We start from the raw sequence: 114513 nt of genomic DNA, 5'->3' as shown, positions 1-114513 counted from the left end.
CCTGTCAACTTCACTTTTAATATAAAGCGGGATTCCCTTTAACAATTTTGATTGTGTGAACAAGAACTACTAACAGAAGTGTAGAACTTGCTGAAAAGAAGTGTTCCGATGGTACACTCACATGTATGAGGTTCTTGGACTACAATGATTTGATTTTTTCTTTTAATGTTTGAATTTGTATCTTAGATATTCATGTATTGGGATGATTTGCATAAAAACTTCATACAATATGCAAACATGGTAAAAATATATAAGTTTATGTGATAAGAGAAAGGTAATGTATACAATACAGCATTTAATGTATTTACACTCAGTAATGTTTTACCAGGATATATTTTTTGAATTGTAGAACTGTATTGTGCATGGTTGAGATGTATGATCAAGAACATAATTAAATATTACAATACAGTACAAAATGTACAAATAATGTTTGAAAGCTTTATCTCTGTGGGAATGAATATGTTTATATTTCAGTATCACAGAGAATATTTTGAATAAAAATTTGATTGAAATTGAGGCACTATCCTAAACTTTGTGTTTACTTGAAGGTGATTGGACCATTTGAATTTTAGAGACTTATTTAAGACATCATTACAGTTTGTACCATCTAAGTAAACACTGGAACAAATACTGTCACAATCATGTTACAATGATGAGGTTAATGTGTTGCACCACATATTTCTTTCACACGAAAAAAACTTCCAAATACATATAGGATTTTGAATTATCATTAATGTACATTCTGCCATTTGTAAAGAGTGATGAATATGATGTCCGAGTCTGGCATATTACACACTAGCTTCAAAAGGAAAAAAAATAATCATGATGACAACTGCAATGATGATGATACATGTACTGATGTACTGTTAAAAAATATACCGTGCATATCCAAAAAAAAAAAAAAAAAAAAAGTAATCCAGCTTTGGAGTGCTACCATTTCATGATTGTCACCTTTGGAGAGTGCAATGTTGGTTGTGAAGACAGGGGAACTCTTCCTCTTTCCATTTGTACCCGATTATGTTGTCAAATGTTATGCATTACTGAGCACACAAACTTTAAAGACAACAACAACAGATTGCATTTTTTCTAAGTTTGGGTGTTATTGAACAACAAATGTCTCACTGAATGGATGAGATCTGTCAATGAAAGTGGTCAAATTAACATGCTAGCCTGCATGACTGTAGGTTTGTGTTTAGGGTTTTTGCTAGCCTCTTAGTCAATGACCCCCAACATGGCCACGTTGTTGATAACTTGGTCACTCCCACAAAGGCTAACCCATTATCTATTTTTCTCTCTTCATATTCGAGACATGATTTGTAGCTGCAAGCCGTGTGTTGAATATGAACAGAGAAAATGGACTTTGTGGGTTGGCCTCTGTGGGAGTGACCAAAATATCGGACATGTGGCCATGTTAAAAGTTAAGGACCATAAAATGTTAGAAGTTCAACTCTAACACAAACCCTAACCACAAACCTGCATTTGTAATTTGTACAGACTGGCCTATTTATTTGGCCACTTTCATTGACAGATCTCAACCTTTCAGTGACACATTCATTATTCATTCATGTGACGCTCAAACTTGGAAAAAGTGCAATTTGTCATTGTTGCCTTTAAAGCTCATGTGCTCAGTCATGCATGACATTTGTCAACATAATTAGGTACTAGTAGTAATAAAAAGAGGAAGAGTCCTTCTTTCCTCACAAACAACATTGTGCTCTCCATATCTGACAATTATGAAATAATAGCCCTTCAAAGTTGGATTACCTTTTCTTTTCTTTTTTTGATATGCACTGTATTTCAACCAAGTTTGTAGAACTTTGCATTATGTGAATGCTGCTGTAGTCATGTTTATGATTACATTGTATTAGTTCCAGTCTTACATGTTGACCAATGATACACAAAACCTAAGACTGCATAGGATCTTTAAATTGATGTTATTGTATCTTTGTAGTACACTGTATACATTTTTGTAGTTAGAATATGTCCTTTGCTTACAAGTGATTCCAGAGACTGCAAAATTTGACTAGAGGAACCCTGATAATCGAGCATAATATCATACCAGAGCATTCCTTAAGCAAGTTTAAAATTAAAACTGATTGGTGTATTACATTTTACATACACATGCACTTCTTCAATCCTCTCTCAACCAATGCTAATTTGAGAATCAATCTGCAGCAGTGACCAAAGTCTAAAAGCTCTGTGATAGCTGGCACTCACAGTTCATGCCGATAGCCTGCTCATACTTAATTCTGTTTTCCAGTTATTTCCATCTCCAAAACTTCTGACTTTGCTGTAAGTTTGACCTTGCAAAGTCTTACAGACTATTCCAAATTATTTCCAGTGTCATAATACATACAGCTGTACATGTAATATATTTTTGAAAAGAATTACACTAAAAGTATTTTGGTTACTGGAGTCATGGCATTATGTGGGATGATTGTGTGGAAAGATGTGTGGTAAATTCAATACCTTTGACCTCCTTTGGACAGAGATAAAAAGCCAGAGTCATTGTTGATGGTGAATCTCTCCATCTGGGCCCTGTTTTATGAAGAGTTATAATTGATTATAGTTGATTTCTATGGTAAGTCTATGGCAGCCTACAAATGTGGTAATGTAATTTATAATCAATTATATCTTTCGATAAAACGGGGCCCTGATCTACCAATCCATAAGTTGACATGAGAATTGATGTGAGGTACAAGTACAATGTAGAGGTACACTATTGTAATGTACTCGCGTAAAAGGAAAGGACCAGGAATTATGAATAATCAGATTTTAGGCAACACTATAGAGGCCACTTTACTCCAGACTATATAAACGTATGAGAGCATTTGCCTCAACAATAACAATAGAGCCAATATATTCACTCCATAAATGAACTCTTTATGCACACACATTGACTTTCAAATTTTGTTGCCATTTTATTGCATAAGTTTTTAGTACAGTGTATCATTTTTTTCTCCTTTAAACATACACCATGAAGTGATTTGATAGAAGAATCAATACAATCAAGTTCCATCAACACCACACTAAATATAAAGAGAGAGAAACCATATCCTGATGGCAATGAATATCTTGTCTTTTTACAATGCCAAATAAACTTATCTGCTTGGCAATGAATATCTTGTCTTTTTACAATGCCAAATAAACTTATCTGCTTGGCAATCTGTCTTAAAGAGGCATGATGAATACAAGTATATTCAGCCATATATATTCTTTGGCTTGTGGCAGGAGTTTCTTTCCATCAAGACAGAAATCGATGCCACTGATATCACAAAGTTCACAATCTTGTAAGAAACTACAAAGTGCTCAATTGTAATAAAAGCAGTTTGAAAAGCTAAGCAGAGAAGGCAAGTACCCTGGTCAATGTAACAACCTACAGTCCACATACTAAACCAAATTATTCATCTACTATGTGTACTGTGAAAGTGGAAATTTTCGCACATTTTTTTGGTGACATATAACCCATAAAACTAGTGCAAAAAAAAAACATGTTTTGTTCTGCTGTATAAAAAACATGCCTTTTTTTTCCTGGTCGAGTGCAAAATTTTTTCACTTTTACAGTATTATGAAGACACCAATATGTCAGTAATGCTGATATTTTTTCTTTGGAGTACAGCTTATCTGGTGGAAACTTTCCACCAGATAAACTGTAATCCACAGATATGTGCAGGGAGACTCTATTTCAAATGTATAAAGCTTGAGGAAAACTGGATTTGAGACGTGAGAATGCTGATGAAACTGATTATCATCCATGAAGCACATGTATAGCAAAATGAGTCATGCAAATTTCAAATACAGCCACCACCATTCGATGGGGATAACTGGGGAGTAAAATTTTTGTCCTAATTAAGCAACAGACCTGATTAAAACATGTAATGAGCCATGTAATGTCTGCCAATGAATCCAGAGGTAATAGATATGCCTTCATTTGTGTAGTTTCAGTAACTTGTTAAAGTAAGATATAATGTCATACATGGCTTCTATTTTTTGTGAATATGTGATGAAATAACAGACAGCGTCCCTTTGAGTGGGTGCCATGACAATAATATCCTAATGAAATTACAGTGACTGTACATACCCCCACAGGAATAATGAAAATGGGTTTGGGATAATATGTAGACTATAGGTGTCGTCAAGGCACATTCAAGTTTGAAATTACATCTAGAGCTTTCCCACTGGATGACTGGAAAGAACATGATGTAAAATTCAGTGTTAATTGTGGGTGCAGAAGGTTTCATGCCAAAATATGTCTTCATTCTGTTCTTCAATATTGCCTCCATACACTTTGTGTATCCACTAGAATCAATGTTATGGGTAACGGCAAAGTGTATGTAATGTACATGTAACACCACTTCAAAAATCCTGTGAATTATTATGAAATATTCTTCATACTCCATGGTGAGATCATGCCCTATCACCAAACCAAACAATTCGAAGACACTACAGCTCGGTGAGCGAGCAGTGTTTCACATTAGTGCTTATTAAGAAGGAACCCACTACAAGAACTTCGGCTCCTTCACAATGATTGAAGAGACAATGACACAGTGTACTTGTGGCAACAATAAGACTTCACAAGCTCTGAACAGCACTATAAGAACACTATATTTAAGTTGATTCTGATTTTTGATATTGTTAATATTTTCCTCCTGTATGTCGATAAATGACATTCCAGCTAAAGGAAATGTATATTTTAAAAAAAAAATGATTTTCAACTATTCTATGCATCAAAGAAATTTGACTTTGTCAAAACTCTGATTTCACATAATGCTTTTTAGCAGAAAAGAGGAATGCACTTAATTTCGCACTCAACACAATCATTACAATTGCTATAACAGCAAATATGTTTGATACAATTCACACCTGCTATTGGATTTTCATGGCATTTTCAACAAATACTTGATATATGCTGACATAATATTTCCTTTACAATTACACAAAGAGCACAGTGACATACACAGTAATGCTGGGTTATTTACAAAAATATACAGATAATAGCTAAATCAATACTTTGGCATATGAAATTTACAGATAGTGCACATACAAGGTTGTTTGTGAGCACAAAAAAAGCGAGAATTGAATAAAAAAAAGAACAATCATTGTTTAAGTGAATACAAATATCAAACATTCATCACAATTTGATGGATGTTTACTCTCCAAGCCTCGCCAACTCAACCCCTCCCCCCCCCCCCCCCCCAAAAAAAAAGGGTAATTAAAAATATATATGTAATTCAGTTCACTCTTGGAAAATTCCACAGTCCAGTTCTTTCCTGATTTACATGATGTGAGTCATTGTGATGCCATGTAATGGAGCTGGTCAATTGTTAATGCACAAGTTCAATGTACATACTAGTATTTAAACCTTGATAAAGTTCAATAAACAACACATGTCAAAGATCCTGTCAAGAACTTGCCCTGAAAGAATGGTTTTGAAGTGACTACGTATAAATACCTAAAAACCTGTTTGATTGATTTGAATGTCTTGCAATCTAGGGCCACAATCACTAATGAATGCTTTGAGAAAAAATAAATATGACAGTAGAGCTTCTTACTCTTCACCAATTTATTATGTTGTTTTTTTAAATATATATATATATAAATGCTAACATTAGTCTTGATTTCATTCTTGCATGTAATAATGGTTTCTTGCAGATGACTGCAAAATGAAATAGGGTTGACATATTATCAGGTGAATACCTGTACCCATGAAAAGGCAATAGCACATACACAAAGGCTTAGTTACACAATCTCTGAAGTAAATCAACTGACACTTGCTTTGTCTGCCTATGAGGGTACAGCTCAAAGAGTAAAGCAACAGTGATACATAGGTACTGGAATGCAGGCAACAATTGGTTAATAAACTACAAAAGATACTTCCAAAGATTTTTAGAAAATAACACATTCACATTGCATATGACAGAGTGGAAACCATGCCCAAACTGACAAATATTCACAACCAAGTTCTTTTAAAGTTTGAAATGTTTACATGGTTTTCTAGTATTTGCAACGTACAGAGACAGTACAGACCATCGGTGGTACAAAATATATAGGATAAATAATGGCTTACTTCATTTTCCCGCAAACACAAGCAAACAGGAATTTCTGAAATACAAATGTGGAAAAATATGTACAGCCTCAGAATAAAAACAGCAATACACTGGTTTCTACAGGCACACAGACATTTGTCAAATCATGCTTTCATGGTATTTTTACCAATGCTGTATGTTAACATCTCAATGCATCAAAGTGCACTGTAACTCAACAATGATCACTTCTTTCTTTCCTTACTGGAAACACTCTCAGGGTCTTTTGATATAAACCACACACATTAACTATATTTCTTACCCTGGAAAGTACATGTATATATCGGGCAAAAAAAAATGTTATGACTTTTAGCATGTAATTGGTACAGTTCAGAAAAATCCAGTTTAGTCAGAATATCATTGAAATGATATCCTCCAGGTGTGAAAAGCACAGAATTAAGCAATGCTTTTGTTGGTTGGAATTGGAGTTTAGGTTTGGGTTGTTTCATGAGTTGGATTTGTAAGATGCATTCTTCTTGAGAAAGTACAAAAAAAAAACAACAACAACATCATACATATCTGCTGATGACAGAAAATACAGTCATTGCTAGCAGACACGGAGAGAACAGCCGTAAGATCAACACACTATCACTGGAATAGACCTGTACACAAAACTTGAAAAATTACAGCACAGCTAGTACAGCAAACATTGTAAATGTACTGGAATAAGCTCAGAATGAGTTCCCCAAAATCTCAATCCCTCTGAGCAGTCTGAAAAAAAAAAATCCTTGATCTTGAGCAAGTGTAACTCAAAAGGTGAAAAGCAGACATATGGTGTGATGTGAAAATACTTGCAGGGTATGTATTTCAAGTTTATCTGATTTGTAGTCACTGTTGGCATTGAAGGTAAAAGAGCAGCGAGTGAGGTATATTGATAATCAGTTTATGATGATTTCCAGAGTGATTGAGAACAGAAATTGATAACCTTATCTCATTTTGGTACTGTAAAAGTGGAAATTTTCGTGTTGTTGAAATTTTCGCGCTTTTCGCGCAACCACAAACAAGCGCGAAAATAAAAGCACGCGAATATTTTTGCTTGCCATATTTTCCAGTAGTTTATATCTTGATTCCGCGGAATTAAAGATATGCAAAACTCTTCTTACTCGGCCGAGCGTGAAAAATTAGTCACGCGAAAATATCCACTTTTACAGTATATTAGCAGGTCACTGCTCATCTATTGAACCATTTGGCTAAATGCAAGAAGTAAGGATGATCACGGCCATGTGTGAGCACTCACAAGCAAACTGAACCAAACCAAACCAAACCATATGGTACTGTACCATACCAGAGCAGATTGGGAGTGTTCGAGCACTCTGTGGAGATAGCGTAACTCATGAGCTATTTTTGGACTCGAGTCAGAGGGATCAACACATGTTTTGTAGCAACCAATACATTCATCTAACGCATCTATGCTCTATACAGGTGTCACTACCAAAGAGAATCAACTTTGTATTATGACACAGTGGATGTTACACACGTTTTCACATCACGAGCTGTTTTGGACAATTTTGTGTTTAAGCACTCTCTGGCATGGCATGGTACAGTATGCTTTTGGAGGACATTGGGAAGTGGTCCACCTTTGGCTCGATATGGTACGGTACATCTTGGAGCATTTGATCACTCCTCTGGTGCAGATATTGTACAGTGAGTACAGTACGTTGTAGGAGAGCACTCAAGATATCAAAGACTCCAAAGCACTATCCCAACAAAGCCTCTTAAAGATGGTGATTCACATCAACCTTTACTTTCATCAACATTTTCGATCAATGGAGCTTGCATATACATGTAAATGCACATATGCGTCTGACACATGATTACTCTATGTAGTAATTACTGATTAATTATGGAGAACACATAATGTTAATACTGGTTCAGAGTAACCACATTCTACCTCATGAGATTACTTTCACTCAGCTCCACTAAAGAAGACTTATCATACGTGGAGCTATGCGCTTATTGGTGCATCAGCAAAGTCATTATTTCACATGTAATATGGCAAATCATGTTCTTTGCTAATTAACCTTTGGTACAACTGTATGCACTTCAAAGATGCGGACGAGTTGTAAATGCTGACCTGAAATATTAGCTAGCACCACATTCATTAGATGGTGTGATGAATGGTGTAGGATTGCAAATAGAGTTTACTTAAAGAGATTAAACAACCAACACTTGGACTACGATGGATGGATGATCAGAAATTCCTCACAAAGTCATAAATGGACAAGGCGTGGCATGTGCCTACAGCGTGACAGGGGGCTCGTAGCCAATGTTTCTTGCTTGTAGGAAAGTGTGGAGGAACTCAAATGTGGGTCGCTGAAGGGGGTCACGTCGCCAACATCTCTTCATGAGGTCATGGATGTCCTTTGGACAGTGGGGCGGCTTGGCCAGCAGAATGGGTGTGCCACTCTTCTCAAAGAAGTGACCAGTGTTCTCTATGACCTGCTCATCGGTCAGCTGTGAATATGGCTGCTCACGGCACAGCATCATGACCTCCCAAAGTGTCACACCAAAGGCCCACACATCAGTTTTGGATGTGAACTTGCCCTATACAAAGGAGGCAAGGAAAAAAGACAAGTCAGGAATTGTAAATTGTTTTCAAGAGTGATGAATGTTTGCAGTAGATTTAATTACTTGCTTCACATATACAGCACAACATTTATTGAATTCAGCAATATTTGAAGAGTGTCAATTTTCTCTATTACATTTTTGACAATTTGTGTTGTTCTGCAGTCTTAACAGAATTCAAATCTTGAAACATAAACATGTGAGTGAAAGTTTTGTGAAACCATCAAATCATAGGTCAAGGCTTTACCTGTACATCTGAAAGCATTGTTAAAGACTGGTATGTCTGCAAGGACATTTATAATGCGAGGTCACTTCAATATCGTAATATCAAAAAAATGAGCTGGTATGAAGCATACCTATACATGATCTGGCACCATGTACCATGATCATCGCTAGATGGCTTTTATATATGGGTCTCTACCAGGTTTTGACTTTTGTTTAAAGTATACTGAGAAATACAAAGTCAAACATTCAATTCAGGCATAAAATTTTTTTTGAATACAGTTACGTTTTGAATGCATACCTGTTTGTTTGTTTTTTTGTTTAGTATATTAACCAATGCTACAACTGTATATCGACTCTCACTATACCTCATACTCAACACTGAAATCCTTAGCATGCTTTTGAGTGCCAATTGGCACAGAAACCCAACAGCGTTGTACACACCTGTCAAAAGTCTCTGGCACACAAAGGGTTAAGCTCTTTGTAGTAGTTATTAGCCAGCTTACCATCAAGCCTACTCACCATGAGAATACTCTCCCATGCCATCCATCTGATAGGAAGCACTGCCCGACCCTCTATCCGGTAATAGTTGGACGAGTAGAGATTCCGACTCATACCAAAGTCAGCAATTCGTATTGTATATGCCCTCCCTACGAGGCAATTTCTTGTGGCAAGATCCCGATGGACAAAGTTCATACCAGAGAGGTACTTCATGCCGGACACTATCTGAGTTGCCATGTAAACCAGCGCCCCCACACTGAGTATGGAAAAAACAATATGTAGAATTTAGGTGAATCACAACACATTTTCCTGTAACAGTTCTGTAATCTCATCAGTTTAAAGACAGTGATGGTGATGTAGAATGATATAAATTATGTATCATCACAAATGTCATTCAACTATTAATACTGGGAGATTTTTGCAAGATTATATAACAATATATATTCGACATAATGTGCAAATATCATGTTTTCATAACTGCCCCCCCCCCCCACTTTTAAAAGTGCAGTGCAGGCCCTGTTCATAATTTCATTTATTTTTCTCTTGCAAATTACAGTAATATTGAGCTATAAATGTAATGTGCGTATGAAAGAGTACATTGGCATTATTACGCCGCAGTATTCATTTCCTGTGTACTTGAATGGCTGTGCTGTGAAGTTCTAAATATCCTGCAAGTTTTTTTAACTCTTTCACAATGGAAGCAGCAAGCACAGCATTCTACACAACATCCCTGCAATCTCTCCAAAAGCTTTCGGTGGAGAAAGGCTGTGTCATGACAAGTTAAGATAAGTAGAAAAGCTAATTGTGCTGATGTCATCACAAAGCCATGTGACCCTCCCCCCGAGTACCTGTGTAAGAGGCTGAGAGGTGATGGTGGCAGTGAGTGTAACCATTCAGGGATGATGGTGCAGTAGCACATAGCACACTTCATGTCTTTTAAAATAAATCACAGGTATTTGGTTACAGTTCTCATCTTATCCTCAATCCAGTTCATCCTGCTTCAAAATGTTACCTCCGTAGGGGTACTACTTAAGCCCAGCGCACACTATACGATAAGACCGGCCATACAACTTTAAGACCCGAAGTGTGACATCACCAACCTTGCCAGTTTCCAGTCATGTGACTGGGTCTTAGTGCCAGTTGTAGAGAATTGACACGTCAAATTTTCACGACAGGTCGGTTTCAGCAAATCACAATACAGTATAATGCAAGTGCATGCAGTGCGCACTGCATGTGCTTCTATACTTTTCGGTATGTCGTTCTACTGAAGCCAGAACGGTCATACTCCTAGCTGTGTAGTCGGGTTGCGTAGTGTGCGTTGCAAGGTCGCCTGACCTGGTCTCATGGTTTAGAAGGTGGTATAGTGTGCAGCGGGCTTTAGAAGCACCTGCAACCTGCTCTAAATCATGACTACTTAGAACTTTTAGAAGCACCTATAATCTTGTCTACATTATATAAATTACATTTCATCCCAATTGAAATAAACAACAGATGAAATATTAGTGAAAATTAGTTTAACACTGCTGAAGTATTGTGTGTGCTAGAACAAAAAAAGTAAATAAATAAAAAATGAGCGCCACCTTGGAAGGTTTTGACATCAAGTAAAAAACAAACAAACAAACAATCCACATTACTACTGGTATACTTGTAATTTCATGTAGCCTTCATAAGAGAGAAAAAGTAGAAGTAAATCTTACCTAACAGTTCTTCTATTTGGCGCTGTAGAGCCAAAATTTGCATTGCAGTTGTTTGTGGTGACTTCACAGAGGTCACTCTCGTAGAGAAACTGATTCAGATCACCATTCTCCATATATTCCACAATCATGCAGTATGGCTCATCCTCTGTGCAGGCTGCTAGAAGGCGGACAATGTTTGGGTCTCGCAGCTGGGACATGATCTTCATCTCTTTCATGAAGTCAGCTCTGGGGACATCAAAAGGATAGTAATTTGCCACTTCTGATAACAATAATTGCAAAATGCCTAAAAAGGAATAATAATGCATTGAATTGGCTACATCTGTTTTAATTCCATTTGATCCAAACTGTTTCAAAGAACTTATTCAGACTATCCTTTCCTATATGCGGAATTTTTTGCCTGAACACATTTTGGGCCTGTCAACTAGGAACACATTCCATATTTGACCTTGATTGTTCCCACCACTTGCCTTGGTGAAATCTTTTCCAAATAATCATTCATTTATTATGCACATCAATTGCAGGTTACATGTTCTAGTCACTACTGAGTCATCAAATCTAGTGACTACACAATAATTTTCACTCTGCACTTGCACACCATATCCTACAGAACATCGGAGAGAAATTGTTACCCAAATATTAAAATGCATTTCAATTCAAGTTGCACCAGGATTCCACTGCGTACTCATAATCAACAAGATAATTATTTCCATGGCAGCATCAAGAAATTCAGACAGCTGATTGCCATAGTAACTGACATGCAGCAACTGTTAGTACACAGGTCTGTATCATTTCAAAGACTAGGAAATATTACTAAATTTGCTTTCAGTTTATGAGCACATATCAAATAATTTCTCCTACATAAATTGACTTTTGTTTCTGTTTGAGATGAAGACTTCTACATGTTATTTTAAACATGAATGCAATTTAAAAGCTCCCCATGACAACTTTTATAATTTTCAATGCCTTTATAGACATCAAGATGTACTCTAGTAAATAAGAATAGAGTTATCTAAATATGAAGACTCCATGCATGCACATGTTTCATTTGACAGCACTTCAATGTTTGTAAGTTTACCACCATTTTTTTTTTTTCGGGACAGAGATTGGAATTAACTAAATATATATCAATACTGTATGTGATTGTGGGATATGTATGTGAAGTCACAGGTCTTGTGTAAGATAGAGGGCATAGTCACTTTCTCCACAAGTAAATGTAAAGAGTACTTAAAAAGATGTGCAGTTCTACGAACATGCACTATCATCACCCTAGTAATTTCATCTCCTATCTTACTCTGCCTGTTAAATGACACATCATGTCACCTTCAAGAATAAAAAGAAGAAATCACAGATGTCATTGTGGAATGCTCGTGAACACACATTCCTTTCAAATTTGGGAGGCACAAAGTATCTCTTGTGCCTTCATGACTTTGGGAGAACACGCGTACAGCTCTGAGCGAGTTTCCACCCTTCCCAAGCGACTGCAACAAGGCGTGGAAAAGTCATCAAGTCACAATTCAGCCAGTGTTTCTGGGCTTGTTTGCCTTGCACCCAGTATCTAGCTGCCTGTAGATGTGATTAGGACTGTCTCTTACAATTTTGTTGTTGTTGTCGTTCCCCAGGCAGACAAATTACCCCTAGTGACCTTTGACTGACTATTGCAGAGTAGTTGTGTCTGTCATGCACTCTAACTACTGATAACAAGCCAAATGAGAGGAAAAGTAACATACCTTGTGAATGGTAGTTAAGGCTGTTCACAGCAGTAATAACTGCCATGTGAATGGGAATCCAGAGGGTAGCAAATAATTTAATAACAACCAGCAAGTGCTGTAATTACATGACAGGGGCGGCACAGCATTTTGGTTTGTACATGTAACTCACCTCGCATTTTTGGATGCATCTTTTCTCAGCATTTTCACCGCCACCAATGTCTTTTCTCCCTTGTTTTTATTTTCAAATGGAAAGCCATTTCCGATGTAATCTTGAATGTCCTCAGCCTCACATAAATGAACCTGCAAACAGTGATTTTAAGATGTTTACACATACATTTTGCTCCATACATACTAAAAATTCTCCCACATATTTTCACAATAAGACTTTTCTCATGCATCACTGCAATCATTTGTTATTTAAGTTCTCCTCACAATTTATTGTCACTTACATATACATTTCACACTTTCACTCAAATATATCAATGCAAAACACATTGTACAAGCAACACAACATCTCCTTAACCCGTTGAGGACAGGGCAGGTGTCTATGGGATATGCTTGTTGTAGCAAAATCAGTCCGTCCTCAGCGGGTTACATTTCAAAGTGACAAACAACATGATCACACTGTCAATACATTACTGTATAAGAACTAGTATTCTTTTGATAACTGGAAATCAATGGAGAACTGAACAAATGAAGCCAACTGGTCTCCAACTGTGAGAAAGATTTCCCTGCTTACAGACCATGTCTAGAGACTCTCAAATACCAATCACTGCAACAGAAGAATTATGAGCCTAACTCCGTGTGACATTGAGAAACTTTGATTATTATGATCACAGATAATGGTGTGTTATCAATCAATCACATGTATGAATATGAAGCTCATGAAGCTCATTCCCCCCACCCCCAGAATCTACTTCTCTCTGATTGATCAGATAAATACCTCTCCAAACATTCCTTCACCAAGTAATTCCAGGAAGTTGAGCTGATGTCTTGGGTACTCCGGGCAAGGCACTCTGCTGTTGTTGAGCTTCTCTATGCATTGTGAAGGAACACCATATATTGTGTTTCCTGACACACCCTGTAGTCAAAAGAGTGTTTGAGAGAGGATTCATATTGAAAACTGACTGTGACAAACATTCTAACTTGGAATCAACAATCTTCAGTCAATGTAGGGCAATTTGTCAATCAGTTGCAATAAAAACAACTGGACGGAAGAGTTTCATCAATTTGAAAAATCTTCACTGGAACATGTTCCCACGCATCAATAAGTGCACAGCATGTATTGACCTTGACACCCTGTAATAAAACTGCATACAACTTTGTAGTGAATTGATGCAACCCTGTACATATTAGTGATATTCACACCACTTCCCTGCTTCTAATTCCTAAATGCATCTTACTGTATACAGTGCACGCTATTCCCCTGACCTTGTAAGAGTCTGCTCCATGTGAAGGCTATGACTTTCATAAACTAACTAAAATCACGCAGAATGACAAGTTTCATTAAAACTGAACACAACATAAGAAAGCAATGGGATTTTAATGGCTTGAAGTGTTTTATTATCACCTATGGAAATCAACTGAGGTGATAATGTTGATGCCTCACAAATTTCCAATTGGATTTTACATAAAACATGTCATGAAAATCATGTGCTTGCTCAATAATTAACATCCACACACCCTCCCCTCATATATTATGCATCATAGCAACCCTAATTCTCAAGTGGGTTTATGTGGAGAATATCATTTTATTTTCTTGTTTTTTGTTCATTTCCATATATACACTATCTCTAGAATGAATATGTTTCTTGTTAAATACTCACAAACAGTATCAAATAATACCTTCAGCCCCCTTTGTGGTAGTGTACAAAAAAAAATAAAATGCTTGCACGCGTCATGTACAGTGTATGAGACAGTATCATTAAAGATAATAAAAAGTTTTGGTACCTCAAAAGTTTCCCTGAATTTCCTTTTCTTGGTTTGTGTTTCACGTTAAAGTACGTTGTCTGTGAGAATTACTCGCCCCAAAGTGCTCTCATGTCTTAGTAATCATGCAATAATGATTTCGTACCAGAGCCGTCGCCGCACAGCGTCGATAAATATTGTACGAAACCACTGACTGCGACCAGCAGCGTGCAGCCCATTGTACGCATAGCTAACTGTGACTAGCAGCCCCATACGAATAGCGTAATGGGGCTTCGCATTGTAGCATTCAGGATCATGACAGAATTAGTATCGCGGGTAAATGTCAACTTAAAATCCAAAAATTTCTTCGATTTGAAGACTTACCAATTAAGTTTAAGTATTGAAAACAGGCTTCAAACAACGTTTGGTTCTGCCAATAGTCCCTTTCTTTTCGAATTGATGACTGAATGTGACTTGGTCGAGAGGACCTTGGGAGAGCTACATACACTGACTATTACGGCCAGCGCATGCGCACACAAACATCTTATCCGTTGATGGATTTGAAATTTGTGCGCATGTGATGTGTTCGCATGCACTGGCTGCAGTATTCAGTGTATGTAGCTCTCCCAAGGTCCTCTCGGCCGAGTCACATTCAGTCATCAATTCGAACAGAAAGGGACTATAGGCAGAACCAAACGTTGCCCGAAGCCTGTTTTCAATACTTCACCTTAATTGGTAAGTCTTCAAATTGAAGAATTTTTGGGATTTTAAGTTGACATTTATCCTGCGATACTAAATCTGTCATGATCCTGAATGCCACAATGCGAAGCCCGATTACGCTATGCGTATGGGGCTGCTGGTCGCAATTAATTGCATGATTACTAAGACATGAGAGCACTTTGGGGCGAGTAAGTCTCACAGTGTTAGTTATATGAAAGGTACTTTAACCTGAAACACAAACTAAGACAAGGAAATTCAAGGAAACTTTTGAGGAACCAAAACTTTTTATTATCTTTAAACAGTAAAACACTGTCATGCTAAAATCAAAGTTTACAGACATTGGAGTGTTTGATGTAAATGCTTGCCTCTAAAGTATAAAGCGACACTGTTGTGAAAATCTATGGTTATTTTGAGTGTGTGGAAGGCACAAACAGATAGGACATACGTTCGAATGTTTGTCCTCATTGATTTCTCACCTGAATGTTGATGAGGTCTGTCTCGGCATAGTGCTGCAGCATGTGTTTGTCCCTATATGTGCAGGTTGGGTTCTCTGGCTCTGCATATATTCTGGATGAGTCTGAGCCTGTGTGGAGGGCATCATGAAGTACAACCAACAGAAAGGTAATACTGGCATATCCTCTTCTCTGCCACAAAGCCAAATTATATCATCATATACCATTCTTCCTTCATTTGCATGGCAAACCACTTCACCCTCATGGGATGAATACTGAAGACCTGAACATGTTGACTTATCTTTTGTTACAAACTTTATGTATTTCTCTCCTAATTTTGATATGATGTAAACTCAGTTTTACTACCTTTCAATTTATGACTAACAAAACAACAACAACAACAACAACAACAACAACAACAACAACAACAACAACAACAACAACAACAACAACAACAACAGCAGCAACAACAAAGATATGTGCAATATTTGTACAAGTTGATTAAGTCTTTCTGGCTGTGAAAAAAAAACCATGATGAATGCTTCAGTAGATTATGGCTATGTAGCAGCTACATTTGTATGCCAGACCAGAGAGAGGAGAGTCAAACTCACAAGCATCCAAGTCGTCATCACTCTCAACCATCATGTTGTCGATGACGTGGTATTGGGGCTCATCGTCGGGGTGTGAGATCTGGTAGGTGGGATTAGAGCGTCGGCTTGGCACTGTGGTGATGCCCATGGCTATGGTGTTGCTATTGCAGTTGTTGATGGTGCCACCACCCCCATTGCAGTTGGCTTCAAAGGCCATTGTTGGTAGGCGGTGCTTGAGCTTGATGTACTTGCGGCGGTAGAGGAAGAGGAGGAGAGCAAAGACCAGCACAAGGAGGAGTAAAATGGTTACCACAACTCCGATCACTGTGGCAGTGGGTGAACCAGTCTTGGGGATGATATCAACTCCTAGCAGAAAATAAAAGTGATAAAGAGAGAATCATCATCAGCAAGTGACAATCTTGTGTTGACATCAATGTTCAGTTTCAGAGGGATTTAAAACTCATAAGAATTAAGCAATTCATATTTATAAACATGAACTCACAGAGTAGCCACAGTAATCAGTCAAATCTTGACATCATGACAAATGTTTTATATTACAATTGTAACACAAAATCATTTCACATAAACTGACATCAATGTTCAGTTTCAGAGGGATTTAAAACTCATGAGTACTAAGCAATTCATTGATATAAACATGAACTCACAGAGTAGCCACAGTAATCAGTCAAATCTTGACATCATGACAAATGTTTTATATTACAATTGTAACACAAAATCATTTCACATAAACTGACATCAATGTTCAGTTTCAGAGGGATTTAAAACTCATAAGAACTAAGCAATTCATAGATATAAACATGAACTCACAGAGTAGAAAGCCACAGTAATCAGTCAAAACTTGACATCATAACAAATGTTTTATATTACAATTGTAACACAAAATCATAAAGGATCTATAGAGCATCCCATTGACTGCGTGAATTGAGACGTTATGATATCGTGCAAAAAGGGGAAAGGGTGTTGTATTACATCTTCCCTTGGAAACTCTGTAAAGTGGAAATGTTATTCAATTTGGTTGGCTGAGTTTACAACTTTGATGAGTTAAAGGAAAACATTGATACCTCTTTGGGGATGTCACTGTCACGACGACAACCTAAGGGTCCTCATCACAAGATACAGTGAATTCCTCTAATACGATACAGTGTAATTGTTCATTTTTAGGTTTTGTACATTCTGCAAAAGTATATCGACTCGACAATCATACAAGATCAAGAGGATTCATGCTTACTGCAGCTTAATTATGTATCATTCTAGCATTCAATTATATGCAAACATTTACAAGGAAAAACATATAATAATGAATAAGACTTTTTGATTCGGAGCAAAGTAAAATGGAAGAAACCTTATTAGGGAAAGTCTTACCAGTTCCTTTTTTGGTGGAGCTAATGAGGTTAGGCTTCTGTGTCCCATTGCCCGTCTTTGGCACATACCGATCAGCATCTGTGGTGGACACAGTTGTGCGATCTGCAGGACCTACCAATAGTAGAACATAGGTTCTGGTGGTTACTTGTGGAGAAAGGAGTACACATATTAGTGAAAGGCCGTACATTACACCATTGCCCACAAAAGTACATTCATACTTTTTTTGTAACCACCTGTACATCTTACCAAACATCTGCAAATCCCTGTTAAGGGCTATGCAAGAGATGACCAAACTCTTTCAATTACCACTGGGCGGCTGAATGCATTTTAGTCATTATTCTTTTTCTACTTACCACATGAATAAGGGAAAGAAAGTTTCATTAAGGACAGAAACTGCAACAAGATAAATTGTTAAGTCAACAAATGTATACAAGTGGTAATACCAGATGTAGCGGAAACATGAAATACACTCACAAATGATGATAGGGGGAGAAGCAAAAAAGGTTAAAATTTGCTGATGAACACAATACACAACATGTTACAACATGACAACCATCATAAACTTGCACTTGCATTTTAGCAATGGAAGATTGATAAAAAGTCTATGAGGTGATTTCATAATGTTCTTTCATGTTCTACACAAAAATAACATTTGAAGACGTTCTTTCATGTCCTATTTTCTTTTTTTTTCTTTTTTTCTTTTTTTTTTTTTTTGGGGGGGGGGGGTTGTCTATTTTACTGATATTGGTTTCTGTTTCATTATACCAAGATAAGAAAAAGGATTGAGTGTAACAACGCATATTGGGCAATAATATGAATTTGAGCAAAGTGAGCTTTGCCTAAGCAGTGCATAAATCAGTGAGAGAAAAAAAAATGCACACTATATCATATTTCAAAATTGATTTGATATTTCTTAATCTCTGAAACTTCAAAAAAAAAAAAAAAAATCAAACATCTGGCCACTACAGCAAGGGTCTTTCAAGGGTCTTCTCTTTAGCTTTACACAAATTGAGCTAACTAAATAATTCTGTGGGTGGTGGGAAGGGAGACAACATACAAAAATGCTCTCTCTTTAACACTGATTCCAACTGAATCTCTCTGTAGAATGCTGTTAGTGCACCTTGGTCCCTGAATAATATATGTAAAAATGATTGTCATTAAATCACTATGCACTATATATACAGAGTACCCCACCATGCTTATAACAATCAGAAAATTATCCATGACAACAATAGCATCTGTTTAGTTTAGCTCAATAGGTGTGGGAACTTGTAAGCATATCATTAGTAAATATGTTTTGATGAGCAAGAAGCCTAGTTATGTTTAAATCTGTATGTTCTTTTGTGCATTTTCTAAAATATGACAATCATACCTGTCATTTCTTTATAATGTTTTTGAACACCGAACAGTTACTATATGTTGACCAAAACAAACCTGAAGATCGTACAGGAGTTTCATGCCCAGCTGTACTACTGTCAAAGTTGTCGGGGATGGTTTCTGCCAGTGAGTCAAGTATAAGCGATGGCAAACACATAACATGGGATGACGATCATCATTTCTCACACACACACATGAAGAGAGTAAACTACAATGGCATGTACATCTTTGTAGGAATATAGGAAATTATGGGGACAGGTTGACAAATGACTGGATAAAACTAACAAAACAGACAGGAAAAAGGTGTGGACTTTGGTGCAATTGGTTACAACAGTTAAAGGACAAGTTCACCTTCATTAACATAAGGATTGAGAGAATGTAGCAATATTAGTAGAACACATCATTGAAAGTTTGACGAAAATCGGACAATCCGTTCAAAAGTTATGAATTTTTGAAGTTTTTGTGCAGTAACCGCTGGATGAGAAGACTACTGCAGTGTGTGAATAACTTAGATGTCACATGCGTACAACAATGTAAGGAAAATATAAAGAGAATTTCACAAAATTTCATCTTTTGAAAAAAGTACACATTCCCCTGACTCGTTACCGACAAATGTTTTGGGTAATATTATTCCCCCTGCCTTTAGAAAGAGGCAAGTCAAGTGCTCTTTTATTATGCGAAAAAAGTGAAAATATGTTGAATTTTCTTTACATTTTCTTTATACTGTTGTATGCATATGACTCACAAGCTGTAGTAGTCTCCTCATCCAGCGGTTCCAACACAAAAATTTTAAAAATTCATAACTTTTGCATCGATTATCCAATTTTCCTCAAACTTTCACTGATGTGTTCTACTAATATTGCTGCATTCTCTCAATCCTTATGTTTATGAAGGTGAACTTGTCCTTTAATAGGAGACATAAATACCATGTATGGACTACCAAATGACAATTCAGTTGGGAGGATTTTGTGGGAAAGACATAAATGGATAACAAACAAAATTATAACAGAACACAAGATGCAAAACATGCCAGCAAATCATGGAGATGATAGAATGCACTAGCATGCATTGTGGGATGCACATTCAGTAAAAGATCTTCGCATAAACAAATTTTTATCACTTTATAGATGGTATATAATCACAGATGGTAGACCCCGATATCATATTTTACCACTTTTGATATCTTTTAAGGAAGAATAACAAAAGGTAGACTTATCCTTGGCAAGACAGATTATGTCACTATCAAAGCAAGTCAAGCTTGTCATGTTTCATATCAATGCTTCATCACAACCCTGGCAAGCAAATCCTAATTCATTTAACAGACAGCCCATATTCCATTTTAACTTATTACCACATTCAACTAAATTTCATTGAATTACCCTTGAATTGATTAATAGTCATGTATAATCTCAGAAAATATTGATAATAATTAAACCTCAACATGTGATATTGAGATGTGATATTAGGCAAAATCATTCATTCATAGACTGTCAAAATAAATGATTGAATCAGATCTAATGAAATTACTTAATGAATTTCTTCATTCTTTGCAAGCTAAGAAATGTTTGAATGATTTGACAATTGGCCTCTACCAGACCTATTATTGCATCAGGTAAATTATCAATGTATTACAACCTTCAACAAAGCAAGGTTCAGTTTCTTTAAATACTTCTCAAATCCTCAAATTTTAGATTTTGAGCTTGCTCCTTTACTTCCAAACTGAAATCATGATCTGTAAATTTAATTTTTCATCCTTAAATATTCGTGCTTAAAATTAGAAATACTAAATTTCATTCAGATATGTACATGACAACCACCTTTAAAACTAACATGGTCCAGGAAATCACCATTTATGAGCATGGAGAAAAGGATAGTCAAAAAATTTCTTGCCATTGCATGTGACTTTGTACAGAATACCTACAATTCCACAAACACAAACCAATCCTGTTAAAATACAAAATGTTAGGAACAAAAGAATAACTACCATTGAATAAATGAACAAACTGAAGGGTGCTACTTCATCTCATTCTATTTCCCACATATGAAGGAGGACAAGTCATGTTGTGTGCATTAACAAAGTTATCATTCTGATGATGTCTAATTTTTGGACATAAAGTAGCCAGAAAGGAGAATCTCTCCCTACATATCATGTTAGATGTATTTTGAGAATTAAAAAAAAAAATGTTTCCACTGTGTGATAACACTTTGGTGACACTTCTGCAAGATGCCTGCATGATGTGTGACAGTGCTCAGCAAACTACAGACACATCATGGGGATCTTGACCTGAACACACTGATGATGTAGCACCCCAAATTGTCTAGAGAAGCAGTTATTGTAGGTAGGCACAAACCTGAGGATGGCGGTTCTACTACAGGAGTGTCATACCCAGCTGTACTAGTGTCAAAGTTGTCAGGGATGTCTTCTGTCAGTGAGTCAATTATAAGTGGTGGCAAACACGTTACAAGGAACATGTATCAACATTCTCTTTGAGTGGCACACAAAATCAGACACAAATTAAAATTCTGTCCTAACCCATTATACCTGATGAATGCATAAACTTGCTTTTAGCACTCAAAGGTAATTTCTCTTTGCAGATGCCTTTGATACTGTACATTAGATTTTTTTTTAAATGTCTGAATGCTATAGTTCATACAAGTTTAAAATTACACTCTTGAAAAAAAAATCTTTGGTGAAAAACAAAATGAAAAACTATAAAAAAGCTTGATGCTGTTGATGAATTCCTGTATTAAGAGAGATGTTTTTCATGAGAAATCAACTTTGTCGGCACTCTTCTCTCATATATGTGACCCTGCACCTCAAAACAAACAAAAAGCCGCCAGACATGAATTTCTAGTGAAGACCATATTCTGAAAGAGCAGACTTTAAGCTTGAAAATGATGTATAACTCAAATCAAATGGACTCTCCTAACCTATCTAAATATTAAAAAGAAAGCACAAACTGAGGAAAAGTGTGAACTGAGAAAAGAGGCTCTGAAGTACAGTGTCTATTCAAGCGCTTAATCTTTACCAAACCGTGCTGGCTGTGCGATGAATGGGACAAAAAACAGGAAGTAAACCACCAGAGTAACAACAATGAAAGCATTATCAGATCAAACTGAAATTAGAGATGCCTCATTAACACATTCTGTCCATAATTAATGCCAACTTTCAAAGCAGTAGCACTATCCTTTCAAAAGTTATTAGAGTTGAAAGGGAAGAGTGTCAGCAAGCTTTTTCAGAAATGAAAAAGGGATTCTAAAGACACACCTAATCACACTATTCTACCAAAAATGTTCGAGATAAACTGCTAAAAAAACACACTTTCCTGCCTGTTTTATGATACCAAATTTTAGCATAATGTAAAAGAAGACCCGCTCTTTCAGAAAATATGAAAAAGTCAAGTTAGGCTAGGTTGACCCATTTCACTTATTTTCAGTCCTCACGCAAAATCAGTGTGTGCGACTTTATGTTCGTTTTGAGGTGCACGGTCACATATGTGCCTTCAGAAAGGCCTGTCTGACAACTTTTTAAAATTCTTATCATTATCACACACGTGTATGCTGTAAAACAGCTCGTCGCAACTATCGTTGCTGAAACCCTTATTGTACAAATGCCAGCATACATTGTAGGTATAGATTGAGGTTCATTCATCAATGGCAACTATGAATTCACCAAGCATTATAAACTACATTTATATATCATGAAATGCAAAAGCACTGAATTGATTATGGGGAGAGAAAACAAAATAATAAGTGTAAGCATCAATGCAAGCATATCGTAAAATATGTTAAATATGTCTACTGATGAAATATATTGTAACAAAGAAAAACGTGCAAATGTGAACAGAACAAGCAGTGGGTCAGAATCAAGAGTTATCCACAGCATACAAAGTATGTGAAGTAATGTAAAACAAACATCCTTATGCAGTCTAAAGTGATAACCAGGCAACTGCACATGTGCAAGCTTCTACCTGTGACTAAATGCAAGCTCCAATCATATTATAATGCCTCCAGACAAAGGCTCAATTAAAACAATTTTATAAATAAAAAACCTACCACTTTGAAACAATCCCACAAAGTCACCATTTTAATTAGAGTTTGAACAGTACTTCTAGTTATGACTCTAGTATCCTTTACTTTTGATTTTTCCATTTTAAAAGAATAGTTTCCATGTATTTCACGAAACGGAAAATACGCAAGACTAGGGAAGCCAAAGATCAAGAACACATAATGTACTCAATGCTACCTGACAGTGTATTAAAGTCAGCTAAAACAGATAATGTAAACACACCGAGGGCAGACAGGGAGTATTGATTTTCTGCCCTCTCTCTCAAGACCTGCTCACAGGCATACCGATACAACCCTGGTCTATTATCGTCTGTCATGCTCTGCAATTGATACTGTTTATGTTTCATACTCATACCGTACTGCATGAATTGAATCAGCACCATATTAGATTACCAGGTGTGCATACATCTGGTTTATATGCAGTATACACTGATGTGGTTGTTAGACTGACATTTGCCAAGATATTGATGTTATAAGAAGCAAAAGTAAGACAAGCCCATACAGTGTATAGTTTATCATGACTACAGCATACAACAATTACATTAACAAGCTTCAATTTTCTTCTATTTTAATGACACAAAATGTTCCTTTTAACACACTTGATTATCATTATAATATTATGTAATATTTCACAGCAAGTAGTTGAGAGTCAAGAACTCTATCTGAATTCTGGCTTCAATTTTTGCATTTCATATATCACTATGGGTATATTTTAATTGAAACTTGTAAAACAATTTCACAAGTGATTGAATTTGCAATCTAGGACCATATTGATGGAATAGGAAGGAAGCGCCATTACTTTTCAAGAGAGAAAATTAGCGACATTCCATCTTAGATATGATATAAACTGTATTTGTGTTACAAGAAGCAATATTTTTGTGAGTTGTTAACTCTGCAAATACCAGTTGACCTGCAAAATTCACAAAAATAGAACACCATAAACTATATCCTCTACTTGGTGAACAGTACTGAATTTTGTAAAGCAATTCTACAAAATAATCACACCACAATTTCTGAAGGTTTACCACATAGTATATTGTTAACACTACATAGCTTCATTGTAATCTAGAGTTATGCTTCCACTGTGAATACAAAATAGGGAACTTTCACCTACAAAGGTTTGATAGACAGTCAATACTTGGACCCCATGATTGATATCATTGAAATCCTGCTACATATCTTATTGAATGAAATAGTTTGAAGCTCTAGACTGCTCAGTGCAGTCTAGAGCTTTGGACCATACACTGTCTGGAATAATTCTAAAAAAAAAAAGTTTAAGGCAAATGATGAAGAAACATGAGTTTATTTCCCCATAATACTGTATGTTCCCTGTGTAACTTTCAAACCACAGTGATAGACTGTTAGTGCATGAAGTGCTAGATTTCAATAATATAGGGAAATATGGATGGTTTTAAATGTGCAATGAACATGGCAAGAGCATAATTCACTGATGAAATAATGCAGGGCAATCTTGGCTGCCCATATCCCTTTTAACAGCAGTAGTAATCACCTTGCATGTGTCCTTGACCTGAATACACTTTTTTGTTGTATTGAGAAAGTCACAAAGAAAGTAAATAGATATTGAATACTGTAGTAGCACTGCTTGAATCATGATCATGGAGGTACTATCCTCAAGGTTAACAGAAAATACCATATGTCAATCATTACATCACTTGGGAGTCACATGGTACTGGGTACGTATTTGTCAATTCATAGGTTCCGTTGACAGCAACATCAATTTAATTCTTTTCCTGGAACTGGATAAATTACTGGATACATTCAACCCCCTTTTAAAGTGGTTGCACTTTCTTGGGTGGTTTTGTTTTTTGTTTTTTGTTTTGCTATCATATACAACTATATATATGTATATATATTCTTCTTTTTTTTTTTTTTTTGGTACATTTTGTACATAACTGAACTTGCATGAAATTAACATATTTCAGGGAGACATTTAAATGTGTATAGAAATACATACAAAATTTACATATTGTAGACCAGTGGTATTTAGTGACCTAGGGTGAGATGTTAATTGCATGAAAATGTCCATCACCACAGTAATCTTGGATTTTACTGATAACTTGATGATTTGTGACATTTATTGCAGACATTAATTCTGCATTTACAGAAAGACAAAATTGTGAAGTCATTTTCTCATGACTGATATCTGAAAACAAGATGAAGACCATCAAATACTACTCAAATTTGGCACTGTCACAGCCTGACTACAAGTGCAAAACAGAGTACTATGGTCATAGCATCTTTCAGCCTACTGCACTGAGTGAAAAACTAGCTTAATGTACATCTAAACAAAGTACAAAAATGTTTTTGGGTCTTTTTTTTTTTTTTTGGGGGGGGGGGGGGGAGGGGCATGACACCAGTATACCCTGAATACTGTGGTGCTGTGATGGCTTCAAGAAAACAGGAAATAAGTAAATAAACAAAACAAAGTACAGGTAATATGAATGACTGAATGTTTAAGGAATACAAACAGCAGTAAGCTAGGTGACAAAAACTGCACATACCTGATTCAAAGGAGACCTCACTGATGAGAATCCATCGGCCACGGTGGTAGAGTTTGACCTTCAGCCACTGAGCCACACGGTTGGCCAGGTGAATCGTGATCCATCGCGCATCCTGATGGTCTCTGTCCTGTCTAATGGTCTTGTAGACAGAACGTGGTGAGTACTGGTCACGGAAGATACCAAAGTAGACCTCAACTCCCTGGAAGATTTCTACGTTGTTGGAAAAGTAGTTGTTGACGTAGAATCCAAGGCTGGTGAAGTTGCGCAGGGAGTCAAACTCAAAGACGATTTCTGGGTTACTATGGGTTGCGTTGCGCCATCCTATCCATTCATACCTGTTGAGGATAATCAAACAGATAAAACAACACTGATGAGTATAAGGATGATCATACAAATCCTGTGTTTATATAGGAGATTCACACAGACTCAGTCCCACTCTCTATGGTATAGGTTTATCAAGAGGGCAATATGGCTGTTTTCAGTGTGAGACATGATGCTTTAATTGTTCATACAATATCCTACGTCTGTATTAGGCAATCTTTTTACACTTTTCTTGTGCATCATCAACACTCTTAAACAGACCATGGAATTATGATAGATAACAAGCTTGTGAATTGGTGCTCATTACACGCATTCATCTTGAAGTGGATGTTTAAATCTAGCCAAACAAACATCAGCTGATCTTATTTCTGTACTGAATATAGCTTTTCAAACACAATATACAGATTCAACATTACTATTATTCAACAGCAAGTGATGCTGAAGTTGATACTGTAACATCATTTTCAGACTGACACTTGTTAAAGTTAGATACTGGATAGGATACGTTTGAACATCAAGACCCTGTAAATCACTTTGTTGGTGAATATTTCAACTTGACATAATACTCATTTTGCGCACAAAATACATTTCCTTTATCCCGCACACAGTCACTTGAATCACTGCCCTGGTGATAAAGTAATGAAAAGTCTGTTAGAATGAATGAAGCCTTACCCCTGGGGGACATTAAGGGGGCTGAGCCTGTAGTTGCTGTGACCAAACATGCCATCAGTCAGCTGACCAAGCCCATTCATCATCTTCCCTTCATACGTATAGCCATCATATGAGTGGTCCTCAAACACATATTCTCCTCGTGTGTCCCCAACAGGCATGGAGTATGACTTCAAATGGTCTGTGGAGAAATTAAAGTACAAATCCTCACAGTGACACACAAGAAGCAAGACTGGACTACCCATAAAACAAGTTAAAAACATTTCACATTATGAATAGGGTTCTGGTCACACTCAATTGAATAAACAAAACCATTTGTCTGTATACGCTCTTAACTGCCTTTGGTAAGATCATTATGAGCAAGCTTTTAAGAATGAAGTGAAATGAAATTGCCGGGTATCTTTCATTTTGGATTTAAAACCATTCTTTGCTGGATTAAACATGATTCAAAATCAAATCATCCATCATAAGTATAGGCCGTAAAAACGTGGCAGGAGAGATATATAGTGAGGGAGAGGAAAATCTTCACACATTATCTCTCTCCCTCTCTACATACACACACATATACAATTTTAGACATAGACATAGAACTCTTTATTTATAATCAAGAAATGCATTAGCCAAATTTTTGCATCTATTCTTATCAATATGTGGAACACTTGCTGATTACATCTTGTATGTCAACACTTGTATGTCAACACTTGTATGTCAACACCCCATCATAAAGGATCTGACTTTACAGAGTAGGCATATGACATAAATGGTGAGAGAATGGTTAAGGTGGAAAGGAAGGGGAAATATATCTGTACCATACTGGAATGAAAACATTGAGATGGTGATATAGGCCCTACATTGTACATGTAGCATAACTTGAGTGATGGACACAGAGAAGGCCCAACTCTGCAGGCTTGGACAGTGGAGAAGGATTATCTAGCTGGAGCCAGATACCATCATGTAGAGAAGCATGGATTATTCATGACAAGGTCTGTCAACTGGCTTGAGATGGAACAATTCAAATACTAATGGCACATTTAGCCCTTGTCTATAAATAATTGCTACCCCCAAAACAGCCCCAGGCTGATTACACTCCAGAATAGGGGCTGCTTAATGAAGAAGAGAGAGAGAAAGAGAGAGAGAGAAAAAAAAAAAGGAGAGAAGGGAGAAGAGGGAGAGTTCTTTTTACATTTGTTTAGTATACAAATTGATCCATTCATCACATATACACTGTACATTGTAGAGAGGGGGAGAGAGAGAAAGGCAAGGTGAGCATAAGAGTCTAAATCAGATCAAGTCAAGATGGCTTCTTAAGAGAGACATGGAAGCAAGAAAAAGAAAGAAATTTAGCCACTTCTGCCTTTACTACATTGTATGTGCCCACATTCCAAACATGCCTATTCCCTGCACAACAAAGGGAAAAAAAAAATCCAACTTTGCTGGAGGTCAGGAAAGGTCAGTTCAATTTCAGTCTCCAAGGAGATGAAATCTGATCCCATATCATCCAGAGACATAACAATTTTTTCTCACTCTTGCACTTTTTTGTTATTGTCGGGTAATGCTTCAAGCTGTACAAACACAGTCACTGGTATTCTGCACTGCTGTGAGAAATTCTCGACCCATTTCCCACCATTTCTTGCTCTGTCTCATGAACTGTATCAATACCAACTGATATAATTAAACTCTTGCCAGTGTTATTTTCTTGCTACTATAACTTCAGTGACTGCCATGAAGTTTACACCATCACTCCAGTTAAGAAAAATGACAACCCAGTTTGTTTTGAGTTCATTATCTCTTTACGGACAAATTTTGTCAGCCTCTCTTTAAGTAGTTAATGTTACAGTGAAGGAAAATCAGAATTGTGGCAGTGTTGGTCAGAAAGTATGCTCAAACACAAAGATCAGGATTTTAAGCACAAGCAAATTTTTAGGCAAGGCAAATAATTTTCAAACAGAAGCCCACATCATCTCTCCTCATTCATGCTGATTTGGCATCTATTGTTGTTGGTTTTTTTTTCAACCCCACTTAAAAGTTGATCATTATTTGATAAATGGTAGTTTCCAACAATGAGCTTCTTTTTCTCTAAGGATATTTGCCCCATTAACCTGGTGAATGCACAGAAGGGCTTTCTGCTACAGCTTTCAAAAAGATCAAATTCCCTTCTCAGCTTTTCAAAGTCTATTTTCCTCCTTTCTCACAGCATCATGTCCCCCCCCCCTTTTTTTTTCTTTGCCTCCTCCTCGACAATGACACTCTCTCACACACACTCATGTACATCTACATCCTTATCTGTTCTTCTCTTCACCTGAAATTTTCCAATTTCCAGTTCTGTTGACAAAGCCCTAACACATTCGCAAAGTCACTCTTATTTCTTCATGCTCTCAGCAAGGTTCCCACAAGGGAACTCTAGCTAATCAGTCTCTGGGTGGGGAAAATAAAGAGGTCTGTTGCACTGAGAGTACAACTGTTGCACACTGGGCACATTGCCAAAGCAATGAGCTGCTGTGTATCTAGAACCTTGCCATCCTTCAGTAGCCCTTCTCATGTGTGACGGTGAGACCTACCATAAAAGGGGCAATTGATTAATTCTAGCCATTTCAGAGAGGCAGTGAAGGGACCTATCTAACCAACTGCTATACAGACAACATAAGTTGAAGGTTCAATGTTTACCTAAAATATGAAACATACAAACAGAGCTTCTCAAGATGACTCTCAGATTTAATTTGACCTTAAAATAAATGAGCCACATCTAGCTCAGAGGCCTATTTCAAGGGCACTACATAAAGTCTCTAACTCTGCCCATAGGCAGCTTTCATCCTTTCTGGCACATGAGTAGAAATACCAGAAGCAGACTGGCATTGCATTGGTTGCTAGGCAACAAAGACAGGTGAAGTCAGTGGAGTCAATCATCCCTCTGTAATGGAAGGCCACAATGAGTTTCTTATTTGTTTTATATACAGAACTATGAGAGAAGACATGAAGACACACACAGTCCTAGCTTGAATGTGTATCACGAGACCAACACCTTTGCAATGTGAAAAACAGTACGCTTTGCATTTGGGTTTTCATGTTTTTGTTGTTTTTTGTTGTTTTGTTTTCCGTTGACAGCATCTGTGACATTCATTTTCCTTTGGTGTATTCACTCAGGTGGACTGGAGACCTTTCCCAGTCTGATTCAATAAAGTTAATGAGAAATGCTACTTTGGAAATGTAATCCCCAATGGAAAAGGTGTTACACTACTATTACATCTATAGGGGTCCTATTACTAGACTGAGCTGACTTGAATCCAGTGAGATGAAAGCAGGATACGTATGTGTTGGAGTGTCGCTACTTAAAAAAAAGGGGAATGTGTATTTACATATATGGCAGACTGACTATCAAGACAATGTGTTTACTATGCAAAGAATTGAACGCTTGCAATACTTACCCAGCCACTTGCAACCATAGAGTTCTATCCTCATACAGACGGAGCTTGTTACCCTGACAACAGGTACAATCCTGAGCACCTGTGCAATGATTAGGGGGCTGATGTGTCGGGTCATCGCTGTATTGGTGTCCCGGTTCCCTTGGATCTCCTAGTATTGGCAAACAAGAGACATGTTGGTGTGAATGTACATCTTTTCTGCCTTGATTACAAATACTCCCTTTGATAATGATCAACCCATGATGATAGCAACAAGCAAGGTATTCCTAAATTAACAAATTTTTCCTAAAACTACAGATTGATATTAATACCAGTTTTATGATTTACACGTGTAGGAGGGTACCATCCCTTGTTTTGATTTCATTGATGAGATGTTAAGAATTTTGCTAATTTAAACAAGTCATAAACAAGTAAAAGGTACAACTTCTGAGGGGAAAAAAAAAGAGTTTTAGTTTTTCCCTGCAATCCTAAGGGGGAAAAAAATATGGTGCTTTAAAATCCTCTAATGGGGCTACATATCATCTGATTGCATGTGTGTGTATGTTTTTATAAGCAGTGATTACAAGACACTGAATGTTTCATTATCAAAATGCTGTTCTTATAAACAATTGGTTACATCAAGGAAAACCTTGGAGTCTTGGCATGAAATGGACTGCATTACATCGCATGTTCTAACTCTTCATGAAGGTTAGAGCTCACCTCCTCTCCATTCCTCTGCACGTAGCGGCGCCACGAGCGGCCGCCATCCCGCGAAAGCTCGATGCGGAAGAACTGGGTATACTCCATGCCATAGTCTGTGTCCCATCGGCCCTGGATGGAAATGGCCGACACAACAGTGAGATTGAGCAAGTCTACCTGGAGATATTCATAGGGGCCAGCGGCTTCTGGCTTGGCACTGACTGGACACCATGCACCAGCTCCTTCATTTAAGTGAAGTCTGAAAGGATGAAAAGAAACAAACAAAACAAAACAAAATATAAATATGAGTCATATTTGATCCAATAGTGCATCCATCAATACTTACAGCCAGTTTTGTGTAGAATCATGCACCCTGTAAAAGTTCCATTTTAAATTAATAGTTATTAAGTGTACATAATAGTAATTACAAGAGAAAATGCTCATGACAAATTTTTGTTTTACTCTCTAACAAGAAAAACTGGCCTTCCCAAATAACATTACCAAATATGCCTCTATGTATCATACTTTATCTATCGATACAGGTTTAGACATATACACATCACACATTTGCCAAAATCATTTAAATGTCATGATGCATTCTACCTGTGTATCAAACTTGACTGAATCTTATCAAACCGAGACACATGGAGAATGATACACAGACAGATCTGATGCCTTCTCTGCACAGTGTCCCATATCTTTGCAGTTAACTGTAATAATCATATCAATATGCCCTCACAAAGACATGTCTTAAAAACATAAACAAATCTGTCCAATACTAGTACATCTAGTACATGATACATTTTTTTTTTAAAGGCTTTGGAGGGGATTGACACTGGCATTTTAGTTTGACAAAAAATTTATACTAATTATACAATAACCCCCTTTTTATTCTCATTTTCATTTATGGGATAAAATTTATCCAAATGTCGATTACATTTATCTTGCTCTAGGAAGGGAAATCATGAAATATTTAAAAAATCGGGTAGAAAAAGCGAAAATGCCAGGTGGCCCACCATCAAATCCAACAAATGCACATTGATCCCACCGAATGTATAACTTGACCAAACTGTAAAAAGCAAAGGCACATCAAGAACTAAGTGAACACAATCAATCAATCTAAATCAAGCTGCTTGAAATATAAGTTCAGCTTACCAATTCACATGAATGCATGCCTAAACATAGCGTAAATGCCTACATTCTCTTAACAAACACACTTGACTCATGGATCACGAATGAAAAAATAAATAGGTCTTCTTTTACAGCATGCCCATATTTTGAGAGTCATCTCACATCCTTCCTTGGCATTAACTAGCATTATCAAAGTATCAAAGATCAGGACAAATTAAAAACTTTCACTTTGTTTTCCTTCTTTGCTGTTAAAAATACATTTTGGAACTAGCTGCGACATAGGTACTAGACAGTAGAAGAAAAGGCAACACATCCATGAGGAAATCCTCTCCTTATGTGAAATAGACTCTTGTTACATCAATATGAATAGCCAGTGGTGCTGTTCACACCAGCATGATTTCATTCTCTGATCTATCATTGAACAGGGACATTTCTGGCAATGATGATGCTTCAGGAAATGGTGAACATGGTTCCATGGATTTTATTGTTTCATTTGACTTCCTCTCTTAACGTCCTATCTGGATTTTATGAAGGGGCAAGAATTCTCTTAAACCATTACAAAATGTAACATGTTGTGACTATAATTAGGCTCACTTTAGTCATCATGCATCACTATTGCATATAATTATTACCCCAGTTTCCATGAGTGGAGGAAAGTGTTGTACTCACAGCTGTCGCCTGTATGCTGGCTGTTGCTTTGACAGTTGTTATAAGTCCTTGTCTTAAGGGTGTCTTGATCCTTGCATACATCTAGTATATTAAACTTCTTCCTTTTTTCCCCCTTGCTTTCAATTCATAAAATATTAGGGTTCATGACTCAGAAAAGGTACACTTGTACTTACAGTGAGGCATAGTGTATATGCTGATCTATGTGGCAGAAATTTTGAAGATTTAGCGGTTACCTTTTTCTATCAATTCTACACTAAAGGGACTGTATCATGAGGAAACTATGAATTGCCTAGGTTGGCCTGACTAAGAATAATTATTGAGGAATTCCTGTAACACTTCAGAATAAGTGTACACTACAGGTTCTTGCAAGCAGCCCAATCTAGAGAAAAATATGGTATCCAGTGGGTACAGACTTTGATCCACGAGTGTCCTAGTCTATGAATAGGATTTGTACTGTAATGCATGATGGGGCACATATTATTTTGCTGTTGGACAATTCTATACTTGCAAGCCTGCACTAGTCATGGTTTTTAAAAGTATCTTGATGGGCAGTGGATAAAAGATTGATTCAACCAAAGAACCATAATATCTGCCTATCTGTTCCCTGTAAGTTCAGTACCTCACACCTGTTACAAGAGATGTGTTGATGCAGGGAGGTGCACCTCCCTGGCTGATGTCATCTACAATACAGCTTTCTACATGGAGACTTGTGACGACACAAGAAAAACTAGAAATCCTCCGCCATAATGCATGATTCTCCCAATACTAGCAATAGGCGTATAGTACAATGTCTTCACAATGTGTGATCCATGACAATTTCACATAACTGGCAAAATATTGAAATGGCAGGTTTGTCAGAAATGTCTTGAACTGGGTTTGCTATGATTTTCTAAGAGTGTAGGTACACATATTTGGGAATTGAGAATTTTTACTTGAATTCCGACGGACCTTTTTATAAGTTTATGCATTGAGTAATTTCCAAGGTATGAAGAAAGAGTGTAATGATGGTACAAAATAGATGTTTTTTTTTTTTTTTTTTTTTTTTTTTTTTGGGGGGGGGGGCATTGAAACCTGGCCTTTGACCCTTAACCTTTGACCTTTGACCTTCTGGCTGGAAATTTCCCAGAGAATCTCCATTAGGTAATGCATGTATTAAGTTTTGAAACTAATAATGCAAACATTGCATATGTATATGAGGGAAATTGTATAGTAAAATTTTGAGGAGTTGACCTTGACCTTTGACCCCTGACTATTGACCCATGACCCCTAAACTCCCTAGATAATCCCAGCCCATCAGTACATGCGTATGTACCAAGTTCATAGAAGATACATTGAACCATTTGCGAGAAAAGTGATATTGCAACATTTTCACCTAACCTATGACCTTTTGACCTTTGACCTTGTGACATGAAACTCTCTCTGGAGAATCTTTACGCAGTAGTACATGTCCACACCAAGTTTCAAGAAAATACCTTTGGGCATTGCAAAGATATGGGGGAAATTGCAACATTTGTAGCATTTGACCTTGACCTTTTGACCTTTGACCTCTTGCCAATGTCACTAAAATCTACTCAACTAATTGTCCCATCATACATCATCCTTGGACCAAGTTTGGTGAAAGCTGTTTCATCCAGTTTTGAGTTATCCGTAAACAGATAAATTTTAGGATTTGACCTTGATCTTTGACCTTTGACCTCTGTCCGATTTCACTGAAAAAGTAATCAAGTAATTGTCCCATCATACACCATCCTCCAACAAAGTTTGGTGAAATTTGCTCCATCCAGTCTTGAGTTATCGCGTAAACGGATACAATTTCATGATTTGACCTTGACCTTTGACCTTTGGCCGATTTCACCCAAAATCTCATCAAATAATTGCCCCATCATACTTCATACTTGGACCAAGTTTGGTAAAATTCCAGTAAATATTACTCAAGTTATCGCGTAAACGAAAGCGGACGGACGGACGGACAACCCGAAAACATAATGCCTCCGGCACTTCGTGGTGGAGGCATAAAAATCAAGTGTGAACAAATTCTTCCCAGTGTGAATGCAATGGCTCCCTCCATGGGATTAGCTTTCATGGGAAATGTCAGACTTCCCAATGATTCTACATCATTCTGCTAGAAGAAGTCCTTACTCAATCAGCACCACCCCTTTACTCAGCTTACATGGAGTATGGATTTCATTTTCCCAATACTTTTGGCAATGTGGGTTATCAGGTCAATGTGGAAGAACTTTGTGGGCTTTTTTGTTCTTTTTTTCAAAGGGGTGTCATCAGTTGTGTGGAAGGGGGTTTTATGTCAACATGCTATTAACCTGATTTGTTCAATCCTCTTTCAATATTTTGAACAAATATGACAAGAAATATAAATTAAACACACTCACACAAATGTATGTATTTATATGAAATATGGCTAGAATGTTTCGAGAAGATAATGTACCACCTAATGCTTTCCTTCTGAGGATATGTCACCATTCTTCAGTCATCCCCTCCTGTCAGTCTCAAACCCAGACTCATCAAAATGTCCAGGTCGCTGTGAAATGGTATACATGAATCTGATGGTACTTAAAAAAGCAATAATTCATCAGACATCTGCCTGGACTATGATTGTTTTTCCAGCTGTCAATCCTGCCGCTGGGCAGACACAACAGTGCGTGCTCTACATGCCCTCCACACTGTAGTCTTGTCACCGTTTCCCACCAACGAATTACCACATCAATTTGCGGGGTTTCCTCACTTCTAAGTGGTAAATCAGCACCAGCTAGATTAGGTAAGAAATTATTGATTCAATCAGAGCATTGGCGTGACTGAGCAGCTACCTATGACATCGTCTCATTTCCCTACTGTGGAGAAAAAATGAACTAATGGAATATGACAGACACACACTGACTCACTGTAAATGACATTGATGATTAAGAAGTGACTTGTGGCTTTATACACACCAAGCACAGACATGGGAGGTTCCAGTGGGTGGTTTGGTGAGGGAAAAGTTATTGATTTCATTGATGGTCTTGTTAACGTTAAACAGATGTTGAGTGAATGGAATATTATGACTAATTACACCTTAGCAATGAAAAGGGGTCATCAGGTTCAAACTAAAAGGAGTGTAATCAGAGCGCTGTCCAGTTTTTGAACATGTTGGAGGTGGGTACCTATTGTACTAAGGCTGATATGGTGCCACAGAAAACCAGCATATCATTTTTGCTATTTTCCTGTCATTTTATGATGATAATAAGGATGATTATGATTATCATATTAATCTTCATCATCATTATCATTACCATAATTGTGATACTTATCAATACTGCTACCATGACTATTATTTTCACACTATCATAATTACTGTCATCATAACTACCAATATCAGAACCACCACAACTAGACAATAAGAAATTACCTCTTGACCACCACTAGTCAAACATTATTTGCGAGATTACATGATGTGATTCACATTCGCTTTAATGTGAAGAAAAAAATACTAGAGTAGCATGAGACATGTTTCTAAACACAGTTTCTTTAATGTGTGAAAGTCTTGTCAGTCTGATCAAGATATAATGGGCTCTTTTCTGTTTGTAATGCAGACTTGGGAAACATAAATTCTGAGATTCTAGACCATCTTTTCTCAGCTGTCTGTGACAGCTATTAGGAGTGGGCTAACCCAGGCCATCAGCCGCAGTGATAAACATGGTGGAAAGATGCAGGTACAGTGAATGCATGTTACAATGGCAGTTGAAATTACAAGTGCACTTATGCTTTGATAGAAGTGGTTAAAAGAGACCCTCACATTAATGACAGTGGTCCGGAAATTATAGGGGGCCTACTAGAAAGAATCACATAACGCATTGTGCAAATGTGGTTATTCATTCTCCCTTGATCAGGAAACAAATTATTCATCTGAACTTTGGTGTCACATGATTACATATTTTGGATGATTTTTGTCCTTATATGGATGGAAGCTTGACCATAATCTTCGAGCCACTAATTGTGAAAAAAAAAAAAAGAAGAGAAAAAAATACCAAACTTTCGTGCCACTATCATGAAATATATCAATATTATATTCTCCTTCCCCTACATATCACTGAACTAAATTACTGACTAAACTCTTTTCTTTTATAGGCAAAAATGACTACCTATTCTAGAGTTCTATGTCCCTTTAAATCAAAACACTGTATTTGTTCTAAGCACGATCAGCCATTTTCACAAAGTTGCTGCAAAACGATACATAGACTACTTGGAACAAACCTGAAGAGTCACATTGTTCCTTACCAAACCTACAATACACCAAGGCTTTGCAACAGTGTTATCACAATATTTGTACAATAAACATAGCATGCTGAAATTTCTGTAAAGAGCTTCCTTATAATAAAGCATAAATGTGTATCACATGAGAAAAGTTATAGGAGAACCTCTGCCAACTTTTACTGACCTTGCATTCTGGGGTCCAAAAGAGAGAGTGTTATTCATGTACACAGAGCTTGCAGATAGCTGTTCATCCTTGATGGTTTTATCATTCATGCCTAGTGGATACAGGCATGTATCTGAAAAGAGATAAGAGAAAGACATCAAAACACAGTTAAGTAATGACTCGACTGCTTCACTGTAACAACTCTATTGGTCACATATTCCTTTAAATTTTTTTAATACCTGCCTATGTCTCTTTATTTCATCAAAACTGGAATTCGGTTGTCATATTTCAATTCAGACTGAGCAATATATCATTCCTATCATTACCATGCTTTTTCTGTAACATAAAATTGCACATGAATGTGGTCAATGTTTACCTCGTGGTAAAACATGATGTTCACCTCGTGGTAAAACATGATATTAAAAGGAAGCCACTGCAATGTACTGATAACATGGCTGAGGCTTGTCACACAACATTATTGTATGAGTCATTTGATGGTATATTGTCAACACAGCTAGAACAAGTTCAACAAAACAGCTCCTATGTTCATTTATATTTCAAGCAGTAGCCAACAAATTAGGCCATCATACCTTGTGATTACTTATGGATCAGAGCAGAGAAAGACGAACAAAAAAGTGTGAGATGGCTACCAGGTCTGGGAAGACAGTGGTCATAGCAACAGACACAGATGGAGTGTGTGGAGGGAAAGCTCAGGAGAGCTCCCGCCACATTGGATGCGCATAATTTCCTGTGTGATGAGGCGAGCCACGCTGGGCCACCACAGCCTGCATAAAGATGCAAGCATGTCACGGCTCGAGTGTGGTATGTCGTTTTTCCTCAAATAATCCTTCTTAATGCCCATCAGGGCCCCATGTGATGTCATTTCATCCTCATGACAAATAACAATGAAGTTAATGGAGATATATTCCACTTATTTTCCACTGACCTAATGCATAATGAAATCTCACACAAAATGCCATTTAGCTCCTGAGCAAGATTAGATCACTTCCTCATGACAACCAATATTCAGTGTGAAGGGTAGTAGCAGTAATTTAATTTCATCACTGCATCACTGCCCTTATGTTCAATGACTACACTATACTGTGGCCCCTTGGAAACTTCAAATTCAATGCACACATATCTTGCAAAAGTTACGAATGATGCTATTCCAAATGAAGTGATAGTGATAAGTTGAGAATCGATATTTGTTTAACTAATTAAGTATCTGATCTTTCAACGTTATGTTTACAGTATCAAATAAAGGCTCTGTGAGTGCAAAAGGAAACGTCACTAAAAAAAAAAAACTTTCAATATTGGTATAACGAGCAATAAATAATTTTAAGCCATATACAAATTTCCTGAGCAACTTATAAACCAATAGACTTCAAAGCATATTCACAATTCTATAATGTATGTTGATGGATGAAATATACTGCATGGCAGTACTATCAATATTACTAAATTATATTATTATCACTATTATCATTATTATTATTTTTATTAATATTATTATTATTATTATTATCATCAATATTATTATTATTATTATTATTTGTTTTTATCATTATTGTTATTATCATTATTATTGTTATCATTATTATTATTATTCATTCGAATAAGTAAACACAAGATACATATCATCAGCATAAACAGTAGAAAGCTTTATCATATTACACTTTGCTATTGAGTTCTTTTCTCTTCATCAATATATCAGAAATGAAAATATCAACCACTTTAAACTACTGAATTTGGTCCTTCATTCTTTGAAAGATAAAATCTTTTCTCCCTCCCTGCGGAATTGCTCTCTTCTTAATACTGATATGTATTGCTATATGACATACATGTATTGTACTTCTATAAGATTTGAAAATAAGCCTTTATCAAAAGATTTGACTGGTTTGCCATAGAGTAAGATGAGGACAAAGGAAGAAGCCTGCCTCAATATTGTCCAACTGTACTGACTCCTGACTGCCCAGGGGTTTTTATCTTGTCAGTTAGCAGCGCAATGGAAGGGAATGATGGTAGCGTGCATCCTTGAGTAAGTCTGACTGATGTTGCAACATCTCTTTATTGATCCCAGTTCAATAAATCACAAGGGTATCTCATTGTCTATCAACCCGCGACGTGGTGTGTTTGCGAAATGACTCACAGTTTGTACTGTCAGCAATAGCTAGTGTGAGCTGGAAAACGGGGAACAGGGTATACCTACCGTCCGGACTCTGTATCCTATATTAAAAAGATAAGATTTGATTCAAGAGGGGCGTTTTTTTTTTTTCTGAAATGATAAATTCATCTATTGTACGAGTTTATGACTAAGTCATTAGCTGCCACTCCATGGTAATGGAAGTGCACAACAATAGGGGCTGGAGCTGCATACGGACAAAGAAGATGACATTTCTTTCGTATCTCATGATAATACCATATCAAACAGGAAAATAGCCTGAGGCAAATGTCAAACAGGAAAATAGCCTGAGGCAAATGTAATTAGAAGAGAGAGGCATATTCTTGATGAATCCAAACTCTCTCATTGTGATCCTTACAATATGATATACATGTACAATAGTGTAAACACATCGGTACAAAGGGGAATGAAAATGCATGGCAGCCTTCGTTCTCACATATCTAAAGCCTGAAAAATATAAAGCACACCAGTCACTCATCAGAGGAAACAAATTGGAATTCATCTCTCTGTACAATGTAGTTTAGTGAATGCATACATTTGTGTGGTTTTTGTGATTTATTTTACAGCCTGATCATGGTGTTTGATGAAAGTTACACAAAACTGTCTTCATTAGTATCAGAACTAAGAGTTGCAGGTGCTGAGTGAAGAAAACACACAACACCCAGCTGCTTCAAGAAGCAGAAAGACCATAAAAATTGTGCATCTTAATTTTGTGAATTTGGCTTCTTGCAAAATTTGCGAAAATAACAATATAATAATAATAATTTTAGTTGAACAGTATGGCATTACTCTCTCACACAAACTAAATATACAATTAATAGGACTGAATGAAGCTGCACATGTTAGCATTCTATACACCAGAAGAAAAACTCTTTTCTATGCTGCAAGGTACTTTCAATATCAAAAGATGAAATCACTTTCCTAGATTCCTGTTTTGAATGATAATAGCACATAACAGCAGTATAGTAGTACAAATCTAGGAGGATGGAAAAAGAAAGAAAAAAAGATGACGTAATTGCTTGATCATACAAATGTATGACAATGATGGTTCATTGGTATTGATCATTCATTTCTTTTTCTTCATTTTATTCTGATCAAGGAGTGTGGTACCTCCTTGGTCTGAATTCCATCATATTTAACATATGGTTTGTTTTATTTCTCTTTCTCTCTTCCTTTCAACTATCTTTCTCTTTGAAGTATATTCTTGATTATACGCCATACATTATACTATATACAAGTTCACATCCTGAAGTAAAAATTCTTGCCAACCCAAACTATTACTGTCCAGCCACCAGACAACATTCAATCTGAGCAGATATACCGGTACACAATCCACTCCCAACACTAATGACACACAGTTTTGCAATGGAGAAATGAAGAGTCTTGGCCTCCCATCCGCACAATGCACACACACACACACACATGCATGCAGGCATGCCTATTATACGAGCAATCTTATGTTCCCCTAGTTTGAGACTGTCACTTCGGAGCATCAGCAGCATTTACTATGCATTACTACACCATGCTGCTGGAAGATGCTTAAAATGGGTAGCATCTGCAGGCTGCAGCAGCCTATTAAAGCTCCAGATCAATTCTGGTGATACAAAATCTTCCATGTAAGGACTGTGCTACATTTTTGCTTCACTTTGTTTCTCATGTAATGCTACGTACCTTAACAGTATGTAATGAGAAAACTTTAGGAATAGAGAAAAGGAAAATGTCTTGATAATATGGACCAAGTTCAAACATAGACAGGGTTATAAATGAGTAATCTCCCATTCTCCCTTCAGAAATAATTTAAAATGTCAGCATTACTTGCATAAATACATAATGTTGCCTTCTAAAAGCACATGATGGTGACAAGTGTTATCATTTTTGCTTGCTTCACACTACTCTACTGGGAATTCATAGATATGTACAGGTAGCCACTGACTTAACTGTTGCTTTGCTATTTCCCAACCACACTTCCCCTAAAGACAGCATGCAGTGTCATAAAACAAGCACTTAGTCAGCAAAAACAGATCAATAAATAAATGAAATGAAAATAAATTGTAATAATTTACTTGACCTGCTAAACACTTTATTTTTCGCTGCTCTAAACATTCCATCTAAATTAGTTATGACTGCAGAGAAGTTGAGTCAGAGATTTCACTGTACTCATGGGAGAGCAAGTCATCTGTAAAAACTTCTCAGAATTTTGTTTTGTTGAACCATAGTTGCTACCATTCGTTTGTAGCTCCATGATTGAACCTTCAAGTCAACATATCCAAGCTGTTGATATTATCATTGCCTACCATTCAAGTTCAAGGTGGAGCTTTCATGAACCCAAATCACTAGTGCAATAAATAACCCTGTTAGATTAGTGTTTCATATGTGACCGTGCATTACAAAAACAACAATAAGTCGCACCCCTTGATTTTACATGAGGACTCAAAAAAGGTGAAATAGGTCAACCAAGTCAATCTTGGGTTTTTCATATTTTCTGAAAGAGCTAATCTTTTTCTACATTATACCTGAGTTTGGGATCATAAAATGGATGGGAAAGTGTGTTTTCAGCAGTTTTTCTACAACGCTTTTTTTTTTTTGGTCAGCTTGTTTGTACACAGTAGAGTGGTGAGATCAGGTATGTCTTAGAGGCCCCTTTTCATTTCTTGAAAATTCTTTGCACACCCTTTACTTTAAACTCTAATAACTTTTGGGGGGATAATGCTAACTGCCTTGAAAGTTAACATTAATAATGAACAGAATGTGCTTTACAGAGCATGGTCAATTCCAGCTTAATCTGATAATCCTTTCATTGTTGTTGCTACAGTGGTTTACATCCTGTTTTTGTCCCATTCATCACACTGCTACAGTGTAGCATGGTTTGGTAAAAATTAAAGCGCTTGAATAGATCAGACCCTATACTTCAGAGCCCCTTTTCTTAGATCACACTTTCCACAGTGTGTGCTTTCTTTCCAATATTCCCATAGGTTAGGAGAGTCTATTTGATTTGAGTTAAACATTATTTTAAAGCTTTGAGTCTGCTCTTTCAGAATTTGCCCATTATTGAAAATCCATGTGTGGCAACTTTCTGCTAGTTTTGTGATGCAGGGTCACGTATGAACACTGCCCGTATTTTGAAACATGCACAAAATTATGCAAACAAACAGTATGTGCAATAAGCATGAGTACTAAGATATATGAACACAATGACGGACACTAAGTACTTTAATATTCTTTAAGCAATGCAGTTATGACTGGAGCAATAAGGGCTCTGTTATCATGCTGGAACACTGCTGATATACTCTGATCATTTGCTGGTTGAGCTACAGTTATACATATAGGCCCTAGATACCTAAAGAACAACCACCAAAATTTTTGAAAAGGAAAATTTCTTTATCAGAATTGTCATCAGCATCAGAATAAAGAAGCACCAACCAGTTACAGCTATATCACTCTGAAGTGTGTGTATCAACTTTACTTTTCATGTGCTATCTTCCACCCCCCCCCCCCTTAAAGGTAGGGGATACCTTTTACAGACCTCCCAAAATGCAGCAAAACATTAAATATGAACCTCAGGGGGCTTGTTTAGGCCACTGCTGAGAAATTTGGAAGTCAACAGTTATCTACAATTTGAATAATGCACAAAACTCAACTACTCAGTAGTTCTTTGTGTCAGCCACACTTCAGCCTTTTTGTTGCAGTCTTCTGTATGTTTTTATCTATAAACACGAATCTAAAAGTATAAGAGCTGATGTAATAACATATAGAGTGTGTGGCAAGAATGTATATAGAAATTTTTGTAAGTTTTGATGAACTTTCTTCGCAAAATATACATGATGGACACACATGCAGTGCATGGGTCTGCAAAGGTAGCCTAGTAATGTACTGGAATTTACGGTGAGCCCCGAAAAAAATTCAATTCAAAATCTAACGGTCAATAAAAGTGTACTAAATGTTACCCTCCACTTTCAATACTTTATGGGAGTTTCTAAAATGATACTCTCTTCAACATACCATTGTATTTGTACAACTCTTCATTTAAGGCATGCAAATGGGATTCCCTACCTTTAAACTATCATAGATCTATAGGTATACAACTAAAAGAAGATGATCATAATTTTCCTCTCTCAATCACAAGTGAGTCTCATTGGTAACATTATCACTACCATGCAGCTACACTGTACATTTAGAGATTCATCCAGAACATATTGTCAGCTCCAATTGCATCCCTTTAAAGGGCAAGTTCACCTTCATAGACATGTGGATTGAGTAAATGCAACAATATTAGTAGAACACATCAGTGAAAGTTTGAGGAAAATCAGATGATCCGTTCAAAAGTTACGAATTTTTAAAGTGTCTGCGCAGTCACTCCTGGATTAGAAGACTACTACAGTGTGTGATGTCACATGCATAGAATGATATCAGGGTTCGAAATTGGCGATGGTCCGCTGGCCATTGGCCACCCAAAATCATGTCGGACTAGCTAAAAATCATAAAATTCTGAAGTAACTAGTCCGTCTGGCTAGCCAAAATATTGCTTCAGTGTCAAAATTGATTCTAAGTAGTCCGCCTGGCTAGTTAAAGAAAAAGTTAAGTGCGACCCCTGGATATAAAGAAAATATAAAGAAAATTCAACATATTTTCACTTTTCCCACATAATAAAGAAACACCTGACTTGCCTCTTTCAGAAGGCAGGGGGAATGATATTATCCTTAACTTACGACAGAGACAAGTCGAGGGAATGTGCACTTTTTTCAAAAAATCAAACTTTGTAAAATTCTCTGTTTACATTGTATTTTCCTTATATTCTTCTATGCATGTGACATCACACACTGTGATAATCTTCTATTCCAGGAGTGACGTGCAGATACTTTAAAAATTCACAACTTTTGAATGGATAGTTGTATTTTCCCCCAAACTTTCACCGATGTGTTTTACTAATATTGCTGCATTCACTCAATCCACATGTATAGAAGGTGGACTTGTCCTTTCCTTTAAAGGACAAGTTCACCTTCATAAACATAAGGATGGAGAGAATGTTGCAATATTAGTAGATCACATCATTGAAAGTTTGAGGAAAATCGGACGATCCGTTCAAAAGTTATGAATTTTTGAAGTTTTTGTGCAGTAACCCCTGGATGAGAAGACTACTGCAGTGTGTGAATAACTTAGATGTCACATGCGTACAACAATACAAGGAAAATATAAAGAGAATTTCACAAAATGTCATCTTTTGAAAAAAGTACACATTCCCCCGACTCGTTACCGACAAATGTTATGGGTAATATTAGTCCCCCTGCCTTTAGAAAGAGGCAAGTCAAGTGCTCTATCATTATGTGAAAAAAGTGAAAATATGTTGAATTTTCTTTACATTTTCTTTATACTGTTGTACGCATATGACTCACAAGCTGTAGTAGTCTCCTCATCCAGCGGTTCCAACACAAAAATTTTAAAAATTCATAACTTTTGCATCGATTGTCCAATTTTCCTCAAACTTTCACTGATGTGTTCTACTAATATTGTTGCATTCTCTCAATCCTTATGTTTATGAAGGTGAACTTGTCCTTTAATATTGTTTTCCCTTTGGCTTTCATCTTGTCCTCTAGAGTGGCTGTACTTTCAAAGAGCAATGGCCCAGAGCTTCCTGTGTACCTAATCGCTTTGTTGACACTCGTTTGGACCTTGCTCCCTGTTCATAACCCACATGAATCACATCAAACAAGGAGACAGATGATTTTGATTGCTGCTGTAACAAGAACCAGCTTCCTGTTTCTATTGGCATCAATCATCACCTGCTCAAATGCTCCTTAATTTGTAATCCTTATCTAAAATTTCAAGCACACCATGTATACTTCAGACACATTTACTTCACCATCAAAACATCAGACAAAACATTCAACGTGGTCTACATCAACCCATGACCGAAAGTATCGTTACTTCCAAATTTGAACAACTGTAACACCATAAACATTTAATACTTTTAAATGGGAAATTCTAAGCACAAGATAGTTAAGTTTTCATCTTAACTGTAGCTATACCTTGATATAAGTTTTCAACATATAATTCCTGTAAATATTAGTTCCTCAATAGCATTGATCTACAATAACATGTACTACATGTGTATATGTCTGATAATTTTTTTAAAATCATTTTTATCAAGGATGTGGTAGAGTTGGTTCTCTGAGATGATATGGCTGACCTTGGCCAAGTCATTCTGTGAACAATGAGAACTGGTTGACTAAAGACTGCCACCGTCACACACTGCCTGAACCCAGACAAGGTGTGTAGGCTCTGACCTCTTTCTAAACAATGCTTTGTGGTTTATAAGACCTGTATTTTATCTATGCACAGCAAGTGAAACATGTCATGTTAAAATCATCACAGCATGAGGTTTGATCTTGATTCAGAGAACATTTCAAATAACAGGAAATACATTACAGAAATTTACATCAATTGGATTTCTCATAAAGTCTATAAACAGCATTAAGGTCCACTCAAACTTCAATTAAAGATATATCTATTTTAAGCAGTAAAATTGGATGATTTTAGGAGTTACAGAATTATGTGTGACAGGTAGTCAAATGTAGTATGAGATCTATTGCTGAATAACATATCATATAGGCCTAGTCCATTGGCACACAAAGCCCTGCCTAAAACTTTGATGACATATCCTATTACTTACATTAGTGCAGATCAATCCCTGGTACAAGTTTATCAAACAAACCTTGCTATCAACATTAATTCAAAATCTTGTCTTTAATGAATGCAGACAGATAGGTACATATGCACCCTTTTAGCTTGTTGCAAGCCACAGTACACTGTAAAGGCCAATGTGATGAAGCTAAGCAGTTTTACAAGCGTTGCAGGAAAAATAATGCCTCCCGCACCCTTGGGCAGAAGCATATCAATGACATAAGAAAATAAAACTCTACATTGAAAAGATACAAATGTTTCATGCTCCTGTCAGGATTCAGAAAATAAGACTGCAGAATAACATGTCAGAAGTAGTCTATTATTATTTGGTCTTCCAACATCTCTCTGATCTATCTCTCTGCTATAAAACAAAATATGAAGCTATCTTGCTATTAGCGGAGTGAAATATATCCACATGGTCCGCATGTCTAGAACAGCGAGACTACTTCTCATGCAAATAATTATTCCCACTCTCTCTCCCTCCCTACCCCCTCCTCTTCTCCCTCCCCCTCTGTCATCCTTACACTCTAACCCCCCACAGATCTCAACCTAATTACCTCAACGCTAGGCTGCTTTCTCTCACTGTGCCTCCTCTACTTTCAGCATCTTCCCTATCAAATTTCAGCTGACACAATCCCAGTAATCCATCCACAAGTCAGTTTTGATTTTTAATAGCATATTGCCAATCCCACTGTCGACATCTCAATTCACAGTGTCTGAGCAGTCAAATAAATGAGCCAATACATCTCACGAGGGATCATAAAACAATGGACACACTCCATTCATGTCACATGCCTCACTGAAAATCATTTTACAAGAAGAGAACAAATATTTTTTTCCTGATATATAATGAAAAGCATACTAAGAAAAAAAAGAAGAAAAAAAAAAGAAGAATGCCCTAACACAGAATAGATGATTCCCAAGCATGAATTATTTCCAAAGATCATTTGTGGGGCAAAGTTTGAGCAATAAAATTCAATATTGTGAATTCCAAGACTGAATTAGTCCGTATGTCATTAAGTTTCTTTGCCCTTACAAATGGCCTCATGGCTACCAGACTTACCAGGCTATAATTAGGAGGTGAACAAGTGAGGGACGAGTCAAAGAAAGGGCACAGACTTTGTGTAGTTTGGGGTTCAATCAATGTCTTCTACACATATCTTAATTGCTTTTGTAACATATGCTCATTATGCATTTGTTCATGCTTGCCTCCTGGTATATATATTTGAAACATCTTATTTATTGATCAGAATAAAGAGATTCATGACAAAGAGAAAGTAACTTTCAATGAAGATTATGAAATGATATTTATGGGATGAGCTCTACAATGGATGAAATTCTGCAGTGCAAGAACTACACAGGTAGGCTACAATTGTACATGTAAGTTCTTACCATAAGTTCGGCATCTAAAGTAGATAACTACCGACCAGAAATTTTTGCCAATTTTGTGCACCATGATTTGTGATATTGAAATGCAAACAGCAGTTGATATATTCGTGTAGACAAGAAATTGAATGGCAGTGGTAATTCGCAGAAATTTCATGCCGCGAAAAAGGCCGTCAACTACAATTCGTAAAAATTTAAGCGCCAAATATTTCTGTTTTTTTACAGTATGCACTGCAGAATAGCCTCTCTGGTTAAACTATTATGTTTCTTTGCAACTGAAAAACACTAATTCCAAATCTAACATACAACATAAAAGCTGCAAATATGACAACAAATATGTGCACAAAATATGACCAATTTCACAGTAATACTCCTGGAACCATTTTATTGCTCGGGTAGTGGTATGGCAACATTGAGACATTCAGGAAAAGAAGGAGGTAAGGTTAGAAATAATGATGGTGGGAAGCAAAGAGAGGGAAGAGCCAGCCTGCTTATGCATGCTGAATTCCCTGTGTACTGTGATGTATTATGCTGACAGATGTCTACACTCTCAGCTACATGGAATATTTGCACACTCCATCATCCACACTTCACCTGCAGGGGGCTCTCCAGTGGTGAAATGAAAGGTAACTGTGTAACTCAGCTGGATACATGGTATGCAATCTACATTCTCACCAGGATTACGATATGAAGGGGCTAAAACAATGTAACAGAAAAAAAAAAAACAAACATTACCATCAGCTATAATGCATGATGCACTATATGGACATTTACAAAAATATATATATCGATATATATTTGTCCCATTAATTTTTAATGCGAATGCACAAGAGAGAAAATGGCAGTATACCAAGGAGGAAAGAAGATTGTAAACATGAACAAAACCCTGCTAAGCACTCACATCAATATAATAACTGCTGCCTCCTCTTTAAACACTGAAAAGAAAAAACCTACGTGGTCATGAATAATTTTTTAGACAAATATTTTGCACATAATATTCATCCCTGATATCAAACAACAAATGACGTTGTGTGATAAGTCAGCCTGTTGTTTTGCAGTCAGACTTCTCTATAATTTCTCAGACTCTGTTCATGAACTTTGCAGGACATATTCATACAAACAATTGTAAAAATCACAAATTGCACATAAAATATGTCCACACCTGGCACACAAAATATACCTAATGCTTTCAATTCTCTTGACTGTCGAAACATTAAAAAGAGGTAATGACAAAGCAAAGAATATGCAGTCATTACATGTACATGAAATTAACCCCACAGATATCTCAACATGGAAAAGAAAAGCTTTCCATCATGGTTCAATAGCAGATCTTGTATGTTGTGATAGCAAGATCTCACATTGTGATATCTAATCAGGAGTCATCAGATTAGATATCGACAGAGAACAGAGAGAAATAGACAATAAAAGAGAAGTGGTACTGAGACAAGGTGAGGGAGAAAGAGAAAGAAAGAGTAAAAGAGAGTGGGTGCCGAATATATACACTGTTCAGACAAACAATAAAAACAGTACCTGAATCATGTGATTCCACATGATACAGGCAGCTAATCTATTACAGTCCATACCCTGCTCTCACATTGATGTCAGCTATAGCCATGCACGGAAATGAAAACTGACACAAGTAACACGAAAAGTTCAAACAATGTATTAACTACTGGTATACAGTTTGTATACTTAAAGCTTCAGTGAAGGTTTGGTGTAAAAAACAAAATACAAACAAACAACAAAAACATAGGCCTACATATAAGAAAGGACAGCTAAATAGAATTATAATGATTCATTACAATGTATGTTACCATTCAACTGCAAAGAAGGCTATAGGCCTTCATAACCTGAGTAGTTTGAAGTTAAAACATGAGAAATATTTTAAGCGCAATTGTTCAGTAATTGTTAGTGATACGAATGAAATGAATTTACAAGTCCTTCTCACACAATGTCTTGTGAATAAAATTCTGCATATAAAGTCTGCTCATACTTCATTTTTACACTCATCAAACAGATTTTTGTATATTTCTCTTGAAATATCTAGTTACCAAAACTAAACATGGACTTTAAGTAACCTTGCCTTGCAACACGCAAGTACATTCTGTTAGAAAGTGCTGGTACATGATCAGTTTACAAAGCAATCAAGGACGGCTGCTAAAAGTCATGCTCACTTTGTATGACCTGATTCTACTTTGTAATCATATACTTTTTTCCTGCAATACTGCAGCATGGGTAATGACAATATTCACCTGAGCATAGATAGTAAAGTAGCTGGTAATTTCATGAGGATGACAGTTTTGGAAAGGCAAATTTTGCTGCAGTCCACATAATGAAAAATGATGCAAACTTTATTGATAGGATTACTTAGATTCAATAACTATTTCTGGCAAATACAACACTAAGAACAAGACATTAGTAATCACACCACAAAACTATACCTGGGCTCTGATATCTTCCCATGTAACACCTTTAATGACCTCAAATGATTTCCCCTTTTCTCAGGAAGACCTAAACTGTACATTGTAACTTGATTGAATATAACATCATAAAACTATTCTCTAAATACAGTGTGAATGTCTGCCATAGAATAATCAATATTCATGTACACTGATGCACGTCCCCTGCAAGGCAGCAGAGCATCCATGTGTGTCAGATGAAATCCTGTTCCATAACATCAGCATTAATTTTAGTCCATGTGACCTACATGTTTCACATGCCAGTTGAGGCACAGCTCCTGTGACTGACAGTTGTAAGTTGAGGAGAGAAAACTATTATCAAGACAACATCCCTTGAAATTGTGTCTCCAGCTACCACTAACAGATAGCTCTTATGCTCATTGCTACCCTGGTGACAACAGAATCAATACTGGTCCTTCATATGACTTATCACTAAAAACAGACAAATAAGAATGAAAAATACCAACATCTGTGGCAAGTGATTGCCAAATTTCCCTACATGAACTACATCAACGTAAATAGGCCCTGAATTAATCAGTGGTTTAGTAGAAGTTGTGATTAAAAAAAAAATAAAAATAAAAATCATGGGCAACAAACTCAGGCTGAATTCAAACCAATGACCCTCTGATCACGGGACAGGCGTCTTATCCACTAGACCACTGAACTTCCGCCCAACAGCAAATGCTGGTTCTACTAATAAGAATTAAATAGCATGTGGCAAGTACTGCTAGTGTATTAATCTCAGTTACACTTACATGTAGGGAGGAATGTGTATACATATATTTATAAAATTTCTGTTATTTGCAAGCTGTGGTGATAAATAAAAGCTTCAGATTTTGTCCTCATTTGTACATTAGCCATGAAACTGCCATTACCTCTAAATGTTACAATTTGAGTGAATCAAGTTAGTATCAATCGTCATGTGCAATATCCATATAGTCATATTACTGTAACATCAGTTTGAGACGATGTAAAATTGCCCTTTCATTTTTCATTCACATGGAAGAGCTTTGAAAATCCCTTACCCTCCAGTTTCCCCGGACATGAACTAGTTGATAGCAATATAAACTTTTCTGATACACCCACTGTAAATGTCACATTTGGGCAAGTGATGAAATGATACATCAAACACCCGATTAACAATACTTCTCAAGGTATTCAAGTACACATCTTTTCACGCTCTCTCTCGCTCGCTCTCTCTCTCTCTCTCTCTCTGTCTCTCTCTTTGCACATAGGACACAAGTAATGCTGACTTTTTAATGAAATACTTGTATGATCGAAATGAAGTAATTTCACTGATTTATACAGACATAAAGGAAACCTGAAAGATTCTAAACACTTCCATTTTTGTTGCAATGCATACTTGATACTTCTCTTAAGCTCTGATATAAAAATTCTTGCCTAAATGAACAGAATGTCACCGAACACTACAGGGATACTTCTATATTGGCTACACTGAAAACTTCACGAGAAATTACTCAGGCTATGTACAGTATGTCATTCATTTTGACAGAAAACTGCAATATGGTAACATCCCTTAGATAAATGATCTACATGTTCATGTCTGTGGAATGATGAATTCAACGGAACTTGGCAAATGCAGTTGTGTAATGCCAAGTGGAGTTAAACTTCACTAAAACCATTAAACGATTAAAAAAAAAAGCTGAATGAAATAATTCGGGACAAATTAGAGAAACTGACTACTGGTACAATACTTTTAGAATTGGATCACATTGTTACTATGTTTATCAGCCCTTGTGGGTAAAGTCCCCAGCTTGGGACGATGTCTGTGTTATAAGGGAAAAAAGAAGAAAAAAAGTCCTGCCTTTCTGACCAGCTGGTCATTGAACCATGCCTTGCATTCTATGAATGCTGAAAAGGTATTAAATTCCAAGAAAAATCCTCCTTTGTCTGCATAGAATTCTCAATGGAGAGTATTTTGTTTCAACTGAGTAACTTACTACTTTTCCCAGCTTGTATAATGCACAGTAAGCTGACATCACAAGTGTGTCTCTGGAATAATATTATGTACATCTTGGCAGTATGGAACACTGCCACTTGGGTTCCCCTAGGTTACAGCATTAGCAAAATGATGCAGTTAGGTAATGTCACACTCAATTTTTGAGCAATGAAAGACAGTAGTTCTGTGATGACTTGACCCTTTATGTGCCCAGTCACTGAGCATAATATGCCAGCTTTTTTATCTGCATTTGGTAATCCATCCAAACTATACCTCTTTGTAGATCAACAAGCCCACTCAGGTGAAGCAATGTACCACAGTCTAACAAGGAAGGTCACTGTGACACCAAAGGGATTAGGAGGATTAGCCTAGGGAATCTCAATTCCTTTGACAATTAATGGTTTCCAGACATCTGCACCAATTAGCAAAGAAAGCACGCCAGCCTGTGTACCAATCCATGAACAAAAAGCTTGACACTAACTTTCCTCTCTGGTGGTTTGTTTGGGCCACCAAAATCTTTAAATTGGAAATTTTGGTTTAAAGAAAAAAAAAAGAGATAAGAGTATTTAAGAAATATAGGAATTCATTCTGAACAATGTTTCCCCATCAAGATGCCAAAAGACACCTTTTTTAGACATTCCGTGGTCAAACAAAAATATTCAGTGCCCCTGGGACATACTGCCACTGCTAATGTTGAGCCTTGAATAAAGTGTCAAATTTTGAGGAATGTACAAGCTTGTATGACAGAGCTTGCTAAATATTGATTTGACATTTGATCAAAAGGTATCCTTCACAAAATACACATCTATACAATCTAGATTGTTTGCTTTTGACAGGCTGAACCAAACTTGGATGCAAAGAATGCTTTCAAAAAGCTCCATAAGGAAGCATCTCAATAGCAATTGGCACACTTACAATTGAAGAATTTTAGAAGAGATTGACGATCATGTCTATTGTGCTGGCAAAGCACATATCTGTATTTATTTTTTTTTTTCCGGAAAAGTGCTTGTACACATGCTTTCTGCGAATGAAAATAGAAATCTGACCCATTACTCAAATTTCCAGAAATTGCTTGTTTGTTTGTTGTTGTTTTTAGCAGAGACCAAAGTTCCTGTAGGCAATTTGTAAAGATGATATTTCAAGTGGCATAATTCTGAATATATGATTGCATTCCCAGACAAATGTGTCAGAATTTGAAAAATGCCCCTAAAGCTTGCGAGGTCTATCTCTATGTAATATCTGTTAATCTTGACATTCAATATTGTGTCTCTTGTTACTGCTCCCTGAAAATAGGCACTGTCTCCATCAGAAAGCAAATCAAGATTTAATGCAGCATGCCTGCAGGATATTCCTTCTGATCTTCTGCCAAATCTAGCTAAATCAAGCAATCTCATATCTCTGGTCAACTTTATTCCCTGGTAGCTACAATTCCAGACAGCTTTGGCATATTCTGTCTGCGATATAGTTTTCATTTCCTTTTCCAAATAGTCAACCATGGAAAACAAAATCTAGATTACAAAATTATAGTTCTTTTCTCTTGGCAAGAACTAATCTGGGATAGATCTGGAACATGGATTTCCTTTGTTGGACTACAGCCTGTGGTAGATACAAAAGCTTGCAATTGTACGTCATATATCAATGTTGTTTCATGTAGGATGCTGTATACCAGAATGTGATTCTGCTCTAGGTTATGCCATATTTTGCCCCATTTCCTGTGTAAGTGCAGTCAATTTTTCTTCTTATTTTATCAATTTGCACAGATAAGTCTTCATTGATCTCTGTTATGACCAGTCTATCACTGTCTCTCTAACAATGAAAAATAATGTTATAAAGTGGATATTTGATTACAATCTAAATCAATACATTACATTTTGACATAACATAAGGAAAGAGTGGATGTGGGTTCCTCTGGATTGAAAAGGGAAATTGCAAGGCACACTCTACATTTTTATTTAACCTAATTCACTTGAAACAAGAGCCTTTGGACTCTGACTTTACACATACGAGCATTCTAGTCTCTCTTCACTTATGAGCTACTTGTCTTATTGCATTTGTTTTTGTCAGTGCCTTTAAATAGTTGCACATAGTGGTGCTATGGGAAATTCTGTATTCATGTCTGTCTATCTCTGTATGTTCTCTGTCTTTCACACTAGGTGGATAAAAAATTTTCTCATCACGTAAATAACATGAGAACCACTTGAGGGTACACGATAAACTTTTGTACAAACAAATTTACAGCAACAACAAATTATGAGTGAGTTCTTCGAGGCATGGTTTAGGCTATTGTTAATTACATATAGTAAGTTACAGATTAAAGGTCAAAGTCAACTTAGGCAAACACTCCATATATAACTTTATACTTTTATACTTATAGTTTTATTCTATTATTCCCTTATCAATGCTTACAATTTCAAGGAAACTTGGTGAAGTAATAATAGTATTGGTATGTTTGGTATGTTTGCCTGACAAGATACAGCCTTTAGTAGTATTTTCATTCTCTCTGGTGTTTCACTCCTGTGCTTCATTTACTCCACAGATTCAATATTTTCATCTTAGGTCATATTAGGTAAATACTAACATGCAGCCACATATAGTTTATTCAAATGACAAAGGTATAGTAGATATTCATACTCACTTATATCAATGGAAGATTCAGCTCCCTGCAGGAGTACTGCTGTGATGACACCAATGAGTACTGACATGTAGAGTGTAGTCTCCATGACAACTGGTCTTTTCCCCAAGAAGCAGGAATCACAAAAAGCAATTAGGTATCTTGCATAGAACTGCAAAAATTCAAGCTTTGTAAGGTCTGGTAACTCAACTAGACCTAAGCGAAAGCAATGTGACTAAGTGTAGTCATGTTCCATTCGTGCATCAAGTCGTCACTGTAGTTACACAGGGTAACAGCGTCCATTTCAATATGGCAAGTACATTTCCCTCGTAAAAACAATGCATCTATGTGATGTTACTTCATCCATAAGTCACCTAAATCACAAGATGTGCATCAGGAAGAAATCATTTTGTTTGGCATAAAAAGGCATAAAACTCACAGCAGTTGTATTTAAAAGAGCAAAAATCAACTATGGATATATTTCACTCTGTATATCCATCCACACATCAGGGAATTTGTCATCAATAAGCCATCCAAATGCTATCTCCAAATTGTGATACAGATCCACACTAAAAAGCACAGAATGGCTTCATACAGCTCTCTACTAAAAGCCAGGCGTCTGTTTTTCCACTTCGGTCATGCATACTCCAAAACACAACTTGTAGAGCAGATTGCTGCAAAAACATGCTAGTGTCATCCAGCAGTGTGCCTACATTCCCAGCGCATAATCCACAGCGCAGAGAACAGGGGCACGGTGGGCAGAGGAGCCTTGCCAGCGTTTGGTGGGCAAGTTGTCTGCTACTTACAAATGCAGATGGCAGTAGCTCAATGCCTATCCACACACACAAACTCCATCTGGCGATGTGTAGCCGCAATCCTCGCTCCGTCACTGTGTGAGTCCCACTGTCATGTCGTTTGGCAGACAGCTATTTTGTGCGACCTGCACCCTTCCACGGTTACACACTGGTCTGCTAACAGCTACTTGACTGCCGAGTGGTGATCCTTTCTCAGGTACTTTCAGGGGCCAAAGGGGTTACAACAATGAGAATCCAAACTAATGGTAGTTGTTTAGCACCAGTCAGGCAGAGCTGACAGGAGGTTAACCTGAGTGGGATGAGGTGTTTTTATTGTTGTAGATGGTGTCTGCAGACAGCTCATTGCGGGTTGGTGGATTTTACGCTTTCAGGCTTCAGTGACCTTTGTCTGAGGGCATCAGCAGAACAAAGCTCCTGTAAAGAATGAAAGGGAAGAAAAAAGGTGTGCATGAATGACGATGCCATAAATCACAGAAAACTAAATTAAAAAGGTAAATGACTGTACAGAGCCTATGCATGATACTTAATAGAATCAGCATGGGAAAGGATACAAAATTTATACAAAATGTGTCTAACTAATCTATTTTAAAAGAACTGAATACTGACTAAAGGCAAAATTGGAACATGGATCTTAGATGTCATTCATCATGATAATATAACTTTGTCATAGTTTTACAACAACACCTTTCATTTTCTTTACTGCTCATTTCATTACATGTTTTAGAAAAAGAAAATGAAACATACATAATTTTATTCTTACAGCATCCAAGTAATGACATCAGTAACTTTGCTAGTACGACAGGACTGCACTTTCTGCTCATAGCAAGACCTTTCATTTTCTTTGGACAAGGGCCCTCTTCTCTGATGTAAGATTTATATAGATGGATATAAAACATAACGCTTGCAGGGAGTCATTCTTGTATCAATAACCATATACTTTGTGATCCTCAATGACATCATGTAATGAAAACACAGACCATAATATCTTGTCACTGCACAATAAGTATATTAAAGAGGGTCTATATATTCAATGACAAAGTGATTAAAGATTTTATTCTGTCTACATTTAAATAAGAGGTTGCTCAATGCACATGGGAACGTGTTTGCTTCATGATCACTGCTCTCAAGAGGCAATTATCAGAGTTTCACATGAAATGTATGGTAAAAAAAGTAAAATCACATTAATTATGCAGTTTCCCAGACTCATCAAAGCTCAGAAAGAAAGAATTGCCATAAAAAAAAGCTCATAATGTGTCAGTTTGCAAAAGAAACCTATTGAGTTTCCATCCACCTTGATCCTATCGTCTTAAAGGTCATGATTCATTAGGATTCTCAGGAGTCATTCAATGTCAGCATGACAGAGCTCTGACATGTTCTAGCTAGCACATAGCTGATTTCACAGACAGTACTGAAAGAAAATTATCTAAAAGAAAATCAAGCAAGTCTCAATTTGCCTGTCATCTATACACTTCATCTCACACTAATGTAAAGTTTCCAAAAACTATGGGCTATTTAAAGATAAGTTTTAAAGAACTATGGGCTATTTCAGGATAACATTCTTTCAATGATATCAACATTAACATTTGTCTCACATTATATCACACATTGTAGCATCTGAGAAGTGCATGTACTGTACTCTCACACTTGGCATTTATAATTCAAACAAGGCTTGCTATTTTTCACACTACCAGTATCTTTTTCCCCTTCTCACGTTTGGGTAACATTTTCTGTAGAAATACCTCAATTTGTTTGTACTTTTCCTGTTTTTGGTTTTTGTTTTCAGCAGTACCACATATCGACCTCCCTTTCGACAGCAAACATGATTGATTGTAGTATACTGAATTTTACAAGGAAAATGTGGAATACTGAGGGAATGCACAATAGCAAGCATGATCTATTGTAAGACAATTATAGTTATGTTCACATGCAGTTGCCAAACTTGAAGTTTAGGTTGAAAACTTAACTGTTGATGATTAGCTCCACTCATGAAGTCACGATGGGGGTTCACACGCGCACCTAAACTTTAAGTTACAACTTACGAGCGAGCCACAGTCGATGATCTAATTATAATGGAAGTAAAGAGTCTTTGCTAAATGACCTTATGCCCATACAAAATAGCGCAGCGAACAAGATGCGAGGTTCACACTAACTCATAAGCTTGTTGATTATTGTGTCCAGACAGAGCGAAACTACGTGTGGGGACTCCTCGTGGCTCATGGAGAGAGCGTAAACCCTAAGATGTCTCATGGTTCTAATCATTGACTAAACTTTAAGATTGCTAACTTTCGAGTGCGTCCACTCAGTGCTAAACTACGAGCTAATCATCTTTGTTTAGTTTGCGACATAAACTTTAGGAACAGCGTGTGAACTTAACTATTGACAACATGAACATGATAAAGTAAACTGAATCAATTCCCAGGCTTCACATTCTGGGAATTTCTCATGCATGGCAGGAACACTCCTGTTTCTTTTATCTGCCTGTAAACGACCAATGGCCTTGGTGTTGAGGATATTGGAGTAGGTGTTCCGGCAATTACAAACTTCCCAGTGACAGGGCAAGTCCAGAACGCCTTCCTCCTCTCCCTTCTGTCCAGTCCATTTCCCCACATGTTTTCTGATTCTTCAAATACACGGATCTACCATTGATCAGTCACATTATGTAGATGCACTCTTGCTTGGTTCTGATGACAGTAAATGGTACATTTGGCCACCTGGAACTCCTATTTTAACTACAGCGTACCTCTTTCACAGGTTCACACTTGAGTATGGATTTGAAGACACATAAAAACCATGGATGCAATGTCTGTATACCTTAGAATTGTAGCGAAATTTGCAGTTCACAAGCACAAGAGAAACCTTTTTGCAATGTTTTGAGCAAAGTGTCTAAGGCATGATATAGCCATGTCACCTAATATTTTTGTCTATTAGAGAAAATATGAGTATCACTAACAATTGTGCACGACGGCAAAGTTCATTGTGGAATGAGTTAATTGTAAAGATTTTATTTGATCCAGCAAGAAACAAGCGCTTCTTCTAAGATACAGATATTGCCATTAACTTTACTCCGGCAAATCTTCCTCCTGACTTTACCGAATAGGTGAATGCCTAGCCTTTTTAAAAGACACCCATCCTGTTGAATAGAACTGGTGGTCTTGGGTGAGGAGCTGGAGACCTAAAAAAAGCTGAGAATGTTAGCGTTTGGCACATGTTAGCGGTTTGCTCTACCACCCTCTGGTTGTTCCTCTTGTAGTCACTACAGCAGGAGGCCTTTGATAAGGTTTATAGTGACTGCCCTACATTTAACTTCCTTAGCTACCCCCCCCCCCCAACACACACACACGCACTCATACACCCACACATATGGTTTTCTTTGTCATTTCTATCAACCACTTTCCAAACACACTATGTGGGTCAAAGCTATAATGTATTAGGATACACAGAAATCTTTCCAGTCATAATGAATAAATATTTCTCAGTTTCCTTGTGCATATCAGTTGTATGCAAAAAAAAAAAAAAAAAATGTAAATGTAATCTCTATGTAACTTTAAAAATGTATGTCCACAATAAAAATTCAACAGAGTAATTGATTAAAACCAACTTTTTCATGTTGAATATTTGAATGATTAACACTAAATCTTATGTAAATCGTCAACAGCACCTGCAATTCGAAGGCTAAATATCTTGTGTTTGAGGTTGGGAAAAGTCATTCTCACCCTCTACTTCCAATGCCCATCTATTCACCACTGCATTATCTTTAATAAAGCTACCTCTATATGTATGTCTATCTAACAACTAGGCTCCAAGGTACATACATGTAACTACACCTCTAACAGAAATCTCAGATCCTAACTCAGCAGCCTAATAACCTGATAAAACCTTTATAATTTCTGTATCAAAGCTGTTTAAAAAGAAAAAGAAAAAGCTCAGCTCTGAAAACTTGCATTTCATGTCTAAAATGTACTCTCTAGCACTGTACAAGTATTGTTTTTTTCCCCTTCATTAAAGGCATACAATCGTGGCGAGTGGTTTGTGCGGCACGGAGACGAACGCAACACGCTGCCTCCCCCATTCTGTATCAAATGTAGTGACCCCGAATGAGTATAGCGCTGGCTCAATGGGTCACAGCGAACAACACTCTAGACTACAAGAGTTCTGTGCTACAAATCTCTTGACCCAAAATGGCTGTCCGAGCGAGCCACGAGAGCTTCCGAATGGACGCACACTCTCAGTGCGTATGCGCATGAAGAGAGGCCAAAAGAGCAACGCGTCTTCTGGCCTCTCTCCTCCAATCACCGCAGCTCGCGGTCACAATGTTTGTGTATGATGCGTACACACACACACGCACACACACACACACATGTCTCAGTGGCAGCATTGTCCCACACGTTTATGGATATAGCTCCGAGTCTGGCATTGCGCAATTGCATGCACAAACTTCCGTCGTTCGGAGTTTACATACCATTAGGGATGACGATCGTCCGACTTTAACCGACTGTGTTAATGTCTTCATGGTAGATTGCAGCTTGCTCAAAATTGATTTTCTGTAATTTTGTAGTTTTTCGTCTGAGCTCTGATAATACATAACGTCGTGTTGTAACGATCTATGATCAAAGATAGCCATGTAACTGCAATACAGAATATGTGCAGAAAATCAAACAAATCACCTTATCATTTCTAGTGAAAATCAATTTAGACTTTGTGAGAATTAATATACACTAGATTTAAGCAACTTTTTTTGGTCTTTCCTTGCTTAATAATAGTTTAGTAGATGCAGGTCATTATCACAATTTCCTTTTTAAAGAAGAGGCTGCATTTGATTAATCTATCTTCACCAAGTTTGTTGTCCCTAGATGAGACCACTTGTAAAGCCAACCTGGGCACTTCATTCAAACATCTTCATCTGATTCTTCTAGCGCAGTGTGTAATAGGCTTAGGAGATCTTTTTATCCTCCGTTGATTCTTCAGTGTCTGAACTCCAGATGCACCTTGCTTATGAGACACAACATATAATGTAACTGGTCCACTGGGTAGAAGAAACTAGTGACACCCTCTCCCTCTTCAATGCTACACTATGGGGAGTTCCGCTCCGTCTACAAGGAGCGTGCCTTGGCATTATGTGATAATTGCCACAAATTTCATCCATTCCAGAAATGCATTTGCCTTCAATCGCAGAGCTGGCTTGGCAGGCATGACCTACCTCTCTAGTACTGGTTATCAGGGTTTTTATCATATTAGGGCTGACATCTTCTGGCACAAGAATTGTGCATCTATATCTGCTCTGGCATCAAGAAAATTTCATTCATGTAATATCTTCTCACTTCTAAGTAGCCATGATGTTATTGTACATCCCAATTAAAATTAAAAACAGTGTTGATTTGAATCTAATTTTAAACCATCTGGCTCTCCAAAACAATCCTGAAATGCATAATAATAACAATGATGATTTAAAACCACTGTTATCATTATTACAATTAGTATTCTATTTTTTTACTATTACATCACTGTTAATTTTCATCACAAATGAAGTACTTCTACATCATCTTCTAAACATACACTACTATCAAACAGAAGCCCTGTAAAGATCTCGAACACTTCAATTTCCCTCTCACTGCCTCCCCCTTCTCTTCTTTTTTTCCTCTCTCTCTCTTTGTCTCTAATCAGAATCTGAATTGCGAACTGGCCTTGGGTTCTGATGAGAAATAGAAAAGTTCCCAACTGAGCCACCAATTACATTTAATTGCTTATATAGATGACTCACTCCCAAAAGCTTCATTTAGAAAACCCTCCTATGGACTTCATGAATTATCTATTAGTACTGATGCTTGATGTGAAGGCACAGAGACCTTAGGGATACTACACACACTACACACAAACACGTTTTATAAACGGCATCAATATAACCAGTGCGAACAGCATGTCCATATCATATGTTCAGCCGATACCCAAATAGGGAAATATGAATTAGGTTTAGTGGCACTTCATTCAATATGTGATGCTTCTAATGGGGAAAAAATCATAGATTTAAAAAGAAATCCTCATTAGACATGATGGATAAAATGTTTGAACTAAAGACAATAAAAACTTCAAAGGGGAATTAGCTATTCTTCACTTTTCATTTGTTTCAGTGTGTCTTATTAAAGGATAAAATTGGAAGAAAGTATGCCTACTGTAAAAGCTGTTATTTTCATGTGGGTTCAATTTTCAAGAATTTTGTGAATTCTTGTTGGGCCACTAATTTAACATGCGAAAATGTCGGCACCTGATCTTTTGATCACATTAAATTTGCGGAGTGAATGGACTGGCACGAGTGCACTAATGATAGCTTCAGTGTAAATCATGAAAACAACATCTAGTGGAATTGTGTGTGACCTCCTCCTTTGCCAAAATGTTTGTACGCAGAAATAAGAGCTTTTACAGTACGTAAAAGAACTGTGAGTTCAAGAGCCACATAAAAACTTTAAATTCTCAAGGAAAATTTCTCCACTACACTTTCTATGTACTGTAGGTATCGTGTAATGAGATTTGAAGATATGGATGTGTAAAGAATAATAATACATGTAAAAATAAAAGCTGGTGTTCAATGGATAAACATTCAGGGAAGCAGAGACAAGGACGAAGGCTTACATGACTACATAAGGCTCTTAATTCTCATTGGAAAATATCACATTAAAATGTTGGTGACTGAGCTTTCCATTCACACTGAAAAAGAAACGGCAAGTTATGGCGACCAAAAATATTGCAGACACAATTGGCAAAACAGTCTGCTGCATGCAACTGTGGTTATGATGTAACGTAATAGCAAAGAGGTGACTGGCTGCAGGGTTCGACATTAGCAGTTGTCCGGGCCCGCTGGAAATTGATGTCCGGTCACCAAATTTCTAAAAAGATTATATTCTGGTGGCCCGATCAGGCAGCTAAAATTCAACAGGGAATTCATATCTCCTTTTAATTTCTGGCCACTACTTTTCTTTTTCTGATTTTGCTACAACATACATTTCCCATAGACAACTGCCCGAGTATACTTGGGACTCGTCCTCAACATGTTTTAAGAGGGGTAAAAAAAGAAGGAGGAGAAAACTCTACACAGGTCTGGTATAACTAGCAGACATGGCATCACACTTTTAAATGCCACATTTAGCTTGAATTGTGTTGCAGAGAGGGTCTTCTATGATACATTGTTGACACTTATCAAATGATTACATATAATTAGGGGCCTATTTATTTTTCTGTAGCGGATGCCCAATGGTAACACACTGAGGGTATAAATCAAACCAGCATTTTCATTGCCTCTCACTCACACCATGTTGCTAAAACAAGTAAGGCCTACAATGTAAGAAAATGAGGTGATACCACACAACACCGTAATCCGGGTATGAGGGCATGACAGGTTATACTTATAGCATGCTGCATCATATGCTGGTCAAAACAGCGTTTCATACAATTAGTATGACATATACACATTAAACCCTTCTGTTTCTCCATCCCAGTGTCTTGTCTAACAGTTCCCTGTAGTGAGATGACTGCTGCAACCACACTCTACACAGTCCTAAGCTCTGAGTAATGAGTAAAATATGACTTGAACTGGTTGAAATAGGCCTTCTGGGAAGTTTCAAAATTAAAATACCGGGTAGTTGGACTGAACAGAGGCTAAGGGATTTCAACACGTCTTAATGAGCCTAAATCTTTTGTTTACCCAAAAGACTATACACTGAAACAGTTATTTAGATGTTAGCCCAGTGGATTAGCATCTGTTGCACTTATATTGCACAGAACACCTTGAAAATACATGTACTCATATTCAGTCAGAGCTTGAGAACACAAGATAAAAAATTTAACTTTGAACATCCTGTGTCGTTTTAAAGCTTGGCGTATTTTACATTACTTCCACAAGACAGAATACCCCACAAAGATCTGTATTCAGTGTAGGTGCAGTTAAGCACATTACTGTAAAAGTGGATATTTTCGCACGACAAATTTTTCCCACTCGGCCGGGCAAGAAGAGTTTTGCATGTTTTTCATTCCGCAGAATCAAGACATCAGCTACTAGAACATACGACAAGCAAAAATATTCATGTGTTTTTATTTTCACGCTGGTTTCTGGTTGCGCGAAATGCGCAAAAGTTTTAACATCGCGAAAATTTCCTCTTTTACAGTAACAGATGAGTTAAAACATGACATTTTGATGTGACTTACACACCAGCAAAACAACAGTCTAATCCAAGATGAAGACCATAGTAAAACAGAAGGGGAAACCTACTCCATAACACATCTTTGAGCACACACGTACAGTTTATCTAAGCTCCTTTGCTTGATAAAACTTACCACATTTTCATCACCATGACTCCTGAGAATATTCCAGTAAATATGTTCACTCGGAATCCTATTCTTCCTAGCATCAACTGTGTTCAATCTTTAGTTGAAGAAAGGGCCTATTTGAGAATAGGTGTATTCCAGTAAATATCTTCACACAGAATCCTATTCCTCCTTGCATGACCAGTGATTTTGTATGAGAATAGACCTGACTCAGCTGGCTGGATGAATGAGCGGTGGATGCGACACAAAACCCATTGATCGCTACGGCTTTTGTGTCATTTAGCGATCCAAATGCACACAATCTGCCTTGGAAGCCATGGGGAGCCACCTCATTTGCATAACCACACACTGACTTCAAAGGTAATTGGTAGGTCTTTGTTGGGAATGAAATGGGTTGAATACAAACAATGCTGGCAGTGTTGACACATTCCAAAGTTTTCAAAAACAAAGGTGTATTTGGCACTGGAACATTGTCTTTGAATTTCAGATCTAAATATTTCAAGAACACACTCCTCTTTATATCTTTGTCACAGCAATGAAGAACTCAAAATGAAAATTCAGGAACAGAAATCACTACACTAAAAGAAATTGTAACATGAACTGATGTTTGCTTTGAGGTGCAGTGTGATTTCAGACACACACCTCAGCCTCATTTTCTCTCTCACTTCGTACATTAAAAGGGATCGTATAGTTTTGGTTGAGAACTAATTTCAGGTTGCTAACATTTTTTTTTTTGTGAGATAATGAGAAACCTCCTATGAAATATGAAAGAGCATGTAATTCTATGAGGAATTCAATGTTATTTGATGAAAATTGATTTTGAAATGGCAAAGATATCCAAAAAAGAGCGATTCTAATAAAGTGTGGGACCCACACCTTATCACAATCGCTATATTTTACTTTGTTTTGGATGTTTCAGTCATTCAAAACCTGATTTTCATCAAATAAACATTGAAATTCTCTTTAAAATGGTATGCTCTGTACTACATCATAAGTGTTTTCTTGGTACAGTTATCTCACAAAAAATTAAAAGCCCAATTCTCATCTCCACCAATACTGTACCATCCCTTTAAAAGAAGCATCAGATGAACATTTCTACAAAATTGTACATTCAGTGACTTGATCGCACAGTATTCCACATCTGGTTTGGATTACCAGTCAAGTGTAAAACACTTCAAGACTTCACTGTGAGTACACCATTAGGTTTGTCTAAAAAGACTGTTTGTCATTCCTTTCATCCCCTTCACCACCAGATGTTATAGCATTTTGAAGAAGCTGTCATGATGGATCATCATGAAGTAATGATATTACATTTTCATTTCTTTCATGAAATTCAGTGATTGATTGTATTGGTTCGTTGAAGAATGGCTTAAAAACATTCTTTACTTCAATATAATTCAGTGTCAATTCATAACCATTTCACTGAAACTATTTATCCTCATAAGGACATGGCAGGGATTCATCATTTACCTTAATTAAAGAAGAAAAAATGTAACAACATATAAACAACTGTAAACATTGCTTTTTTCTGAATAGTCATGATTATTTGCGGCATGAAGAGTACATGAACACTGTGTGAAATCATGCCAGTTTTTTACGCATACCGGTACTGGTATCAATGCATAATGAATGGTGCATGGAAATTTGAGTTGCGAATTTTCTTTGTGAATCGGTGCGAATCGAGTCACAATTTTTCTTTGTGAACTGGTGTGATTTCCACCTCCCTGATTTAGGTCACCATTTTTTTTTTTGTCTGTGTGTGTGTGTGAATCAGAGTGTAAGAAAGCACAATTTGAATCATGAGTAGACTCCCACTTTCTTGACGTGTGTAAATGAGCCTTATGTTACATTCTCCTGTTCGTGTCACATATAAAATGTATTGAACCTTGCAGTCTACTAAGATACAAACTGCACGGTTCTACTGATAATCCACTTTAAAAGAAAGTACACTTTTTCCATTTCAATGTACATTGTAAATCACCCATAACAGTGTTGTTTCTATGAGCATCTAAAAATAACTACCACAGTAATGTGAGTGTTTAGGGTATCTTAAATTTTGCATGTAATACACTGTCAGATTCACACTTTGCCTATAAAAAAAAAAACCAATTATGACTGGAGTGGTGATACTGGCTTTTGCTTAAATTATTCATACTGGACATGGCATTTTGAAAGATACTTAAAAGACTGGGGTTCAATGACTACATTTGCAGCAAAGGATACACGCTTGTTTTTGTGCACATTCAGCAAATGAGTAAAATTCATTAACATTGTAAAAGTCACAAGACCAAATATATGTCAAGGTCGTCACTGTACACAATGTCAGATAAATTACTACTCTCTAAATCATTGCAAATGTGTTACTACTAGTTCAAGTTTGCTTGCATTTTCAGCTTTCTAGTGCTGCATGTAGTGATGGTGCTCTATCTGTAAACAGGCGGACAAGTCTTCTATCTGGGCAGCCAAATAGCCTGGAAGGGCCTCAATAGCCTGCTGGGAGTCCTGGAACAAATGCACTGAGTGACGCAGGCAAGCATCCCACATCCCTGGGAGGCCATGTATGGCTCCGCGCTGAAAATACTAGGCACACCTAAATCAAACTTTTGTCTTCCAGCCAAACTTTTGTAATTCCTTTCAATGGGGTTGCATGGGGGATCAAAATTATTCCCAATAACATATTTGTAGCTAGATTACAAGATTGGATGAAGTTAGTTTCAAAAAACTTTTCTTACAGCAGGTGACATTACAGACACTACACTCATACATCCATACTTGGTGTCTGAGTGAGAGATCAAGCAGACAAAATATGAAAAACACAATATTAGTTATTTATCTTTAATATGTATCTGTTTGTCTATACAAACCTATGGGACTCTGGATCATTTCCATAAACTGACATGTTCCGAATGATTCTAAGTTCACTCACAAATAAACAGCTAAAATTGTATCTGCATATCACAATGGCTTTTATGGTAATATCCTATGCTACATTCTATTTTAGTCTCATCGTTTGTTTTGACAGTACAATATGTGTGTCTAATAACCAATATCAGTCCGCAATTCAGAATAAGTATGATTATGACATTGAAAAGATTTCTGCAGACCACTATGAATATTCAAGTACGGCCTAAATATTGAAGCATGCACATATCAAGAAGGGTAGTTGAACCTCTATTCTGTGATACAAGAAGCTAAAAGTCAAAGTGTTGGCATACAAGAGGCAAGGCTGATGCTGACAACCCACTGATCCTACATGAAAAGTCCCCTGCTGTTCTGCCAAATGAAATTTTTGCTAGCCTACTGACTGTGGATGTCATTTGATATGAACCAGCCTCCAGTCAAATTCAACTCTACCTTACCAGCATCTCAGATGGCTGAAAAACATTTGACCTTTATTCTCATTTTCTGTTCATAAAAAATGGATTTAAAGTCCATCACTCTACAATTGTTCAAATCCGACAGAATTCCATGTTGGATCCTGGATAGAAGCATTATATTGCATACGTTTCATCATGTATAACAAGATGCACTATAGATGCATTTGTATGTCTCTATATAAAAACAAGCCCGTATTGTGCATCACAGCAGGGTGTTTCCATCCAATGATGCCGCATGACTGTTACCAATTTTGATCAGATGCACTCTCCTACCTGGAGCTTGATAACTTATATTTGCAGGTCATGTGACTGCAACTGAAGGATTGCAGGTGGATACAGAGGGGGCGGGGTCTAGAGGTACACAGCTTTCACTTTCAGGAGTAGGCCGATCTGATACACTTTCTAAAGCAACTTGTATGTCCTCTGCAACACATCTTTGGGGAATGAAATGGAGTAGTGAAGTTTCAAAGTTTTATAAAACAGTGATGTCGGTCAAAGGAAAATCAATTAAAGGTATTATATACATAGGAACACAGTATCTACATCTGTACTTTACCCTCACATTCATTATTGTTTAGCAGTAAACAGGAAACTATTAAGATGATGTGGAGCTGACATTCCTCACGATTTAGGTAAGAGTATGAGAGTCCAGAATAGGCATTGATGCTCCAAGCTAAAATGTCCTATAAAAAAATACCATGACAGGATCAACAACAAAGTATTTTGAAGTCAAATTTCATGGAAGCAAGGGGAGCTCATATTGAGACTTGCAGACAGATAGACCTATTGATTGACAATACTTTTTGTAGGAGTGAATGAAAAGTCCATTTTCTGATCTCACAGTAGATATAAACTTTGAAGTAAAGGCCCATACACTATGACATTTTGATAGGGTAGAGTTAAACTAGGTAAATGCCATTAATTCTAAAATGTTATTTAGCCTAGTACACAATTGTGAAAATGGTTTCAGTGTCAATCAGTCATATTTGCATATATTGCTGATATTAAAATTCAGGACTGTAAACCTTTCATGAGGAATATCAACTTTACTTAATTACAGAATTCAAGGGAAAGTTTCGGGAAAAAATGAATTTGCAAGTGTGCTGTCGATGCAACTTGAACAGTGGCTATATGTATAACTAGTATGTTACAGAGTCTCATTCATCTTCATAATCTGAGTAAGTGGAGCTGAGGGGAGGCTTCAAAGCCAACTTTACTGGTAAGCAGATCCTTCTGTGTGGCAGCTCATCTATCAAGCAAGCCATCCCGTATTATCGGAGCTCATTCAAAATGCAGAATACAACTTGTCAGACATCTTTAGTGAGTCAGAGTGACAAACCATCTCCCTTGGGACTGGGATAAAGTCAAGGTAGCATCAGGTCATGGGGGATTTGGATTCTACAAGAAAATAAAATTCTGCCACTGTTAAGTCCAACATTGAAGATCATTTCTGTGGCTTGCTCATCATAAGTTAACCTTTGACCCTGCAGGTACCCACAAATTCCCTCTTGCCATACAATGATGGATGATCACTCTCAAATTCCTCGTTAGAGGTTGGGGGAACAAAAATGCCTCAAGTTAGTGTAAAATATTCTTGTGCAGCTTACTGAAACCATAAAGTCTCAATAGAATTTCAGTATATAAACATACATGTATGTCAAATTGAACTTACAAAGTGCACAAATATTTAGAATGAAAGATTTTTCACTCAAACAAGAAAATTTTCATGAGCTGGTTTCTATTACAGGGATGCAGCAAATAACCACTGCATTGAGCTTTCAATCATTACTTACAAACAGTGCATACACCTAGTTGCAGCTGACGTTTTCAAAACATGAAAATGTTTAGCGATGTGCTCAATCTTATGTTTGGTGTCTTGGATTCTTGAGCCCTTTTTACACTTGTGTTTCTTAACCCCGGACTTTCTCTGACCCAGAACTATCGTTAGTCCCGGACCAATTTTTTTCAGCTTTTTACACTCGCCAATTAGTCCCGTACTATCTCTTGTCCGGGGCTAAGGAGAAAACTGACCTTTTTACTCTCGTATTTCTTAGCCCCGGACTTTCCAAACCACATGAATATTCATGATTACGCTGTGTACTGTACACGTACATGCACGCACCGGCAGCACTTGATTACCTCGTTTCTGATTGGTAAGTGAGGGTCGGAATTCGTCTCCGTCGCTTAGCCCAGGATTATTTTTTTGTTCTGTTTACACTCACTTGCTTGGCACCGTAATTGCGGTGCTAACCCTGCTATTTTGCAGGGCCAGATAGTACCGGACTATCGGTGGGGCTAGCCCACTTTGGCAAAAACGAGTGTAAACAGAAAGTGGGCTATTATAAAGGATAGTCCCGTACCAACGGTGGGGCTAAGGCCCCCCCCCCCCCCCCCCCCCCCCCAGCCCCACCGTTGGTACGGGACTAAGCAAAAATTTACAAGTGTAAAAAGCCCTTATGACTATACTAAACATGCATTCTTTTGACATAAAATTTTGGCTGCAGTCCTTTGAACACAAAATGAGTGCAGACTTCATATGAAATATTCTTGAGCTGGAGTAAACCACAAATGTACCACAAACCCCTAGATATCAACAAACACTGGAATGTGGATTCCAGAGAAAAGGGTGGTCAGTCACAACTATGGTATGTCCTCTTGCAACAAAGTTCGTCAAAACAAAAACAGAATTGACAACTTCTATGCTGGTTTCTTCCACCCAAATCTGAGGGCAAGCAAATCTGTCATTACCAAAGTAACTGCTATACTCCATTCTCTCTACAGCCATGGACAAAGGGGCAACTCCTACTTTAGTTTCACTAAAGGATTGTTTTTTCTACCTAATTGTTTGCATAGTTTGTAAGTGAGTTCACAGTGGTGGGCTAGCTCTTAGAGGGTACGCTGAATGTATGTACAGGAATTTCATATATAGGATGGATTTAGTCTTATCACATCTTGAAACACGACCTGATTATTCCAGTGTTAAAATTTAGAAGGTTCTTTTACGCTTTATATCATCTTTATCTATTCATGAAATGATTTTACACACATTCTGTTGTCTGCAATTCTTTGTATCCATATTGATGTGATGTGATGTGATAACTAAGAGATAATTTATGGTGTGAAAACTGTGAATATACCAAAGAATATATACCATTAAACACTTTTATTCAAACACATAAATCAAAAAGGTGATTGTAATAAAACACTAACATCCACCTTTAAAGCATCACAATGCATGGATGCTGAAACATTATTCCCATTTCAACAATTCCTCCATATCTCTGCCAAAATCTAAGACCAATGGCGCCAAGCAGAAGTGATAGTCATAAAACCCAGAGTACAAAAATTAAGTATCTTTCATCAAGGTATACGCTCCTACTTCCGAAAGGATATTAAATGTCTGTAATTGAGAAGACTTATGTACCTCCTAATGTATGTTTGCCTGAGGAACTGATCACAATGGGAAGTCACAGCAGACAAGAAAAAGTATAAAATCAATATGATAGGGGACATATCATCTATCCTAGCTCACACAAACATATCCCTTAAAGTGCCATCTCATATTTAGAGTTTGACAACAAAAAATGCAGGATATGAACACACACACTCAAGGTGTTTTAATGACACTGAATAAACTCAATAGCCTTTGATGCAACCATGGCAAATACCCCACGGAGAAACCCAAAGAGGAACTACGATGGAAAGTGAAATACAATACCAGCAATAAGTCACCTTAGCTAGACACAGCGCTGACATATGAGAAATAAATATAATATGCCCTCATTTTTCTTTTTTTTTTCCATCAAGCATTCTTTAAACTCTTATGTTTTTATTAGAGGCAGATGAAATATTATGGGGTCTATTTTGCATAACAGCCCACAACTTCCGTTGAGGTCTTCTGACATTCAAACTGAATATTGCAGCAAGATTATATGAGCACTTGGCAACCAAACATTGCATCGTGTATGTTACCTCAATAGAAAATTCAAACTGGTAATCCGTTGTTTATATTTTCTTCTTCTTTGTCTTCTGTGATATTTGTCTTTCATACAGACTTTCTTGTAGGGACAGAAGGCTTTGTTTCACTTATATATAAGATGTCAATTTATTCCACATAAAACAGAACTGGGAAAAGTGTCGCATTATTATCAATAAATTTGACATTGACATGAACTTCAGCAGTCAATGAGAATGAGTAGTAGCACACAAGTACAATAGCCACACTGGCCTCAACTACAGTCAACCTCGCGTAAGTCGACATAATTGGGACTGAGAAAAACACATCAACTTACGCGAAAGTCGACTTACGCGTAAGTCGACATTTTGTCGACTTATAAATGAAAACTAAGTTCCCCTATACAGAGTAAGATAACGATGCGGATCGCTACCCAAATCTTACTCCTTTTGCCGCCAAAACATACCTACTGACATTAGCAACAATTATGTTTAAGTTCATGCATAAATCTCACGCAGATTAGTAACGACAACACATAATTCCCAAATCTCTCGAGAGATTGTGAGAGAGCGGGATCAGAAATCTGGGCCCGTTTCTAGACACTGTACGTTTTAAATTTGATTTGAAATATCAAAGGCATATTCCCCAAATTGCATGCAACTTTGCGATTTAAATTCAAGTGCGTTGCTGCGAAGATATGCGTGTGAATTCGTATGATTCTGTCGAGATAAGTTTTCAGTGCCGACCGAGTTGAAATAGGATGTGAGATTTTTCTTCCCTAAGTCGCCATATTTGTTTTGCTTAAATTTCTATTGCCATACTCTGAAAATGAATAGATCTCGCGCTCCGATTCGGCAACGATACCACCGCTCTGTACGGCACAGGCCAGTCTGAAATAAAAAGAAGAAGAAAAGTTTGTCAATCCGAAAACGACATCTTTCGAATAACTAAGCTTCGTAAAAACAAATCTCTTTTCATCGTCGGGCTAATTCAACTTTGGACTGAGATTTAAACCTTCGGCATAGCGAACTGTAACAATAATTTGCTACCATTTTTTCATTGACATTTCGTGAAGCAGCATGCGTTTCGGTAGTTTGAAACGTGTAAATGTTGCGATGTCTTTCCTCTGCTAGTACAGACTAAGTTCGGTAATGGCGAAAGTTCCGTTACGAAATAAAATATAATGCAAGTCTTTTCAACAATAACACACCTCCGTATAGATTTTTATGCGTTTAAACGCAGTTTCTAGTTCCGTACAAAAACCGCAAGTCTTTTCTGCAACACTCTCACGTTTTAAATACAGAGTTGCTTGTGACTTGATGGACTTGCATTTGATTTTTAGAATTGCATTTAAACGCGATTGAATTTAAGTTTTTTACAGTTTTCTAGTTTCGGATGATTATCAAACGCAAGTCTTTTCAGTATTCCGTGTGATTTGATGGACTTGCATTTGATTTTCGGGGTTGCGTTTAATTTCTAATTTTGCGTACGAAATAAAAAATAACGCAAGTCTTTTCAATAACAACGCACTTCCGTAGATGTTTAGAGATGCTTTTAAACGCAGTTTCTAGTTTCTTACAAAACAGCAAGCCTTCTCTGCAACGCTCTTGCGTTTGAATACAGCGTTGCGCGTTATTTGATGGACTTCATTTGATTTTTAGAGTTACGTTTAAACGCAATTGAGTTTTAAATGAAAAAAATTCCCAACAATTTTCCAGTTTCGTATGGTTATCAAACGCAAGTCTTTTTTAAATAGCGTTCCGTGTGATATTATAGACTTGCAATTGCATTTGATTTTCAGAGTTGCGTTCAATTTTGAATTATCCGTACGGAATAAAAAATAATGCAAGACTTTTCAACAGTAACGCACCTCCATAGATGTTAAGAGATGCTTTTAAACACAGTTTCTAGTTTCTTACGAAAATCGCAAGTCTTCTCGTCTGCAACGCTCTTGCGTTTGAATACAGCGTTGCGCATGATTTGATGGATTTCATTTGATTTGTAGAGTTGCGTTTAAACGCAATTGAGTTTCAGGTTCGTACAACTCTTTTCTAGTTTCACATGATTATCAAACGCAAACCTTTTCAGCAACACACTTATGTGCAAAGTTACTCATGATTTGATACACCTGCATTTGATTTTTAGTTGCATTTAATTACATGTCGTTGCATTTTAATCAATTTTCTAAAAACGGGCCAAGGCTTCTAATACCGCTTCGGAATAATTAACGTTAGAATATTCGGATAAACGGAAACACCTATTTCATGTTCTGATAATGATTCTCTACTAGGACCTATAGGTGTACAAAATTTATGCGTTTTGAGAATAACAACAAGGAGAAAAGGGGGAAAGTGAACGGCTTTGGGTAAGATACATGTAATTCTCCAATGTAAATGAGTGTATGCCCTTTCTATTCCGGCATACATAACAATGGACGGATGGCGCGAACGCTACCGCGCCGTACACTAGCGAATTACCGACTAGAAATGCTGCGAAACGGAGCGGGAAAACAATTCTTTTTCAGAGAATGGCGATAAGATTTGAGCGAAAAAAATTATGTTGACTTATAAGAGGGAATTAACACGTATTTCAGCTCAGTTGGCACTCAAAAATCAGGTCGACCTACGCGAGTGGTTAAGGTCGACCTACGCGAGTGGTTGACTTATAAATGTCGATTAAAACGAAGAAATTTTCAAGGAATAACAAAGGCAAAAATCGGGACTTTTTCATTGTGTCGACTTAAGCGAGTTGTCGACTTATGCGATGTTGACTTAAGCGAGGTTTACTGTAGTTCACATGAAGGAGGTCCAATAAAAGACCTGTCAAGGGAAGATATCATGTTATTTCATCCTTGACATGCACCACACCAATAATAAAGACACTACTGTAAAAGTGGAAATTTTTGCGTTGTTGAAATTTTCACGCATTTTGCGCAACCAGAAACTAGCGCAAAAATAAAAGCACGCGAATATTTTTGCCTGCCATATGTTCCAGTAGTTGAGGTCTTGATTCTGCGGAATTGAAACCATGTGAAACTCTTCTTACCCTGCTGAGCATGAAAAATTAGTCGTGCGAAAATATCCACTTTTACAGTATTATCTTGTTTTGCTTTTTTAAAGTTGGCAACATCTGTCCATTGACCTCAACAAAGCTGTGTATCCCCTCTGATGCGAGACGCATTCACAGTTGGAGCCATCTCATACCCGCTCAGCAGTACAGCTTCCTTGGCAGGGGGATTAGTTTTAGACAGTACGTTGATGCGGGGACACACCCACATCGCCTTTACACTGAGATGAGATGCTAGTGTTCACATTGTCAGTCATCTAGTAGTACAAGTCACAGACAAGTTCCATATCAGCTTTATGGAGTTTGAGGCGACGAGTAGCCAAAGTGACTTCAATACAAGTTGGGACTGAAGGCCCTGACATCACTTTAACCTCGCAAACTAGCCTGACAGGGTGTTCAGACGCAAAAAACTTATTAGAACGGTATAGCTATACCAAAATGGTAAAGCTATACGATGAATTCATATGTCTGAATGCTGGCTAACGAAACAATGTATAGTGAAACGACGTATAGCGAAATGACGGTCAGAGCATCGTTTCAAACTAGAACTCGATAACGAATCAGCATTCCATTGTGTCCATTGTGCGTCTGAAAGTATGGCGACCACAGAACGGTAGAACAGGGCGGGGCTCAATGGGAGCGAGCATGAAAGGTGACCTTGTACCTGTAACTCATGACAACAACAACATGCGCAGTGAGAAACTGCACATCTATACGACGTTTTTCCGGAATGGTCAAAATTAGCGTCTGAACGGTCTGTCGGCTATATGATGATTCTTTATAATATGTCGTTTCTTTATCGAGTTTTGGTATAACCTGCCTTGCATCTGAACAGGGGGTAAGATATGACACACTAAGGACCCCTTGGACCCCTACATGTTGATAAACAAGAGGGTCATCAAGAGCAGTCAGACAGCATCACTCCCTAGGACGGCATCTGAGAAAAAATCTGTCCATCCAGAGACTGCAGCCAATGACAGATGATCTATCACTGCCTGATATCATCTGCCAGTGCTTCTGACCAGGGAGCACCTCCCTGTTCTGACTGAGATGGATACTGCCATGTGACTCTCTGCAAATAAACACTCAGACCACAACATCAGGGTTATCAAGCAGCTATCAGTCTGCTCAAAACCAAGACAACTACACGGTGCTGAAGTATTTCCCCAAATTACACCTGCCGGAGAAATTCAGGCAATCTATCATAACTCTGCAGATGATGACACACAGAATGTCATTGGTTCAAGTAACAAACAAGCTTTTCATTCTTTTTATCCTAGCTTAAAAGTGATGTCACATTTAAATACATATCACACTTGTGGCTGTGACTACACACAGAGCCATTTCAGATGCCTCAACAAAATTGTTCAAATGTGTTTAAACTCTGTTTCATGCTAAATGAGCTATTCTGTATGTCTAAAAGGGACCAGTGGACATTTATGTTGGCATAATGTCATTTCTAAAATTACATTGTAACAATCATGGTCATGTTTTCATTTTATGGTTTGCTTGATTCTGAGTGCACATTTGCTGGTTGAATAATTTGTCCAGCAAGATGTGTTTGGGGAGATGAGCTTGGCTTACCCAAATGATAATTTCTGCAGAAGATCACACTCTTTGAATATATGTGAATGGCACATGTATGTAATGTATGCTTTATACAAAGATTGCATACCTGTATTTGATTGAAACATGCCATGGAATATCATACAGCTCTGACATACAATGTAGAATGTCACAAGCAGTTTTGTCTTATAATTGGCAATTTTTGTCTTTGGCAATTTCTGCATATTCTGGTCACATTCCAATTAATTGTTGAAATGTCAGTTTGTAACTCTCTAAATACATTCCTTGTGTTATCTGTATCAGCCAAAACATTTTCAGAGTCATATTATGATAATGGTGATAGTTGAAAGACAGCTATCATCCATAAAGTGTAGGACTCTCATATCTCCTTAATTCAATGTTTGTTTGTTTTTGTCTAGTCTCAACCTTATAAATTTCATGATAAGAGCGATTTGCTGCAGTATTAGTGGAGATGAGAATTGGGCTTCTAACTTTTTTGCGAGATACCAAGAAAACACCTAAATGAAATAGTACAGAGCATACCATTTTAAGAGGAATTCAAAGTTTATTTGATGAAAATCGGATTTGGAATGACTGAAACATCAAAAAACAAAGTAAAACAAAGCAGTCGTAATAAAATGTGGGTCCCACACTTTATTAGAATCGCTCTGTTTTGGATATGTCAGCCATTTCAAAACCAATTTTCATCAAACAAATGTTGAATTCCTCATGGAATTACATGCTCTTTCATATTTCATAAGAGGTTTCTCATTATCTAAAAAAAAAAAATGTTAGAAACCTAAACCAAAACTATACGATCCCTTCAAACAAGAAAAGGGAAATCATGCACAGTACTGTAGTGAAAGCAGTCACATAGAGTGTGAGGCACAGAGCAATATGATTCCAGTGCACCATCAGCATCCTCATTAACATTTGAATGGAATGGGAGAAGGCAGTAGCCCTCCAATGACCTCTATACATCATCTCTTTACTTTTGTAAAATAAATGCTGAGGTACACAAGCTCAGAGCAAAGGTCATGGGGGCTATTCAGTTCCTGGAAGAAGGGATCAAGAACTCGGGAGAAGTCAGTGATCAAAAGGAAAACAGAATATTGGGCGATGGAGCGAAAGAACAGAAACAGTGGAGAAACAGTATGCAAATGGCATGATCAAGCAACACTGTGCATGCAAAAAGAAGTGTACATTTGAGAAAACTGATAAAATAATAGGCATGACCCTTTGAATGTTGGTAGAAGAATCCTGCTTTCATTGTCAGAAAGTTGCTTTTACAAATTATCACATGTACCACAAACATCTTGACTGGATTTCACTGCAAGGTACTGTGTTTCTCACACTAGTCACAGTAGCAAATGTCAAAGATTTCAGGGGAAAAAAATACAAGAAGCCAATAGGTCAACTGTAAGATGAGCTATGCACTTACTTTCTTTTAATGGGTTGTAAATATGAATTATTAATACTGGGGATCAAGTGCCATCACATTTTCATGACACCATCAGATCCTGTACTTCCTCTCAACATGGCATGTCATAGGTACCAGCATGGACTCAGTTTTGGTCACATGACACTGATACTGCTCATACAATACTCTCCAAATTTTGTATCGCATGAAATAACACTAAATCTACACTTAATGGAAACTTCTGAAGGTAGCATGAGTATTACCAATATGATTTGTAGTCTGGTGCATTTGAACTACAGTACTTTGTACCACACATTTTTTTTTTTTTTTTTTGTAACTTGATTGAATACAAGTACTTGTGTACCATCATTTAGAGGTACTTTGTACCACACATTTTTTTTTTTTTTTTTTTTTGTAACTTGATTGGATACAAGTACTTGTGTACCATCATTCAGATTTTAGCAAAATGATAAATGGAACTCACAAACTTCATATTTTCCTCTTTGGTAGTAAAGAACTACTTCCAGCTGCAGATGCACCCAGTCTCATATCCCTTGTGTATATGTGTGGGTAGACTTTATTTGTTTGTTTGTTTGTTTGCACAGTTTTCAAGGAGAAACTCCTATCAAGTTTTCTACTCTCCCTTTACTAAACAAGAAGTGGTAGGCCCTACATATCAGCATTTTTTTGTTAAAGAGAAGTCATAGGGCCTACTCCATAGGTATCACATTTTGTCTTAGGACCTTTCAATGTGGTTATACATGCTAATGGCGACTGCCCTGAGATGTTGCATGTTTACACACATGCATACACAAACCCATACACCTACAGACAGACAGACAGACAGACAGACAGACCCACACTGTACAAACACCACAAGTCTACTCTGGGCCATGTTCTAGACATAATCCCCCCTAGGAACAGTGTGCAAATAGGAAACACCTGCACTTGGAAAATACTTCAGACCACAAATGAAACAGAGTTTACCCCATGTTCCTCTGCTGTGTGCAGCAGGTGTGTATTCATACTGAGGAAAGAGCTCAATTTCAACGCACCTATTGTATATGGAAGTACCCTGAGTGGGCAGAATTGACCTTGTCCATCCTGGAAGGTATGACAATCCATGGCTGACCATAACAAGTAACTTCTCTCAATAGTCAACTAACACTCAGTATCCTCAGCCATATTTTCTATTTTAAAAAAAAAGAGCAGAGATATTTGTGGATGTAAAACACAACAGCACTTGAAGAGTGGTCAAGATCTGACCAAGAGAGAGAGTGTGTAAACACATATGGAGTTGTGTGTGTGAACACAGCTCAGTGGGCAATATGCAAGAGGTCAATCAAGGTCACACCTGTCTCATATGGCACTGACTCATGCTTCACAAAATCATAAATCACAGGAATTTGCACATGGTATGTAGTGGGATCAGTTCCCACAAAATTCAGTGGGTTTTTTTTTTTCACTCAACTGCAGGCAAATTCTGCTGAATTTCAAGACAGCTTCTCTTTTCCCCACTGAATGCTGCTTTCAATTTTTCTACGGCAAAAGCACATTGTCCTACTTCCCAAACTTACTTGATAAACCCCGTATGAGCCTATAAATATCCTGCATGACACACATGTCTGTGGTAGCATGTATCAGGTGACTGAAAGTTTAGTAAATGCAAACTTATACTCATTAAATAGTTGACAATCAGCAATGGATTGATACATAATACAAAGAACTCATGCCTGAGTTCTCATTTGTTTCATCCATAAAATCAACATAAAACAGGGTAGGGTTGCTATACATAGGCCATTTCAGTCAGTCTGCAGCACGTATGCTAATAAGCCGATCCGGCAAGATTTATTCAGCACTCTCGTTGACGATCTTTGCGTTCGAAAGGTGTCTCGTCGTGCGAGATATTGCGAGACTTTGATAGGGCTATGGTTTTCACAGTGTAGCGACTTGTACATACATTCGTCATGGCTACAAGTCACGGTAAATTGTTCTCCAGACTTTGATCTTTATTTTGATACTAAATTTGCGTATAACATCGGATCTTATCATGACTATATAATCAGTTGAATTTGCGTAAATTTTACCTGCTTTTCACGGAAGATTTTGTCGTCTAAAGTTCTTTTTTGGTTCCTGACCGGATTAAGAAACTGTTGTTTCTGATTTTGGCTTTTCCGTAGAGAGGAAACTTAGATGCTCATCATACATTGGAGTCAAGGAGACACAAGCATGATTTATACTAGTTTTTCCGTTTTGAAATGTCTGTAAAATTCACTCTTAAGCCGGAAGTATGCTCCGCACAAAGTGTACAGTGGCGCGAAAGAGCTCTCTCATTGGACAGTGCTTGCATTCACCGCTTGATCTACACGCCTGCCAAGAAACCGCAAGTGGCGTGAAACCGTTATGTAGCTGCGTAATGACGTAATGCAAGCGCTGAATGCAAGCGCTGTCCAATGAGAGAGCTTACTCTTGAGATTGCACGGTTTCAAGCTGATCAGCACTGACATCGATGTATATTTTACTGGTCCCTGACCGGATTAAGCAACAAATTGTCAAGATATTTACATGGATACAAAGATTAGGAGATGGACTACCAAATAAAGCATTTTCATTGAGACGCAAGGTGAATTTGGTATTTTTTTTACGTCTTGAACGTGTACTGCACGAATTACTTTTTTTCATCATTTTCAAGCTCAAATTACGCTATGATATTTTTCATTTACAATAATTTGAGTAACATGTGACAATAGTTTACATATTTTCCTTGAATTTGATACCAAATTTGTGAACATAAGGTGTATTTTTGTTGCCGAAAGCCCAAGGACAAAATCCCCTTACGCAGCTCATTACGTATGCAAGCCTAGAGCGGGCTTGCATATGAGTTGAATAAATACGAGCGAATTATCGGGTGCTGCGGACTGACTGATTTGTTACAACTTTGAAGATACTGTATTAATTGACTCTTTTATTGGAGGATATTGCAACACATTGATCTTGATACATCTTTATGCAAAGCAACAAAGAAATAAATCCTTCTAATAAAGTATGGGAGATATGTGAAATTTCATGTTCAAATGTGTGGAGCTCTTGTGAAGTACGCACCAGACAACAAACTTGCTGGACTATTAAATCTCAGTTTTGGTATTGAACTTTTCTTCTCCGACATTCTTGCTTCGATTCATCCTCTATGACCAGACACAAACAGCAAACAGTTCCACATTAAAGTTAAAGGGATAGTGCAGTATTGGTGGAGATGAGAATTGGGCTTTTAACTTTTTGTGAGATACCAAGAAAACACTTATGAAATAGTACAGAGCATACCATTTTAAGAGGAATTCAAAGTTTATTTGATGAAAATCAGGTTTGGAATGGCTAAAACATCCAAAAACAAAGTAAAACAAAGCGTTCGTAATAAAATGTGGGTTCCACACTTTATTGAATCACTCTCTTTTGGATATCTCAGCCATTTCAAAACCAATTTTCATCAAATAAACGTTGAATTCCTCATGGAATTACATGCTCTTTCATATTTCATAAGAGGTTTCTCATTATCTCAACAAAAATGTCACAAACCTGAACGTAGGTCTCAACCAAAACTATACATTACCTTTAAGTTTTGATCACCCGAGAGCAGCAAAATTCCCACAAAATATGGTAATGGATTCTTCACCAATATGTGACCCGCTACAACAAAAAGGTCCTAAAGTCGCGCACGGTCGAAGCCGTGAAAATCGAGTTTGAAGTCAGAGCATCATAATTGGTCAAAACTTACGATTTTCTGATTTTGACATATTATTGGAGTCTGACATGTCTTCTATCATCTGTCGAAATTTTGAAGCAAAATGATGAAAGGAAAGACCAAAAAATAGCGTTTTTCTGGGCCATGTTTTTTGGCGTTTCAATGAAGCAGAAACTGGTTCGAAAATTTGGATTGAGCGCCACAGATAGGCTCCGCCCCTAACAACGACCGGAGTGATGTCATTGGTCAGTTTGCTGCTTGCCGCTAACCGAAGCGTGAAGCTCGCACACTGCCAAGTCGACTGGAGCGTGCGGGCGGGGTGCGCTATGCCCAGCCGCTTCTCCTGGCATCCTGGTCACTGATTGGTCGGTGAGGAGACGGCCGACGCTGTGCTGGAATGAGCATTTCGGGGGTTGCTAGGGTTTACCGGTACCTTCTATTGTCCGTAGGTGAAAACTAACTTGCGTGTCCCTTGATCGCGATTGCGTCGCAAGGAAAACTTTCAGGGCGCTTTTTTCGAAACAGTGATTTCCCAGACATCTCGACATGCTCTCTTTTAAACATCGATATCTCCGCAGCCGATTATTTTCATAACATGAGTTATATATCAATTTAAAGCAGAAAGATTAGGGAATTTTGTCATGCAATTTTCAAATAATCGACCTCACCCGACTTTAGGATCATTTTGTTGTAGCGGGTCACATATGGTCTCATTAAATGAGAATATGTAGACCTACACACATAAATTTACAAGATCTACAAAGCAACAAAAATATAGGCCTACGCACTCTAATCCTCATATAGGGCTACTACCTTCAGGTAGAATTTCACACACTTTCAACTTTTAGTAGTGACTGTGAGAATGATGTGAACTACGGGTGGTACCCTGAGAATAGGAATTCAAAAGAGATAGTTCACACTGTTGATCCAATGACAAATAAAAGTCCTAGCAATCTACCAGGTGAATAAATCAATAAACAGCACAACTGTCATCATCATTTAATAAACCGGCGTTGTGATACAAACCAGACATAGGAGGCAAAGTACTTAGGACTTATATATAGGCCTACAGTATGGACACATGATAATTGTGACCGGCGACAACGGTTTCAGGCAAAAGTCGGGCATTTTGAAAATTCATTTTTTCACTGAATCACATTGCCCATTTCCTAAGCTTTGCATTGATATAAAACACTTGCATTCTTTGGCACCATAAGTGGGCATGGAAAGCGAAATAAAGTGCACTTTTTAAGTTGTTAGCCTGACAAAATTGCGAGAAAACAGGCTTTGAAGATTCACCTCTTTCTCAAAGACAATGTCCGAGCGGCAATGCGAGGTGAGAATCACCCATCCGTACGATGGTGCCAATCGTTGTTAAGCTCCGCCTCTAGCAACCACATCGCCTTCTGATTGGCTCACTGAGAGAGTCAAATTTCCCGGGCACCCTTCCTAGGAGCTCAGCGTATGGAGCCGAAAAACAATGCGGTTCGCTCGGGTTTGTTTTACCATTACGTCTTTCAAGATGGCGGATACGATAGTTGCACGTATGGTGTACATGTGTATGGGCGCACGCATTACGCAATGGCATCCACACGCCATGACCATGTGCATGTAACAGGAGCGGGTGGCGAATCCACACGTTTACAAATCGCGTTTTCATTGTTGTTGATTTGACTTTATCATTGGCGACCCTTTTGTAGGCAGAAAAATGCCAGTGCTGGCAAAGGTCACGCTTCCTGTTTGATTTGCTTTTACAAGCCGTGCATATGTTGCCTTGTTCGTTGGTGTTAATTATATTAAAACAAACAAACAAACACGACTCGTTAGTTTCGTGCGATCTTGATGTGTAGTATTTGAATATAACTGGTTTCATGTGATCTCTCCTTTCCTCTCATCTACCTTCCCTTGAGTCAGTCTGCTGTCATAATTTTACTACATGTACAAGTAGACTATTGTTTTTTCTTTTCACACGATTATGTCGTGCTAAATGATATTTGTTTCACTTCCGTTGTCGAACATTGCGGTAGAATAGTTTGGATAGAAAGCCAAACGAAGAGCACGCACTGCAGCGTATAAACCACTTAAGCAAGAACAATGGAGCATGTAATCATGCATGCGTGGACAAAGCATTCCCCAAACGCTGCAACTGGTGTCTCCGAAAGCCGAATTATGTAAATGTGTGCGACGCACCAGCCAATCGCATGCGAGACCTTGCGCCGTAGCAACGCTGGGGATATTGGCGCGGCGTTCGAAAGAAGCTCGAAACTGACGAGTGCGATCCAACATAGGGTGCTTAAAATTCCATTTTCGATAGGAAAAACGTAGTCTTATGCTATGAAATTTAGTGTAGATGTAGAAAACATGTCAAAGATTCGATTTCTGCAAAAAACCCAAATCGACAAAAGTAATGGTAAAGATCTTTGTACCCCGCCTAGGAGGAAATTTGCTCTTGCGACTTTTGCCTGAAACCGTTGTCGCGGGTCACAATTGGAGACTTCGACATCTAATTAGATTCCCCCCACTTTTATGTATTCAGTATGACTTCATTCAAGACTTTAAACATGTGTGTAATTATGTTTGGGGCATTAATTTCTTCCTCATGGGAATCAACTTGGAGTTAAAGGTTGAAAGTGAAAACAGAAACCTACTAGAGTCCAGCTTCACCTCAAAACACCTGCAATACCAGGCGAAGGTGAGTTCTCTCATGTGAGACTGAAGGCTGGTTGAGATTAATCCGTATGTGATGACACACTCAGGGCTACCAGTAAAACTACTAGCAAGAGAGGTGTGTTCAATGGCTGCAGACAGGTAGTGAATAACAGACAGATTGCATTCTAGATCCTGTGTATCAATTCCAGCTGCAATGCTATGGTCGACTGATAAATTACATGCATGAATTGCTTCCAAATCTTTGAAATACAGATATCCCACTGAGGGAAGCAGTAAAGCTTTCAGCATATTCTACAGAACATTATGTACTTGTTCCTTTCTGGTTCATTTTCCCTGACAAAAGTACATTATTTTGTTACAAAGTAACAAAAGTGACAATCGATATGTGAGACTGAAAGAAAAATTTGTGCAGAATTTAAAACCAAAATCAAGAAAATAGTGAGTATCACATACGCACCTCTAGAATGAGGTCTTTCTCACAATACCATATAGGCCTACACGCCGGTGCCATTTTATACAGCCTAACTGCTGTTTTGTATGAAATGACCAGTAAGTAGAATTCTTATTGAATTGCACTCAGAAATTGATTTTCTCAATCACAGTACAAGCTAAATGTGGGGATGTCATCAACATACATGTAGGCCTATACAGTATGTCCCAAAAAAAATTACAACGGGGCCCTCCACAATGATATCTTTAACTAGAAATGTCGCTATGGCGACTGGTATGCCTCCGCCATAATGCATGATTCTCCTAATAGGTCTATAGTACATGTGGACAATGTGTGATTACATTTTCACAAAATTGGCAAAATATTAAAATGACATGTTTGTCACAAATGTATTGAATGTTTACCTTCCTTGACCTATGTTTAATTGGATGAATAGGAGAGCATGTATTTGGGGATTTAAGAACTTTAACTTGACTTTGACCATTTCATAAGTTTATGCACTGAGTAATTTTCAAGGTATGGAGAAAAAGCGCAATTTCTGTATTGAACATAATTTTCATCTGGCCTTTGATTTATAAGAGAAGCACTGTCACGCAGAACATACATAAATTCAGCATGTACTAAGTTTCAAGATAACTTGAGCCACTTCCGAGATATGGAGAAAAAAGTAAGTTCAGCACGTTCACTTGATCTTTGACCTTTTGACCTTTGACCTTCTTGGCAAAAAAAAAAATCCCAGAGAATCTCTATTGGGTTAGACATGCATACATCAAGTTTAAAAAAAAAAATATCCTGCTGGCATTGCATAAACATAAGGAAAATAGTAAGATTTTGAAGTATTGCCCTTGACCTTTGACCCCTGACCTTTGACCCCATGAACCCTAACTTCCCTAGATAACCACTGCCAGTCAGTAGATGCATATACACTATGTTCCATGAAGATACCTTGAACAATTTCCAAGATACAGAGAAAAAAGTGAAATTTTAACATTTTACTTGACCTTTTGACCTTTTGACCTCATGACCCCAAACTTTCACCAGAGAATCTTAATTGGGTAGTACATGTATACACTAAGTTTCAAGAAAATATCTTCAGGCATTGCATAGATATGGGGGAAATAGTAAAATTTTAAGCATTTGACCTTGACCTTTTGACCTTTGACCTTGAGCATGTGCACCCAAAAGTTGATAGGCACAACTTCACCCCCTAATACACATACATGCCAAGTTTCATTAGGATACCTCAAAAGGTTTTGGTAGTTACCCTGTCCACAAAATTCATTACGGACGGACGGACGGACGGACAACCCGAAAACATAATGCCTCCGGCACCACTTCGTGGCGGAGGCATAAAAATAGTGAATCAATCTAAATACAAATTCAGGATATGAAACTACAACTCATTACCCACATCTTAGAGAAAACCCCACGCGATTTGCTTCAGTGGTCAAAGAGAAATACGGAATTTTGTAGAGGATGTCGGGAATCTCTTCTGTCCAAGTTCTGTCTATTATTCCCACACAAGATCATCGAAATGCTAAACTCGGAAGAATCCGATTCATGACATGCTTTACAATAAACCACATTTCTCTGTGACCGCTTAACCAAATGGAATGGGGATTTCTGCAAAATAAAGCTAAAATGTTATACTTTAAGACCCTGAAGTAGCATTTAAAAAATGTAATCATATTGGGCGTTATCGATGCGAAAATCTGATTGTAATTTTTTTGGGGACATACTGCAGTAAGTCGCCCCGAAAATTACAATCAGATTTTCGAATTGATAACACCCAATATGACCAACCTGTCTAAGTGCTACTTCAGGGTCTTAAAATATAATATCTTAGCTCTATTTTGCAGAAAACCCCATTCAATTTGGTTAAGCGGTCACAGAGAAATGTGGATTGTTGTAAAGCATGTCATGAGTCTGATTCTTCCAATTTTAGCAATTCAATGCTCTTGTGTGTGAGTAATAGACGGAATTTGGACAGAAGAGATTCCCGACATCCGCTACACAATTCCTCATTTCTCTTTGACCACTGAAGCAAATCGAATGGGGTTTTCTGTAAGATGTGGACAATGAGTTATAGTTTCATACCATGAATTTGTATTTAGATTGATTCACTATTTTTAAAGATATCATTGCAGAGGGCCCCGTTGTAATTTTTTTTGGGACATACTGTACTGACAGTCACGTACCAGGAATATTTGATTCACTCAATGAGACTTTTCAAGACATTCCTTCAAACAGCACACATTAGAGTGTAGGCCTATACATTGTATGTCAAGAGATGTAGGCTTTATGAAGATGAATGAACCTATATCATGTAGAGAACTGCACTGGAGTTTACTGTACACATCTCTACAAGGGAATAAACACAAACAGCCATCTACTGGACAATAAAGGTGTAGCATTCGCTGAATATGCCGCTTTTAACAGCTTCCTGGTAACAGACCTTGAATGGGGATTGAATTTGCCCTAATCCCTCCAACAAAAGTCCTGGGTAGGTTTTTTGTGGTGGTCATTATGGCATAATATGGCTGTCCTCATGACCCAACCCACTATTGAAAGACAAGCACCTTTATTTAGCCATCACTACTGCAACTTTTAGGTCTATTTCTTTTGATTCAACTATCTTGCAAATAGTTACCGTTGATTCCTTCAAAGACTGAAAGCAAACTAGTGTTTTACAACTGAGGTTCTAAATCTAACATAATATATTGTCTTGTAAAAGCAAAGAATACAAATCACAATTCACTTTGAATTTTTGATATTACAGGTGTACCAGCTTTACTCTCATGCGGGATAAACATCAATGGGTCAGAAAACCTGGAAGGCTTGGATTACTGTAATCACATTAGTGGGCTATCTTATGACCGCATGCTACAAAGAATAGTTTGTTGCTTTTTACTGAAATCCATGCTATCTCAGCAAATCTTCAATAAAATGACTGTTTTGCCATATTCCTTGAGTGCCTCAAACAAACATTAAAATGACTGACAAATTGGAGCAAGCTTAATTATCAAGTGTATGCTTCACATGCCAATCATGACTAGCATTGGACATTAATCATAATAATTAGCCCCATGCATGGAGTGGCTGGGATTAAGAGTACTACGAACTGTGATGTTTTTCACTAGCACTTCTTGGAGTTGTGTTAAGAAACCAATCAATAGTGTAAATTTCATCAAAAATTGGAACAAACTTAGCTTTTCTCTTTTCATGTGCTTACCTACTGGTTTTACAATCCCACCATACAATTGATGTATTGTATGATTATTTATATCATCATCACTATGTACTGGGGTCACTCTCTAAAATTCACTTTCTTTCAAATTATATAAATTTATAAATGTAGGAATATAACAATTCAACAATTACAATACTTTATCACAAACCTTGTTATCAACTGAGTATATGATAATACAGGCATGTTTTCATATAATCTGTTACTGTTTGCAATTCAGTGCCTTTAGCAAAATTGCACCAAACAATTGCTGAATTCTGTGGGCTTATCCTCAACTCTCATGTAAAGTCAATACAAAGGTCACCTACTGCTAGCTTATCTTCTTCTTTTGAACAAACATTTCCTTTCTCATTTGTCCTGTTGTTTGCGCTTGTTAACCTCAGCCACAAGGAAACTACTTTCTCAGGCTTGATAGAGGGAAAACAGAGCTTCATTTAGCAACCTTATCACACAATACTTCAACTGAGTTTTCAGTGTTGTAAAGAACAGAAAACTTTTGGTACTATCGGTATCTAAACACAATGTCAGGGTCTCAAGAACTGCATCATCTCACCTTGCTGTCATAGGGTACAAACTGTAGGTGTGGGAACACTTAAATATCAATCCATCAGACCCAGAGATGTTGAAAAGGAGACAACCCAAAAACATGGAATGATGAACTATTACAGACACTGCTTAACATTGTGGGGACTTTATTTCAGAAATTCTTGTGAACCGTGCTCACTGAGCTGAATGATGGTGTTTAAATGCATCAAAATATCTGTATACGAAAGTTTTGATAATCATGCTGTTGTTTGAAAAGATGTTACGAACAAATATCATTATGCTGACAAATTTACTAAAAAGTTTATTCCAGGTAGCCTGTCAACAAAATCAGGGAGATTCCAGGCAGCAGTCAGAGAGATAATTGTGTGTTAATACCTGCATACATGTATGATGTACGGGTGTACATCTTAACAGGCATAACAATAATTTTTCAGTCAATGAGATTTTCTATTTTCTGATCTACACGTGAGGAGATTTGAATTTTCAGAAAACCTCCTGCAAAATCTGGGAGACTTGGCTCTGTTACTCTTATCCTATCCTGATTGGAAGTATTGAGTGTGGTAAAACTGGTCAGGCACAGATTTTTACTTTTTGAAGTATAAAAGCTCTGTTCAATGCTAATTCTTAAAAACTTCATATTCACATGATATTACATGCTCTTGTTGTTGTGCTATGTAATACCATGCAGCTTTGACTTTTCAAACTGAAATGATAAAACTTTAGTAGTGTAAAAGACAGGGCTGGGGAAACATTGAAATATAATCAATGAAAAATTATGAAAAGGAAAACAGCGATGAATGTTATAATCACACATCCACATCATATGTATTTTAATAAGGTGACAAAAAAGGGTCAAAATTGAACAAAATTAAGAAGGTTGTACACAAAAATGACTTTAGATTTGAAATTGAAAACATAAGCTAGAAATTCAATAAGTTTTATCGTATTCATTAATCAGTAATGTTAGCCATTTGGTCATAGCCACATTATATGCACATCAACTGAAATGATGACATTAATTATAGTGGCTTCTGCACAAGGGTATATACCAAGTGTATATTTTTATACATTGTACACATAAAAGATGTATTGCCGATTTTCTGTTTATTCCAATTAATTACAGCCAGTTACACATGGTAAAGAATTGCACTTGAAACAAGAGCAATCCCAATAAGAAGTAGGATCAATCTATCAACACCTAAGAATTTTGACATCTGGCTTTTCAAGAAACTTTCCTTCATTAATTGCAGGTGTAACTCTACAGGTAGGTGCAATTGTGATGGTGATTTCCTGGGTTTATTTGAAAAAGCATAACCCTCAGTGAATTCAAAATGTTATGTGGAAACAAAATGAATGTAAGTACTGTAAATGTTTCATTTTTGTGCTTAGAGAATTCAACTCCTATAATGGCTTTTCCTATTAAAATTTTGGGTTTCTACTTAACCCTTCATGTGTCAAGCCACTTGCATAGTACATGTAGGTGTCGCAACATGGTCTATTAAAGTCCAACAGGAAGGCTATGGTGGCACAGTATATTCATTGACAATCAAATTCAAAATACAGGGACAGTATCTGCACAAATCACCAAAGAAAGTGCAGTATGGGTTTATTTAAGTATTTAATGGTGATGGAATGAATAAATTTCCATTATATTACTTTCAAGTTGAGCCCTGAAAACATTCATGAGTTCACCAAAAATATAGTTTTTAAATTGTATTCTTTTTTAAAGTGATGGATCAATACCTTATGGTCAATCAATGATTTGAAAAGCTTATCACAAGGCTGCTCCCACTGTAACTTTGGAATGCATGGCTTTATGTCAGTTTCAAACCTCACTTAGCAATAATGACACCATGAAATGTGGTCTACCCTTGACCCTGAATTTTAAAGGCTTAAGAAACTGTTTTTTCCTGCATCTACTCTGCAAATATTCACTTAGAAGCATTGCAGGTTGTGCCTCTAAATGTGCCTCTAAATGCAATATTTATTGTCTAGACTCCCAAACTAGAGTATATCTGACCTGTGGTGATGACGGGCAAGTGATTTTCACTGGGACTGGTTGTTTGCTACCAGTGACCCAATATTGCAAGCACATTTTACACACTGGTAATGTCTAATTGGTGTCAATGAAGCTGTAGTGATCAAACTCTAGCTCAACATAAGAGTAAAAATATAAAATATATATAAATTTTATTCAAATACTTGAATAATTCTTGAAGAAGTGCTATGCAAGTAGTCAATGTGTTATAATCATCATTGCTTTCTTACATGGCTGTAATTTAGGTTCTGTAACATATCTATCACATGGGATTGGCACTAAATTACATTAAAAATACTCATGTCACAAGGCTTTAATGTTTCATCAGTATGTATGTTTGAATAGCTGCTGGTACAATATTACGTATTGTGTCACATTACAAAGGTGGGCATAAGATCTGGCAGGGAGATTACGTGACAGTCTCTATTCATAGTCCTATTTATAAGCCCTTTCTTCTGCAAACAGTTCTTTGGCTGTATCAGTACATGACCACGAGGCTCTGAGACTACTTACCAATTTCAGTGCTAACAATTATTCTCTATCAAAGAAGGTAAAACAAAACAAAACAAAACTCAGATATGGCCACTTGTTGCCATGCACTTATTAGTGGAAAATGGCAAGGAATATCTCTTGCATACTAAAAAGTGGCTTAGAAGGCTGCCATATTACAATGTATTTAAAGATCAGGAAAACAGATTCCATTGCTACGCAGACTTAATTTGAAATGCTAAAAAGAACGTTAAAAGAGTACTTTACAGCCAGAGCTCTTCAGTAAAACAGACATTTTGCCAAGCTTCATCTTACCAGTGGGCTAATCATTTGTTGGAGTCATAAACTTCTCATTAACCTGGCCTTCCAGGCAACTAATTACCTGTCACTCCTGTGCACTGACCACCTCAATCTCACCACACTTTTCACAATCATCATAGCAACAAGATCCTTGTTGCTAGGCAATTCCCTCCATTAACTCACGGTTTGATGGGAGGATGATGTAAATTATCAGTCATGAGCATACTATTTGTGTATTGAGCTTTATTACAGGACAATACTGCTAAAGGTTATGCACTGCATACAATAAATCGTCGGTGTTTTCACGAACCGACGCTATTTCGATTTTGGTCAAAATTTTCAAAATCGAGATATTGGTACCAAATGAAAGTGCTTTCAAAACTCTACCAAATCCCAAAATTTTAGATCACAAAATTATTCATTCTTAATTTTATCAAAGAAAGAAAAAAACGACGGTACTCGAAATATCGAGAAATTGAGAAAAAGGGGTTTCACGAACCGACGCAGTAAAGATACGCCGGTTCGTGAAACCCGAATTGCTAGGGTGAAGAGCAATGCGGGTTTTACGAACCGTCGCAGTTGCATTATTTTGAGCTTTGTTCAACTTACTGGCCTAAAATTAGGTTTTGGCCCTAATCCAAATCTCAGAGTGAGAACCAAACCTTCTGAAAGATGATTGACGACCTAAGCCAGCCCACTGTCCACGAGTGAAGTGAATGGTAAGCTATAATCGTATTAAAATCATGCTCAAAATAACAGTTTCAGTTGGACTACCATAACCATTAATTGCGGTAGAGTGTAGTCCCATGTATTCAATCGCGTGATGCTTATGAAGCCTAGTCTGTAAACGCCATCCAATTTCAAATTAGATCCCAAATCATATTATTTATAGTTTCTTTTCAACTTATGTCGTTACTTCTGAGACTACTGAGTACTGTAGTCGTAACGTCTGTGTGCAAGACATGCAAGATGTCAAAGTCTCGAAGACACTCATGGCTATGCCTTTGCCCTTGACTTGAGTTGAAAATGAAATCATGAGATTGACAAAGTAGGCCTACTAAACTAAAAAAAAAGTAAAAAGTCTAAAAGTAAAACTCAAAGGAAGAGTAAAGAATAAAGTTAGACATGTCAGACTTTAACTTTCAAATTTTAACTATTCAGTCTAAGTTAAGACTTTACTTGTAATGCCAGTTACTAAAACTAAGATCAGCTGAAGTCTAAGACCAAGTCAAATTAACACAGAGTCTATAGTCTAGCTCTAGATCTACATCTAGACTAGTGGTAATAGTAGGTAGAGTCCACCCATTTTTTCCCCCAATTTTTACTGGTCCATTCCTGAAAAAGTTACTGGTCAGTGTCCAACAGTGATTTTTCCTGGTCAGGGACCGTCGGACCAGTGCCAGTGTGCAGCGTTGGTGTAGATGTCATCTATGACAGTATGTGGTCTTGTGATACTACCTAAACACTACGAGTAGTACTCTACAGGTTAGGTGGCTTTCCTGTACAGTGCAGTGTTATAGTATACTTGTGAATTCAGCCCTAGTACCGTACTGTGTGTAGATATGTGACATTATGTCTAACGTTAGTTCGAGTGGAGTACCTTTGAAGCACAGCGGTGGGGCTTTTTTTCCCTAAAACTTGTGAATGCGGCCCAACCAAATGGCGTTTACATATTTACGCGCGATTGATAGTGATACAGTAGCGCTGTCGATTTCCACAGCAGCCATACATAATCTTTTGTCCTTTCTTCTTTCCTTTTTTCCCTTTGTTCTTTCACCCTTTTTATTCTTGGAATCGAAGGACTTCTAAGAAATGTCCCTTGACTGATTTAACCAGGACTCTTGAGTCCTGGTAAACCTAACCTAACCGAGTAACCGTTAACATTTGTTAGGCCTAACATAACAGTAACACTGACTTAGCCCTGTATTGACTTTGTCTTTGGCCGACTTACTGAGATGGCGAGTCGAACTCTTTAACGTTAGTCTAAACGTAGTCGTTAGATCTGTCAGTGTCAGTGTCACCGGTTATTGTATATGGTGCCATCTCTAATGTACGTTAACAAGTTGATGTTAGTTATCTATGTCAACTTACTGATTCAGTAATAGTGGTACTGTCATCCTGTTGGATATCGCCGCAATATCATCCGTGACGTGTTAATTTCGTGTCACAAAGACAAAAGTTGCCAAGATCTAATAGTATTAGATGTCTAGATCTAGATGTAGTCTAGATCTATAATATAAATTTTGTGAACCACTGGTAACTTAAAAGTGAAAGGTCTAGACTTCACTTAGTCTATAAGTAGACCAGACATTCATGAGGCAAAGGCCTATTTAGTAGACCTATTCTTATTCTATTTTAACGTCAATTCCTACTTACTCGCCACGTATTATTCCTAAGGCCAAGGACTTCCGGCTTAGTGATTTTTTTTTCATAAATACCAAACAGCAGACGTGTTTCATTTGCATTCTTGTGCAGACTTCATGAAAATATGTGCAGTATCAAAGAAATATGATGCACATGACAATGCCAGTGTTTTATAGGTGAATGGTTAATATCTTTAAAAGCTGAATGATAATGTAGAGTCTAGGTCTAATTAAGATGTTACAGTCTCTGATAAGAAACAGGTTTGATTGTCATAGACTGTTTCCCAAATGCAGGTACATGTAGTAATATTCAGCTATTTCAATGCAATGCCTTGTTTACATTGTATGTAGATTTATATTCATGTGAATGATAATTCAATTTCTACATGAGACATACTAAGTGCTAAACATAATATCTTGCATCAGTAAAATGTGTAAATGACGAGACAATTTGAATATGCATCAAATACGAACAGCAGCATTTTTTGACATTCTTTGATCCTGCATAGGCCTACCATTTTGTGTTATGTTTAATATAAATAGAGCAAAATAATTTCAACTTCAGTTTTGTTGGCTGATGTTTTTTTTCTTCTCAAAATTAAAGTTGTATCTTGTGCCATGATGTTTGATTTTAATCAAAAGTTCTTAATTTCTTTCTTTTCTTTCAGATGACTGGTGCCATGTAGTAGTGAAGAACTGGACTGTCTCAGAAAAGAAAAGGAAAAGTACAGGGTCGTGTACATCACCAACGGATGTGAATACAATGGTAATGTAGAGTCTAGGTCTAATTAAGATGTTAAAGTCTCTGATAATAAACAAGTTTGATTGTCGTAGACTGTTTCCCAAATGCAATTAGTAATATTCAGCTTTTTCAAAGCAATGCCTTGTTTACAAGGACATACAGATTTATTCATGTGAATAATAATTTAAATTCTACATGAGACTTACTAAGTGCTAGACATAAGATCTTGCATCATTAAAATATGTAAAAGGCGAGACAATTGAATATGCATCAAAGACGAACAGCAGTGTTTTTTTTTTTGACATCCTTTGATCCTGTATACCGTTTTGTTTTATGTTTAATATAAATAGAGCAAAATAATTTCAACTACAGTTTAGTTGGCTGATTTCTTTTTCTCAAAATGAAAGTTGTATCTTGTATCATGATGTTTGATTTTAATCGAAAATTCTTAATTTCTGTCTTTTCTTTCAGATGACTGATGCCATGCAGTAGCGAAGAGCTGGACTGTTTCAGAGAAGAAGAAAAAAGTACAGCGTCGTGCTGATCATCAAGGAATGTGAATACAATGGCTTAGGAAAGAAGACAATCTACAGATAGGATAGAAGGGAGAAATTGGGATGAAGGGCGACAACATAAGGACGGTATATCTACAGTGAAATGTGATTGTAAAGTGGAAACATGAAAGGAGATCCTAAGATTGAAGGTGAAAACAATGCATTCCATTCTGTGATGTCGTAATTACAATTTTGCTACACTTTAATAACACTACAGAGAGACATTTATATCAAGGAAAGCTTCATGTGGATATGGAATGTTAGATTTTTTTAAGTGTTCATTGGTATGTATTTCATGATAATAAATCTTGAAGGTTTTGTGTGGTAATCATAACCTTGTGATAAATCTTGATAGATTTCTAAGTGCACATTGGCAATATTTAGATGATGCTGTAATCAGATTAAGTTCTATTCTCCTTTATTCTTTTATTTATTATTTTGTTGTCTTCAACCCACTTTGAATGTGTCACGTATGATTCTTATAAACATGGGAACATGCCCTCCATGTAACTGATAGGACTTATAACAAATTGACATAATTATTCAACCATCACTAGACAGTTCTGTTATAAGATGTTCTTTATCTAACTAAAATTGTAAATTATGATACGTGTATGTTCCCATGCAAACTCACAACAAAATACAGAAATTTGATTTCTTTTAATAATAATTCATTATGTCTCTAAATTTGCAATTAAAGAAAGTGATTGCAATAAGGATGTCAAACATTATATATTAAAATAATAGATTATTCATTTGTCTCCATCCGTAGTAACGCACGCAACTGCAGTGTGCAGTTTGTAGGCTGCTGTGAAAAAAAAAAAATCACAGGCAGCCCAAGCAGGATTCGAACCCACGACCTCTGGATTACTAGACCAGCGTCATAACTACTAGACCACCGGAGTGCCCTGGCGCTACCTTTACACATGAATAATTAAGTATAGAAGGGCTTGGGGGCGCTTCGAAGTTTACTCATGCTCTTATTAAATATGTACATGTCATTTGCAACTCAACTAAAGATGATTAAACACACTGAAATTCTTACTTTAAATGATATTCATAATCTGTTTTTTCTTTTCTTTAATAGCTTGGGATGTACACTTTATACACTGTATCGGTCTACATTTCGCCTACAATATGGAATTCTTTACTTCGAGACGTTTGTTTTTAACAAACAAAAAATTAAGAGTCCTTTAAAGGTGTTGTAAAACAGTGGTGTTTGTTTGTTTTTTGGTGGGGGGGGGGGAGGGGAGTCAAATTAGCCTTGGCCCCTCTCCGCCATCTTTTTTTTTTTCCTTTAGCTGCATTTTTTTTTAGTCATCGCATGAAAATTCGTCTGCATCCACCTCGTAGTTTTGCTGATGACCTTTCTTTTTAATTATTTTAGCCACACACAATTTTGGCTGAATTTCCCCACCCATCTTGTGAATTTGCTAGTACATGTACTAAAACACATTCTCAGAATGTGTTTATAGTACTGGTGGATTAAGGATTCACAGGGAGGGGGGGGGGTCGGCCAAAATTTCTCTTTTCTCATATGTAACAAGCCTACGGGGCGAAAGGCTGATATTATGGGCTTTCTACATACATTCTTAGATGCTAATTATTGGTTAACATGAGCATGATCATTTATGTTGTGATTAATTTGTTTCCTTATATATGTATGACTTCTATTAGAGACTTAATTGGCTTGGCACTCCTTACATCGACCTATTTTAGACACCCATTTCCTTCTCTCTCTCGTGCTTTTTCTCTACTGTCCTGTGAATAGTGTAACTACATGTACATGCAGTACCTCTTCTCTTTTGTATGATATACATCAAGTTTTTATCTGAGCATATGGGTGTTGCAGCACTCTCAAGCTTCATGCATATGCAGCAACATCTTTGTGTGTTCATATACATAGTTATGCTTGAAATATTAATTTGAGAATGTTATTCTTTCTCTTGTATATGTTCCGTCCGCACTCTATAGATGTAAATGTACGATGTAAGATTTGGTGTGCATGTTCGAACTGTGTTCCTCTTTTTGTGAACACACAAGAACTGATATAATAATGAACTTGAATTACACATATTCTTGAATCTTGATTCCATCTCCATTTGCCATTAGATATGTATTGATTTATGGAGCTCTTCCACAATTGTTATCCTTCCCATTGTCATTACTCATCTCTGAATAATTCAAATTTGATATTTTATTGAGGACCTATGTTTCTTCGATTACATAATGTACCTCTTCAATATATCGCTGCAAAAGGCATAATAAAACATGACCATTATTATATATTTAAAATGAAGCTTGAAATTCTGATAGTGTTGATATTTATGTATTTTTAGGAGTTTATCAGTTTCGAAGAGTGCATGCAGGATGAGTTTTATGTTTTTATATGATCAGGTGCAGCTATCATAGAATCTGTTGAGCAGGAAAGAGAAAGATGGAAAATGAGGAATTATGAGTGAATTCGCATGCGAGCCAAATGACAATAATGACACTGATAAAAATTGTGACAAAGTAAATGTCACAAATATGTGGAATAATAAGAAATAAAGAAATTAATATATTATTTCAGAGAAAGAAATAACAGAGTGCATGCATGAGTATGAAAGATGAGTAAATACAAGTAATTATTACTGAGTGGCACGTCTTTTTCCCAAGATTTAGCGGTATCCTTCATCTTAGAACAAACGTTCATAATTATTATGAAAGAAGTGAACTGAATTTGAGTTAAAAATAATGTGAACAAATGAAAAAGTAAGTTAATACAGTAAAAAAAAAAACAGAAAAAGTAAAAAATATGAAATGTACACAGTATACCGAGTACATGTATTACCAAATGATAGATGTCCAAATGCAAAAGTGTTAAATAATAATATATCCACAAAAAGGGGGGGGGGCAAAGAAATCTTTGGAATGATCAACCACAGCTATAATAACAATACATGCGTGTACTAAATGAAGATGAAAACAATGACAACACTCTTTTTAGAACAATTAAGAGAAACTGGCTTGTATTATCATCTTAATTATCACTAAATATATTGTAATCATCACAACAATCATTACATGACAATTAATTTCAATTAATAAGGTTATTGTTGATAAGCAGGTATAGCCCTAATAGTATTTGTATGTAAACACATACGAAAATGAAATAGCGACGGTTCGTAAATACACGCGTATTGCACGTTACCTATTGTACAGGCCCTACAGCGCGGGTCTCACGAACCGGCGTAATACAACTTACGTCGGTTCGTGAGACCCGCGCTTAAGTACATAACCTATGGTGCGCGCAAGAAACGATGGATTTACGAACCGACGCAGTGAGTTTGAAGACAGAAATATCGTAATTTTTTTGAATTCACACTAAAGTTACACTATGGATAGGAAGAACAACTTCCACTCTCATCACCCTGTCAAAATTTTCACACACAAGACAGGAAAAGTCATTGAAAACGTTGTCTAAAACTTGTGAGATCTTTAAACGCGATTTTCTCAGAATTGCATTTTCGCTCAAAAACGAAATAGCGTCGGTTCGTGAAAACGCCGACGAAATGTTAACATCATCATGTTACCTATTTCATGTTTATCCTTACTTGTGACTTAGCATGTAGATCACAACATCAAACCATTATAAAATATCTGCTGAAAGCAATTTAATTATCATTATACTCATATGATGTTGAAGAAACTGTGTTTATCACTATGAGTTTACATAAAAACAGGACAAAAACCTACAACTAACTAATGTATTATAATAACACGTGCTCACGTGGACTGTGTTAGTGTGGGTGGGTAACAATTTAGGTGTTATCATGGAGAATTGCAATAATTCTTAAAGTCATGCACTTAAATTAAAAAGCAATCCTTGGCACTGATAAGGTAATGAATAACTTAATAGTTTAAACCTATTCAATTGGACTTTTCCTCCACAGCAGAAGCAATGGCACTGTGGAAAATAGAGCAACACTGTCAATTCATGGTAGAACTGCATTGTCTCTAAAATTGATGACGATTTTGGAAAACTCACAACTTAATTCGGTCAAGCCCAGAAGCCTCCAATGCCACCATTTGCTCTGTTCCACAAATCCCCAACTGATTCTGAAAAGGAAATCAACAAGAAATTATCTGAGGTGTGAGTTTTTCTTCAATTTTAAGAAATTATCTGCTATCAAAATCATAGGTTAGGTTTTCAAGTTAATGATTATCACTTTACAAACGAATGTGAGGATCAGGTCAGAAATATGTTTATGGTGAGTTCAGCCATAATGCAGCTCTTAGTTCAGAAAATATGACAGTGATAAATCCAAAATTAAGACGACCATCATTAGCCAAAAAGAAGATATTCCTCCCCCCCCCCAAAAAAAAAAGGGTTGTTTAATTCATCTGCACAGCACAACACCACCAGCAGTAAAGAAAAGGAAGAACTTTCAAGCACAGTGTGCCAATATGGTGCAGCTATATTCCAATTCATTGTTAAAAACAATTCTGATGGTATCGCAGCAGTGCCTACAGATGAATTGTGGGAATGGCAAAGGGGCTGGTCAGAGCTCAGCATGTAACTTATAAGCATACTGCATGCTAGCATGCCCTGTGGTTTCAGCATGATAAGCACCAATACAAGCATTAAGTTACATTCCCTCCGAGAAAGGGAAGTCTGCAATACTACAACAATTGTAACTGCAATTACATGAAAGACATCATGGACCTCAAAGAAACTAGATCAAGCAAACATTCAGGCCTATATCATTTCTATAACATCACCTCTTGAGGATATGTACACTCAGCTTCCTACCAGGGAGGTGTTAGAGAGTGAGTGGAATCTCTTCGCAATCTGTGCAAATTTATGCATAGGTTCTACAGCATGACAACTGAATGCGTTGCATTTCACTGGCTTTGCTGTTCCAAGCACCAAGCCGCTCTTCTGTAGTTTGGATAATAGAGACCAAAGAAGAGGTTCTTTTAAGCTGTGTTTCAGAGGATATGTTGAAATCCTGTATGAACTTGGTGGTAAATCTTGTACGAAATAACTACTTTAAGTTTTTCTTCAAATATCCTTGTTACTAATCCCGGGACTGAAAAAGGAGTATTAGTATGAATATCATGAAAATGTATAACCATCTTGCGCACATTTGTGCATAATATTGTTTGCCAGGTTTAGCAACTGAATGTCTTTCAAATCAAGTATCTGGCTAATGCGTGTTTCTGCATGTTAGTTTACATAGCACTTTACAGTTAAGGAAGCACAACATTTACTGATATTCTTTGCGTGTCCTATATATATTCTATGCAAACCAAACAATTGCTGCCGAAAGCATTGAAGGGGACAGCGAAGTGCTGCTGTCCATGGCTGCGTTTATCATCTTTCCCCTGTTTGAAACGACTTTCCAAAGCCGCTTCCAAAGCCCTTTAGAAACGGCTTCCAAAATAGTTGCGTTTATCAACTCATAGCGAACACGAAAACTGGCCTTGTCACTGCGCAGCTGCATTGCGCATTTTGACCCACATGGTTCGTAACTGCAATACAAAGCCGTTTCAAAACAGGTTTGCATTCATCTCGCTTCAAAGGGCTTCTAGAAACAGGTTTCTGGAAACCTGTTTCGGAAACCTGTTTCAGAAAGCACAAATTTGCGGTTTTCAAAAAGGCTTTCCGAACCCCATGATCAAAACAGCTTTGCGTTTATCATCTCGTAAAAATTCCCTGAAAGCCGTTTGGAAAACCTGTTTCTGCCGAGAAAAAGAGTTGATAAAAGCACCCTAGGAAAGTTGTATTTTAAGAATGATGCATACTTAAAGGCATAATTTACCATTTGCAGATGAAACAAAAACCCAGCATTAGCGCTTTTACAGCAAACAAGATTTCTGTTTATAAATGAGATTTTTACGAAACATAAGGATAGATCTTTTTTTCCTCAACACTTCAAACAACAGGCTATGTCTGATCAGCATTCAAAATCAGTACAAGCTTATAATGGAAAAGTACTGCCACTCCAAGATCCTTAAGCTCTGTCAACCTCAATAACTTAGTTTAACACTTCTTAATTTGGTAGAAAACTCCATGCCAGTGGTGGAAGACATGTTTAATGAAAACTCACTGGCCTGAATGCATAGAGTGTAAGGTTCCTCAAAGACAAGCACCTCAAAATATCTAGTAAACCTGCTAAAACCTGGTATTGTTGGTGACTCTATTGTGTTTTACAAACCAAGAAATTTCACAACAAAGAGAAAGGCCAACGGTGTCTTTGAAGTGTCCCAGGTCATTACAGGCCAGTAACAAAAGACCCATTCTGAATTGAGGGTCAAATAATGGTTTCAGCTTGAATGAGGTAAACGGGGCTATGAAGCTCTCCAATGTTTATCTTCATTCTTTTCATTTTAAGACTTAATCATCTAGCAGGGAGGTATCTCCCTTTCCTTTGCCTGAAGAGATACCACGATGTGGAAAATATTCTACACATATGCTAAAAACAGAATAAAGACTCCTATCAATGTAATAACTTGATGTTCACTAAATAGTTTTTCAACAATATCTACAACATTTAATAGCCCTTGAGTAAACTGGTAGGTACTAAATACAAGTACAGAAGTCAACTTTTTGACAGAATCATGCCTTGCTTTCCCTGCAAAGTTTGATAACAGAAATTGGCCTCTACACTGTACAGAACATCAAACTTATTATGACAATGATTGCTTATAGATAATAAGCCTCCATGAAACAAATGGTACCCTTCTTCCCCTCTAACATGCATTACAAAAACAGTCACGGAATATCATTTTGTTAACCAGTACTTCCAGTGGATTTTATGGAATTTTACAAGAATGCAACCAGGGAAGTGTGCAAGTGACTAGTACATGGAAGCATGAAATTTTCGAGAATTGGAGCTGACAGTCTTTTGTGCCACATGAAATTTTGTGAATTGCCACTGGCATTTAATGTCTGTAGTGTAGACAAAAACTTAAGCATGCACCTTCATTTTGCAAATCTTGGCTCTTGTGTAATTAAAATGCACATGAAAGTTTCTGGTTTTACAGTAACAAAATAAAAAAAATTAACCAAGCATGATGCTCATGAAACTCCCTTCAAAGAAGTCTCTTCAAATTTCATGTCTGATTGAGCCAGTAGGCCTGTTTGTTGTGCTTAAAATTTACATATCTCAACACATACACAAATACATGAAGGGGGGAAAAAAAGGTGTTGGGGCACTGAAAAGCTTCCTCTGTGATCTGTTACAAGTCTTGCTATTAAAGCAAAACCTGCAACCTTTGACTCTCTGAGGCCTGAATTCACAAAGGTGGTAGTACAATCTACAATAGCTTTTTATGGGGTGCCAAGTGTCAAATGGCCTATTTCGTTACGAAATCAGCCATTTCATAACAAAATGACATTTTGTACCTATTTCGTTGCGAAATCAGTCATTTCGTTGACAAAATGACCATTTCGTAAGGAAATAGGCCATGCAACACTTTGCGCCCCATGGTACAAAACTAGGGTCTCTATTGTACCACCTTCGTGAATTCAGGCCCTTATGTCTTTGCTTTATTACCGTTTTTACAGCATGTAGTGCCTACATGTACAAAATTGTATGTCTGATGAGCTAATACGTGTCGCTGAATAGCATCAACAGATCAGCAGGGATGATGGCAAAAACCTCTCAGTTGGTGGTCATTAGCCACAGAGCCACATGTCTTCATTCACCCTAGCAAACATTCTTGGCCATGCTGTAATTCCTTCTCTATTGTCAACAGTGTTTGCTGATTATCCCAAACATGCCCTATGGATACACACACTAAATGGGACAACAGAGGGCCTGAAAGACATCTGTATTACAATAGGGCTCTTTGCTCAGTTTTGTTGAATGGACAGGATGTGCAAGTCAATGGGTGTGGGTGTTAAAGTAACTGGAGAGGGCTTGAGTCTTCTTTAGTGGGTTATTACTCTACTTGGAAGCCTTGAAATAGGATTAATTGCTTCATACATGTGTACCTAGAATGGAATGCATTGAAGAGAATCATGTAACATTCCATATGATTCATGAACTACACATCTTATCAACTGAAAAACACATCAGTCATGTGTTACGCATGGTTGACAAATTCAAGCCATCTTTGAGCAGCCTATTTAGACTGCAACAAGAAAGCCTCAGTCATCTAATGAATTGCAACTATCCAACTCTTACAACCCAATCATTTGTCTCCTTGCACTCAAGGTTAAGATTCATATCTTTCCAAAAGCAAATTACTCACAATATAGGCCATCACTGTATACTACACGTTATACCAACATAAATGCACTGAAATTCTAATGTTTGAATTCTTTAGGAAGCCTATTAAAATGAGTCACACACTCATTCATGCATTACACCCTAGATTAGGCCTATACCTTGAGCTTTAATCATGAATACTATATAGACTCATATCACAACATCAAAGCATACTCAGCACATAATGCCTTGACTTTCTATGTATCATATTAACTAAAAACCAAGCATGGAAATCTTAATCCCATGCACACACAAATATAAATCTTTATCACTTGACCTTTAAAATATCATAATTCCTTGGAACAATTGAATTACCTCTGTCAAATAATAAAATAATCTCCTTATCCATGTATTTACAATGGTATGTGATGATAAATGTAAAGGTGATGTAGGCGACCTATTAAAAAGTTACCTCCCATCATTATTAAAAGTGTTATAAGATTTACAGTGCCCAATAATGACTCTAGGCATAAATAATTGTGAGAATGGAATGATATGTGTTGGATAGTTGAATCAAAATGTAGTGGAACTGCAGATACAAATCCATTTCTTTTTTTAAATTTTGCAGCAGTCACTGATCCCCCCATTAAAAATTCACACATTAAGACTGGTATCCTCAATCCTGGAACAGTCTCCCTACAAATGTCCAATCAGCAGTTAACACAGATCAATTTAAAAAACTGTTGAAAACTTATTTGTTCCAGAAGTAAGGCCTCCACTGCTAGTGATCTGACAAGTGTAAAGTCAGTGTTTATTTGTTTTGCTTTGTACTTTCTCTGTTTTGTTTTGTAAATACTGTTGATTTTTTTGTATTTTGTTACAATTGTTGAAGCGCTTTGTGTCTGTTTAGAAAAAGCGCTATATAAATATTGGTTATTATTATTATTATCCCTGCATTCATAGCAGTTAACCCTGGGGTGCAGAATTAATGTATGGGTTAATTCAGATGGATAACAGATTCCTTTAGAAGCCGTCCGATCAAAGACAGGACAGGGATTAGAAGACCAGCAAGAGAGTACAAGAAGTTGCTGCTTGCTTCAGAACATGTTGAGGGCAGCAAACATCATAGGAAACAGTAATGTTGGTCTAACACCTGAAAATTCTATGCATTATAAAACTACAAATTCTATAGAATATGAAACACTCAATATTTGTCACAGGTCACGTCAGTCCTAAAATTAGCAAAGGAGTTACGAGTTTGGTTTTTTTTTTCTGAAACTCTTCTTACAGTACAGGACCTTACAAAGATTTGCATGTTTCTGAATCTAGGATCATTGCTGTAATAAATACAGCCCCTCTGGGGCCCGTTGCATAAAAGTTACTTATTATGGTAACTTTGCCATCCAATGGTAACTTCCATGGAATTCTTGATTTTGATTGGCTGTTGAGTATTGTTGCCATGGTAGTTACCATTGGATGGCAAAGTTACCACAAGAGTAACTTTTATCCAACAGGCCACTGGGGACCATAACCTCCAAATGAGTGTATGTTGCAAAGAAATAACTCCAAACTTCATTTACTCAATTACTGCACTATATAATGTATATGTTTGTACATCTCATTTTGTTCTCATTTTTCCAAGACTTCACATACCTGGGTACTATTTTGATAAAACAAAGTGACAGTGTTGAGACTACCCATTCTCTTCATCTATAGGTTTAAGGCCTAAATCAGTGTACCCATGAACACAAAGCATATACATATATTCTGAGTTCACAAGCTTTTATAACTTATTTACATTCTTTACTTCTCTTTAACGTTATTTGGGCAAAGTTTTTGACAAGTTTTCCTGTTTCCCAATAGTCAGGGTGAATTATACTGACACAAACTACCCAAAATTACGTTTAGAAAGTAATGAGCCATAAACTCCTATTAAAGAGAGGAAAAAAGGTTTTGTTCTTTTTGTTATTTACGAGTGAAATACAGCTGTGATGTGGGCCTACATGTTTCCCAATGACCATGAATGACTTTTGGGCTGCAATTCTTAGTTTGCTCGTCACACCACAATAGGTAATACAAGGTGGTAGTGTCGGTGAAAAGAAAGCCTCAGTCAGCGCTTATCACTTAATCTTCCCACAATTACACAAAGCAGGCAAAGCAGGACTGAACAGAAAGAAGCAAATCAATAAGTTCACCCATTTGCAACACTCACCCAGGTGAATTGTTTGACAAGTAAGACAGGTGCATGGCAAAGAAAGCTATTGGAGGCACAAAGGGGGATATAAATATTCACCAGGGGAAAAAGAACAACATTCCTTAAGCATGATGTCATGTACACAGAGTATCTCATTTCTGTGAACTTTGGAATAAACATGGCACAACTTCTACTGCAGCAAACTGATATTGATTTTTTAAAGCCAGTTAAAGGGAATTGACTTACAGTAACCTTCTAGACCCTGACATGTGATGTCATTTATTTTCAACAACCGGCTACACAAACTTGATTTACAACTGCAGAGATACTTTCTCAATTCTCAACTAGCTTGGCATTTTTCTAAACTGCTTCTTTTTTTTCAATCAGCACAATGGTAGTACAGTTAAACTCGCATAAGTCGATCTTCTCGGGACTGAGCAAAACACATCGACTTAGGCGAGTTTCGACTTGTACGTAAGTAAAAAAAAATCGACTTACAGTTACACCACGCGTACACATGTATAATGTACATGTATGTCGTCTACTCTGGAGCCGAGAGCTGGAGCGGTGTGCCCGATATTTGCCCTTCAGCAAGACACTTTATCCACATTGAATATTACCGTTATTCATTTCCAAAATTAAGAGCAAACATCTGACATTCATTCTAGCATCTTATGGAGCCGATTGTTACCGCTGTTCATTTCCAAGACTGAAGGCAAACATCCGGCTTTTTTTTTTTTTTGGTGGCCTGGCGTGCGTTTTGGTGACCCCGGTCGCATATTAACCATTCACGAAATCGTGATTCGATTCGCGAAAAGACTCCGCTAAGTATATAAGGCATAGATTGCTACACTCGGCAGGGGCTACGTCGTCCTTTCACCAGGTCTGGGTAACGGAAACTAAAATCTTGCGCGAGTTCTTGCGTTACCTATTGTTAATGTCAACGAAACATCGTTAATTTGCGCTTGGGATCGTTACTCATCGTTACTACAAACGTTTTTCCCGATCGTTAGTTTGCGTTCATAATGATTCAGGTGAAACCACTTGCGTTAATGAAACGTTAATGTTTATTAACGCAAAGTTTCTTTTTGTATATACTGTATGTAAACAAAAACTGGCGTCTCGTGATTTTGACAGTGATTTATTACACAATAAAATCTTATTCGACTTAGGCACAGTGAATTCAATGGTTTTTCCGTGAAAGTGTTCTTGGAATTTCATCGACTTAGGCAAGTATTCGAATTAAAAAATTTGACTTGTGAGTGAATTAATACATGTATTAAAGTCAATGGGGAAAAATCTGGACTTTTTAAAATCTTCGACTTGCGCGATTATTCGACATATGCGACGTCGACTTAGGCGAGTTTAACTGTATTTTAGGAGGGAAATAATAAATGCCATTTGATCACTTACTGTCAGGTAGAACAAAAATGTTGCACTTGATCATGATGCATGTCGCTTTTTCCTTTGTTTTCTTTTTTTAATCAAATTTATCAATGATCAAAGTGTAACTACATTTTTTAATCAATAAAAGATGGGAAAAAGGTGAGAATAAAATTAAACAAACCAACCAACCAACAAAGAATGTATATTTGCATGGTCTCACAGCAAATCTTCAGTGTTAATTGTTGCCTCCTATATAATGTATTATTTAGTCATATGTTGTTCTTTTAATGCTGTTTTGTAAGTCCTATAAAACTGTATACCATGTCATGAGATTGTTAAAGTTTCTCTCAGCCTGAGTCATGAAGGATAAAAATTGTGCTTTAAAGAATGCAGAGTTGTTTTAACTGATACACAATACCAAACTAATGGATTGGTAAAAGTTAAGTCAAATCTTGGAAGAGTTTGAATGTGTCAACCTGAAAGGTTGGAATATTCACTTCTTTGCATTTTTATATAGGCCTAAGTAAAGTCTGAGTGATAAGACTACTCCACTGTTATGGTATGAGAGGGCTGCTTGAGAGTTATGAGAAGGAAGTACTGCATGCCACTGGTCCCTTGAACAACTTCCTGATCTAATTTTCAGGATCAAACCTTCACTCAGTGCCTTTCTCCCCGACTCCTACATGACCTGAGAAACAATTTATTGATTCAGCATCACTTAATTGAAATCTGGATATCACTGGGAACCTCTTAATCAAAGACAGATCTTGACATACACAGTACCTCTTAGAGACTTGGAGTAGTCTGGGATTGAGACATGAGACAGCGTAAACTGAGAGTCTGACAGTTCAATGTGAACATACAAAAATCATGCATGTGAAGTACAATTCATGCCTATGGTTACAAAGATTTTAGATACTTGCCTTCACACTAGGAATGGCTAAACATTCTCTACTTCTCTACTGTAGTTCCCACGCAGCTCAATAACAGTAAGATATTCAATATTACCACTTTAACCAAAAAGAAAAAAAAAAGAAAGGAAAAGACATATCAACCCCTCTGAGGATCGGACATGGGGAGGGCTTCTGAGTCCAGAATGACATACATTGTACCCAGGAGAAATATACTTCCTTCCAAGAAACAAATGAACCCACTACTGTGACTTTTTTTTTGCTCATATTATGAAGTAGGCCGAATTCATATCATACGAATCAAGACTTTGATTTAATGCACACATACATTGACAGTCTTAGAGACTCGAGTATGAGTTGAAATATCAAATGTGCAACACAATTGAGAGCCCTGTACAAGAATGTAACATGTCATAAGATTGAGATGATACAGAGGTACAATACGTAATTCCTATTGATACAAAAAATAAATAAATTCCATCATTAATTTCAATAAAACATGAATTCAAACTTGAATAATGAGTAAAACTGAACAAACTGAATCACAGAGATCACATTAAAATCAGCCAAACTTAAAGTCAGAGACTCCAACCCAAAGCACCTTCTGATCTGGAGATTCTCCCGCCTGGAACCCCTAGCAAACGGGAGACTCCAAGTTGATGTGTTCGAAGTGCGAAGTTCCTAGGGTTCTACATGCTCCCTGGTGCTATCTAAGGTTTATTTTTTCAACATACAATAGCAATAAGTAAGAAATCCTTTCCAACGGGAGACACAGAGCCAGGGCGGGAGAAATTGAATCTCAAGCGGGAGAACGGGAGATTTTGCAAAAATGGGTTTTCGGCAGGAGATCTCCCGTCGAAAACGGGAGAGTTGGAGTCTCTGTAAAGTTGATAAGTCAGAAGATTTATTTTTAAATATTCTGATGAACAGCTCTAGGAAATGATCTTACAATGTAACCACATTCAAGTAAACATGAGAGTTTTCATTAAAGGGAAAGTCCAGATGATTTTCATTATTTCACATCATACATAAAATGACAGCTCCATGTAGGGCCTAGGCCTATATATTGTGGAATTTATTGTGGTCCTTGAGCAGAGAAATCAAACGTCTGAAAAAAAAAAAATGCTTTGGGTAACCTCCACAAGTTGATTTGATTCAAACATTTAAAGGTGCAGAACTTTACATTTGTCGCTGAGTCTTATCTACCCCGCATGCACAAAGTGTATGCAGGGGCATAAAAGAAATTGAACTTTGACCACATTGTTTCTACACTAGGCCTACTGTAAAGCAAGAATTTTTTGCAGCACGAATTTTTCATGTATTGGAGCCAACTGCCTTTTTCGCAGCATAAAAATTTGCCAATTGCCAGTGGTATTCAATGCATAGGCCTATAGTGTAGACAAGAACTTCAGCGTGCATTATAATTTTGCGAATATTGGCTCTGACATTTTAATTAAAATGCACACAAAAAAATTCTGGTTTTAGGCCTACAGTTTCTCTTTGACATAAAGGCACTTTTTTAAAATAAATAAATACCTCAGAAGGATTGTAAAAATACACACAAACACTTGTGTTGTACAGGGTGTATGTCTAGGCCCTTTAAATACTGACATAGGTTTTTTGTTGTTTTTTGTTTTTGTTTTTTGGCTGTGCTTTGACAGGCTTTGGACACAGATGTTATGTATACAACTTCTACCATGGAGTCACAAGTTTGTTCATGCGGGTTTTTTTTTAAAAATAGTGATATTTCACTGTTCTTTTAAAGCTCACCTAAATTTGTGAGATAATATAACCATTATAGCTACCACTTCAGATCTCTTACAGCTGGTTGTTGAGATTATGGTAGCAGTCTGGTCCAAAGTGAGATCTAATGCACCTTGTATAGTGTTGCAAATGGGTGCCAGTTGTTGCTTATGTATAGTGTTGCAAATGGGTGCCAAGAAAATGAAATATGAATCTGTGGATATGACTGACCTCCATTAACAGCAAGAGGTCAAACAGGTTCACCTTGGCAACAGGGTTGGGTAGCCTTTCAATTCAGACACAACCAGATGACAGGTAGCTGTGTGATGCAGCAAAACCCGAGTGCAAAGACATTTTCTATCTGCTGGGTATGTCTGTATTTATGTGTGAACATGTTAATTTTATTGTCAATCATAGCCAAAATGATTTCTCATTCGTCAAACGTCAGGATGAAAAGCTTCAAATTCATTTTTTGAGAGCTACAAATGAATCAAAGCATCAATCTCACTACCATAATAAAACAATTATGTGAAGATCTACAAATTCCTGAAGACACAAGCTGAATTCTGTTTCTCTTGAAACAAATAACCTGATGTATCACTTTAACATCATTGATGCATTAATCAAAACAAGTATATTACTCGTATTTGCTTCTATCCTTCAGCCATTCTCTACAAGAATAAAAACAACAACAACAGTTTGGTCCAGCATGCACCTGCTTTGTATGTTAGTTCAACACATTAAGGTTTACATTTTCGAGACTATGTCATTGCATGCTGTCTGATGGGAGAGAGAGGAATTTTATCTGTTGCCACAGTAACTGGAAACCTAGGGTCAACTTGCTCTGGCTGTGGATTCAGAGGGATTTGGGGGAAAAGGCTTGGTGAAATGATGAGGTGGTAGGAATGCTGTAAGGTACAGTAAATCACATGGACTGCAATGGCTACGGACTCCCAAAGATGGCATAGGCACAGAATTCTGAACATACCTCAAATAAAACAGTTTGTGTTCTACATAGCAGTGACACAAAGAATCACACTGACAATAACAGCAAATATATTAATACTGTGACAAATGAAGTAAACTCACTGCAAAAGACATTGCAATTACAAGAGAGAGAATCACACCCATTACCACATTTACAATGTTGCATGTAAATCATTTACTGCATTGCAAATGATACAGAGAGATATCCTAAGCAGTAGAATGTCCATATATGCAGAAAGGAGAAAATGGAATGAGTCTATGGAACCACTGGTTGAATCCAGTAACCTTCTAACACATACAAGACACACACACACACACACACACACACACACACACATAGTAAGTATCGTCAACAGTGGTCTTGTTTACGCAACAGCTAGGAATCATTGTACTTTTCCACTCATTTGTTTGGGTTCAGATATCCCCAATGTGAGCAATCGTCTTGAAAATTATCTCTTCAAAAATGCTGCTAATACATGAACATACTTGTATGTCAACACATCCAGAAGATGACTTGATTTGAACATGGACACTTGTACAGAGTTGTGTATGGTACAAAGTAAGGATATTCTTGCAAAGTAGATAGACACTAGCATCGTTGGTTTGTGATCTCACTCTTGTCTTCATGTCTACCTTTTGATAACCCTCTGATGGGATTGAGTTCATCTATATCAAAGCAACTTTCATCTTCCAAATTTGTATCTTCCCCTTTATAGACAGACAGAGCTAAACAGTAGGTATAAATCACCCCCTTTTTTTAAATAAAAAGAAGTATGTTGACAACTGTGACTTTGTGAGGTTCACCAATGCATTTTAACCCTTAATACAGCATAATAGAATAATATTTTGACAAATCTTAACATGATAATGGTTATAAATTTGGTAAGTGACTTGCATGGATATTCTTATACATGTTACTCTTTTTTTAAAGGGCTGCTGATAAAGAAAAAAAAAATAATTGATGGAAACAAGTCAACGGCTTCACACACTATTAAAAGGGCTGCTCCATATTCTGATTGTAGTCTTTTAAATCTGTAACATGAAAATGGAATAATTTGAGCTGGATACATACACAAAGACATATGACTGCTCAACTCAACCATAGTCTGCCTTAATATGCTACCTTTGACTGTTCTTTTACACATACACAATATTCACATACATGTTTGTAAATCTAATAGTTAATATCAAATATTTCTTGAGTGATTATATTGTCAAGTGAAACTTACATTAACTTACAACCCGACTGTAAGTTAATTAAAATCATTGTCATTTAGGCCTACTCAATCACCTGTTCAATGAATGTATCAAATCTGTAATAATTACAGATAATGAGCTACTGAAATTGCCATAAAATAAAATAATGTGAAATTACATTACCTTTGTCAAATCTAGCCCCATAAATGATGAACAAATGTGATTGATTTTCCCTATTGTACTTAACCTCATATTTTTGTATTATATCCTGGGGGTCACCACATTATACACACAATCTAGTGTAGATGTAGATGCTGAATATATGGTGTACAGAATGGAAACAAAAAGAAAATGATTGTATAAATAATGCATGGTCAAAGGCTTTGCTTAATTCCGAGAGTACACATGTGATGTTGTACTACTAGATGGAGATTCACTTACATGTTGGTATACAAGACTTTCTGTCACAAGGTTGACTCAAACCAACAATTTTTCTTGATATTGATAGACAATATTCACACCCACAACCTTTTACATCAAGAATGTAATGATGTGTTTAATGTAAAAATAATAATACTGGGGTTTTTTTTTTTAATATATAATCTTGAGGGTTTCAGGGTAAGAATTAGGCCACTTCATTTGACCTACACATGCAAGAAGTAGTAGGTCATTTCTGATCTTTTCCAATTTTATGCAAAAAAAAAAAAAACTTGCCAAAGTTAGGAGGCTTTTCACAGAATGTTACTGAGGAAGTACCCATACTATAATTGAATTATATAACAATACTGTATTTAAAAAAATAAAAAAGAAATTGATTAAAATTCTATTTTTGATAACTAATCGAGTCTAATTTCACATTTACAGTGTACTGTACTGGTAAACAGGGAATATTTCATGATGTATAAATTTGAAAAATTTCACCCCCTCACCCCTCCACTGGCACAGATATTTGAACAAAGCTGCTCTGATACATTTTGTATGTGAAGTTACAAAGAAGGGAAGTCTATCAAATTTGGCCCAGCATAAAAAATCACTCAACCAAAGGATTCCACTTTTACAGCACCATGAGAGATTACAAGATGAATCATCTGTAGAAAGAATTTCTGTAACATCAACGATGAGAAATTGCTCACTGATCTAAAGAACAGAGGAGGGGGAAAAATGACTCTAACAATGTAAGTAAGAACTTGGCTTGACCAAAAGATAAGACTAAATCATCTGGGATATGTTTCACAGAGACTACCTATGAGAAAAAGAAAACCGTCAAGGTAAAAACAAAATGTTTTATGATTCCCCCAAAGAGACAGATTTTTCTGTCTAAAACTTGACAACCTTCTCTTACTGCCATTCCAGTATCTTCTCAAAGCATTTCTACTATAGGTCTAATTTGTACTATAAATATCATGATCTGCTTTTTGGCCCTCTGCCTCCCTTCACAAGCAAGAAAAGTCCCAAGTTATGCAGCCAACTATGGCAGATCTATCACCAACTATGAACAGTCTATCACAAAACTGACGGCAAGCTGACTAACGCCTGAAGACAGGTCTAGGTGACTGCTTGCAGCACCTTATGTCCACTGGAATTGAAGCCTGTCATCATGTCATACTAAAGTATCCTGTACTATACAGACATGGTATCCCCAGATACCATGGTATTCGGAATGCGTATCTCTGTGTAAAACCAAAGAATGACATTCTACACGTATGCATGGGACTTTGCAGATCGACTTTGCTTACTGAGCGTCGGTTGTATGGTTGTATGGTGTCGGTTGTAAATCGCCAAAATACATTGATCACAAAATTGTCGAAATGCTAAGTAATTCACATTTTATCTCAGATTTAGAGGAAGATTTAGATTTGTTTATATCAAAAAAGATCTTACCCTCGTTAACTGTTTGAAATGTTAATATTTGACCTTTTACCGTACAATACGAAATTTGAGCCTCATTTGCCGCTTTACTTTGTCGTCCGCTTGAAGGTGTATGGTGAATTGTCTGATTGTGGGTAAGTAGTGATTCTGATGCATTCTGAATAAGATGTGAAAGACGTCAAGCATTCCATTAGGAAAATCGTGATCGAAATTGTATTGCGATTTTGCACTGTGCGAAAAAAATATCTTTTTGTGAAGGGGTTAATTTGAGTTGAAATAGGTCCTATTTTTTCAAAAGGATTAGAGAAAATAACTCACATAATATTGTGAAATTCGTAGTTTTCAGGGCTTTGTGCATAACTGTAACTGGTGCTATACTTTTTGCTTGATTTTTCATCCTCCGAGGAGGAACTTCGGAGCAACGAAAAGTCAGTAAGTGTACGTCCAGTAACACGAATAGGATACACTCTCCACCATTTTTTGTACCACCAATTAAAAAGGAGGTACTGCACTGTACTAAAATGAGCTCGCTTTTACTTAGCCTAGTTCAGTATTGACCGAAAGATAGGTCTGTATCTGTCCGTCGGGGAATGTTCCGCGGAGACTGCGTCTGGCTTCACGGATCCCCTCCGTGTCTATGGAGGACAGCGTTAATGGCAAAGTATAAAAGAGTCCTTCGGACAGACGGATCTTTCTGTCTAAGTTCAGTATTACTTTGGTACCACCATGCCAGGCACTGCACTCCCAGACAAATGTAATCAACAAACATTCCGCAACAATAACAAAGGAACACAAAAATTGGAAATTCTATTTACCTAGACCTAGGCCCTACTGACTGGAGCAATTACTGAAGTACACTCCCCACTTGATCTGGAGTGGACGTCTGTCTCACACAAGGACCGACCAGCCACCCCACAAATTGAGGAGCCGGTCAAACACAGCCAGGTTCGAAGAGCTAAGAGTTGATTTTTCTCCCAAGTTAGTAAGTGACTATGCAGCAAGAGACTTCACTATCAGAAGCTTTCGTGATGGCTGCTGGTGGATGTGGATGTGAGAATCGGACTCGATTATCCTTTCATCACCTGTTGTTTTGTAGCGGCGATACCGGGTGCCGACACAAACTTTCTTGAGTAGGCGGGCGCGGGCCCGGAGCGGCGACGGTACAGAAGATAAGAGTGTCCAACGTCCGTACACGGGGCCGTCCCCCGTGAATAATGCAGCGCAGCTTGTTGCCGATCCGCGAGTAGCCCTCGTCTATAGAGGGCGGAATCACTCTCTGCCAAAGAGATTTTCCCCAGTACACAATGGTACAGTGGGCTAGGAGAAAAATCTCTTTGCTCTCTGCAAACTGGACAGAAGTTTCTTGGGTTACACATTTTTTTTTTCCTTCGTGTCTTACACGACGCCCGTCCAGTTATGGCATGGCGAATAATTTGCCTCTTTTTGGACTTCTCTCATCATTCATGAAAATGGATGTAGCTTGAAAATAAAGATACTTTAAAATAATCTTAGCATGCATGTTGTCACGAATATAAACGATTTCTGGAGAGTGGAGCTATTGAAGAACAATAATGTGTGACTCCACATCAATGTCATTCTTGACGAAAGTGTATACTGCAAGTGTACATGCATTGTTTCCCTAACCATTTATACCCGGGCTTCTAGTACTTGTAGTACATACATTCAATCGTAGGCCTACATACATTTTGTATATTATACTTAATACCCTTACTTCTTTACTTCTTCATTTAAATATTCTGTATTATGTATTGCCTTTTGCTGAATGGAAATAAAGTAATTGAAAGCTGAAACATTAATACCTGGAGCTTTGTAATATTGTCAATCGAAGATATATATCACATGAATACTACAAACATTTAGGACCTGTTACAATCGGTTATACAACAAAGTATATTCCATGCACTGTAGGAATCCAAGGATGCAAGAAATGCTTCCTGAAAACAATGACTATTTTTTCCTTTTCTTTTATTATTGTAAATATCAAA

At 37.1% G+C, this 114513-nt stretch overlaps 1 protein-coding gene and 1 long non-coding RNA gene across 2 annotated transcripts; both read right to left on the bottom strand.

The window, feature by feature from the left end:
* Nucleotides 1–7666: 7666 nt before the first annotated feature.
* On the bottom strand, nt 7667–55233 carry LOC139731313 (discoidin domain-containing receptor 2-like). The gene is made up of 15 exons (XM_071642202.1): nt 54393–55233; nt 37114–37225; nt 30906–31143; nt 30210–30357; nt 26791–26968; nt 25798–26132; nt 21559–21630; nt 17831–17941; nt 16469–16813; nt 15882–15988; nt 13721–13858; nt 12947–13077; nt 11069–11293; nt 9393–9627; nt 7667–8627 (listed from the first exon to the last, which is right to left on the bottom strand). Exons 1-15 carry the CDS (start codon nt 54475–54477, stop codon nt 8322–8324), a joined length of 2766 nt encoding a protein of 921 aa, XP_071498303.1. The 5' UTR covers nt 54478–55233; the 3' UTR covers nt 7667–8321.
* A 92-nt stretch (nt 55234–55325) lies between these two features.
* On the bottom strand, nt 55326–113606 carry LOC139731273 (uncharacterized). The gene is made up of 3 exons (XR_011710958.1): nt 113323–113606; nt 98050–98120; nt 55326–55597 (listed from the first exon to the last, which is right to left on the bottom strand). It is a non-coding gene; the product is annotated as an uncharacterized lncRNA (long non-coding RNA).
* Nucleotides 113607–114513: the final 907 nt, after the last annotated feature.

The sequence above is a fragment of the Diadema antillarum genome, unplaced genomic scaffold (genome assembly GCF_040938485.1).
Source record: "Diadema antillarum isolate AM-2024a unplaced genomic scaffold, OU_Dant_1.0 seq00000368_RagTag, whole genome shotgun sequence".
Classification (NCBI taxonomy): Eukaryota; Metazoa; Echinodermata; class Echinoidea; order Diadematoida; family Diadematidae; genus Diadema; species Diadema antillarum.
Note: the sequence above shows the minus strand (reverse complement) of the source record. Positions and strands in the feature narration are given on the sequence as shown.

What these genes read in the sequence shown, in the direction of transcription:
- LOC139731313 (XM_071642202.1), bottom strand. Translation starts at nt 54,477, where the DNA reads ATGGAGACTACACTCTACATGTCAGTACTCATTGGTGTCATCACAGCA. An exon ending in CTATGGTTGCAAGTGGCTGG is followed by an intron (nt 26,969 to 30,209) that starts GTAAGTATTGCA and finishes ATTTCTCCACAG; the next exon opens with ACCATTTGAAGTCATACTCC. An exon ending in CTCCACCAAAAAAGGAACTG is followed by an intron (nt 16,814 to 17,830) that starts GTAAGACTTTCC and finishes ATTTTCTGCTAG; the next exon opens with GAGTTGATATCATCCCCAAG.